Here is a 144179-nt window from a genome sequence, read left to right as displayed (position 1 = left end):
CACATAAGAGAGATGCACATTTATTTTACTGTGTGCATTTTGACTTTTATAAATATCAAAATAAAAAGCAGAATAAGGAGAGTGTATATTCGCATGCATACACACACACACACACATCATTACCAATGACCATAGCTTAAGTTCCTTTCTTCTTTCAGGGAACTATAGAAATGTCCAAATACTTAACAATTAATGACCAGATTGGAAGCAAGAGTATAACTGGGTAGTCGTAATCTGTTTTAAGTGAAAAGTAATAAAACTGGTCTGCTGATAGATTCTTACCCTCCTGAAGTCATCTAGATCTGAGCATCTGAGTCAACTGGACTTAGGACATTATGCCTAATTGAAATTTGACACTCGTGCCACAAGTGTAATGACAAACTCCAGCATCCAATTAACAAAACAATACCGGTTGTTAGTCTTGTCGCAGTCACGTTGCCTTGTAGTAGCCAGAGCTAGACAGCCAGCACTGTGTGGTCTTCTCCAAAAATACTGCCCTCATCCATCCATGTACACTTTCTGCCATTGTCTTAACTGGGATTCAGAATTTAGTCATAAAATTGAAATGAATGACAATGATAACAGGCCTTATCACTAGGGTTATGTTTGTATTTTTCATTTTAAATCTGCTGTCAGACTGTAGTTGTTGTGTGTGGCCATATTTTGGTGTTAAGGGGTAAGGATGTTAATTGAGCTATCTCTTTTATATGCTTCTTTTGGCTTATTAATTTCTCTGCATTTGGCTCAAAAAAAAAAATGAGTAAGTGTGACCTATAGGCTAAAACATGCCAGGCTTGATTGTCTTTTCTATTTCAGTATGAGTTGGTTATCTTAATTATTTCTTATATCTTGACTTCATTTTGCTTTCTTTTTTCCTCTCTTCATTTTGACCCTGACCTTTTAAACCATGGCCTAAAAATTAATTAATTTTAAAGCTCCCTATGGGGCTCACTCCAGAGGGTTTTTGTCTCACTTGATGAACAGATTCCTCAGTTTTCAGTGAAAGAGGAAAAAGTGTATCAGCAGAGCATGTGCTTCTCTGAAATACCAGGAGAGCAAGCACTGTGCATGTCCACACAGGTCCTGGATGCCTCCCTTCCTGGGGCTCCTCACATCCAGTCACTGGATGGCAAGATTTGTGTATTAAAGCCCTGGAAAGCCCCACAGTATAGCCCCTGCTTTCACTATATTTGATGTCGGTATAATTTGTAGAGGAGATGGGGAAAAACAAGTCGTTTAAGGATACAGGTGGACCCGTTGCAACAATGAGAAGTACAAGTTGTCATGTCAAAAACAAACTTTACAACTTTGGTGAAGGGGGCGGGGGGGCGGGGGGAGGGGAGGCAAGGAAGGGATGTGAAGGGTAAACAAAGGAGGAGGCTGCAATGATTGATAAGAAATGTACTCATTATCTTGCCCATGTAATTGTAACCCCTCTGTACAGTATGTTCACAAAAAATAAAAATAAAAAATAAAAAAATAAATGCAAAAAAAAATTTCAAAATCTAATAAATAAATAAATAAAGCCCTGGAAAGGAAACCTGAAGTTCTCATATTAACATTGCAGCTTTTTGCTTATGAACTCTTTTGTTGCATGAAGCTCATAGCCAGTGCTGAGTCTCCTCAGCAGAAAGGCAGTGACCTCCACCACTTGAAAGCAAGCTACAAGACTTGAACTTCAAATGTTTTGTGTAAAAGACCCTTTGATCCCTCTGTGACTTCCCTTAAATATAGCTGGGACAATGTTTTAGTTTCACAGATGAGAAGTGCCCTCTCCCCCTTTTTAGTGTATAAGATTTTTCCAGGTCAGAAACTTTTCATTAGTAGCTTAGGCATAAATGGTGTTACTCTATCTACCCCAGATTTATTTTTTAATTCATGAAGCCAGGTGCCAGTGGCTCCCACCTTTATTCCTAACTGCTGAGAAGCTGAGATCTGAAGATCACTGTTCTTTTGGTTCCATGCCAGCCCAAATAGGGGTTAACTAGCAAAAAGCTGGGAGTAGAGGTGTGGCCCAAGTGGTAGAGTGTGTAAGCCTTGAGCACAAACGCTCAAGGACAACCCCTAGGCCCTGAGTTGAAGTGCTAGGACCAGAACAAATAATAACATAAATTTTTAAATAATAATCATGATTTTGTAAATGGTTCTATACTATATTTTATTTTGATATAAAAATAATGTAGTTAACAATTTGTAAGTGAATTCTATATTGTATCTGTTACATCTAAAAAGATGTGTGTAATTATGAGTTCTTACACACACACACACACACACACACACACACACACACACACACACACAGAGGAAACCAGACTGCAACTTCTATGTGCCCTTTAGAGTCTCTGTCTATCATAAGAAGCCTCTGGCTTTTCTAAAGCCCCCAGTAAGAGCAAATGTGCATCCAATTCAGGACTTATAAAGCAGGGCAAATAATCACACTGAAGTCACTTACACTTTCCACTTCTCATAGCTTCTTTTCTTTTGTCCTTCCCTTGGCCTTACAGGTATCTCTGGAGACAAAGTAGAGATAGATCCTGTTACGAATCAGAAAGCCAGCACTAAGTTTTGGATTAAGCAGAAACCCATCTCAATCGATTCTGACCTGCTCTGTGCCTGTGACCTTGCTGAAGAAAAAAGCCCCAGTGAGTAGTCCCTTTTATTTATGTCTCCTTTCTCTCTCCTCCTCTCTTCCCCTCTGTATGCTGGGTGCCAGGAGAATATATTACCACCGTGTCCTTTTTTCCTTGGGTCTGTTTAATTCATTACCAGAAATTTCTTTTAATCAAACGGGATTGTGTTAGTGCCCAGAGCCTTACGTGAGCCCCCGTTCTATTAGGCGTTGGTGGCAGCAGTGAACCTCTCAGCTATGCCCTGGAAACTTGAACCCATAAAAACCCTCATTTCACATTGTGTTCCTGTTCTCTTCCCATCTGGGGAACTTAACCAGTCAGAACTGGACCTGCTTTCTTTCCAGCCAGATCGGGGAAAGCTAGGGGAATTCCTGTGGCCGCTGAAGCTTAGATTTAGATATCCATCCTGTCCAAAGTGTCAGTGTCCCCAGATTGTTGGCAGTCCATGACCTCCCAGCTCATAACTATACTCCTTCCTGGTCCTACACAAGAGGCTCCTGCATTGGCATTCCTCTGCTTAAATTATCAAAGTACATGCTGTTTCGGCATGCAGTTGGTAGTTAAGTAATTGAGTTTAGTGTTTAGATGGATCACTTAATCATCTTTACAAGTCTAGTCCTATCAAGAAGTCAAAAGAATATAGATGGGCTGGGAATGTGGCTTAGTGGTAGAGTGCTTGCCTAGCATGCAGGAAGCCCTGGGTTCAATTCTCAGTACCACACAAACAGAAAAGGCCGGAAGTAGCACTGTGGATCAAGTGGTAAAGTGCTAGCCTTGAGCAAGAGAAGCTCAAGGACAGTGCCCAGGACCAAGTTCAAGCCTCAGGACTTGCCAAAAAAAAAAAAAAAAGACATAGATCTCACTGTAGTCCCCCATGGAAGAAAAAAAATGTGAGACTGGGAAGGTGGCTCAGTGATAGAGCGCATGCCTTGCAGGCCAGAGGCCCTGGGTTTGATTCCTCAGCACCACATAAGCAAAAAGAAAAAAGCCGGAGGTGGCGCTGTGGCTCAAGTGGTAGAGTGCTAGCCTTGAGCTGAAGAGCTGAGGGACAGCGCCCAGGCCCAGAGTTCAGGCCCCATGACCGGACCCTCTCCCCCCCCCCAAAAAAAAAAAAAAAAAAAGAACATGGGGCTGGGAAGGTGGCTCAGTGGTAGAGCGCTTGCCTTGCATGCCTGAGGCCCTGGGTTCAACTCCCCAGCACCACATAAGCAAAAAGAAAAAAAAGCCGGAAGTGGTGCTGCGGCTCAAGTGGTAGAGCACTAGCCTTGAGCTGAAAAGCTGAAGGACAGTGCCCAGGCCCAGAGTTCAGGCCCCCACAACCGAACCCAAAAAAAAAAAAAAAGAAAAAAAATGTGATGTTAAATGTTCATTACTTGCTTAGAGAAGGCTAGAGGATATTGGTGCTCAAACTGTGACACATCTCAGCATTACTGTGGAGCCACCCAGCACCTACCCCAGGAAATTCTGGTTCTGTACCTTGAGGTACATTCTGAGCATCTAACTTTTGTTAATCTCCTATGTTCCAGTGTCCACAGACTTAGAGAAAAAATATAAGAAATTATATACTCAAAAGGAATAATAAAAAATGTTAAGGCCAGCATCTTTAGTCATACAACTAAAAATGGGCCTGAAGAGCCATTAGGAGGCTCACAGACTGAGCATATCCACATGCCTCAGACACAGGAGGTATTGAATTTCTTTGTCAAATCCAGATGTGCTAGGCTCTATCTTCTCTGTTCAGCTCAGCTACCAGCTTGGCATGAGAAAAGAATTTGAAAGAATTTATTGGAGGGGCTAGAAAGGTGGCTCAGTGGTAGAGTGCTTGCCTTGCATGCATGAGGTCCTGGGTTTGATTCCTCAGCACCACATAAGCAGAAAAATCCAGAAGTGGTACTGTGGCTCAAGTGGTAGAGTGCTAGCCTTGAGCTGAAGAGCTGAGGGACAGCACCCAGACCCAGAGTTCAGACCCCACAACCGACCAAAAAAAAAAAAAGAAGAAGAATTTATTGGAATATGGGGAAGGAAAGATGGAAGAGAGGGAGGGAAAGAAGGAAGGAAGGGAGGGAAAGAAGGAAGGAAGGAAGATAGATAGATGGCTATCCCCATTCCTTCCTGTTCAGCTATCCCTGTTGCCCCTTGAGGCTTTTACAGTGTAAAATGGCAGCATCCAAGGCTGCTGGACTCCCTGTACTTTGGGAAACGTCTTAACCCACCCCCTCCAGTTCGGTAGCCAGGAACAATGTCATTGTTCTTGCATCTTTCCAAGAACTGAAGATGCTTTGAAGAGGGACATTCTGTAACTTCTCCATTTCTCTGAGAAATGCAAGGCCAGTGCCTATGTGCTGCATAGAAGGATGAGCTGAAGTGGCAAGGTTAGGGAAAAAAACTGGAAGCAGGATTTAGATTTCCCTCACACTTCCACAGCCACTTGCTGTGCCCAGGAAGGCTTTGCTTTGGGCAGTGGGGTTACAGATGTGACATATCAGATAGTAGGGAAGGAAGGAAAGATTCACAGCCACTAAACTCCCATTCACCTCATGGGATATGTCAAGAAGCGGTTACTACCCATCGGCCTTCATGGGCTCGGTTCCCAATGTTGAGGACACAGAATAGATACTGGCTGCCATTTCTGCACTGACAATCTCACAAGAGGTTTTTGTGGCACTTTCCAGTATATTGGACAGTTCAGTGTAAAAACTGCACAGTGGGTTTCTCAAAGGTTTCCTTGGCTCTCACTGTGTCCAGAGATTTAAAAATCATGACAGTTCCCTGAATAACTGGCTCACCTCCTGCACATACTTCCCAAGTCCTCATTCCCTGTAGCAGTGCCTCAGACTGCAGTCTCTCAGCTGAGAGATTCTTAAGAGGCCCTCCGGCATGTATCTTTGTGTGTGTACACGTCTGTGTCAGGCAGGATTGAGCATAAGGCCTTCCCTTCCACCAAAGGGGTCTCTGCATTTAAGAAGTTCTTAGATGAGGGCTGGGAAGGTGGCTCAGTGGCAGAGCGCTTGCCTTGTATGCTCGAGGCCCTGGGTTCGATTCCTCAGCACCACATAAGCAAAAAGAAAAAAGCCGGAAGTGGCGCTGTGGCTCAAGTGGCTAGCGCCTTGAGCTGAAGAGCTGAGGGACAGCCCCCAGACCCAGAGTTCAGGCCCCACGACCGGACCCAAAAAAAAAAAAACAAAAGTTCATAGGTGAAAGGATTTTTTACTGCTTTATTTTTAAAAATAAACAAAGACTTGGAAATTGTAGACATAAAATAAAATTTAAGACTCCTCAGCCTAGCTTTTGCCGACATGGCAAACCACTGACCACTCAGGCCTCATGTCCCAGAGTTTCTCCTCCCGAATTTGGGGGGTGGTCGCTGTGAACCTCATGTCCTATTCCTTCTCCTATTCCTACTGCCTGGAAAAAACCTTCTACACTGACCCTCCTCTGGTTTACACACCTTCTACCTCTCTTATTCAACACATACATTTCTCTAGAGCCAGCTCCAGGGCCAGTCCTCTCTGCTAACTTCGCCCTAGACTTCGGTACAGACCCCTATATAGCACACTGGCCGTGCTTATCTGTGTGAGGTCAGCTGGGGGCTAATGCACCCAGGCCCCCATCCATAGCCCCCGCAGAGTTGTGAATGTTTGCTGAGCTTAATAAGGTCAGAATTTAGACACTAAAACTTATTCCACATAATTTATGTTGCAGAGTGCCCAAATAAGGCTGTATTAAATGAATCAGATTGATGCGATGTGGTTTTTTATGATTTCCAGTATCTTTACCAAATTAATTCAGTGACTTACTCTAAAAAGTTCATCCTCAGACCACAGAATTAATCTATGGGGCTGTTTCTTTTTCTTTCCTCCTTTTTTTTTTTTTTTTTTAAGGATTAATGGTAACCCTTTTTATCTTTTGTGTCTGTTGAACCTTAGAAAAAAGTTATTTTAACAGCACTAAAGAAATGAAAGTCACTATATTTCATAAGTTTAGCCTGTGATTTTTATCAGCATAGTGATGTATGTTTTGAGCTGAGTTTACATCAAAAATTATTCTTGGGCCTTCTTGAATGAATTATGGCAAAGAGAGTCTAGAAGTAGATAAGGTTTTTGATTTCTGCAATATATTTCCTTTTTCATGTTTTTATCTTTCATAACACAAATGTCTTGCTGAAGACTGGAATGTGTGACCAACTAGAATAATTTAGTTGTGAAAACAGAACAGACGTGTTATTACTCCGCCTTCTTTACAAAAAGGCATTAAGAGTTGGGAGGATAATGAAGTTGTCCCCCGTCTTATTTGAGACATGTTTGTCAGAATTTTGAACGTGAAAGAAGTGGTTTTTAAACCCTTCGAATATGGCCAGTTTGCAGTGTTTATTGAGAAAGCCGCTGTCAAGTCATTAATTTGGTCGTCATAAAGAACACAACTCAGTTTAATTGATGCTGTATCCCAGAAGTGTGTGAATAGCTGACTTGGCAAAGGGACTGAGCATTAGAGCGCCTGCAGTGAAACACATAATTACATAGACTGTGGAGTCCGAGAGGCCCTTCAGTGGCTCTCTTCCCTTTCCCCTCTGCTTCTCCCTCTCAGGTTAGGTTCTCCGAAGGAAGATTTATCACTCTGTCCCTTTGAGTGTTTAAGGACCTGGAACTTAATGACTAAATAGATACATGCCTAGGGAAAAAAAAATGTACATATAAATACAGACTCCTAAAAAGACTCAAGAATGTCTATGTATCACAAGCCCTGTGAAATTAAGAATAATTCCTGCCTTTCTAGATTTAAAGGGGGGGAAAGCATGCTGCCATTATTATTCAAATCAGTGATTTCTCAGTCTGGCTTGCCACTCCCCATGATATGGATGCCACAGACCTCTTAAAAGATGAATTAATTTTAATTCTTCTTAGCTGATCAAGGATGTGTATAGCACACAGAGAAGAGAGTATTTCTATATCAGAAACTGCCGTGGTTACATTGTTTCAGAGCAATCATTTCCACCTCATACAGGTATGGAAATAGACGGGATGCCAGGGACTCTTTCTAAATGCTAACCTCCATTTCCAGTGCTGAGACAAAAGCCAGGGTCCTCTCTATGAATGTGGTACCCATCTGAGATTTCAGGCTCTGCCGTGCCAGGTTTGGCCTCATCAGAAGAGGGCTGTGCAGGTTCAATCTTTAAAGGAAGTAGCCTATCATTAAGAAATGAGATTTAAACCTTAATAAAGTAGCTGTCGTCTTTATGGCCAAAAAGAGCTCTGTATCTCAATTAAGTATAGATGATATAAAATCTTAAGGAAGCAACATAATAGAGGTAACCTGATTACATTCTCTTGCAATAGTGTAATTTAAAGGAAATCTGATTCTGTTGATGCTGGTTAGGTTGGTAGGGGATTTTTATTTTGTTTTGTTTTGTTGTCTAAAATACTGTTTGGAAACAGCGAACTCTTTGGGCTTCCGCATTCGACTCTGGTGAATAGAACTTGCAGGAGATTAAGACTGAGCTCAATGAGCTGGTCTTATTGGTGACCTCTCACTTAAATGAATCTTTCTTTTCATAAGTACTTGACAAGATCTGTAAAGTAGTGTATTTAATTTACTAATTAAATTAAAGCTACTGAATAATGATTTGTCTACATTGATTTAGCTTAAATAGAAAAGATCAGCATTGTTGTGATCTTCAGCAACCTTAATGGGCAAGCCAGTTAGACACAAAGGCCCCTTGTGTCTGTGGGTCAGAGTACATAGGTAAGCCAGGGCAATGATTGAATCGCCCGCCGCACCCTGCAGTCGCAGCTCTCCCCAGCCTTCCCAGTCCATTGTTGCACTGGGCTTAAGAGAATGTTAACGCGGTAATAGGCACGGGGCCTTCCCCATTATACGTCTTGCTATCGAGCGGTTCTGCATGACTAGTTAAAGAAGATGGCAAGAAGATTAATGAAAGCCAGGCTAATACAGAAGGGGGTACTTTTGCAAGACTTCTACAGAGGAGATATTAGAGCTGAACCAGAGCTTGGCTTTTTCTTTATCCTGTGACCTTTGAACCTGCCTTACTGTTGAGAGCTGCCAAGGAAGTCGACATTTTGATTGATGTTGGTACACGAGTCAGTCTTTCCCATTGAATTCCACATCTGCACGAAAATAGCTTTTCCAGCAGAATTCATACTGGCTAGAAGTGATAGCCAAATTGATGGCTGAAATGCTTTTATGTAGTTTTCATTTAAACCTAAAGGTATTTGATGGTTTAATTCAGTATCCAGTTTTCATAGATTATATGTATTCACTTATATGGTCTTAATGGGTACATCAACCCAAAGTGAAAGACCAGCATTAAGAGTGTTTTAAGGTTTGCAAACACAGCTCCAAGCAAGCTTTATGAGGGAGCAAAAGCAGTCATCAGACAAACGTTGCACAGTCCTTAAAAAAGAAAAATCAGTCCAAGGGACTAGGGAAACTGACTTTGAGTTTTGTGTAAATAAAGCAAAGTGTCTGTTTTGGGAAGGAAGAGGTCTGAAATCTCTATATGCACCGTAGCTGAGACCCAGCATGGGGCTCCATGACCTTTGGACAATAGCATTCCATATGAATCATTATTACTTGATCATCATTACTTGTAAAACAACTGTGTGCAGATACAAACCTGTTCACATGTGCTTTTATTCTGTTATCTTGTATATGGGGCTAACCACTGTATGGGTCTTTGTGTCTGTTTCTGTGTATGTGTGTCTGTGCTTTCTGTCTGCATCCTTCACCCCTCTTTCAACAAAGAAATACAGGGAGAGTGACAGAAAGATTTGTTACTAAAATCAAGTCAGCTTGGCACATCCCAGTCCATATTTGACCACCTGGTTTCTTTTCTCCTCATTCAACAGGGGCAGTTCCAGTTAAGAACACATTCATACATATTCTCTCTGACATGGTAGCTCTCTAGTTTCTGGAAGAAGAAATACTTGGGATTTTATTGGATCCTTTAGATGTTCCTGAGAATGAGAAGAATGAGAGTGAGGTTAGAGGGTAGGTGTTGATGGCTCCTAGCTCAAAAGGGCTACAGCCTGTCCTTAGCTCTCAAGACTCCCAGAAGTCTATAGACACTCCAAACAGTTGGTAGGCAAACTGGGTTGTATTCTTATCTTCTAACGAGGACTTACTTCTTAGGTTCCAGATCAAATACAGTAAGTACTGCCTGATTACAGAACACAACAGACTACCATATTAAATGCCCCAGTTATTGAATTGCCTTTTCATAAGAGTACTCTGGAGCACAATCAGGAGCAGGCAGCGCCTCATCCTTTAACAGATATGTTTCCTAGCCCTATTAAAAGGGGTCTTCATCTATCCTGTCAAAGGGAGTCTGCTGGGGTTTTTTAGTTTAATTACACTATCCAATTAAAACTCCTTGCTGCATTTGGATGCGCCTCTCCTTGGGCCTGAGTGGATATGACATTTACAAGGCTCGCCTTTCAAGCAGACAATAGTGTGATTGATGAGGTGCACGTTCGGTGAAGGAGGCAAGAGCTGTGGAAGTGCTGCTTAGTGCGTTTTGATTTATTTATCATCTCCTTCCAAAACAAGGGAGCTGCCTGGGAGACGGGTTTAGGCAACCAGGGGACCACCTCAATTTTTCCTATAAAATGGGAGGGAAAAGACCTGCATGTGGTACAGGATTAAGGTGGAGAAAAACTATAAGCATGGGGCTAGTTTGTATCCTCCGTTGCCAGCTCTGTTCTTAGGGTCTTTGACTGAGTTTGGTTTCTAGTAAGTTCAAGCTTCAACAGCTGTTAAGTAGGCAATCACTGTGTTTCAAACGCAAGTTTGCCAGGGCTGGAGAGCACTGCTGGCCAAGTCAGCCTGTGACCCCTAGACTGACCTAGTCATCATCAGCTGACACCTGACTTGCACTAGATATGTCTCATTAGGCCCTCAGCTGCATCCTCCAGAAATCCAGCAGCTGCTAAAGAGCTGGAAACAGGACTCGGGGTTCTTCTCTAACTCCACCTAGGCACATTGAATGTTCAAAGTTGTTTCTGGAATTTGGAATCGGCTAAGAGCAAGTATGGCTCTTCAGTAAAAACACATGGAGGCACAGTGGGGGCCTTTTGAGGTTGTAGTGACAAGGTAAACCCAGCATCTTGCTCTTAAACTACCCTTGCTGTTTCTGCTCAGCTGATAAATGAAGAACAATGCACTTGTCTCTGTGATTCCTAGAAAAGATTCAGGTCTGTGCAAGGAGTTTAGGAGGTAAGAGGCTGCCTTCCAAGCTCACAGACAGTTGACAAAAGAGCACAGCTCCACATACTCCACATTGCTCACGGGCTCATTGGGCATGTTGGCCCAATGCATAGGTTGTCTGTGTTGGTGAGTAGAACTGCCTGGGGGACATATACTCAGTGAGTGTTCTTACATTCCTGATCTATTTTCTTCATCTCTCCTAGATATATTTAACAAGAAAGAATTTGCTTATATAAATAGACTGTTGATATAGAGGAGTAGAAAACCTTTTGAGCCCAGGGCTTGAACTCAGCACCTTGCATACTCTCCTGCTTCCCCCTTCCCTCTCTACTTTTTTCACTCATGATTGGTGTTCTACTACTTGTCCCATGCCTTCAGTCAGCATATCAACTCTTTTCATCCTTGGAGAAGCTGCATTCTCACTTTCCACTTAATTGTTGACTTGGACTTTATGAGCCCACAATAACAAAACAATTATCTAGGCCTGATGACAATTTGCATATATTTGCATTTCTAGGATTTTGATTACCATTTTCCTCAAATTCATTCTTTTTTAATTTTTAACATGGAAGAGACCCTAATTGAGAAGAGGGTAAAAGCAGGGGCTGTTCCCCACTGAAAACTCTGTGTGACAGATCTCTCAGCAGGATAAATGATGAGGAAAATCTGTTTTCCCTTGCCTCCTGCCAAGCTCCAAATTGTATTTTCATAATAAATAAATGGAGTGCTTAGGTTTTAAGTTACTCTCATAGTCATGGAAAAAGTAAACCATACTTTCATTAAAATCAAAATGTGTATCGCCTAGGAGACTCCATATGCAACTTCCAAGACAAAGTGACTGCTGCCAGATTAGCCTTTCTATCATAAGTGTCCAGGGAACTGGACAGAATATTTTTTAAAACCCATTTCAGACATTGGAAAACAGGCAGCACAGGCACAGATGCTTGAGAGAGAATCAAACACGGTTAGACCATCGCCTCAGTTCTTCACCAGAGCTTCTCAGGCAGACAGAACCTTCATGGGCTGGGAGACCAAGGAGAGCTGGGATCTGAAGCCACGGAAGTTGCAGACAAAGAATACAAGGAAGAGGCACACTGCGAAGGAGCACTTGGAAGAACCCTTTCCATGTCAGTGCGGGCTGAGCTATGAGCTACTGGAGAACAGATATGAACCACACTGGGGCATCTGAGACACTTAGTGACTCCACTGAGGCCCTGCCTTAGAGTAGAGCCACACTATCCCTAAAGAGACAGAGCTGTAAAAGGCATCTTGAGGCTGGGGTGTGGGGTGGAGGGGTCAGGGAGGGAGAGTCAGTAGGCCCTGTGTGCCATCCTCAACATGTCAAAAAATAAAATTAAGAAAACTTCTTGTAAGTGGAATCTTGAAAGGATCCCAAGCAAATGAGCTGCCTATCTCAAGAAAGCCCACTACTCTCCAAAGGACAGCAGCCCACATGAACGCCCTACCATGTAACATTTACTGTCCAGCATTTAATACAATTTTAGGTGTACAAAGAAACAGGAAAACATGTTCTGTAACCAGGTAGAAAGCTGAAATAGCTCTATAAAAATAGAGCCAGAAGTGGCAAGAATAATAAATTTGCAGGCAGGTTTGCTTTAAGAAAGCTATTATAAATATGTTCATGGATGTAAAGGAAAATAAGAACTCAAGAGAAGTAAAAACTATTTTAAAGTACTAAATGGAAATTCTAGAGCTGAGAAAAATAATTCCTGACCTAGAACATTCACTAATGGGAGAAACTTTGGAATATTAGAAAAAGACCAGCAAATGAGCTATCTATTGCTACATAACAAATTACCCCCAAAATTTAGTGTCTTAAAGCAAGAATATATTTTATATATACCAAGAGCAACTTCTGTGCTTCATGCAGAGGTGACATCAAGAGATTTTGAAGCATTTTTTGGTATGTAAGCAACTGGTGATGGTTGGTCCACTACCGATTCAGGAAAAAAGGAGAGACAGAAAGAGGGAGGAAAAGAAAGAAGGAAAGAAAAGGAAGGAAGGGAGAGAGAGAAGCAGGGAAAAACTAACTGGAATCAAGACACCAATCTTGGAAGCCCCACAAAGGCTAATAAGCAGGATAAATATAAAGAAAACCACATCAAGGCACATTGTAATCAAATTACTGAGAACCTGCGATAAAGAGAAAAATCTTGAAAGCAGCCAAAGAAAGAAGCTGTGCTATGAAGAACCACCAAGATCAGGATGATGGCTGACTTCCCATCAGAAGTAATGCAATCCAAAAGACAATGGAGTGACACCTAACACACTAAAATAAGATCTGCCAACCTGAACGTCTATATTCAGTGAACTATCCTTCAGAAATAAAGGTGAAATAAAGACATTTCAGACCATCAAAAGATGAAAAATTTGTCACCATCAAGCCTTCACTATAAGAAACGTTAACAGCGGGGGGGGGGGGGGGGGGGGGAGGGGAGGCTTCTATGACTCATGCCTATAATCCTAGCTACTCAGGAGACTGACCTGAAATCTGAGATTCAGAAGACCTGGGGATCCAAAGATCATAGTTCAGAGCCAGCTTGGGCAGACAAATTAAAGAGACTCTTACCTTCATTTAACCAACAAAAGACAGGAAGTGGAGCAATGGCTCAAGTGGTAGAGCGCCAGCTGTGAGCAAAAGTACTAGGCCCTGAGTTCAAGCCCCAGTACCACAGGTATTGAAAAAAAAAAAAAAAAAGAGCTGAGGAAGAGGGATTACTAGATGGAAACCCAAGTGTACGTCACAAAATTAATTAAAACACCTAAGGTGTCACTGTTAGTAACTATCTAGGAGGGCTTGAGCAGGGACTGGCAAACTGGCCCATCGGCTAAATCAGGCCTACATCCTCTTTCCTCAGGGGCTGTGAGCTATGCATGGTTCTTGCTGTTAAACATTTGCAGTTGGTTTGATGACAGGGAACATTAATTTTGAATGCCATTTAGGTAAAATATTATTTTCCTCCTGAAGGGAAAATAATATATATTCTTATTAGCCATCCTCTATTGCTGCCTCCCCTCACCATATATTCAGTTATATTTTTGTCAAGAAAAGGGAAACTTTTTTCTATCTTCTTATATAAGTATCTACAAAGTATCATTCATTTTGCCTCTGGCCCACAAAACCCAAAATATTTCCCCTTTGGTCTTTTAAAGAAAAAATTGGTTTATATTAGAGAGTAGAAGTAAAAACAATAGAGACAGCCTGGCAGTTGAAGCGGTGTGTTACCTAGCTCTTGTAGTAACTCCGTTGGTTTACCTGCACTTTATTATAGAAGTCTAAGATCGCTGGACATATCAGAGGATTCCTTAATCCTGACAGCATCTCTGGGAGGAGATACCATTCATATTTTAAAAGTGAGTGCTCACCTGTCCACACTTACATATGCATGCTGGCAGTCTGTGGAAGATCACCCCTCCCCCAAGTCAGTGTAAAATTATGTTCAAACACATTTCATCCATGATTGGTTATCTATTTTTTCTTCCTAAAGCTTATGAAATGCAAGAAAATAATAGAATCAAGTTAAATTAAGGGCATTGGCAAGTGGAGGCAAAAACAGACATGAAAGCCAAAACGATCACGCCGTGCAGAGCCACCTAAGCCTGGCAGCATGGGGCAGTTGTGTGGCAGAGCAGAGCTTTCTGCAAATCTCAGAAGACCACAGTATTCAGGACTTCTACCGAAGAACATGATAGATTGATAATTAATTTTTCCTCTAACACTTAAAGAAAAGTGTCTGACAGAGGATTGCAGTACTTGAAATAGGAAAGAGGTTTTTGCCAGCAGGCTCTCCAAGCCAGAGATTCTGGGTACAGGAGGCCTCCCAGTGAGGACTTGTAAATTCAAACTTGTCATCAGCTGACACCCCCCTTCCCCCCACACCCGACCTCCCTAACCTGAAGGGAAATTTTCTAGATGCAAAACTTGTTTCTTTTTACTTCTCTAAAGTCTGAAGAATAAGACTTAGCCAATGCTTGATTACTGAAATACCATGTGATATTTTGTTGAAACAACTGAGACATGAATATGGTCTCAAAAGGCCCCATAAGCCATTGTTTTTCATTTGTTTCTTGAAGTCTACAGGAGTATATCTTCTCACATGGAAGTGGAATACTTGCCTCAAGGAAAAGCATTTATATAACTTAGTAGCCAGCCATCTGTTTCATAGGACAGTTTTTTGTTTGTTTTGGGGTTTTTTTGGCCAATTGTGGGAGCTGTCCCTGAGCTTCTTTGTGCTCAAAACTTGTGCTCCACCATGAGCCATAGCACCACTTTGGTTTTTGAATGGTTAATTGGAGATAAGAGTCTCACAGGGACTTTTCTGTCCAGGCCAGCTTCAAACCACAATCCTCAGATCTCCTCCTGAGTAGCTAGGATTACAGATGTGAGCCACTGGTGCCCATCTTGGGACAGTATTTTTACCTGAAAGAACAACTATCAAACTTTGGTTCTCCAAACCAGGTGTTGTAATCCTGACTTCAGAGATCAGGCAGCTGTGCATGTTAGTACCTGCCCATCATCCCAGTGGTGTGGGAGGCTACTCGATCGGAAGAATCTCAAACCTCTTGCCCTGGGTGAAGGCAAAAACCTTTCCTCAAAAGCAACTAGAGAAACCAAGTGCCGATGGCTCACACCTGTAATCTTAGCTACTCAGGCTGAGATCTGAGGATCGCAGTTCAAAGCCAGCCTGGGCAGGAAAGTCTGTGAAACTCTTATCTCCAATAAACCATCAGAAAACCAGAAGTGGCTCAAGTGGGAGAGCGCTAGCCATGGGCTGAAGAGCTGAGGTACAGCGCTCAGGCCCAGAGTTCAAGCCCCACAACCGACAAAAAAAAAAAAAAACAACTAGAGAAATGCCAGACACACCCATGGCTCGCTCACATGTGTAAACCCTAGCTACCAAGGAGGCTGAAATATAGAGGACTTCAGTTCAAAGTCAGCCCCAGCAGAAAAGTCCAAGAGACTCCCTTTTCAGTTAAACAGCAAAATTCCAGACTTGAGGCGTGACTCAAGCGTAGAATAGTAGCTGTAAGCCAGAAAACATGAGGTCCTGAATTCAAGCTATATTAATGGTACAGAAAATAAACTAGAGCAAAAAGAACTAGAGGTTCAGCTCAATAGAAGTGTGCCTGCCTAGCAAGTACATAGCCCTACGTTCAAAGCCTCAGTATTGCAGGACTAGTGGCATCCGTGGTTTTCTAAACTTGAGTCTTGGGGGCTAAGCACATGACTCAGGTGGAAGATCACCTGGCTGGCAAGCATGAGGCACCGAGTGCAAACTCCAGCACCACCACCCAAACAAAACCCATTTTCTTGAAAATGTCACTTAAAAAAAGAACCTCGGGGAAGGGAGGGAGGGAGGGGATGGTAGGGGGAAAACAATGGAGGGGGGTAACAATGTTCAAGAGGAAGTGTACTCATAACCTCACTCATGTAACTGTAACCCTCTGTATAGTAGCTTTACAATAAAAAAAAAAAAAAAAGAAAATGTCACTTAAAGGAAAACAAGTGATAGTATTTGGTGCCAATGATGAAATTCAAGCTGTGTTTTTGTTGAAAAGAATTCTTGAAAATGTGCATGTGGAAGATCTGTGTACCTCAGTGTCATTACTAGGTAACTACAAGTTACCATGTAACTTACAAAATCAGGCAAGGAGCAGGGAGCCGGTAGCTTAGGCCTATAATGATAACTATTCGGGAGGCTGAGATCTGAGGATCGAGGTTCAAAGCCAGACTGGGCAGGAAAGTCCATGAAACTCATCTCCAGTTAACCACCAGAAAACCACAAGTGGCGCTGTGGCTCAAGTGGTAGAGGGCTAGCCTTTAGCTGAAGGGCTCAAGGACAGCACCCAGGCCCCAAGTTCAAGCCCCACGACTGGCCAGAAAGAAAAACTCATTTGTTAAGTATGGCATAGCATCAAGGAAGAATTAAAATATGCCTCCTGATCTGGGGGTGTAGCTAGTAGTAATGTGCTGTGCTAGCATGTATGAGACCTTGGTAGATGGGCCATGGGCAGATAGATAGTTGATAGATGGCAGATAGGTAGGGAGGTAGGTAGCTGGAAAGATGGCCACTTCCTGTTATCAGATGCTTAGATCTGAAGAAGACATGATGAAAAGTAGAAAAATCAGAGAGGACTCCGACACATTCATGATCAGCCCCTACTATGGTCAAAAGACAGGGAGGGCTACAGGGTCCACATGAGAACTGTCTTGGGTATCTAATGCCTGGAATGTGATAGTTTTGTGCAGCCTCCCATTGTACCAATGGAGTTTTACTTCAAGAGGAAGTGTTGACAATAGCTGTGGACATGGTAAGATGCAGGCCTCTTGTAGATGGCAGCTGAACCCTCTAGCAGGCTCTGAGGCCCTGGAGAAGGGTCTAGGCTAGACACCTACTCCACAGTCAATCACTTGTGTGTGGTGGTTAAAATCCAAGGTGCTAACCTAACAGATAATGTTAGAGAAGAATGGGAGAGCAGAGGAGCTTGTCATTCAGAGGCAAGATCCAGCTCAAGAAGATCACAAAGGAAATAGGAGAAATGTTACCTGGAGTAATAGACTAAAGAACCAGGTAACTGGATCCATGGAAACCCAGGGCCAGATGCCACACTGATCTTAGCAGAGTATTTTCAGTAAATTTGGAGGAAGGCTGCAAATCACATTGCCATGGGAGTTTTTTATAATTAGAGGGACTTAATTATGTTTATAGGAAGGAACCCAAAAAAAGAGTGTATAAAAGATGCAGGCAGAAATATAAGTAGGTCAGATGTAGCATGACACCAGAGGATTGTGAGATGGAGGCCAGCCTGGGCTGTGTCACAAGAACCTGTCTCTGCCTCAGGGCAGAGTGCCACTGCTTGCCAGTTGAATCACCCTGAACTGAAGTTCCCTGCAGACAGCTCAGAGCTGCTTCTCACAGTGGAAGGCAAGCCTGAGACCAGAGAGCCCTGGGCAGCCTTTCCTGCCAGGAGCTACAGGAAGACCTAACTGTGTATACTCTCATTTCCCCCTAAGAAGTCCAGTGGGATTTTCAACCTCTCCCTAGACAGGAGGAGAATCAGATCCTAGAAACCCAGTTTATTTTTTTATATATAATTTTATCGTCATCATTATTATTATTATTGTTTTGCCAGTCCTAGAGCTTGAATTCTGGGCCTGGGTACTATCTGAGCTCCTTTTGTTCAAGCACTCTACCACTTGAGCCACAGTGTCACTCCCGGCTTTTTCTGTGATTAATTAGAGATAAGTCCAGGCTGGCCTTTAACCATGATCTTCAGATCTCGGCCTCCTGAGTAGCTAGGATTATAGGCATGAGCCATCAGCGTTAAGGTATTGTACAGAAGGGCTGCTGGCTCATAAGTAAGTTAGGTAATAAATACATTTCTTTTTAGTCAATGTCAACTCTTCCATTTTTCACATAAAACCCAGGTTCTTTTTTTTTTTTTTTTTTTTTTTTGTCCGTCATGGGGCTTGAACTCTGGGCCTGGGCAATGTCCCTCAGCTCTTCAGCTAAAGACTAGCACTCTACCACTTGAGCCATAGCACCACTTCCAGTTTTCTGGTGGTTTATTGGAGATAAGAGTCTCTCAGACTTTCCTGCCCTGGCTGGATTTGAACCATGATCCTCAGAGCTCACTCTCCTCAGTAGCAAGGATTACAGGCATGAGCCACCAGCACCCAGCTGAAACCCAGATTCTTAAAATTCCATATCTGACATAAAGAAGCTGAGAAAGAATGCAAATCTTCAAAGGTGTTCTTCAGTACTGTAATTTTAGAAGCAACCAGCTGTCCAACAGAGCTCTTAGCAGGAACTGTAGCATACACCTACCTGTTGGAGTAAAATGTATCCACTGAAAGAGACCAGCAGCAGAGGCAGCTTGAGTAAAGTGCTCACCTAAGAAAATTAAGCTCAGCTCAACCATGTGAAAATGTAAGGCTGGTGAGAAAAGCGGTCATGGGCACCACTGTGCTAGCTGCATAACTGGGATGGAGGAGGTGGGATGAGATGGGTTTGTTTTCTGAATTTCTAGTAATTTTATGTTTTCGTAAGTATTTTAACAGAAACTTTTCATTTATTTTTTGGTGTTCTTGGCAAGCCCTGGATATTTGGGCAGAGGTAGGTTTTCATGCCCATCTGAAGGCCCACCTCTGATCATTGGTGCTAGCCTTTGCAGGCACCAGCAGACAGGTAGAAGGACACTCCTTCCCAGAGCACTGCCCTTCATAGGCGTCTGAGTTGTTGGCCCATCTTGGACCACAGCAGCCTTTCCAAGACAGGTACTCTTTCCTTTGGCCCAAAGAACCTGCTTTAACTGTATATCCTCTTATTTTAGTTAAACTACAGCAAAAATTATGGCACAAAAGCTCAAACATCTCCACTTGTGACATTTGTGCTGCTAATTAGTTTCTGTTCAGTGTTATATTCCATCTTCTCTGGTTTACTTTGAAAAAAAATACATAAATGTAAACACATTTTTATACATCCAGATTTCCATTCCAATAGTCACAGCAGGTGCACGGTTTCATCTGCTTGTCTTGCCTGAGCGTGTGACCTGAGCCTGGCTGCCATGCTTCCTTCCCATATGCTGCTTCTGCAGCTCTGCAGACTCAAATCTGCTCTGAGGAGGCCCCGTTAAAAGCAAACCTCCAAATACCAGGTGTCCATTGCAGACCTCAATGAAGGTCTGCCCTCCGCAGGGAGTGTGTGAGGAAGAATCACTTGCCTGTGTGTGCTACAGCAATAAGATGTGACTGACAGCCGCTGTCTCCTTTATACTGGGCAAGCCTAGGCTACTGCAGGAACAGCCCCATCAGATCCCCTCACTGGAGCTCACCCACACCGAACCCTAGGCCTCATGCATTTGCCTTCAGTATCTCAGAATTTCTCCTAGCCTTAATTTCCAAATGGAATTTAACAGTACAGAATTAGAGTTAACTTGAATATTCAGCTTTGATATATAATTTTTTCTCAGCATATGTTTTTATAGAGATAATATGCTTAGCCCTTTCCTTTGAAAACTGCTGGTATTCTTTGCATTTTCAGTACATCTTTTTTTTTTTTTTTTTTTTTTTGGTCGGTCGTGGGGCTTGAACTCTGGGCCTGGGCGCTGTCCCTCAGCTCTTCAGCTCAAGGCGAGCGCTCTACCACTTGAGCTACAGTGCCACTTCCATTCTTTGCATTTTCAAAGATAAACTGCCCACTTGCTTCCCTGTAATGCCCCAAGACAGATGCCCTGTGGGCTACACCTGAGGATGTCATTTGACCCTCTTCCTCCCTTTCCCAGGTGAGGCTGCTAGGGGAGGTGGCAACAGACTTTCCTTGTTTTGCTCGGTGTTCAAATGCCAGAGAGTCATTTTCCCAGGCACCTCTGTGAGAATTTACCATGCAGCATAAATTACTCGTGTTTATTGGCAGATTCATTTCCAGCAGGAGGTCAATTAACTTGTTACACTGGAATATATAGGCTTTGAACTAGAAGAGGTTATACAAGTGTAAGTTCCGATTATTAGCTGTCATTCTATTGTCAAAGTCCCCTGGTTCTGCCAACATTCCCCTCTCTGTTTCTCAAGTCAGCTCCTGTTTCAGCGTCCTTTCTATAACCATCCATAGCACCTACCTGACTGGCTGTGGCCACCGGTTCCCAGCCTGCTGGCTCTGGGGACCAAGAGGTGCTCCCTGAGATACAGTTTGCCCATTTATTTCACTATCCTGCTTCAAACCCTCAGTGCCCATATCTGGCAAATGTAAGCATTCCCAGTCTTTGGTGCCCTCCTGAGACTTCCTGCCCACTGTTCAGGGTCCTGGTCTGCTCAGGACTCCTGCAGAGCCACATTGCCAGTGCTGTGGGCTGTAGTCTAGTGCTAGGGTTTTCCCTTCACCCCTTTCCCACCTAACAGCTGTCCTCCACCAAGAAACTGACCCAGAGCCCTGCTCCAGACCAGGCCAGCATCCCCCCTCCAAGTTGCCACTGTGCCCCCTGTGCCTCCCTCCCTCTTAACACTTGTCATGCCTGACCCCTGCCTCTGTGTTCATTACTGTCCCTGGCAGAGCCTAGACTGAGTGCAGAATGAGGAGGCTGAGGGAAGAAGGAGTCATGCCTGTGCCTATGGTCCAGCATGGTAAAATCATGCCTTCCATAGCTTGGACCAGGCTCTGCTGCCTTAGCTCTTTACTAACAGAATTATCACAGTGTAAGACCTTCCAGACAGGGCCCTCTCTGCCCCCCTCCCTCTGTGTGGAGTGATGCACAAGCTGCAGAGGACCAGCTCTTCTTCATCCCCCAGCTTCACCCTCCACCACCCAGGCAGTAGAACACCGATGGGAAGGGACTTTCGGAAGACCTCACATAGGATGATTTCGTTCTTGTTTGATCACATGACTCTTGTACACATGAGCCATATACCTCCCTCCTCCCAGGGGCAGTTTTGATGCACTAGGCATGTGCACGCCACGTGCCACACATGCATGTATACTGTGACCACAGGACGTGATGGTGCCTCTGCTCTTCAGGCAAGCCCTGCTCCCATATCTTGACGGTTTGCTTTGTCGTGGCCAGCAGGAACAGGTGGTGCAGACTATGCGTGAGATGGCTTACCAGAGTGGCCAGTGAACCCCGAAGCTTCAGGTCTGCAGGCCTCCCTAAGACCTTCTGGTCTTCTAGCCCCAGGCCCTGGTGTCTGTGTCTGTCATGGCCATGTGTCAGCACTGAGACCTTCTGGGGGTGTCTCTCTTTGTCCTTCACAGCTCTGTGTCCTCCATCGATGGCTCCGCTTGGTCACAGCCTGACCAACACATGTGTCTGTACTGTCCTTCCGAAAGGTGACATCACCACCGTCGCCCCAGGGCTCTGCCCTCCAGGAGCTACTTCCTGAACAGAAACAGTAACCATCATTAGCCTCCAGTCAAGGATTCTAACATTTTAATCCCACAATTTAAAATCAGCTAAATTTGTCAAGTGACTGAAAGTGAAGTTTTCCAGAAATGATTAGCTCATTTTTTTTCAATGGAGGATTTATAGTTACAATTAGTATATTGTAATGGTGTTTCCAGGATAAAGTATCAGCAGCTCAACTTTTCTGCCCACAATTGTATAACATATATCAGTTTATTTGGGGAGATCTGAAAAATTAGCTACTGCAAATAAAGTCCCAAGAAGATTTCTCCGGGAAAGAGGTGAACTTACCGTAATGAGGGTAATATGTTATAAATTAATAACGGTGACCAGCCACTGCTTCAATTAAAAGGACACAGGTGAGGAGGCCTAATAGGAAGGGAGTGTGGACCTTGAGTCTCGGAGCCCGAGGTCTGTTGGAGCCATGGGGAGGGTGGCTTCGGGCAGGATGCAGGAGGCCTCCAGCATGAGTGCCAAGTGCTCCTGGGTCAAAGCAGGCTCACTGAGCGCCAGCATGGCTCTCGTGAGCGGTGCTCCTTTGATTGCCCATCATGGAATCCAGCTTTAGAAGTGCTTAAAGCGAAGAAGGAACTTCTTGGGGGGCCACCAGTTTTCCCAGGTCCCAAGGAAAATCTCCACTCCAGTTGTCTGGTGTTTAATTGAAGATGAGTCTCACGGACTTTCCTGCCCAGGCTGACTTTGAACTGCAATCCTCAGATCTCAGCTTCCTGAGTAGCTAGAATTATAGGCATGAGCCTCCAGTGCCTGACTCTTCTTTCCTCTTTTTTACTGTCCATAGTAAAAAGCAAAACAAAAGAAAAACCCACAGTCCAGGGGAGAACAGTCGCTGCCCAGCCTCCACTTGAGTTGGGATAACAAAGGAAGGTCATCTGGACAACCCCCCAGCCCTATAACTCATCTCCTCATCTCTCTCTCTCTCTCTCTCTCTCTCTCTCTCTCTCTCTCTCTCTCTCTGCAGGTCACGCAATATTTAAACTCACATATCTAAGCAATCATGACTATAAACACCTCTACTTTGAATCGGATGCTGCTACCGTCAATGAAATTGTACTCAAGGTGAGTGTCCCCTTACAGCCCTGGGGGGGGGCTAGTGGGTGGGTATAGCTCCTATCCTGGCATAGCAGAGGGTGGACCATGCTCTTCCTCACCCAGGCACAGGCCCCCACCAGCCTGGGGCAGTGGCTGCCCTTGCCTCAGCCCCACAACGAGGCCCATTTTTCCTGTATTTGTTCCTTTCATGTACCATGTTTCTCACCACCACCCTGTCAGGAGCCTCTGGAGGAAATGATGATTGTTTCCAAGACTCCTTCATTGTGCTAAGATGATTTTCCCAGCCTGCTCAAAACATCCCCAGCTCATTCTAGATGTCATCAAACCGTCCTCATCAGGCATCTTTGCGTGCCAATCCAGCGTTCAGAAAACCACAGTGACAGGCCAGCGCCTGTTCCCAGAGCTCTAATTGTGCCAGGGGAGCCAGGATAAGACAGAGAGGAAATTACACAGAGCCACAAAGGGTCCCAGAAGTGTCCTGTGGGTATGTAGAAGGTAAAGCAGCATGATGTGGGAGGTGGCAGGGAAACTGAACCTGAACGACTGAAAAATGCAGATTTGTAGGAGGGGCTGAAACGGGGTCTCATGGGAGGTTGGAAGGTCCCTGCCATGACTGAGCTGCCTTCTTGGTGTGAGGTTTGCTGGGGGGGGGGGGTCCAAGAATGGGTCAGAAGTTGCAGGGCAGACCCAGGGAGGGCTGTATGTCCCTAAGAAGCACCAGGTCTTACCCAAGCTACCGCTCTGTGTGCCACATTCTGAGTAGGCCAGATGCTTCCAAACTGAGAGGCCTCAGGCAAGTGCCCTTGGCTGAGGAGGAGCTAGAGCCAGAGAGCATTTCCCTGCCTGTACCTAGTGGATCCTGGTACCTATGCTTCCCTACCCCACCCCACCATCAGTGGAGATGTGCTAACCCTTCCCAGTTTTCCTCTTCCTAAGAGTCAATCTATCAAGGGATAATAATAGGAGCAGTTAGGCCTCCCTGAGCGCACCCAGCCTGGGCATAAGTGTGTTACATCTAGTCACATTGAATCGCCCAGCTCTGAGAATGGGTAAAAGTTCCCATTTCCTAGATGAAAATAAGTAATTTAGCCAAGACTAGAACTTGACCCAAGGTCTGGTAGGTTGCAGAAATGGCTCTCCCAGTCCCCCAAATGTACATAGCCTTCCATGACTAGAAGGGCAATTTCAACAACAGAATGGCCTCATAGAAACATGATGAGACCAGGATCCCGGCGCTGCAGGATGTCTGCAGCAGTGTTAGAAGGAGTGAAAGGACAAGCTACAGGGGGAGGCTCGCTGGCATGTCAGCTGGATGGAAGGGGGGCACATAGACCACCTTGCCAGAGCCCCCCTCACACCTCAGGCCAAGCCCAGTGGCCACTCGGAGTGCTGACCACCAGCTAGCGTACAAAGCCCAGGAAACTGTGCCAGGTGTTTGGGGAATAGATAAAGAAATATTCCAGCACCCCGTCATGGGACTGGACTTATTTTTATAGCCAGCATTAAAATATTCAAGACTTGAGAAGGATTCTAGTAAAATTATAATCCTGTGTTTGACATCCAAATAATTTTCACAACAGCAGATTGATGACAGAAACACAGGTTTATGACTTCAATATGAGACTGTGGAAGATCAAGTGCAAAGAAATCATTTTACGGGACCAAATGCTCCCTCAAAGCAGATGCTTTCCTGCAAACTCCCTGAGGCCTGTCGCCTCTCCTGAAATGTCTGTTTTCATCTCAAAACATTCGCAGAATTATCGCCTGGTGCAAGAGACAGGGTGCAGTGGGCCCAGGCCTGATTGACTCCACACTAATGATCACAGGCCTGATGGAAGATTAGACTTCACTCCCCTCCACCTCTTTTGACTGAAATTTAAATACTTAGCTTTAGCCACCATTCCCAGAGTGTTGGGTCAGTGTCTGAGCCCTGTGCCAATGCCAAGTGACAGGTCCCAGCCCCGGGGCCAGCAGTTTAGCAGGAGGGTTTTTGCCATCAGAGGCTCTTCAGGGTTAGCCTCAGACTTCTAAAGCTAAAATTAAAGGAATAAGTAAAGAGCCAGAAGCTAGTGTTGGCACTATTGCCAACTGACAGCCTTCCTTCAAGTGATTTTGCACCTCATCTTTTCCTCTTATAGAAAGACATGCACCTCCTCGTTTTTTATATGTTGTCTCACCTGATCTTCCCTGTCCTGCAGAATGTGGATAGTACTGTCCCCATTTCATAGATGAGGAGATGGAGGCCTAGAGCCAGAGAACAACACAGAAGAGAGGAGCCTCCTCTTGAACTTGGCCCTGCAGAGGGGCAGAGCTGCCCGCTTGCCACTGAGGCATAACTGAGCTGAGCCACATGTGGTCCCCAGTCCCACGGCCTTCGAGATGAATCTCTGAGGAATCATTGGACTCTTCACGTCGGGTTCTTCTTGTGATCGAGTGATGGAGGCTGTGGCTTTATTGACCATGAAAACTCCCTATATTTTTATGCCTTAAGCTGTAAAATGCATTGAAAGTGAGACACTCTGTAGTGCATAAAATTGTGCAAGTTTTAAGCCACAGCATATTAACCAGCTAATGGCAGACCAAAGGGCGTTTTTATCTTTTGATTATTACATTAATCTTCCATTAAAATTATCTATGTGATTATCACAAAGCACTGAAGATAATAAATTTAGGAAATAGTTGGCTTGTTAAGGATCATTTTAAAATGCTTTTGTCAAATTATATGTGCCAAAAATACACTGAAAACACTAGGTCGGCTGCGTGTGCAAACAATATAATCCAAAGATTGCTTTTATTAAGAATGATAAAACCTCCTGCTTCCATACATTGTCTGCAGCGTCCCAGATCGTCCACTCAGCCGCGAGGTCCGTATGATTTATTGCTCTCAGCTGGTAACTTGGCGAGGCAGTGGCCGAGCATGTCAGGCCTTCTGTACCCACATGCCAGCCTGTACCGCCTGCTACCGGGTGATCTGAGCAGAGGGTTGGGAGGGACCGTGTGCCCCTCCAGAGCCCCTCCATTGCCTTGGGTCCTCAGGAGCCTTCACCCCTCCCTCCAGGCCTAGGACTCATAGTCCTGAGTACTGGCAGCAATAGAGGAAGCTTCGTGCTCTAGCCCATAGGTTCACATTGCTACCTATAACTTCTGGAGACTAAAGTGATGAGCAGTGGTGTTGGTTCCCTCCAGAGCCCAGCTAGGGGGCAGTGAGGGGTGGCAGGAAGTGGTGTGTGAATGGCGCTGCAGTGAGGGAACTGCAGGTGTTGCCTAGAGAAAAATCTCTGCCTCCCCTGGGTGTATCTGTCAACAGCTGCCTGCAGCCAGGCTGGGCCCACTTCACATGGCTATGACCCTGTCTTCCGGGTGACCTTGGCCAATTGGGCCCTCTGCTCTGAGCCTCACTCCCCTTTGTCAAATGGGCCCTGGCTGGTTGACTGCAGCAGGGAGGCCAGACCTGAGAGGACTTCCCCATAGTCTTCTTTCTGTGATGTTGGGCTTTCAGCCAGGCGGGGAGCTTATGTCAGCCAGTGTGGCAGAGCAGGCAAAGGCAGAGCCAGGGAGCCGGTGGTGACCCACACCAAAGAGGGAATCGCAGGCCCACAGGGGTCCGAGAGTCTCTCCACAGCCACCCATCATCCAGAAGCACAGCTAGGCTCAGTCCTGTGGCCAGGATGCTCTGATGCCTGGACTCTGACAGAGAGGCCCCCCGGCCCCCAGCCCAGGCTTCCCTCTCCGCGCTGGTGAGCTGGGAGCACTGGCAAGTGACGGCCCTGTCTTCTTGCTTTCTAGGTTAACTACATCCTAGAATCACGAGCAAGCACTGCCCGGGCTGACTATTTTGCTCAAAAACAAAGAAAACTGAACAGACGTACAAGCTTCAGCTTCCAGAAGGAGAAGAAATCAGGGCAGCAATGACACTGGCCTCCAGCCGCAATCTGTCGCCTAAGCTCGGAGCCTGCCTGCCAGGGCCAGGTGGCCCTAGAACCCACCCGTGTCCTGTAGGGGCTGGGGGCAGCCAGCCAGGGCTCATGCACACGCGGCTGGTGGGCTCTCGGGGAAGCTGCGGGGGTGGGGGCATCTTAGGCTGGAGCACCTGATTGGCGGTGGCCCGGGACCAGACCATCATGAGGAAACACGCGCTGCCCAGCCATCTTCACTGCCTGACGCCCCTGCCCGAGGTTGTACATAGCCATGCCAGACACGTCCTTGCAACTTGATCAAATCTCTTAAAGCAAACGAAGAACAAAAATGTACATTTCTCTTTTTTTTTTTCCTTTTAATAAACAGGTGTGCTCTTTCTTGCGGTTGGAATGATGGGCCATTCTTTGGGGTGGAGGATTGATGATGTGATTCGCTTTCAAATCTGTTCCCATATTGAACAGGCAGATTGGAAAAGCGATGGTTCGATTTCTCAGAAGAAATGTTTAGGGCTTAGTCGATAGTTTTAACTATGCCATTTGTTTAATGAGCGTGTTTGCTTGGAGGCAAGTATCCTACCAAAAGTCAGGAATGAGGACCCAGCGTTATTCGACCAAGGCTGTGACGTTATTCTCCCTTTCCAAAGCCTTACCTCCCGGCGGCCCAGCCCCTCTCACTCCAGAGGCCTGGGGGGTTGGCGGTGGCTCCCAGCCTGAGCCACCTTTTATATTTCCTACTGGCGAGCTGACAGCTGGGCCTGTGCGCAGGTTTTCTGGACCAAGAGGAACCTGCTCCATTAGACTTGAAGGCCTCGCCCCCCCCCCCCAGCTCCTCCCCTTACAGTGCCTGCCTAAGGGAGAGGACAGAAGCTGCTTCTGGCCATGCATCAGGGAGAAGGGGAGCAGGGGGAGGCCTGCATCCCTGAGCCCCATCCCTGAGCAGGGCACGCAAGGGTAGGCCCCCTGACACCACACCTCTGGGCCACACCAGATGCCTCTGCAGACCTCGTCGGGGTCCCTTCATGGGGACATCCTTTCGTACTGTTCCTGGCCAGGGCTGCCAGTGTCTTACCGAGGACCTACATTTAATGCATTTTTTAAATCGCTGTACGGGAAGAGATGTCTGAGCAGCATCTCAAAGTCAACTGTATTTCTTCGCACAGGGGTCATTTTAATGAATTCCTCCTTCATTCTGATCTTTGCTCAGCCGGCAGGAGCTCCCTTTTCTAAGTCTTCCACTCCTATCCTCCAGAAACAAAAGAAATATTATTTGTAGCTTGCTATCTGTATTTGAATTTTTAGCAATTTTATATTTAGATATCTTTGAAAAATGTAAATGACTAATTGGGTCATTAAATCTTGTGACATATTCAATATTAAAATGATATTAAAATAAAAGTCATAAATACCCTCTTGCATGTTGCTTGGAATTCCTGAACTCTTGAGTCCCTAATGCTGAAGATCATGAGCGCACAGTGACTCCTGGGATGACACTGGCAGCTGACAGGCCTGGGCCTCTGGGCTGCACACAGACCACCTCGGGTACTGAGCAAGCTGATGGCCACTTAGCTCAGGGAGAACCTAGAGCCATGGTCCCCTCCATCTGCAGCTCCATTCAGTACAGACTTGGGTCCAGTCTAAGGAGGTTAAACTGTAGCCAGGCTCTAGTTATTCATGCCTGTAATCCCACCTACTCAAGAGGCTGAAGGCTGAGGACCATGGTGCAAAGCCAGCACAGGCAGGAAAATCCATGAGACTCTTATCTCCAATTAACCACCAGAAAACTGAAAGTGGCGCTGTGGCTCCAAGTGGTAGCTGAGCAAAAAGAGCTCAGGGATAGCACCCAGGCCCTGAGTTCAAGCCCCACATAACAGAGAAAGAGAGAGAGACTGAGAAAGGGGTATAGAAGTGGGGAGAAGAGGTTTCTTCCCTGCTGTCCACTCCCTGTGCCCCCAAGGATCCTGGCAGCAGAGACCACAGAAGCCCTCCCCTGGGGTAACCCACCCAACTCCTGGGTGCCTTTCTTTTTCTGGCAGGTGCAGGGTGGGCAGAAAGGCGAGATGGAAGAAGCAGGGACCGCTCCATACTGAGTGAGGCCAAAGGCCTGGAATCTAATCCCAGAACCCGAGTTTCCTACCCAATAGATACCTTTTCTTAGGGACATCAGTTAAGGACTTGGGGCTCCCAGAACATAGTGCTGCAGGGTATGGGCTCTGTGGCTGGGAGCAAAGCTCATCTCTTTCCTTACCCAGCCCGTGCCTCAGTGTCCTTGAGTGTTAAGCAAGATAGACAGACGTGCCAATAAGAACAGACATTCTAGGGGCTGGGAAGGTGGCTCAGTGGTAGAGCGCTTGCCTTGCATGCTTGAGGCCCTGGGTTTGATTCCTCAGCACCACATAAGCAAAAATAAAAAGCCGAAAGTGGGGCTGTGGCTCAAGTGGTAGAGCGCTAGCCTTGAGCTAAAGAGCTGAGGGACAGCGCCCAGGCCCAGAGTTCAGGCCCCACGACCGGACCCAAAAAGAACAGACATTCTTCATGACTGCAGCTGTGATGTGATGTCATTGCTTACTCCTGTGGCCTAAGTGATAGGTTTTGGTTTTTTTTTTTTTTTTTTTTGTCAGTTGTGGACCTGAACTCTGGGACTGGGTGCTGTCCCTCAGCTCTTCAGCTCACAGTTAGCACTCTACCACTTGAGCCACAGCACTACTTCTGACTTTTTCTGTTTATGTGGTGCTGAAGAATCGAACCCAGGGCCTCATGCATGCAAGGCAAGCGCTCTACCACTGAGCCACCTTCCCAGCCCATGGCCTAACCGGCATCCAGCAAGTCCCAGCACTGTCTGGTATCAAAGAAACAACATGTCTGGCCTAAAATGGCCTGGAATATACTGGGAGTTCCTTTTCATGCAAATGTCTGCCTTTTCTTTTTTGCCGGAACTGAGGTTTGAACTCAAGGCCTCACACTTGCCAAGCAGGCACTCTACCACTTGAGCCATGCCTGGCTATCCTTTTGCTCTGGTGATTTTATTTGATCAAGTCTCACCTTTTTTTGCCCAGGACCAGCCTGGATCAAGATCCATTTATGCTTCCTGCATGGCTAGGTGAGCAGGAATAGGTCACCAAGCCCATTCCATTGACTAGCTTCACCAGTGGCCACGGAGGACTGAAGAGCCCCAGGCCTCCTTCCGCATGCCCTGCGGAAGGCTGCTCCTTATCAAGGGTTTGCCATGTTCCTAAATTGATTCAGACTGATGTTCTCACGTGCAGTTCCATTCTAAACAAGCACAGCCGTGTGGCATGGATTCAGCTAGCCCCATGTATGTTTTCTAGTGAATGTTAAAACTAATTCATACTCATTCACATAAAAACATCCATCGAGCTGGCACCGGTGGCTCACACCTGTAATCCTAGCTACTCAGGAGGCTGAGATCTGAGGATCACAGTTCAAAGCCAGCCTGGGCAGGAAAGTCCGTGAGACTCTTACCTCCAATAAACTACTCAAAAAAGCCAGAAGTGGTGCTATGGCTCAAGTGGTAGGGTGCTCACCTTGAGCAAAAAGAAGCTCAGAGACAGTGCCCAGGCCCAGAGTTTAAGCCTCATGACCAGAAAAAAAAAAAACATCCATGATCCCCTAAAATCATGACCTGTGTGGTAAAAAAAAAAATCCATGATCCCCTAAAATCATGACCTGTGTGGTACCGTTACACACACAGCAGAAGACGTGGCTACATTAGCAACATTAGCTTGTGATCAACTCATCTCCATTTTACAGTTGAAGAAACTGAGGCAAACATCTTCACCGAGGGGGGGGGGAGAGGGGAGGGAGGGCATGAAGTATGGGTGCCTGTTTAGGTCCCCCCCCCCATTTGGTATCCCAGATTCTGAAGGTCCCTGAGGCTGCTTGAAGGCCACTACAGGTCAGGGGAGAGGGGTGGGAGGCATAGTGGCCATGGTGTACCCCATCAAACCCCTGCTTCAATGCCAGCAGGGCATCTATGGTCCGTGTACCTCCTCTCGGGTGTAATGTGGTTGTACTTCAAGCTCTGCGGCCTGTTCTTTAACCCAGCCTGGCTCCTCCTCCAGGAGAACTTCCACCCAGGGCAGCCCGAGTTCCCTGCCCGTCACACAAACACATGTTGAGGTCTGGGATGAAAAACTAATGCACCCACATATTCGCTTTTCTGACAAGTCACTATAGATTTTTAACTGCCAATGAGTGGCTCCCAGAGGAGCTCCACAGGCAGTGATTGGCCATTTCCTCCTGGACCTCCTTGCCTGGCTAGGACTTCTCCTGGGGCCACAAGGGCAGCAGCCCACCCCCTCACCCCCCCTACCCCCCAGCTTGTTCCTGCACTAAGCCTGCCCCTGGCCAAGGCTGCTGCCCCCTAGCTGAGGCTGCCACCACCTAGCCAGTCAGGGGCCTCCCTGAGGTGACCAGGAAACAGCAATGACCTGAAGTTGCTTAGCCCTAGCCAGGAATTCCAACCCTCTTAGCTGAATAGGAACAACCCCTGCTTTACCTTTCTGAGCCTCAGTTTCCCCATCTGAAGAATGGAGACCATGAAAAGGTCCATCTCGGTGGCGGAGTCTGCGGGAGCAGCGTTCAATCAGTGCCCCAGCTGTGAGCCCCTAGGAGCCATGCCTTCCCTTGGCCCTGGCTTCTGGCACAGATGGGCTGGCTGGTGTCCCAGCCACAGCTGGCAGGTGGAAGAATGGGGTCCCACCCCGGAGCATCTCACTCTCCTCTTGTGTTGATGTAGGGAGCAGAGGAGGCCCGGGGGACACTAGTTCTGCCTGCCTCACCCATACCCTGGGACCCAGCCTGAGTCCCCTCCTCATGGAGACCTTCAGCCAAGGAGCCTCTGCCTCAAGTCATAATAAAAAGGAGAGTCGTGGATGGGAAGAGGAGCAGGCTGAGCTCAGGGCCCAGGGAACCAGTGAAGGAGGGATAACTAGTTCAAAGCCAGCCTGGGCCAGAAAGTCTGTGAGGCTCTTCTCTCAAGCACCAAAAAAATCAGAAGCAGATGGGGCCGGAAAGTGGCTCAGTGGTAGAGTGCTTGCCTTGCATGCATGAGGCCCTGGGTTCAATTCCTTAGCACCACATAAGCAGAAAAACCCGGAAGTGGCACTGTGGCTCAAGGGGTAGAGCACTCACCTTGAGCTGAAGAACTGAGGGACAGCGCCCAAGCCCAGAGTTCAGGCCCCATGACCGAAAAAAAAAATCAGAAATGGAAGTGTGGTTCAACTGTTAAGAGTGATAGCTGAGTGAAGAAAGCCAAGCGAGAGACTGTGAAGCCCAGAGTTCAAGCCCCAATACCAGTGCTGAAAACAAAAACCAGCACCAGGACAAATGACTGCGCCGAGAGTCTACAAGAGGGTATGAAATCCTCCTCCTTGTGCTGGGAGACCCAGACCCACGACTCAACCTCTCTGAACCATTTTCCCATCTTGTACATGTAGACGCCTACCTTCTGCCTCAAGGATTAAATGAGATACTGTGCCCAGACCAGCACGTGGGGATGGACAGCAACTGTGGGGTCACAAGGCCCAGCTGTACCCTCACACTGGCCAAGCCTCTTCCCCTAGCAGGGCCATGGGGCTCAGGGGGCCCCCCAGGCCCCCCGGGGAAGCGCTGGGGTCCAGATGGGGCCTGTGTCCTCCTTCAAGGGCCCAGCCAGCCTGGCGCAGGGCTCTCCTCGCGCACTCTGACTCGTGAACACCGGAACGCTACTGTGAGGCTCATTCTTTTGAAAATGATGGGAATTTGTCTAGATGATAGCATTTCAGCCCCCGGCTTCCTGAAAGCTAAAAATATTTTAATGTCATATTTCCATGTAAATTTTAGTTTAGAATTTAATATTCTTTTAACATACATTAAATTTTTAGCATTCTTCAAGTCCTTGACTAATTCAAGGGCTTCACTGATGGGCATTAAAAAAAAAAAAAACTGTCAGGATAAGCTGTACATTGGGAGAGAAAGTTCTAGAAGCAAGGTTATTCTAAACCTCATTTTAGGGGTTATTCTTCAGGCCGGACCCTGGAATCCTGGGGAGATGGCTGGGGCCTCCCTGGCTGACTGGGGGACTCCCCCGCTACCCCTGGGTGGAGGGACCCCGGAGGGTGGAGGGGCCCAGAACTGGGCTCTGGGCCAGACTCCCTGGGGCTGGTCCTGCCACTTGACTCCAGGTGGCACCTGTCACCTGGCCCCCCCAAAATCGAACCAAAGTCAGAGTTCATGCTTTAGTAAACACGCTGGAGCGGGAGCCAGGGAGTTGTTTGGCTCTGCAGGTGGCCGTGGGGTGACTGGCTTGCTAGTGGCATGTGTGAGGCACAGCGAGGGGTCCCAGCGGGACTGAGCTAATGTCTCAGTGAATCCACCCACTTTTATTGGGGGGGGACAGAAGGATCCTGAGTCAACCACAGGCACAAGCAAGCCCTGACCCCATTGACCTTTGACCCCTGAGAACAGGTGGTCAGGGAGTAAAGTCCTGACCTGGCAGAGCAGGTCCCCTGAGCAGTTCAGCCCTCAGGGACAGGGCTGCCCCTGGACACTGAGGTCCAAAAACTAAGCAAGGACCTCTAGTTGCCCAGCTGGGTTTGAGGACTAGGTATGGCCCACCCACTATGGCTATGAAGCATTAGGAAGGCTAGAAATTTCTCCCCTCTGTGCATCTGGGCTGGGGAGGGGGCAGCCTGAGTTGTAGCCTCACCCTGCAGCTTTTTTTGTTTTTTGGGGGGGTCATTGGGCTTGAACTCAGGACCTGGCCATTGTCCTTGAGCCTTTTCACTCATGGCTAGCTCTCTATCACTTTGAGCTACAGCTCCACTTCTGGTTCACTGGTGGTTAATTGGAGATAAGAGTTACAAAGACTTTGCTACCTGGGCTGGCTTTGAACTGTGATCCTCAGATCTCAGCCTCCTGAGTAGCTAGGATTACAGGTGTGAGCCACCAGTGCCCTAGCGTTTTGTTCTGATTTCTCTGCCCTCCTAAGGGCCCAGCTCCTAAATGTCCTTGACCACCAGCCATTGGGGCCTCCAAGGGGTCCCTGCACAACCCCACAGCTGGGGCTTCCAGGGCCTTTTCTCTCAGTACAGTCCCTTCCCTTCCCCTAGGCCAGCTCAAGGGCACCCAGGGCAGACCTGAGCTTGGCACAGGGGAGGGGCGGTGGGGAATTCATGCACCAGGGCCTCAGGTGGCCAAGGTTTGGGGCCTGCCCAGGGCATCTGGCTCTCCATCTGGGCACACTGGGGTCTGGGCTGCCATGAGTCACTGCACAAGGGACTTTGGTCCAGGTCCAGAATAGTAGGTCCTCCCTTTCCCCAGACTTGAAGGGAGTAGCCATACCTGCTGACATTTAGAGTCTGTTGCGAGCTGCCACATTGTGGGGGTACTGCCAGGACCACACAGAGGCCTTTTCAGCCTGCCTGGAGAATTCCTCCTAAGAGGGGGTCAGTGGACAGGTGACCACTAGTAATGGCAGGTGAATGAAAGCATCCAGGATTCACTCAACAAACATCTGCTAATACTCACCTGTGCCAAGCTCCCCATGACCCACCTCCAGTCTGCCCTTGGGGGACCCACACTCCACGTGGCTTTGGCCATGTGCCCTGGTGACCTGTCTGTAGCAGGTGCCACCAGAGAGCTGGGCACCTCTTCTCTGTCGGCAGCCAGGGCAGAGGACACTCTGGGTGGATGCTGGAAGGACTCCATGCCTGGCAGGGGGCCTCTGAGGAAGTCTCCCCCCGGGGGAGGGGGGTTGGGGTGCTGGGGGAACGGGAGGAGCAGCGGCTCCTGTCCCCCTGGCTTGGTCCTCTTACTATGGCCCGAGCATCACAAAGTCCCTGCCAGAGGTCTCCTTCAGCCTTGCCCAACAAAGCCCCCCCCCAGGCGGGGGAGGGAGGGGGTCCCCCTGCTCCTGAAATCCCTGGCTTCATTTAGGGAATCCTTGGTGACACGCAGGGTCGGGGCAGAGGGATCCACTAATGAGTGGTCAACATCTCCCAGAGGCAAAGCCCCTCCTGCTCCATCCCCCTGGACAAACCCCCTAGGCCACCACGGCCCTGCTGTCCCATTTCTGCCCCTCTCTCCTTCCCCCTCCTTTGGGGTCCTTCCTACCCCTGGAATGTCCCAGTCTTGGCAGACTCAGAGGAAGACACTCTTCTCAACACCCAAGCCCAAGCCCAGGCCTGTCTCGGTCTGGTCAGACGGGGTCACAGGCAGGGGATGGGCCTCTGAGATTGGCAGCCTCCCACCCCAAGACCACCCAGTCAGGGACTGGCCTCAAGGAGAGGAGGAGGGTCAGGGATGGGCCCTTCCCTCCTGAGTTCCCATAAGCCAATTGCTTGGCATTTCTTTGTTGTTGTTGTTGTTGTTGTTTTGGGTCTGGTCATGGGGCCTGAACTCTGGGCCTGGGCGCTGTCCCTCAGCTCTTCAGCTCAAGGCTAGCGCTCTACCACTTGAGCCACAGTGCCACTTCCGGCTTTTTTTCTTTTTGCTTATGTGGTGCTGAGGAATTGAACTCAGGGCCTCAGGCATGCAAGGCAAGCGCTCTACCACTGAACCATCTTCCCAGCCCCTTGGCATTTCTTTTGAAACACTTTTTTCCACAAAATCAAAGGCTGTTACAGAATTCCACAGTGACAAGACCCCAAGGGGGAAGATGCTTTGTCAGCCAAGGGCAGTGTCCACGTGTGCACTGTGTCTGTGTGTGTCTGTGTGTGTCTGTGTGTGTGTCTGTGTGTGCTACAGTGTATGCACTGGAGTTTCTGTGTGCACAGGTGTCTGTGGAAGAAGACGCTGGGTGGCGTGAACATGTATCTTGTGTGCACACGAGTCTGAGTTCATGGGCATGCACGTGTGTGCGTGCACACAGGTGTGTGGGCAGGTGGTGCATTCGTGACCCTCGTGTGCACATGTGTGCGTTTACCCGGGACCCCCGCCCCAGCCAGGCAGGGCTCCTCCCACACACCTGCGCGGCCGGCCGCCGTCTGCTCCCGCAGGAGGCGTCTCGGTCTCTGAGCAGCCCCGTCCAGCAGCCAAGCAGCTGGCCACCATCTTGGCACACGCTGCCCTGTCACATCTGATTTGCAAAGTCGTGTCTGTGACAGACCCACAGGAGCGTCCGGTCGGGGCTTTTTTCAGGTCAAGGAGTTTTCCAGAATCTCTGAGACACAGAAAGTGAGCAGCTCTCAGCCTCCATCCCCAGGCCACACTCCCACTGGTGGCCTCTTCCTTGGCCACGCCAGGCCTCATTCCCTTCCACAGACCAGGAAATTGAGCCTGGGGTGGGACCCTGTTGTCCTCCCAGAATGCACAGCGACTGACAGTTGACCAGGGATCAGGATTCAAACTGGTCTCCCTGGCCCCTGTAGAGGCCCCGGGCACAGGCGCCTGCCTGGGCTGGGCTGTCCCTGCCTGCTCTTGGACAACTCCTCCTCCTTCTCATAGTCGTCATCCTCCTCCTCCTCCTCTTCCTCCTCCTCCAGGAAGCCCATCAAGCTGGCACCCGCTGCAGGCCACTGGCAGGCCTGCTCCAGCAGGGAGGCCTTGATCCGTGGAGGTGGATACAGACAATGGGGTCCCCGGGGCCCCTAACCCTCCGCATAGCATCTGAGGTACAGGCTGGAGCCGTGGGAGCGCAGGCGTGTGAACACTGGGGGATAAACACACGCTTCCCTTCTCTGAGAAGGTGGCCTGTCACCTCCTCTGTCCCATTGCCACCCCGGTAGTAAGGAAGGCTTGGCTACCAAGCCAAAGGCCACGAGGACTCTCGAGTCACTCTCACTACCCCACGCGGGACCCACAGGCTGTGTCCTCCTGAGAGTGTCTGCATCTGCTTGCTGTGCGTGTCCTGCCTGTGGCTCCGGCAGACGGAATGTGACAAGGGAGAATGTGACAAGAAGAACCTGTGATGGCTTCAGACAGGAAACTACTGTGGGGGACGTGGCCAGTGGGCTGCCCTGCTGGAGGCCTTGATGCAGTCGTGGGCCACTGGGCTCTGAGCTCCAAGAAAGTACATCCTGGGCAGCTCTTCCCAGCCTCTGTTTTGTATTAGATGGGGGGGAGGGTTTGCAGGTAGTTTGAACCCAGAACCTCATACTTGCTTGGCTAGTGCTCGACCACTTAAACCATGTCTCCAGCCCTGCTTTGTGCCAGTGAATTAAAGATGGAGTATCACAGACTTTTCTGCCCAGTCTGGCTTCCAACCTCAATCTTCTGGATCTCACTTTCCCTCGTGAGTAGCTAAGGTTGCAGATGTGAGCGCCCAGGCCCTGTTTCTTCACATCGCATGTCATATGCTGCCACCCAATCCCCAGGCCCCCTCCCGCCTTGTCCAGGCTGCCAGCAACAGCCTGGCCCTGGCCTTCCCAGCTCTCATCTATCACCTGCTGCAGGAGGTGGAGCTTCCGGGTGTGGGGGACACACGAGTCCATCTTATTCTCTATCCACAGCAAAGCAGGCCTCAGAACCCCACAAGCAAGAAGCATCTCATCTGCCTGCAGACCATGCAGCCCCAGGGCTACAGGTATGCCTCACTATCCTGGCCCACAGGGCTTAGTGACTAACCATGGTCACACGAAGACAAGTGTCCTCTGACTCAGAGGACGAGACACTGAGAGGTAAGGGGACACAGGGCGGTACCAGTTCTAGAACCCTGCAGATCTGGTTGAAATCTCAGCTCAGCCTCATTTCTTACCTGTGTAACACCAGGCCAGGTACTTTGCCTCCCTGAGCCTCCGTTTCCTCACCTGTGAAATGGACTGATGACCCAGCAGATGGGAGAGAGCTGGCTGGGGCTGAGTCATTTTGTGGCTGTGCAGGTCAGAGGGGAACGGAACAACCAGGAAGTGACTGCTTAGAAGACCAGGCCTTGGCTGAGCCCGAGGCCCTGGGCTCCAGCACTGCGACCCACTCAGTGAACAGTTGTGAAATAAACTATTAGCCTCTGTTGGCACCATGTGGAACAGGGCTGGACCCAGGGTGCCCTCAGAAAACTGGATAGAGCCAGAGCAGTGGGTAGGAGGCCAAGTGTAGTCTAGACCTGTTCTCTATATTCAAAAGCTCTGAGTGACCAGGCACCCGGTGGCTCACGCCTGTTATCCTAGCTACTCAGGAGGCTGAGATCTGAGGATGACAGTTCAAAGCCAGCCCGGGCAGGGAAGGTTGTGAGATTCTTATCTCCAATAAACCACCAGAAAACCAGAAGTGGCACTGTGGCTCAAATGGTAGAGCACTAGCATTGAGCTGAAGAGCTGAGGGACAGCGCCCAGGCCCAGAGTTCAAGCCCCACGACTGACAAAGAAAAAAAAAAAAGCTCTGAGTAGCAGAGGGGCCTGTAATATTCGTCAGTCAAGATGTCTGTACCGTCTGTCAGTCAAGGCAGCTCTCTGTCAGTCAGAATGATTACCCACCTGTGACAAGATGGCGGCCTCCACAGTCAAGATGGCTGCCGGGCAGCCACCATGTTGCCCCCACCCAACCAGACCCCACTGGGAGGCCAGGGCTCCACCATGGCCAGATTCAAAACTGGGCCAAATCCTTGCTAACCTGTGTCTGGACCCCAAATCGGGGTGACACACCCCAGGATAGCTCAAATTCTCCGAGGGTTAAGAGGAAGCCTGCCAGCTCCTCCCTCCACTCCTAAGACTGCTGGGTAATTACTTTTCCTCCTTTGTCTTTTTGTTTGCTTTTTAGCAGAACCTCTAGGAAGCAGCCACAAAATCGGTTAAAGCTTTAGAAGTGCTCCTTTCTCCAGAAGTCTTTTATAAAAGGTGAAAGATTTACAAGACCTGAAGAGCAAAGCAAGAGGATAATTGTTTTTGGAATGACCCCAATATTTTCACCCTGGCGACCCCGGCTGGGCATCTGGCCCCATATTTATGATTCCTGGTCCTCTGTGCACCGCTGGGCGACCTTTCTGAGCCCCCTCTGTGAGCCCCCAGTCCCTTATCAGGCCTGTAACTCAGCCTGACGTTATCTCTCCGGAGGGTTTTATGCACTTTAATTTAACTCTTCTCATCATTATTTCCCGGACTTCAAGGTTTTCTCTTTCGAGCTGCCCTTCCCGGGACAAGCATAATCTGTTTGCCATCAAGCCCAATAAATATGTTCGTGGAGGAGACGGGAACCATTTGGGGAGAGGCATGCGGGCAGCCCTGGCTCTCCCCCCTTCTGGGCCTCCAAGCTGGTGGGTGTCCTTGACCCCCTGTGGAGCTGCCACCCTTGTTCCCAGAAGAGCCGGGCAGCCAGATCTAACAAATGGTGGCCCAGTGGTGCCCAGAGAAACGTGGATTTCAGATACACAAAGCGGTTTTAGTGAAAGCACTCCCGCACAATAACTGCCCATTGTTTATCCAAAACGTGCCCTGGAGGAGTGGCTTGTGTTTTCTCCAGTACAACTCCCTCCTTCCCACGCCACACACCAAATGCAAACCGATGCATACCGCGAGGCAGGAGTTCCAAACAAGACTGCACAGCTGTCAGTTGTGCAGCATTTTGCTGCTTAATTGGACAGAGAGTTTCAAGGACTCAGACTGGCTTTGAATTCTGATCCTCAGATCTCAGCCTCTCGAGTGTCTGAGATTACAGGTATGAGCCACTGATGCCCCGCTTCATCTATTTATTTGCATAGTTTTCTTGCTGTTGAGGTTGTTTCTTTCGTTCCTCTTATATTTTGGATTCTGTATCTGTGCATTTTCTGTGGCTACTATTAACAGAGATGGGATATATGTTGGAGAAAAGAGAATTCTGTTTTGCTTTCTCGTTTTTTGCCATGGCTGTAGAGGTCTCTGCAGCACAGGGCACCACAAGGCAGACAACGGGAAGCAGGTGCATTTTGAGGTCTCTCCCTTTTCATGTATTCCATTGTGGGCTGTACTTACCCTGAGGACCTTAGCAAACTTCCATCTCCTCCCAGAGGCTCCACCTCCAAACACAGTGCGACTCTCCACCCTCTCACCGTCTCACAATGAGAATTCAATTGCCAACACAGGAGCTCACACCTGTAATTGGAGCTACTCATGAAGGTGAGATCTGAGGACCTCAGTTCAAAATCAGTCCAGCCAAATAGCTCTGACTCTTATCTCCAATTAGCCATCCGAAATCTGAAGCGGAGATGTGGCTTAAGTGGTAGAATGCCAGCCTAGAGTGAAAAAAGCTAAGCAAGAGTGAGAGACTCCAGTCAAATCCCAATACCAGCAAACAAAAATAGAAAATAAAGGCTTGGAAGGTGGCTTAGTGATAGAGAGCTTGCCTAGCATGCACGAAGCCCTGGGTTTGATTTCTCCGTACTACATACACAGAAAAAGTGGGAAGTGCAACTGTGGCTCAAGTGGTAGAGTGCAAGCCTTGAGCACAGAGAGGCTCAGGGACAGTGGCCAGGCCCTGGGTTCAAGCCCTAGGACTGGCAATAAAATAAATAAATAATATATATATATACATACACATATACATATATACACACATACATGCATATATACATACACATATATACATATGTACAAATTGTCACACACGAGTCGTTAGAGGACACTCAGGCGCAGCTAGGCCCTTGTCAGGCGTGTGATTGGCACAGCTTCCCTGCACTCTGGAGCGTGTCTCTTCACCCTGCGGGGAGTTGCCCGTGCTGCACAGATGCTTCTCAGGTTGATGAAATCCTGTTTGTCTGGTTTGACTTTTGTTGCCTATGCCTCTCGGGAGCTATTTTTTTTCCGTTTTCTTTTTTTATTTTAATTTTTATTTATTTTTTTTGCCAGTCCTGGGGCGTGAACTCTGAGTCTAGGTGCTGTCTCTGAGCTTCTTTTTGCTCAAGGCTAATGTTCTACCACTTGAGCCACAGCACCACTTCAGGCTTTTTTGTGTGTGATTAATTGGAGATGAGCGTCTCATGTAGTTTCCTGCCCAGGCTGGCTTTGAACTGCGGTCATCAGATCTCAGCCTCCTGAGTAATTAGGATTACAGGCTGCCCGCCTGTCCAGCCTGTCTTCCTACCACCTCACCTCCGCCCTCAGCCTCTACCTCTGCCTGGTGGGGCCCTGGGCCAGTTGCCTTACCTGCTCTGCCCTCCTTCTCTGAGACTGATTGTCCACGCCCTCCCCTTCACTGCATCCAATCCCTGAGCACCTAGATGTGCCAGCCTCAATGAGGCAGGAGCAAACCCTGGGCCAGCATGGGACACTGGCCAAATCAAGGCCCATTAAAATATATTCGTATGGATATATAATATGTAAATAAAATATATAAATATGAGTATATATAACTCAATGTATAAATAAAATATATGTAACATATATACATGTACATATATATATGTATGTATATTTATGTATATGTATATATATCAGATCCACTAGCTATGAGAGCACCAACATGTGAAAGCCTCAGTATAGGGGCTGGGAAGGTGGCTCAGTGGTAGAGCACTTGCCTTGCATGCATGAGGCCCTGGGTTCGATTCCTCAGCACCACATAAACTAAAAGAAAAAAGCCGGAAGTGGCGCTCTGGCTCAAATGGTAGAGCGCTAGCCTTGAGCTGAAGAGCTGAGGGACAGCGCCCAGGCCCAGAGTTCAGGTCCCAAGACCAGACCTAAAAAAAAAAATATCTATGGGGCCAAGAATCTTCCTGATGTTGCAAAGCAAACAGACTCCCAGGAAAACAAAACCTTTCCCACTGAGGTGTGGCCACACATGTGGAATAAAACTATACTATATGTACACAGAAGAGCTGCACATTATAAAAGTGCCTCCTCAACTCACATATTAGGATAAACAAGGCTGAGGAGTGTGGGCCTCACATGAGGAGGCCCTGAGTTCCAGCCCAACAGGAGGAAGGGAAGAATAACCATGCACAGTGGCTCAGGTGTATAATCTAGCTTCTTGGGAGGCTAAGATCTGAAGGATCGTAGTTCAAAGCCATCTCAACCAATAGGGACACACAGTAGTGTTTACTTGTCATCTTAGCTTTGTAGGAAGCATCAAAAGGTGGATCTCAGTTCAGACATCTACCTGAGCAGGAAGGGACGCCCTATCTCAAAATAACAAGTACAGCCAGGTGTGGCTCACACCTGTGAATCATAGCTACTCAGAAGGCTGAGATCTGGCTCAAAACCAGCCCAGTAACCTCACTCATGTAACTGTAACCCTCTGTATAGTAGCTTTACAATAAAAAAAAAAAAACCAGCCCAGGCAGAAAAGTATCTGAGATTCTAATCTCCAATTAACCATTCAAAAGCCAGAAGTGGCACTGTAGCTCAAAGTGGTAGAGCGCTAGCCTTGAGCAAAAAAGGGCTCAGGGGCAGCCCCCAGGCCCTGAATTCATGCCCCACAACCCACAATGAATGAATGAATGAATGAATTAGTTAAAAAGTGCAAAAAAACAAAAACAAAAACAAAGGATGAAGGTGCGGCTCAGTGTTAGACCCTGCACTGAGCAGGTCCAAAGCCCTGAGTTCAAGCCCCAGAAAGTTTAAAAAAAAAAGTAATTATTAAATGTTTGAGTCACATTAATCATATTAAATTGTGTAAACATAAACAGAAATGAGTGTGTGCTGGATACCACAGCTCACGTCTATAATCCTAGCTACTCAAGAGGTAAGAAGGTGGCAGTTTGAAACCAGCCTGGGCAAAGAAAGTTCTAGATACCCTATCTCAATCACTCAAAAGCTAGACATGGGAGCTCATACCTGTCATTCTAGTTACATGAAGGAAGATCTTGGTTCAGGTTGTCACAGGCATAAATGTAACCTTATTAAAAAAAAAAAAAACTAGAGCACAAAGGACTGGAGCTGTGTCTCAGGTGGTAGAGCCCTTGCCTAGCAAGCAAAGCCCTGAGTTCAAATCCACCAAAAAAATAGAGGAAAGAAATGAGAGCATGTCAAGTCTTGTGACATGTGAATCCAGCTGACCTCTTAACAGTGTTGTACCCACACCAACTTCCTGTTTTTGCACACAAAACAGCACCTGATAGCTGGATGTGTGGATAGGTAGATGGATGGATGGATGGATGGATGGATGGATGGATGGATGGATGAATGGGTAGATGGGTGGGTAGATGGATGTGTGGATAGATGGTCGAGTAGATGGTTGGATGGATGACAGATGGGTGGATGGATGGATAGATGTGTGTATGGTTGGATGGATGGATGGATGGGTGGATGTGTAGATGGATGGGTGGATGAATGTGTGGGTGGATGGTTGGATGGATGGATGGATGGATGTGTGGATGGATGGGTGGATGGATAGATACATCGGTGGGTGTGTGGATGGATAAGTGGATGGATGAATAGATGGATGGATGATGGATGGATGGATGTGTGGATGGATGGATAAGTGGATGTGTAGATGAATGGTTGGATGGTTGGATGGTTCAATGGATGGGTGGGTGTGCGGATGGGTGGGTGGGTGAATGGATGGATGAGTGGATGGATCAGTAGATGGATGGATGATGGATGTGTGGATAGATGGATGATGGATGGGTGGGTGGATGGTGGATAGATGGATGGGAGGATCTTGCTTCAATTGGCCTCACTACTGATTAGCCCCCCTGGGCTGGGTCATTGAGACTCTGTAGCAGATGACAACCCATTCATCCCCAAAGAGACCTTGACTATGCACTAAAGCCAGAGTGAGTACTATTTGTCCCCCCTCTGTGACTTGTTATGCAGAACCTGCCCTTGTGTAGCTGGCAGTGGCACTACTGTGGAGGCTGTGTTGGAGAGGAGAGCAGAGGCCTCGCTCGGGAGGCCTGGCTCAGGCAGTGGTTATCTGCGAAGCTTCATCGAGTGTGTGAGGATCTCCTGATGCAATAAAAGATTATCAGCTAAATAAAACCAGAAGTGACTGGGGCCACTATGCCCTGTTGGACTGAAAGCAAGTGAGCAAAGTGGCTTTCTCTGAGAGATTTATTCCTGGTGCTGGCTTCAGGCAGCCAGCCCAGCTGGAGAGAACAGGACTGCTGTCCTTCCATTGGGGGAGGGGGCCCGGGGTTTTATTTAATCTTCCAATGAGCTGGAACCACGAGGATGGCGTGAATGGACATTAATCCTGAAACAAATTATTAAAGCACGATCTGGGATTCCGGGAAAGCCATCTACCCCCTGCCTGTCTGCCACCCTCCCTTGCTGAGGCCATAAAATCCCTCTTCTCCACTCCAAGCCCCTCACCACGCCCATCAGGGCTGAGCAGAAAGGCCTAGAATGAACCTGAGCCCTGGGCTGGCAGAGCTGCAGGCCAACCGGCCATCTGCTGCCCTCGGCCTTGGCCCTGACAGTGGCCCCCCGCAACTCTGCTTCCTCCATACCTGTGTTTGCGCTGGAAGATGAGCAAGGCCAGGACGTCGCCGCTTCCACTTGGGCCTGACCTCCGTCTATCTCCATCCCCGGAACCTCAGCCTGCCTCGGCCTCCTCCCCCAGCCACACTGCCTTGCCTCTCGCCACTCCTTAGGCTGTATGGTTTCCACATGCCATGCCAGGATAGGAAGCCCCTGCTCTGGAAACTTCTTTGTCATCTCCTCACCCACCACCAACTCCCTGGAGGCAGGCAACAGCCAGGCTCCTGTAGAACCCCACATCCGACTGTTTCCCCGGCCCCACCTCACTGCTCCCACAGACAAAGCCTGGAACCTTCTATGGGCTGAGCCCTGTGTCCCCACTCCTCATCTCCTCATGGAGCCCTGGCCCCCTGGCTCCTAAAAGTCACTCCCTCCCCGCTTCGGGACTCGTCTGCTTCCTCTGGCCCTGGTATGGGCTGCCCCTTGATGCTTCCATCTTCTCATCTTTCCTGGAGAATGAGGCCTGCTACGAGCGCTTATCCTTGGTGAAATGAAATGATGCATCATTCATGTCTACCAGGTCCCTGTAGAAGCAACTCAAAAGGCAAATAGTATGTGCTCAATAATTGACTATTGAAGCAAGGAAAATGCTGGTCCTTGTTCCCTTCCTCTGGGTCCTGGCTAGAGGTTGGAGTTGCCTCCAAGAAGCTCTGAGCTCAGCCCAAGGAAGGGAGCCAGGCCCTTCCCTTTCTCCACCTGCCCCGGACCCCAGAGGCCAGCACAAGACCACGGACAGCACACAGAGTGGGGCAAAGTGGCTCATGCCTGTCAGCGACTCAGGAGGCTGAGATCTGAAATCACAGTTCAAAGCCAGCCCAGGCAGGAAAGTCCATGAGACTCCTATCTCCAATAAGCCACCAGAAAACTGGAAATGGCTCTGTGGCTCAAGTGGTAGAGACTTGAGTTGAAAAGCTGAGGGACAGAGCCCAGGTCCAGAGTTCAAGCTCCATGACCGACAAAAAAATATAATTAATTAATTAATTTAAAAAGCCAATCCAAGGGGCTGGGAAGATGGCTCAGTGATAGAGTGCTTGCTTTGCATGCCTGAGGCCCTGGGTTCAATTCCTCAGCACCACATAAGCAAAAAGAAAAAAGCCGGAAGTGGCACTGTGGCTCAAGTGGTAGAGCGCTAGTCTTGAGCTGAAGAGCTGAGGGACAGTGCCCAGGCCCAGAGTTCAAGCCCCATAACAGACAAAAAAAAAAAAAAAAAAAGCTAGAAGTGAATGGGCAGCCCAAGTGGTAGAGTGCTAAGGGACAGTGCCCAGGTCCTGAGTTTAAGCCCTAGGACCAGCACACACACACACACACACACACACACACACACACAGAAAGAAAGGGACATAAAAGGAGGCTTATGGTAAACAGGTTCCAGCCTTCCCTTCTCTTCTCTTCTGGGAATGGGAAAAGAGTTTTTCATCAACTGGACAAAGAAAAACCCAGCCTTTGGACAGACCTTGTGTAAAACAACTCTCTCCTCCACTGTCTGCCTCGGGTCCGCACCCTGCCCCCTCCCTGGCCAAGCCAGGCTCCAGTCAGACCCTGCCTCACTGGAGCAGGAGGTGGAGTGGGTCTCTGGCCCCAAGTCCCTCGCTGGGCTCTTCGTCCCTCCCCTTCGCTGTCGGTCTGGGTCAGAATCCCCAGCAGATCATAGGCCAACCCTGCACACACACACACATGCACACACACACGCACATACACATGTACACACACATGTGCGCGCACACACACGCACACACGCAGACACACGCGCACACACACAGACGCACACGCACGCACACACACGCACACACACGCAGACGCACACACACGCAGACGCACACACACACGCACGCACACGCACGCACACACACACGCACACACGCAGACGCACACACACGCAGACGCACACACACGCAGACGCACACACACACGCACGCACACGCACGCACACACACACACACGCACACACGCAGACGCACACACACGCAGACGCACACACACACACGCAGACGCACACACACGCAGACGCACACACACACGCACGCACACGCACGCACACACACACACGCACACACGCAGACGCACACACACGCAGACGCACACACACACACACACGCAGACGCACACACACGCAGACGCACACACACACGCACACACGCAGACACACACGCACATACACACTCAGACGCACACGCACGCACACACGCAGACGCACGCACACGCACATACACGCACACACACGCAGACACACACGCAGACACACACGCACACACACGCAGACACGCACGCACACACACACACGCAGACGCACACGCACGCACACACGCAGACGCACACACACGCACACACACGCAGCCCTGCCAGAAGAGTCCCTGGAAACTTGTGTCCTGAGCACGGTGGCCGGGAGCACCTGGGTCTGTCCACTGCGGATAGCAATGAAACCGCGCCCCGCACAAACCCAGTCCTTTCTGGACCCCAGGTCTGGCTCCCCGGGAGGGGGTCCCCGCCCGTCCCGCGGCTGAGCGGCAGAGGGGCGGCTTCCCGGGCTACCCGCCAGCCCCGCACAGCCACTGGGCCCGGACCTGAGCTTTGGGGGGGACCGGCACGGGAGGGGCGGGGCCCTGCGTCCCAGACCTGGGACTCCCCGACAGGCGGACACCCCGACAGGCGGACCCCGACAGGCGCAGGCCGGAGGCGGCCCCGGCAGGCCTTGATGACCGCGAGAAGCAGCGTCTGCCAGGCTAGCGGGGGTCAAAGGCCACATCCAGGCGCCCGTCCTCTGACCCCCAGGGAAGGTGCCCAGGACCTGGCTGGAAGCGGGAGGAGAGGAATCCGCGCCCTCCCCACGCCCACCCCAGACCACAGCCCCCCCACCCCACCCCATCCCCACCCCACTCCCTCTCCCCCCTCCCCCCTTCCACCCCCCCCACCTTATCCCCTCCCACCCCCACCCCCCCACTCCTTCCCACCCCTCCCCACACCCCCTCCTACCCCCACTCCCACCCCACTCCCTCCCCCACCCCCTCCCCCACCCCCACGCCCACCGCAGCCAGGCGGCGGCTGCAGCTCCAGCCCGGCTCCTCCAGAGGTTCCTCCTCAGGTACAAAGGATGCGTCCAGGGCCGGGCACGGGCGCCCCGACGCGGGCCCCCATGCCACCCCCAGTGCCGCCCGCGTGTCCCCCACCCCGCCCGGGGCGGCCAGGGACCGCGGGCCCCGGGCCCGAGCCGGCTGGACCGCGGCCGCCGCGGCTCCGGGTCCTGGGAGCGCAGCCGAGAGGGAGGCGCAACTGCAGCCTCGTGGCGCCACCTACGGTCCGAGCCCAGCCGGCCTCCGGGGTCCGGGTCCGGGCTCCGGCGCTGCGCTCGGCCCGGCCCGGCCGGCCCCGACCTCCCCGGCTCCGCCACGACAGCGGGGAAACTGAGGCCCTGCGGCCCCGAGTCTGGGGGACCCCAGGGAGGGAGCCTGAGCCAGGGCTGTGAGTGAGAGGCGCTGGGCGAACCCACCCATTGCGCACGCGGGCAAACTGAGTCCACAGAGACGCCCTGCCTTGCCCAGGGTCGCCAGAGCAGCCATCAGGCCGCTCGACAGCCCGGGTCCCAGGACCCCCCCGCTGAGAGCCCCACGGACAGCGCCCAGGGCCGGGCTGGAGCTGGAGGAGCCCCAGGAGAGACTCGCAGTGGGAGGCGTCAGTTCAGCAAGATTCCCAAGAGATGCTATCTAGTGGGCTTTGAAGATGAGCAGGAGTTTGCCAGTGGGACACTGCAGGGAGGAGTATTTCAGGACAAGATACAAGATAATGAAGGAGCTCAATAATTAAGAATAGGTGCTAGTGCTCACGCCTGCAATCCCAGCTACTCAGGAAGCTGGGATCCCAAGTTCGAGGTTCACAGCCAGCCCGGACAGAAAAAAAATCCATGAGACTCTTTTTTTTTGGGGGGGGGGGGGTCCGGTCGTGGGGCCTGAACTCTGGGCCTGGGCGCTGTCCCTCAGCTCTTCAGCTCAAAGCTAGCGCTCTACCACTTGAGCCATAGCGCCACTTCCGGCTTTGTTCTTTTTGCTTATGTGGTGCTGAGGAATCGAACCCAGGGCCTCAGGCGTGCAAGGCAAGCGCTCTACCACTGAGCCACCTTCCCAGCCTCCATGAGACTCTTATCTCCAGTTCAGGCCCCGGTACTGGAGCCGTTTATATATGCATAAAGTGTGGACAGTGCGAGCGGCCGGCGCTGGCCTGCGGAGGGGACGCGCCCGCCCCACCCACGTGGGACCCGGGAAGATGGGGACCATGGTGGGAGCCGCAGGACGGGGATGCGGGGTCACTGGAGGTCAGCCAGGCCACTGTGAGCACAACGGGGACACAGAGGCGGTGAGGGGCCTGACTTGGTGTGGGGGGCGCAGGGCCCCCCGGGGGGGGGCGCAGGGCCCAGGAGCTCCTGGGACAGACTGGGACAGATAGTCCAGAACCTTCTCTCGTCCTCTGCTCTGGAAGCGGGAAGAGACGCTGGTGCCTCTGGCCCCCCCCCCCCAGCCCAGACACCCTAGGCCTGAGAACCGCACCCCAAAGAACAGCCTCCCCCATCCGAGGGCGCCCCCACCGCGGGGCCGGCGATGCCCGGACCCCCTCTGCCGGGCCGGTGAAGGGTGAAGGCATCCGTGGGCCGGGGCTCCGAGGATGGCAAGGCGGAGGTGAGGGGTCCCGGCCTCCTCTGCGGGTGGGGTGGCCCCGGCCCCTCCTGCCTGGCGCCCGAGTTCGGCCTGGCCCGCAGCCTCCCAGCCCGGCAGACACAGGCCCCCAGCCCGGCAGACGTGGCCTCCCAGCCTGGCCCGCGGCCTCCCAGCCCGGCCCAGCCCGCAGGCTCCCAGTCCAGCAGACGCGGCCTCCCAGCCCGGCCCTCAGCCTCCCAGCAGACACAGGGCCGGGCCTCAGTGGCCGTGACTCCAGCCGGGGGCAGGGGCTGCCCAGGGAGGATCCTGGGAGCTGGGCTTTCAGGGATGAACAGAAAAGCACAGGAAGACGATGTTAAGTGAAATGACCCCCAAGACTAGGACGCAAGTGGTTTTTTCTTCCTTGCTATTTTTATAAGGTGCTGCGTGATTTCTTTGCTGCTTTGTGTGTCCCTGCCCCACGGTATAACCCTGCTTTCACTGCAGTTCATGTTGGTCATGTTGGTAGAAACTTGCTTCTAACTTCAGAAGATCTTCTCCCTGGGGCCCGGAAGGTGGTTCAGGGGTAGAGCGCTTGCCTTGCATGCATGAGGCCCTGGGTTTGATTCCTCAGCACCACATAAGCAGAAAAAGCTACAAGTGGCGCTGTGGCTCAAGTGGTAGAGCGCTAGCCTTGAGCTGAAGAGCTGAGGGACAGTGCCCAGGCCCAGAGTTCAGGCCCCACGACCGAACAAAAGAAGAAAGATATGCTCCCCCACGGCACCATCTCGCCACAGCTACAAGCCAGTGCAGAGAAAGCAAAGAGCTGCCCAGCCACCAGCCTTGAGAGAAACTGAGGCAAGACACCAAGGAAGGGTGTCCATTCCCACACACCATAGAGCCACCCTTACCTCCCCCATACCCCAGTTTGGACAAGAACCTTAAGAAAGCAGCTAACTAGCTGACACCAATCATGGGACCAGCAGTCTACCGAGGTCTTCACTCTTGTAAATCTCTACACCACCAGGAGGCAAGGAGCAAGGGGAGAAACTGAGGCAGCAAGCAAGCGAGATCACATGGAGATCCTCTTAGCTGAGTCATCCAGGCCCTGCAGGTTGGGGGCCTGCCTGGGGGAGGGAAGCTGAGGGGGGCAGAGCTGGTGGGTTTGCTGAGGTCTCACCAGGCATCTGGGAAGGGTGGAGCACTGGGCCCGCTGCCAGGGCTGAGGAAGGCAGCCTTAACATCTCGTGCTGTTAGCCATGGAAGCAAACCACCCCTGGGCTCAGGCCCAGAGAGGCTAAGCAATGTGCACAGAGTCCCACAGCTCTGCAGAGCAGGACCTGGTTTGCACCCAGGTCCCTCTGGTACCAAACTGCAGCCTCAAGGCAATTCCAGCAGTATCCAGCAGGGGGCGTGCATCGGAAGGCAGGCCGGTTGGCTCCCTGGTGAGGGTGCCAGGGTGGAAGGTCCCAGAGTCAGGGGGCCTCACAGCCTCCCCCCTCCCCCCCATAGCAGAATCTGGGGGCTGGGGGCTGAGCACTAGGCCTCTGTGCTCAGCCCTCAGGCACATGTCTCTAGGCCATGGGGGACTGGTGCGGCTGGTGACATGCTAGAATAATAAAATGACAAGGTCCTTGCGGCCATCTCCTGCTCACCCTGACCACGCCCGGCACCCTGACCACCCCATCTTCAGTGTCCAGTGCAGAAGTCACAGCTGGGCCCCTCGTGTCATGGGGACATCGCCCAGGCTTTTCCCCAGGAAAAGAGGAGCGACTCTGTCCTCGAGGCCCAAGTTTGTGCATGTTGCCAACTGTTTTTGGAGCAAGAAACAGCCTGATAAAATGAACAGAAGGGAGGACCCAGTCGGGGACCTGGAGGGAGGAAGGGGGCAGCACAGGATCTTCCCCTCCTCTGCGCTCTGTGCTCATCACCTCGGGCCCCAGAGTACAGGGGCTGGGAAGGTGGCTCAGTGGTAGAGCGCTTGCCTTGCATGCATGAGGCCCTGGGTTCGATTCCTCAGCACCACATAAGCAAAAAGAAAAAAACCAGAAGCGGCGCTGTGGCTCAAGTGGTAGAGCGCTAGCCTTGAGCTGAAGAGCTGAGGGACAGCGCCCAGGCCCAGAGTTCAGGCCCCACAACTGGACCCCAAAAAAACCCCCAAAAAACAAAAAGTAGTGCAGGAGCTGGGAAGGTGGCTCAGTGGTAGAGTGCTTGCCTTGCATTCATGAGGCCCTAGATTTGATTCCACAGTACCACATAAGCAGAAAAGGCCAGAAGTGGTGCCATGACTGAAGTGGTAGAGCGCTCGCCTTGAGCTGAAGAGCTGAGGGACAGTGCCCAGGCCCAGAGTTCAGGCCCCACGACCGACAACAACAACAACAAAGTAATACAAGCAGGGCATCAGTGACTCATGCCTGTAATCCTAGCTACTCAGGAGGCTGAGATCTGAGGATCACGGTTCAAAGCCAGTCAGGCAGGAAAGGTCGTGAGACTCTTATCTCCAGTCAACCACCAGAAAACTGGAAATGGCACTGTGGCTCAATGGTAGAGTGCTCGCCTTGAGCCGAAGAGCTGAGGGACAGCGCCCAGGCCCAGAGTTCAAGCCCCGTAACCAACCAAAAAAAAAAAAGAGGAGTACGAGCTCAGAAATAATATTTAAGTGGGAATTAGACAGAGGGGACAGAAGAATTGAGAAGAGATCAGAACATGATGGAAGGAAAAAAGTTCCTTCTCTCCTAGGCTGTAGGGCCAAGTAGTGGGAACAGAGTCTGCGCTGGAAGAAGCGGAGACCCCAGCTAGATCTGAGAGACACATACTGGGTCTTCTTCCTCCCCCTCTTGTCCTCCCAATGAATCCTGGTGGCACTGAGGGTTCTAGAAACTCAACTGCAGGGCAGGCCCTGGCCCAGCCAGAGCTGGGAGAAGCAGGAATGGAGCTGAGCGTATTTGCACCAGCCCAGGGGCAGCACAGGGTAAAGTACCCAGGCCGGTTCATAAATGGCCAGGATGTCTATTCTTTTTTCTTGGTGTTATTAAAATAATGCTAGCTCACAGTATTAATTAGGATTGCCTTGGTTGTGACAGGAATCCACAGACAGACTACACACAGGAAAAAGAGCAGTCTCCTAAACTCCAAAGGAAAGACCATGGCCTGAACACCAGAATCAGGAAAAACTGCCAGGGCTCAACTGTCTCTCTGAGGTCACTGCTCCAGCTTGGGGGGGGGGGGGGCCGCAGGGCTCCCAGTCAGAGTCCAGATTCTAAATCTTTTATCCAAACTCCTGGGTAAGCATCCTGATTGGCTGGGCTTGAGTGTCCCTGCCTGTTTTCTTCCAATCAGCTATAGCCAGGATGTGGAGTCACTCAGCATCCCGCCCAATCTCCCAGTGGCTGGGGTGCAGGGCCCATGAGTTTATGAGCTGGTTTCTTACTCTGTTCAGAAATACTGTTTGGATACTATTGTTGGATTGTAGTATTTGATTTGTCTGCACATGTTTGTTTTTTTTTCTTTCTCCTGCTACAGATGTGATCTCATCTCGCTTTCATCAATCTTCATTCTATCCGTTATGTTCTCATGTTGAAAGGCTGAATTTCTAGGCTTGGTGGCAGCTTTCACTCCTCACTTCATTAGAAGGAAGCCTAAACTGAGGGTACAGAAGTAATTGGCAACTGGGCCCCAAAAGGCCACCTCTACCCTTCTCCCAGGAGGTCTTTGAATTTCACAGACACAAGATAGTGGCACACCTGATCAAAGGTAACTTGAGTTTGCTCTTTTTTTTTTGCAAATATATTTGATTGCTTGATGAACTGATTAACTGATTAATCCACTATCCAGACATTAATATCCATACTGCAAACTTCTGCAGAGGCTGGGCTTCAAACAGACCTCATCTGAAATGAGAGAAAGGTTGATTTCACACATAAAGAAAGCAAAGCAATGGGGCTGGCAAGGTGTCTCATGGTAGAGTGCTTGCCTTGCATGCATGAGGTCCTGGGTTTGATTCCTCGACACCACATAAGCAGAAAAAGCCGGAGTGGTGCTGTGGCTCAAGTGGTAGAGTGCTAGCCTTGAGCTGAAGAGCTGAGGGATAGCACCCAGGCCCAGACCCCATGACCGACCAAAAAAGAAAGCAAAGCAAGCTATGCATGGTGGCACATATCTGTAATCTCACCACCCAGAAGGCTAAACAAGAGGCTAGTCTGGGCTACATAAAGAGACAAGGAGAAGAAGAAAAAAGAAAGAAGAGGAGGAGAAGAAAAAAGAGGAGGAGGAAGAGGAGAGTAGCTGAGGGAAGTGTCCAGTAGGAAAATATCTTTTCTTTCTAATTTTTATTGTAAAATTCTTTGAAACATAAAATAGTTGAAAGAATTTTACAATTTTTTATTTTTTGCCAGTCCTGGGGCTTGAACTCAGGGCGCTATCCGTGAGCTTCCTTTGTTCAAGGCCATTGCTCTACCTCTTGAGCCACAGCTCCACTCCAGCTTTTTAGGTAGTTTACTGGAGATAAGAATCTCATGGACTTTACTGCCTAGGCTGGCTTTGAACCACTATCCTCAGATCTCAGCTTCCTGAGTAGCTAGGATTACAGGTGTGAGCCACTGGTGCCCGGCTTGTGTAATATTTTTATATGCTTAAACTGAAAGTGAATGTCATACTTTATTCCATTTTTTTTCTTTTGGTCGGTCGTGGGGCTTGGGCGCTGTCTCCACGCTCTTCAGCTCAAGGCAAGCAAGCACTCTACCACTTGAGCCACAGCGCCACTTCCGGTTTTCTAGTGGCTTATTGGAGATGAGAGTCTCATGGACTTTCCTGCCCTGGCTGGCTTTGAACATCGATCCTCAGATCTCAGCCTCCTGAGTAGCTAGGATTACAGGCATGAGTCCATGGGCGCCCGACTTATCCCATGTTTTAAAATTATCTTTAAGTAGTTGTACAAAGGAGTTTAAATTCAATGTGTCAGTTTGTGAGCTCAGTGCATGTTGATGGATGTATATACTTTATCCCATTGATGTCTCTGTCTCCCTCAGGGTATGTTTGTCTGTCTGTTCCTCTGTAGTATCTTTTTATTTTAATTATCTTTGGAACCATTTCAAAGTAAATGGCAAACCTTATGACCATCCTCTCTCCCCACCAAAAAGCAGCTTTTATACCCTAAGAAAAGGACACTCTAAACTAGGCTCTAAGATGAACTCCAGTGGCTCATGCTTGTAATCCTAACTACTCAGGAGGCCGAGATCTGAAGATCATGAGAATCTTCGTCTCTAATTAACCACCACAAAGCCAGAAGTGTAGCTGTGGTTCAAGTAGTAGAGTACCAGCTTTGAGGGGGGAAAAAAAACCAACTAAGAGATAGCACTCAGACCTGAGTTCAAGTCCTGGTACCAGCACAAAACAACAACTACAACAAAAATATACTCTGTGATGCCATTGTTATCAATAAGAAAATTCACAAGGGATTCACAGTTCCATTAATTGGTTTTTCTTTTTGCCAGTCGTGGGGCTTGAGCTCTGAACTCTGGGCTTGAGCACTGTCCCTTAGCTCTTCAGCTCTACCACTTGAGCCACAGCGCCACTTCTGGTTTTCCAGTGGTTTATTGGAGATAAGAGTCTCATAGGCTTTCTTGCTCAGGGTTGGCTTTGAACCGTGATCCTCAGATCTCAGCCTCCTGAGTAGTTAGGATGACAAGCATGAGCCACCCACTGCCCGCCCCATTAAACATTTCTGAGAAGACAGTCTCGTTTCAGGGAGACTAATTGCCATTGCTAGGTGATTTCGAGGAATAAGCAACACATGTAAAAGAGCCCAGCGTTTCGGCCAGCGCCGCAGGGAGCATCTGTGAAGCCGGCTCCGGCCTTTCCAACGGCTCTTCTCCCAGGAGGCCTCCTGAGAGGCTCCATCCTTTAGAACCAGGAAGGTGCTAGACCTGGCAACCCAGCCCTTCCAGCAGCCACTCAGCAGCGCTAAAGGCAAGAGGAGATTATTGAGAACAAAAAAAGAGTCACTGGGCGCCGCCCTGGCCTCGCCGCGCCGCCGTGGTGGCGCCGGGAGAGACGCTGCCAGCCACCACGCCGGCGTGGCACGCGGAGCCCCCGCCCTGGCGCCGTCCCGCCACTTGCCAGGGCAAGAGTAGGGTTTTATTTTTTTAAATTGTTTTCAAAACAGATTTCATGTGGTCCCCAAATGAGACCGTGATTGTAAATTAAAGTGTAATTAGCCTTTCCGCTTTGATATTCATTAACTCTTCTCCGTTAATGAAGCAAGGCCAGAGCAGAAACCCTGCATTATGAAACCACATCCAGGAAATAAAATAGTGATTTAGATAATGGCCACAATGTATTGCTACTTACACATAATTAAACAAATGCTCCATTTAAACTTGGAAACATGAGTGAATATTGATTAACCCTCGTCCAGTGATGGCGAAGGGGAGGTGCGGAGAGCTGGGCCAGACGCCTGTGCCACCCGCCAACCGGGGCCCGGCCGGGCGGGCCAGGGAGCCGAGCCCAGGGCGACCTCCCGGCCCCTTGGGAATCCTCCACACGCACATCTGTCAGCCAGGCATCAAAGGACAAATACTTGCCTTGGGGTTCTCGGTATACAAGACCTGAGCAGTGAAGTTCATAGAAAAAGCCACGGGGCTGCCAAGGAGGCAGGGAACGGGTGCGGGGGGAGGGGGGGGGGTGGGGGTGGTAACAGAGGGGGTGGGGGGGGTCTGGGGTGAATCTTCAACAGGGACACAGTTTCAGCCTGGAACGGTAGAAACTTCTAGAAATGAATGCCGATGATCATTGCACAGCAATGGTCTTGGATGATACTGAGCTATAGACTAAAAATGGTTGTGTAATGCCAGGTATGGGTGGCTCAACATGTAATCCTAGCTACTCAGGAGGCTGAAATCTGAGGATCCCAGTTTGAAGCCAGCCTGGGCAGACAAATCTGAGAGATTCTTAGGTCCAATTTTCCAGCAAAAAGGCAGACATGAAGTGTGGCTCAAGTGGTAGAGCACCAGCCTTGAACAGAAAAGCCAAGCAAGAGTACAAGGAATTGAGTTCAAGCCCCCATACCAGCACAAAATAAAATAAAATGGTTATGTGTATTTCTCACATTTGTAAAGAGGTTTATTTAAAGCATTAAAAAAAAAAAAAAGAGCCAGGCACCAGTGGCTCACGCCTGTAATACTACTCAGGAGACTGAGATCTGAGGATCACAGTTCAAAGCCAGCCCGGGCAGGAAAGTCTGTGAGACTCTTACCTCCAATAAACCACTAGAAAACCAGAAGTGGCACTGTGGCTCAAGCAGTAGAGCGCTTGCCTTGAGCTGAAGAGCTGAGGGACAGCGCCCAGGCCCAGAGTTCAAGCCCCAGGACAGATAAAAAATAAAAAAAGATGACCACTTCCAACAAGCCACAAGCTTACCTTCTCCCCACAACCTACCGCTCAGAGTCCAGCTTGCCCTGCTGAGACATGACCAAGGTTTTATGACAACATTTTGTTTCAGTTTTAAAAGTTATAACGCAGAGTTATTGGAAATGTAAACAATCTGGCCTGCTGCGGTCAACCCAAGCAAAAAACTGATGAGACCCTGTCTCAAAAACAAACTGAGTATGGTGGTGTCAGCCTCTAATCTTAGCTACTCAGGAGGCAGAGGTAGGATGATCTAGGCCTCACTCCCACCCAGGTTAAAAGTGTGACATCTCACATCATCTAAAATTTAAGAGCCACAGTCTAGCCTCAAACCTTGATCTTCAGATCTCAGCCTCCTGAGTAGCTGGGATTACAGGCGTGTGTCACCAGCACCCAGCTTACATCTGTCTCTTGGGACTCCTCCAAGGGACCAAGACCATCCATCAGAGTGACTGTGTATTGAAGAGGAGGGAAAGTGCAGCTGCCTCATTACTCTGGGGTTCTAAGTCCGGGTGAGGCTTGGTGAGAACTTCCCCTGTCCCTGCCGTGTCCACCAATACAACCCAGCTCGCCTCTGCTGGCTGTGGGCAGCTCCGCAGGTGCCTGAGGCTCCTACACCTATTGGCTGCCTTGGCAGGGATGGCTGGTCCCGAGTGCCTATAACAAAATACCTGAGGCTGGAGCTTTTATTAAGGAAAGAGATTCACCTTACCCCAGTCAGAATGGCCCACATCCTCAAGTTAGCCAACGACAAATGCTGGAGAGGATGCGGAGAAAGAGGAACCCTATTACACTGCTGGTGGGAATGTACACTTATACAACCATTTTGGAAAGCAGTCTGGAGGGTCCTAAGAAAGCTAAACATTAACCTCCCTTATGACTCAGTCATACCACTTCTAGGCATCTATCCTGAACAACAGGAACCAGGATACAAGGACACAGGCACCTCCATGTTTATTGCAGCACTGTTCACAATAGCTAGGATATGGAAACAACCCAGATGCCCCACCACAGATGAATGGATCCAAAAACTGTGGTATCTATACACAATGGAATATTACGCAGCCATTAGAAATGACAAAATAATGGCAGTTGCAGGGACATGGATGGAGCTAGAAGAAATCATGTTGAGCGAGGTAAGCCATGTACAGAGAGACAAACGGCACATGGTCTCCCTGATAAGTGGATGTTAAATCCAAAATGTTAGGTGATACGACAAAATTAACAGGACTTAAGAAACAAAAGACTTCCACCCATCTGGTCAAATCACTACTAAATAACCCCATGCTGCTGATCACATGTATGGTATATATGTGCACACCGGAGGGAAACCAGGAGGACGACACAGAACTAGAGAGAATCAGGAAAAAACATACAACAGCGGGACCCATCAGCTGCACTGGACATTGACCAAAATGAACTAAGCAACTCAATGGCAGTGATGGGAGGGAGGGAACGAGTGGGAAAGAGGCAACAGCTGACGCTATGCAAAACAAAAGAAATGCACATACCACCCAATGTGGAAGAAATAACTGTATCGCAAAGCTCATAGAACTCATAAATGTTCTAGACCGTGATAGACAATTTGCTCCAGGAAAGTTAGAATGTGTTTGTGACTTTAACTGAGCATCACTATCCCACAATACTGTGAAATTTGGGAAATTATGTAACCACTTAATCACAATAAAAAATTTGAAAGAAAAAAAAAAGGAAAGGGGTTCAAGTCAGTTCAGATACTCAAGAATAGGGTGCTGGTATCTTCTTTGTTCCAGGCTTCCTCACAGCATGGGCGGATGGCACTGTGGTAGCAGTTCCTAAGCCAGGCTTGCTCTTTGTACAACAACCTTGGGCCGGAACTACATGCACGGTGTGAGTCCCTCCCCCCTCCCCTCCCCCACTCCCCCATGGCCTCATGGCTTCACACTAGGCCCTGACTCTGCTTCCCCCTGGGGACAAGATCCCAGCACACAAGCCCGTGGGGGCAGCCACAGTCTAGATCCAAAGCTTATAGCCAGTGACATCCAGCTCCAGTGAGCAAAGCTCAGGAAAGATTTTTGTGTGTGTCTGTTTTTGTTTTATTGTCGGTGGTGGGGCTTGAACTCAGGGCCTGGACGCTGTCCCTGAGCTCTTTCCCTCAAGGCGAGCATTCTCCCACTTTGAGCCACAGCACCTCTTTTGGTTTTCTGGTGGTTAATTGGAGATGAGAGTCTCATGGACTTTTGTGCCTGGGGTTGGCTCTGAACTGCAATCCTCAGATCTCAGCCTCCTGAGTAGCTAGGATTACAGGCGTGAGCCACCGGCGCCTGGCTAGAATGCACATTTTTTTAAGTTGTCTTTGCTGATCTTGGGGTTTGAACTCAAGGCTTCAAGCTTTCTCTGCTTTGCCTGCATGGTTGGCACTCTACCCTCTGAGCCACAACTCCATCCCCCCCCCATTCCCCTGGTCCTCTTCCTCATAATAGGCAAAGCCAAACAGAAGATGGGCTCTGCCTGCGGCGACTGTTGCCAAGGTCCCCCAAATCCAATCCCAGGCACCACAGAGGGTGGGCTGGAAAGACTCCCAGAGCTTGGCCAGGCTTGGTGGTATACTTCTAGAATCCCAGCCACTCTGGAGACAGATGCCAGGAGGATCTTGGTACAGGCCAGCAGGTTACCTCCCACAGGCCAGAGCTTTCTGTCATGTGCAGGACTGGCCTTGCTGGGGACTGTCCTGCTGGGGACAACCCACACCCCTCAGCTCCAACATGATGTCCCTAGGGTCGTCCTGGGCTGGGATGGCGGGCGGGTGGCAGGCCATACCTGGACTAGACAAGTGGGTTTATCACAGCAGGAAGATGGCAGCCATGGTCAGCTCTTTCTGTTGCTTGTAGGCCTGTGGCAAGGCAGAAACATCATGGTGGGGAGAATGTGACGTGGAGAATAACTTCATCTCATGGTGACCAGGATGGAGGGAGGGGGAAGCCAGAGAGAGAGAAAGGAGAGAGAGGAAAGAGAAAGAGGACAAGGAGGAGAGGAAAGAAGAGAAGTTCGGTTTTTCGATAGACTCTCACACTTGTGCTCACACCAGCCTCGTGCTACCGTCTTCCCCCTGCTGTCTCCTGAGTAGCTGAGACTATAGGTGAGCCCTGCCCAGCCCTTCCTCTCACATACTTCAAGTCATCTTAGATTACGTACATTATGTCATGCAAGTGCTATGTAAATAATTGTTATATTGTATTAGGTCAGTGGTTAGTTAATTCCACAGATGCAGAACCTGAGGCTGTGGAGGGCCGGCTGGACTAGAAATCACCAGCATCTGATTCAAGGCCCAGCCCTTCACGAATGAGGTTTGATCACCTCCAAGCTGGGACCAGCCAGGACCCACCAGCAGCCAGGTTCTCAGAGAGGACTGAGTGCTAGTGCTCCGGGACTAGAGGATCATAGGGGTGGAAGCTCAGCCCACAAAGGACCAAGCGTGGCTCTGGATGGATGAAGGCTCTGGGGAGCACTGTGCATGGTGTGGCTCCTGGCATATGGACCCAATCATTATACCTGTGACCACTCCCACAGGCTCCTTCCCTTCAAGGTCAAGCCTCTCAAGGTCAAGAGCCCTTTACAAGTCTGAACCTGAGTCGCTTCTCAGAGCAGTGGACAGTGCTTCCTCTGATCTTCATTTCTTCTGTCACTTTCCAGATCCTTCCACAATCCTGCCAGGCCTAGGCTCACAAATCATTTGCCTCTAGATCGGGCATAATACCAGATACTGAGAAAATGGAAATAGGAGGATAGAAGTTCTGGGCTGGCCCAGGCAAAGTTAGTGAAAACCGTCATCTTAACAAACAACCTGTGTCGTGGTTCACATCTGTCATTTCAGCTATTTGGGAGACAGAGGCAGAAGAAGGAGTGAAGTCTGAGGCCATTCTAGGCAAAAGCGCAAGACCTTAAATGAAAAACGAAATGCAGGGCTGGGAAGGTGGCTCAGTGGTAGAGCGCTTGCCTTGCATGCCTGAGGCCCTGGGTTCCATTCCTCAGCACCACATAAGCAAAAAGAAAAAAGCCGGAAGTGGCGCTGTGGCTCAAGTGGTAGAGCGCTAGCCTTGAGCTGAGGGACAGCGCCCAGGCCCAGAGTTCAGGCCCCATGACCGGACCCAAAAAAAAAAAAAAAAAAGAAAAACAAAATGCAGGGCTGGGAACGTGCCTCAAGGAGTAGACAGCTTGTGGAGCAGTGCTAGCCCCTCAGGCTTGTCCCCCAAACTGAAAATCCTTTGCCCTAGCATCCCTGCGACTGCAGCCACTCTACCCATTCCTTCTTTCCATCGGTTATTTGTCATATTGAACATACTTGTCATATTTGAATGTATTGTTATATGTTCTTGCTTTGTTGTTGTTGTTGTTTATTTTTGGTCAGTCATGGGGCTTGAACTCTGGGCCTGGGCGCTGTCCCTCAGCTCTTCAGCTCAAGGCGAGCGCTCTACCACTTGAACCACTGCGCCACTTCCGGTTTTCTGGTGATTTATTGGAGATAAGAGTCTCACAAAGTTTCTTGCCTGGGCTGGCTTTGAACCATGATCCTCAGATGTCAGCCTTCTGAGTCGCTAGGATTACAGGCCTGAGCCACCAGCGCTTGGCTGCTATGTTCTTTCTTTATGCCCTGGACTGCAATCCTCATATTTGTGCTTTCCTTTGTTGCTGGGATAAAAGGCTTGTGCCACTGTGCCCAGCCATTGGTTGAGACACAGTCTTTCGAACTTGAATGCCTGGGGTTGGACTGGAACTGCATTCAATCTCTTGATTTTTACCTCCTAAGTGGCTATGATTACAGGCTTGAGCCTCTGTGCCCAGCTAAATGTCTATTCTTTATCAACTGACCAGTGTGGTGTCGTATTCTAGCAATGCCAATCTGACTAAGGCAGCAGCTAGAGTTCCCACAGCTTCCCAAATCTGACCATGGGCCTGCTTGAGGCGCAGCCTGAGGCACAGCCTGAGAGCCGCGTCTCTAGGCCTGCGGGCCCCGGCCACCCGCCCACTTGCAGGCTTTCTGACAACAGGCCTAGACAGCCCTGTGTGCCGTGCTGCCAAGAGACAGGAAGCTGCACTCACTGGGTCATGCGTGGGGGAAGGAGGCCAGAGGCGGCAGGGCTGGCAGGAAGACGCTTTGGGGGACAGATGGACACTCCCTGGTAGGCTGGGGATGTGGCTCAGCAGTGAGCACTTGCCTGGGAAGCAAGAGGCCCTGGGTTCCCCCCTATACTGAGAAGGCAGAGCAGGCAGAGACACCAGTGGTTCAACGTCAGCCAAGATAGGAACATCTGTGAGCCTTTTATGTCCAATTAGCCACTGAAAAAACCAGAAGTGGAAGTCGGGTACTGGTGGCTCACTCCTAGAATCCTAGCTACTCAGGAAGCTGAGATCTGAGGATCGCAGTTCAAAGCCAGCCCAGACAGGAAAGTCCGTGAGACTCTTATCTCCAATGAACCACCAGAAAATCAGAAGTAGCGCAGTGGCTCAAGTGGTAGAGTGCTAGCCTTGAGCTGAAGAGCTGAGGGACAGTGCCCAGGCCCAGAGTTCAAGCCCCATGATGACAAAAACAGAAAAAATGAAAACAAAAAAACAGAAGTGGAGCTGTGGCTCAAGTGGTAGAGCCCTAGCTTTGAGTAAAAAAGCTGAAGGACAGTGCCCAGGCCCTGAGATCAAGTCCTGTACATGCATGTTCATACACATGCACACATACACACACACACACACACACACACACACACACATGTCAGACCCACTATAGGGAGAAACTCCAACAAAAACCCCTCTTAACCCAAGAGAGGGGCAGAAGTATATCCTGCCCCAAACCATTAGGTCCATAGATTCAGACTGTCTGACATTGGAGTACGCCAGCTACACACACACACACACACACACACACACACACACACACAGAGCCAAGCCTGCAATCCCAGCTACTCAGAAGACAAAGGTACAAGGAATGAAATTGCCAAGCTAGCCCACACAAAATTAGTAAGACACTATCTCAAAAGCAAAATTAAAAAACCACAGGACAGAGGGTGCAACTCCATGGTAAAGCGCTTACCTTATCAGGGACAGGCCCTGGCTTCGATCTTTGGTACCATAAGAAAGACAATAGTGACGTAAATGTAATTGACAAATAGGAGAGAAGAGCTAGTGAGCAGCCCCCCGTCATTGCTTTGGGGGCTCAGGACTGGAGGAGGTGGTAGGGATGGGTATGGAAGAGAGATCTTGTATTAGCAGCTTGTAGTGTTATTTGATTCACAAAACAAAACACAATCCCTAAATACTTATATTACTTTGGAAGAAAATCAATTCAGGTGATCTTCTGCCAATCTGTGTTCTGGGCGGTCATGGAAAATGGGACAGGAAGCTGGTGGTTCACTCCTATCATCCTAGCTACCCAGGAGACATCTATCTGAAAATCACGGTTCAAAGCCAGCCAGACAGGAAAGTTCATGAGACTCTTATCTTCTATTAACCACTAGGAAACCAGAAGTGGCACGGTGGCTCAAAGTGGTAGAGCACTAGCCTTGAGCAAAAAAGCTCAGGGACAATGCCCAAGACATGAGTTCAAGCCCATGACAAGAAAGAAAGAAGGAAGGAAGGAAGGAAGGAAGGAAGGAAGGAAGGAAGGAAGGAAGGAAGGAAGGAAGGAAGGAAGGAAGGAAGGAAGGAAAGAAGGAAGGAAGGAAGGAAGGAAGGAAGGAAGGAAAGAAAGAAAGAAGGAAGGAAAGAAAGAAGGAAAGAGGGTTGGGAAGGTGGCTCAGTGGTAGAGCACTTGCCTTGCATGCCTGAGGCCCTGGGTTCGATTCCTCAGCACCACATAAGCAGAAAAAAAAGCACCGGAAGCAGCACTGTGGCTCAAGTGGTAGAGCGCTAGCCTTGAGCTGAAGAGCTGAGGGACAGTGCCCAGGCCCAGAGTTCAGGCCCTAAAAACAAAAAAAAAAAAGAAAACAAGGAAGGAAGGAAGGAAGGAAGGAAAGAGGAAAAGGACAGGAGGACCATCAGCCCTGGAACATAATGTTTCTAACCCAAATGCCCCATTACGGTGAAGCCCAGGCATCAACCTCAAAAACCCCATTTGTAGGATTGGAAAAGTAATGTACACCTTCAATTCAGCTAAGGGCTTGGGGTGTAGCTCAAATGGGAGCATTCCTGTCTAGCAAATTTGAAGCCCTGATTTCAAACCCCAGTACTGCCAAAAGTTTGGTTGGGTTTTTTGTTTGTTTGTTGTATCAGTCATGAGGCTGGAACTCAAGGCCTGGGCGCTGTTCCTAAGTTTTGTTTTTTTTTTTTTTGGGTCCGGTCATGGGGCCTGAACTCGGCCTGGGCGCTGTCCTTCAGCTCTTCAGCTCAAGGATAGCGCTCTACCACTTGAGCCACAGCGCCACTTCTGGCTTTTTTTTTCTTTTTGCTTATGTGGTGCTGAGGAATCGAACCCAGGGCCTCAGGCATGCAAGGCAAGCGCTCTACCACTGAGCCACCTTCCCAGCCCCTGAGTTTTTGTACTCAAGGCTAGCACTCTACCACTTTGAGCCACAGCGCCACTTCTGGTTTTCTGGTGGTTAATTGGAGATAAGAGTCTCACGGACTCTCCTGCTCTGGCTGGCTTTGAACCGCGATCCTCAGATCTCACCCTCCTGAGTAGCTAGGATGACAGGTGTGAGCCACCAGTCCCTGGTTTTGTCTATGGTTCACAACTATAACTCCTAACTACTCAACTCCAATCCAGAAGCTGGATTGCGGTGTCAGATATCTGTCACCTTAGCAATATGGAAGGCTGAGACTGGGACGATCAAAGTTCCAGGCCAGCCTGAGCAGAAAAATCCAGGAGACCATCTCAGTGGAAAAAGCTGAGTATGGGTGTTATGGTACACACTTATCAGCCCAGCTACGATGGGAAGCAAAAATAGGAAGACCGATATCCCAGGCAGGAAATGAGACCCTGCCTCAAAACAGCTAGTGTGGGAAAAGGGTGGGAGACATGGCTCAGCAGTAGACTGCCTGGCTAATAAGCATGAGGCCCTGAGTTCCAAATCCAGTACCAAAATACATAAAATAAAACAGTTCCATTCACAAATTCTGCCCATTGCCTTTAGTTTGTTTGTTTTTCTTTCTTTTTTTCTTTTTGTCAGTTGTAAGGCTTGAACTCAGGGTCTGGACACTGTCCCTGAGCTCTTTTTGCTCAAGGCTAGCGCTCTACCACTTTAGGCCACGGTGCCACTTCTGTTCTTTGGGTGGTTTATTGAAGATAAGAATCTCACAGACTTTCCTGACAAGATTGGGCTTGAACCAAGATCCTCAGAGCTCAACCTCCTGAGGAGCTAAGAGTTCAGACCTGAGCCAGTTAGTATTTTTTGTGGATAAACTTCAAAAGATCATATAGATTGAATTGCACACAGACACAGATACACACACACACACACACACAAGATATATAGTCTTAGCCGTTAATAACTGCAAATGTGGCCTTCTTTGTAGATATAATTCAATTAAGATGCAGTCGTGTGTGTGTGTGTGTGTGTGTGTGTGTGTGTGTGTGTGTGTGTGTGTGTGTGTGTGTACTAGAACCATTTCTGACTCGGCCTGCCTTTCTCACATCCTGCCTCCAATTCTCCCTACATAACCTGAAGCCAATGGTTGCATCTCTGAGGACGGCTGAAGAGGTTCTGAAATGCTGTCTTCCCACAGCTGCCTTGCAATATATCTCTTTTCTCTTCTCTTCACCATGTCTCTTTATTTGGCATATGAACAGCTGGACCTAACTTGGGACTCCTGGACTTTGGAAATTGGAGTCGAAAACCCCAGTTTCAAAAAGAGTTCACCGCCGGGCGCTAGTGACTCAAGCCTGTAATCCTAGCTACTCAGAAGGCTGAGATCTGAGGATGGAGGTTCAAAGCCAGCCCGGGCAGGAAAGTCTGTGAGACCCTTATCTCCAATAAACCACTAGAAAACCAGAAGTGGCGCTGTGACTCAAGCGGTAGAGCGCTTGCCTTGAGCTGAAGAGTGCAGGGAAAACACCCAGGCCCAGAGTTCAAGCCCCACAACCGACCAAAAAGAAAAAAAAGGGGAAAAAAAAGAGTTCACCAGCTGGGTGCTGGTGGCTTGTGCCTGTAATCCTAGATACTCAGGAGGCTGAGCTATGAGGATCACAGTTCAAAGTCAACCCAGACAGGAAAGTCCTTGAAACATTTATCACCATATTCATCATCAAAAAAGCCAGAATAGGAGCTATAGCTCAAGTGGCAAAGCTCTACTCTTGGCAAAAATTTAAGCTCAGAACATCTTGAATTTAAGCCCCAGGACTGGTATACGAAAAGAAGAAAGAAAGAAAGGAAAGAAAGAAAGAGAGAGAGAGAGAAGTGAGGAAGGAAGGAAAGAAGGAAGGAAGGGAGAGAAAAAGAAAAGGAAAGGAAGGAAGGAAGGAGAGAGAGAAAGAAAGAAAAAAGAAAAGAAAGAAGGAAAGAAAGAGAGAGAGAAAGATTGAACCATACTCTGGTGGCTCATACCTGTAATCCTAGCTACTTAGGAGGCTGAGATCTGAAAATCACGGTTCAAAGCCAGCTCGGGCAGTAAAGTCTGTGAGAGTCTCATTTCCAATTAACCACCAGAAAACCAGAAGTGGGGCTGTAGCTCAAGTGGTAGAGCACTAGCCTTGAGCTGAAGAGCTGAGGGACAGCGCCCAGGCCCAGAGTTCAAGCCCCACGACCAACAAAAATAAAAAAAGAGAGAGAGGGAGGGAGGGAGGGAGGGAGGAAGGAAGGAAGGAAGGAAGGAGGGAGGGAGGGAAGGAGGGAGGGAAGGAAGGGAGAGAGAGAGAGAGAAAGAAAGAAAAGAAAGAGAAAGAAAGAAAGAAAAAGAAAGAAAGAAAGATGGAGGGAGAAGGCAGAAGAAGAAGAAGAAGAAAAAGAAGAGGAGGAGGAGGAGGAAGAAGAAGAAGGAGAAGGAGAAGGAGAAGGAGAAGGCGGAGGAGTTCATAAAACCCGGAGAGCAAGGTTTATGTAGTGCTCGGGAGCTAAGAATATTCTGGAAGAGGGTCCAGTCCATTGGAAAAATAGAACATGGGGTTAAGAGGTTGGGCTCCTTTGAATTGGAGCCCGAGGTTTGCTCATATCGTGCGCACAGGTGTGAGTGGTTTTGCTTGTGCACAGGTGTGCATGGATAGTACTGCAGCAAGACTTCCCCTTCAACCCAGCCAGGCCCAGCCCAAACTCTGAGCCCAGGAAATGCACTTGAACGTCACCCGCCTCCTTTCTCCCCACCCAGCCACTGTGGATCATTCCCAACTTCTGCTCCTCCAATGGGAAAGACTTTTCTAGGCTGGCACTCACCAGCTTGTGACCAACTTCCAGGTAGAGTAAAGGATGAAATGGAAGGCGCAATAAGAAGTGAAACAATTAGAATTTCTGCCTCATTATCATGGTAATCTTATCAGTCGGATAATGAGGTATTAATGGAGATTTAATGTGCATCTCATAACAGAATCCCTTGGAGAAAACACACAGGGAAATTGCTGTAAATCCACTTAATGATGGAGAAGTCCCAAAACACCATATTCCAAAGGATGAAAAATGCAGGATGCAAATGAGAAAGAATCAAGGTCAATAACACCTCGGGGACGGGCCTAATGGCAGATTTGGAGATATCTGTAATAAAAATTGCATGTTGCTTTTAAACCTCACCCTCTGTTGTTTTCAAATGTGCATTGCTAGTAATGAAACACAGACGTGTAGCCCGATGATTTGTGTGTTTTAGACACTGTAGGGGGGAAGGAAACATGTCTGGAAACCCATCAGGCCCCCCGTAGGGAGCCATGGGAAATGGGGTGTTTTACCAAGAGGCCTCCAAGGGGAGGGGGGCAGAGGAAGAGCCTCTTGGTTGGTGTTGGGGGCCGCGGGGAGCGGGTAAGCAGCCTACTTGAGTTCAAGGTCATTGGGGAGGCCAGCAGCAGGAGGAAGGCACGGCGTTCACTTGCTTCTGCTCGCCAGCACACCGACCACTCGGAAGCCCGCAATGAAAAGTCTAGTTGAGAGATCTCTCCTGCCAGCCAGGCACTGCCGGATGCCCTATGTAGAACATCTCACTTCATTCCACCAGCTCCTGGGGGAGGAGCCGTTAAGATCCACAGCACTCAGATAAGAAACAGGAAGCCGGAAGCAATGAAGTTGTCTGAAGTTGCACCTTAAGGGCTAAGGTGTGGCTCTCAATGGTAGAGCCCCTGCCTAGTACTGAGTTCAAATCCCAGTCCTGCCACACACACACACACATACACACACACAGTTACACCACCATTGAACTTGGCTTCTTTTCCTGTAGTATTTGACTGTTTGGGAACCCCAAACAGGAAATGTAAGCTAATATCCTGGCCTGGGAACAACAGATCTCTTCCAGCACTGGGAATCTAAGACCAAAATGGCAGGGGAAAAAAAAAAAAAAGATGAGCCAGAAACAAGTGTGACCGAACCCAGCTGCACAGCCTGGGGGGGGGGGGGGGGGGGAATGCGGGACAGGCGCTGGGGTCCTCCCCCTGCTGTGTCCCCAGAGGGATTTCAGCCAGCAGGTGCTGAGGAATCAGAAAGGAAGCCCCAAAACACTCATCCTGTAAATTAAAAGCCCTTCACCCATAGGAAAATGCTAAGCAAATGTTGGCTGCTTGGTTCTTATAATTTATTGATGATCACAAATAGCCCTTGGAGCTCTCGATGTTTCCCAAGATTGCAGGTAGAGTCAGCTCCAAGTTGGGTTTCTTTTAGGAGAGTTTCTGCGGCACCGGCGTGGCGTGACCGATGGTATTCATTCGCCCGGGACTGTTGTGTTAGGCTTTGATTCAATCATGGCCGGTCCAGGAGAGCTCTCATCCTGGGCAAATGTGTGAGGGCGGGGGCCTGGACCACCATGATCGAGAATGGGAGATGCCAAGACAAGGACACCCAACACTGGACAAACAGGCCAGTGCTGGGCCCTGTGGGGGGGGTGTGTGTGTGTGGGGGGGGGGGAAACGCTCTACCTGAGAGCCCCTGGGCCTTCTGTCTTCACGCAGCCCATTTGAGGACAAGGCCTAAGGAGGAAGACAAAGAAGGAAATTTGAGTACACAGCAATTGGCTGGGGACTGATTATCCAGCAACTCCTTTCTTTATCCTCTGAGGAATCCAGCCAGCGGGGGTGGGGGTGGGTTGGGAGTAGGGGGGGTTGGGGGGGGAAAGGTGGTCATGTACCCATTTCACAGATGAGGAAACTGAGGTGTCTGCGGAAGGGAGTTGCTCAAAATCGCCTGTGGGTGGCTGCAAGACTGAGAAAGGATGGCAAGGCCCGCTGCTTGAGGACAGGTACAGCGCCCCCTAGAGGCCAGGTATGGCCCCTTTGGGAGGCTGGTAAAGGCAGGAACTGGCAACGCCGTGGAAGCCTTGCAGCTGCTTTCCGTTTAATCACAGACAGCAAATTGAATGAAGTGAAGACAGTGCTGCCTCTTTGAATTTCCCCCAGGCCCTGTTTAATGAATAAATAGGCATGATTTGTAATTAGCTTCTCCATTGTGCGATGCTTCGAAGAGCACCTGAAGTGAGTTAAGCATGCCCCCTACAATCTTGTCGACAAATATTAATTCACTCAGCAAACCTCCCTTTCCTCGTCCACGATGCATGTGACCCAATCACCGCACATTGCTCAGCAGTGGACACGGCGAGAAAAACGTGTGTGTGTGTGTGTGTGTGTGTGTGTGTGTGTAAACGAACATCTAGTGTCCTCATCATTTCTGTCTTCTAGCCTGGGCAGGTTGGGGAGGGGAGGGGGGATGCTACAAGTTTAGTTTTCATCAGCAAATGCTAGTTAGATCATCCTCAAAATCATCTTGCCCCTGAGCCAGCCCTTTCAACCCCACAGTGTCCACAGTGGAAGTTTGTGGTCACTGGTGCTGTCTCCCGGAGGGGTCCGAGTTGGGCTGGAGTCTGAGCCCGTCTGAGCTGCCTCACGCTTCCTCGGCTTCTCCGTGGCCGCCTGGTCCCCACAGCTGCTGTTCAAATGCATTCGTTCTTGCCAAGCTCACTGGGGTCCGGCATGATTTATCCTGTAATTGAGGCTGCTGATCGGTGTTGCCTGGCTTTCCCTGCTAAGCATGTGGATTTTGCTGAAATTTCAAATCCTAATTCTCTCCCTGTCCAGGATTAGTGGGAGAACCCGCAGTACAGGTAGCCAGCTTGATTTGCTGCCATGTTGTCCAGCCAAGGGGTTTCCATTCATCTTCATGCTGGGCTCGATTTATGCACAGAGAGGAGGCTGGGGCTGCTCCCACCTTTCCTGCCACCTTTGGGCCATAGGTATGTCCCCTCTGCCCTGTGGCTTTCTCTGGGGCCTGTGAGAAACCTCCAGCCACCAGGCCTTCTCCCCTTGTGCCCAGATGCCAGCCAGGAAAGGGGAAGGTCACCCACCCCTTCTCCTTCTGAATGTAATGAACCTGTATGTCCTTGCTGTGACCTTCGCGCTGGAAACGAACCTCAGCCGTGAGTGCGAAGGCGGCCCTTACCTCCCCAGAGATTAAACTCGTCTGATCTGCCGGCGTCCACTGAGCTGAGTGCCTTAGGGTACTTGCCTGCCAAGGGCACACAGCCCTGGCCCTGCCAATAAAGTGCCATCACTGGCACCATCCTGTAGTGTTTGCACTTGCCTCTGGCCCCCAGCACCCCCTCCTCTCCCCGCCACACTCCCCACGTCCGTGAGTTGGCTTTGCGGAAGACCACAAGACGCCCTCTTTGCTCAGAACAGACACGGGAATTCAGGCCTCCATCTGGATCCGGTGCTGCCATTTCTTGCCTGTGCAGCTTTGAATGAGCCAGTTCAGTCTCCGCTTCCAATCTGCAAGACAGGGCTTACCATGGCCTCCCAGGTGAGGGGCTGAAAAGTGGAGGGTGGGGCCCCGGCGTGGTAAAGCCGACTTAGAGCTGGAGGCCTGGTAGTTAACGGGTACCATCTGGTGAAGAGCTCGGTGGACCGGAGCCGACCTCAAAGCCCAGACCACCTTCCTCACTGTCTTTCAGCCAATTGTTTTACCTGTCTTTGGCCACAAGGTGTCACCCAAGGAACGGCAGAGCTAGTCTAGGAGGACGCAGGCCTGCCCAGAAATCCACCCAGGCCACAGCAGGCCCCTCATGAGCCCCTTCCAAGGATGAAGGGCATGTAGAGGTCAGGGAGATTCCAGGGTTCCCCACAGAACAGGGAGCTGTGGCCCCCAGAAGATCCCGGTTTATCAATACCCCCTAAATTACTAACTGGGATAAGAATCCCTACTTTCCCAGAGGATGGAAGCAGCTGGTGGGGGGTGCACACATACACGCGGTGGGTCACGGGCCTGGAGCCGACAGGGGGAGGTGATGGCAGGTGTGTAGGCTCTGCCTGCACAGGCCTAAAACAGCCTTAGGTTCCATCTTTCTGGTTGCTCATCCCCAATGCCACTGCCTGGGGGACAGGTGGCCAGGCATGGGACCGGGACTGCAGAGAAACCTGCAGCCACCTGCACCCCCAGATCAGGGCTGGTTGTGCGGCTGGTGTCTTTGCAAAAGACACCAACCACCACCAGGCCCTGGACCTTGTGAAGAAATGGGAGCGGGGCTTGGTCCTGGCAGGAGCGACAGTTAGAAGAAAATGATAGTGGAATTCTGAGCTCCTGCCTGGCAAACACCTGCCACATGCCACGCGTGCCACGTGCCGCGTGTCAGGGTGGGGGGAGGTGTCCTCACCGGGGAGAGGAGGGAGCCTGGAAGCAGGTAAAGCTTGGAACTTTGGGGGATAAAGGCTAGTCTGTTGTTAGATTTGGGGGGGGGGTCAGTCGTGTGACTTGAACTCTAAGCCTGAGCGCTGTCCCTCAGCTCTTCAGTTCAAGGCAAGCCCTCTACTACTTAAGTCACGGCAGCACTTCCAGTTTTCTGGTGGTTAATTGGAGATAAGAGTCTCAAGGACATTCCTGCCCAGGCTGGCTTTGAACTGCTATCCACAGATCTCAGCTTCCTGAGTACCTAGGATTATAGGCATGAGCCACTGGCACCTGGCTGTTGTTAGTTTTTGAGTGCTGGTCCTGCAGCTTGAACTAGGGCCTGGACACTGTCCCTGTGCTTCTTCAGCTCAAGGCTAAGACCCTACCACTTAAGTCACAGCTCCACTTCTGGCTTTTTGGTGATTAATAGGAGGTGAGTCTCAGGGATTTTCTGCTCAGACTGGCTTTGAACCTCAATCCTTAGATCTCAGCCTACTGATTAGTTGGGATTACAGGAATGAGCTCCAAGTGCTGGCATGGGTTACCTGGCGTAAAGGCTAGTTTGAGGTCTGGAATGAGGGGCAGAGGAAAACTTTGGTTGAAAAGATGGCAGAAACTTAGGTAGATAAAAGAAACTTTTCAGGAAGGGCATAATCTGATCAGACCTAGTTGTATCTTTCTTCCTTTCTTTTTCGTTTTTTGTTTTTTGTTTTTGCCAGTCTTAGGGCTTGAACTCAGGGCCTGGACACTGTTCCTGAGCTGCCTTTTTTTTTTTTTTTTTTTTTGGTCGGTCATGGGGCTTAAACTCTGGGTTTGGGTGCTGTCCCTCAGCTCTTTAGCTCAAGGCAAGCCTCTACCACTTGAGCTACAGCGCCACTTTCGGTTTTCTAGTGCTTTATTGGAGATAAGAGTCTCCTGGACTTTCCTTGCCTGGGTTGGCTTTGAACCGTGATCCTCAGATCTCAGCCTCCTGAGTAGCTAGGATTACAGGCGTGAGCCACCAGCACTCGGCTCCTGAGCTGCTTTTTTTGCTCAAGGTACCACTTGAGCCATTTCTGGCTTTTTCTGTTTATGTGGTACTGGGGAATCAAACCTAGGGCTTCATGCATGCTTGCCAAGCACTCTAAGCCACGTTCTCTGTTTCTAAGAGCACCTAGAAGGGGGCAGGGGAGACACGGAGAGCAGCACTTGGAAGACGGAGGGACAGCAGGGCAGCAACCCTGGTCCTTCCTCCCCAAAAGAAGTCATTTCCTTGGGATGTTTGAGAGGTTGGGGGGATGGTCCTGAGGGCAGGGTACTTATTTACAGATTAAAGTACCCCAGCCCAGCAGAGGATACAGTTTAGTCTCCTGTAGTTATTCTGCATGACTGCAGCAGAGCCTTTAATCTCAGGTTCTCAGAGTAGCTGCTTTGTGCGCAGGTTGTTTACCAAGGCCCGGGCTGTCCGAGTGCCTGTGCCATGCTGTCTTGTCGGGACGCCCGCATGTCTCGTCAGCCTCCATATCCCAGGCTGACGAGAAGTCTGCTGCCTGAATTTGCCATCACTGGCCCGGCACAAGCTCCCCTGGGGGCAGCTGCTCCTGTCAGGGTCTGAACAGGGATGTTCTGGCTGCACCTGGGGTCAATGAAGGGCTGGCTGCAGAGGAAGAACAGGGTAAGGTCTCACAGAGATGGCAAAACTAGGGTTGGCTGGGGCACAGTGTCCATAGGGGACAACAGAGCTCTGCTTCCCAAGCCTCGGCCAATGGCTTCTCAGTACATGATGGGACCAGAGCTCTCCTCGCTCCTGTAATACTGGAGTAGGATGGTCCTCAAACGTCTTCCTTTAGTCTCTCCCATGCCTTTCCCCGCCCCCCTCCGCCCCCCAGCCTGGGCCCCTCATGGCCACATAGGTCACCATCAAGAGAAGGAAAGGTCACCAAAAAGAGGCAAATAACCCAGAAGTAGGAAAGCAGGTGCTAATGGGGGAAGCAGGGGATGGCTAGCACACCAGAAGTCCCTCTGCTTTGAGCAGGGGCTACTGCACCGTTATTTTACACAACGCTGATGAGTACTAGACAAAAAACTCAGTGGCTCACGCCTGTAAGCCCAGTGACTTGAGAGGTGAAGATCAGGAGGATGGAGGTTTGAGGCCAGAATGGGCAAAAAAAAATTAAAAGCTGAACCCGTCTCAAAGGTCAAGCTGGGCATAGTGGTGCACGCCTGTGAACCCCAGCCATGTCAGAGGCACAGATGGAAGGATCTCAAGCTGAGCAAACACATAAGATCCTATCAGAAAAATACAAGACTGAGCCGGGCGCTGGTGGCTCACGCCTGTAATCCTAGCTACTCAGGAGGCTGAGATCTGAGGGTCACGGTTCAAAGCCAGCCCGGGCAAGAGAGACCGTGAGACTCCTATCTCCAATAAACCACCAGAAAACCGGAAGTGGCGCTGTAGCTCAAGTGGTAGAGCGCTTGCCTTGAGCTGAAGAGCTGAGGGACAGCGCCCAGGCCCAGAGTTCAGGCCCCACGACTGGACCCCCCCACCCCCAACAAAACAAAACAAAAAGCCAGAAGCAGAAGTGGCTTAGTGGTAGAGTGCTTGCCTAGCATGTATGAAGTTCTGGGTTTGATTGCTCAGCACCACAAAAACAGAAAAAGCTGGAAGTGGCACTGTGGCTCAAATGGTAGAGTGCTAGCCTTGAGCAAAAGCAGCTCAGGGACAGTGCCCAGGCCTGAATTTAAGCCCCAGGCCCAGGACTGGCCAAAAAAAAGCTAAACAAAAGCTTAGCCAGTACTAGTTAGGTCCTAGTACCAGTGTAGGTGTGTGTGTGCACACCAAAAAAAAAAAAAAAAGGCAAAAGGGGCTGGAGGGGTGGCTCAAATGTTAGCATGCCTTCAGAGCACGCGCAAGGCCCCAAGTACAACTCCCACTACCACAGAATAAACAAGCAACCACCACCACCACCACAAAACAGAAATTCAGAATACTTTCAAATCTAGGTAAGTTGGAGTACTCATTGTAATATTGAAGAGTAAATAAAACCAAGCCCTAAGCCAGCTGCCAGTGACTCCTATCTGTAACCCTTGCTACTCAGGAGACGGAGATCTGGAGAACCGGTGGTTTGAAGCCAGCAAAGGCAGAAGTCTTTGAGACTTCATCTCCAATTAACCAGCAAAATGCCAGGCTGGAGACATGGCTTCAATAGTGAAGTACAAGTGGAGCAAGCAAGCCAAGTGAGGAGCACAAGGGCCTGAGTTCAACACCCAATAGTGGAGGGGGGAAAACCCAAGCCCTAAGCCAGCTTTTAAACATTCCCTCCTAAATGAAGTACAGGAGACTCTGGGAGGCCCTTCCCACTGGGGAGGGCAGCGTCAAGTCGCCAGGGGCTTTGCCTCTGTGAGCCAAGGCTCATCTACTTAGGAAGTTCCTCGGCTGGCGAGGAGTGCTGTGATCAGATGCCACTGCACTACCACGCAGAGTGGGGCCTCCGGAGCGGCTCCTAGGGAGAGGTCAGCTATGAAGAATCACAACCATTGCTGTTCACCGCATCACACGTGGTGGCTGCCCTAGGCCACTTCCTTTCTGTGCGATCCTTAGGTGTTCACATGGGAGACAGTGTGAATTCATGGAGGATGTCAGTCACACTCAAGAAGTCGGATTTCCAGAAACGCTTCTCAACACGCAACAGATGATGGAAACGTACAGCCTGGTAGAGACTGCCCTCCCTTTTAATCAGTTTCACAGAATGACAGTACAGTAATTGCGTGGGAGGCAGGCCCACTCCTCCTGCTCACATACAAGACTGCAGGCTCATGAGTGGACCTGTACAAAGGGTGGTCAGTTGGAGGGGCCATACAAAGCTTTGTAGTACAGGTGACACATGGATACGGTAGACAGGACAGACTGGCACCTTGGCAGAGATGAAGGCCCCCATCTCAGACTGCTGAACTCCGCTTCAGGGACTCCAGGGTTAGCCTCGGCTTCCCCGGGCATCTGGCTCTATTGTATTTCTTCCAAGTGTTCTCACCGGTAACAAAGCTATTCCCGGTCACCCTACATCCTTAACATAAAGAAACTACCTATTTGGCAATGCTGTCAAACATCTTGGCAAACAGCATTGTTGTTCACTTTCTAAAAATAGTTTGAGCATCAAAAAAGTCTGTATCTACCCCTCCTCCCAATGACAGCAATTGCTTAAAGAATCAACTCACTAGACTTCAAAGAACTGTGAGGGAAAACACACAGACTTCAAATGGAGAGGCAGCAGTGTGGGCTGTGGCCCTGAGTACACAAATCACTACATTTCTATCACAGTTACAAAATCCACTAAGAACTTCCCTCTTCTCACCATTAAACCTCACACATTTAAAACACCTCGCTGTCTGTGCTTGGCCCAAACAGCAATTGCTCTGATGGGTGAGAGGAGAGAGAACCTCTGTTCTACCTGCCTCTGCTGCAGGCTCTCAGGCAAGAACTCACGCCAGCTCTTTACTGCTCAGGGGCTAGGATTTTGTTCTCTTTGTGTGTATGTACTTTAAGAATATATATATTTCTAAAGTCCACTTGAGATAAAGGCTTTCAGGATACAAGAGGAAAAGAAAAACCACGTATCATTCATTTCTATTTTCAATCCCCTGGAGGTCTCGATTCCCTACTACCACTGTATAGCTGTGTCTAAAGACGTTCATACACAGGTTTTTACAGAGAAAAAGCAAAAGAAAGTGATGAGTAAGGCCAAAGTATTAACCAAAATGGAGAGAGAAAACAAAGTATTTACCAGGTGTTTATTCCCCAACCTCCCCCCATTTTTTCACAAGGACCATCTTCAGTTTGTATTCCTATTCCTTCCAGAAGCAGAATACTATCATCAGAAAATATAAACTCATCTTTCTCTTCCTTTAAGAGACGTTCATTCTATAAGACTTCAGTGAGCGGAGCCACTGTCTCCCCACTAACCATTCTGTCAGTTCTGAAATAACTGGTGTAACGTTTACCAAGGGTGAATTTGTGCTTTTGCACTAATCCTTCCTATAGAAAAGGAAGGAAGGAAACATAGTATGAACTACTCAAACATTTACTTCTTGCATACTCCTACAACCATAGATGACTAAATCCTAAACTGAAAAATCAACCCTACAAGAAGTTCCACCATGAAACCAAACTGATGATGGTTACTGCTGATAACCCCTGGCTCTGGACAGGGTTTTCAGAGGGAAATCCTGGAACAGCTGGCTGGCCTAGAACAGCACTGTGCTCCTCTGCTGGCATGAGTACAGAGGTGTACAATGCTGATCTCTATCTCACCACCAGCTTGAGCACTGTAGAGGCCACTTCCTGCCTCCAGTGCAGTCGTATACCACATAGAAAGAGCTTTGGTGCAATGTCCACATCTTCATATTTATTTCCACAATGATAACATGGGGTATATTTAGTTACCATTGCAAAGGGGAAAAAAAACAATCTCATTGATTTATGAGTTAAATCCCGTAACAATGAATTCCAAGTATTCCAAGACTTCTGTTGATTAAGATTTATTGAATCAAAGGCTGAAGAAAATGGACTCCTATCTAGGTTCCAGAAGACGTGTTACACAGTCTTTGTGTACTTATGATGGCATATGACTTCTAATACCCTGGCAGGGTGACAATGATGGCCCATGAAGCTCATGACTGTGAGTTTCTCCATCAGACATTCAAAAGGACATTTTGCAGTACTAGTTTTGACTTTGATCTCTCCCTAGAAGGCAGAAACCCCATCCCACACTCCTATAAAAATGACCATTTTGGTACTTTAAAATAAATGAATTAGAAGAGGTGGAGGCATGAAGAATACTCAGCTTCTTTTGGCATTATGAAACAGGTCTCGGATAGCAGACAGCCTCTGTGTCCATCTACTCAAAGCTGGTGCTCACAGGTCCCTTTAAAGATGCCTGGAAATGCTGCCAACAAGACTCAAAATTACGGGGCTACAGCATTTGTCATAAAAGAAGCTGACACTTGGGAAGTGGTCAGCTACAGCCTATGTACCAGGTGTGTGCTTGAAGCTCTGGTGTGTCTCCTTGGCCAGCTGCTCAGCACCAAAGGCTAGTCCTGATTAATTAATTACTGGTGTGCAATGCAAACCAATAGTGAAACACAGAAGAGGGGAAAAAAGGCACAGAAACCTGCCAAAATAGATTTCTTTCCATAAGAATAGGATGGTTGATTAAAATAGTTTATCACTAGTAAAACTTGTAACACTAGAGCAGGCAATACAAATTAGTTTTATGTTTTTTTTTTTTTTAAATGACATTCACTGAATTCCTGATCTGTGCATTCAATGTGAATAATCATTAAAGTTATCGAACAGTTAAAGGGTTGCAAGGAGCTCTGTTTGGGGTTTCTATGGAACACTTAGCATCCAGAGAAGAAGTACCACAATGCAGGCAGATGCAACTGCTTGTTCCTATGGAGTGTGTGAGAACTGAAGTCTGCTCCTATGCAGGATTCCACACGTCCATGGCAAGACCAGCCTACGCACCACACTCCTTGGCAGACACCACGACTACAGACTTCAATAAACTGATTCACACTTTCATAAATAGTCCTGTGTGTTTTCTGCTTTTAAGCTCAGCTTAAATTTTGTCAAGGAAACCATTTCACAAGAGGGTATGTCACAACCTACTATCAGCAATATTCCTTGTTTATTAGAATCTGAAGATGTCCATATTACATCAAATATAAATATATATTATATTTACATTTCCTTCTTAGCGTCTCAACTTAGAGGTGAGTGTATTTATAGATAATGCCACAAATACCACTGTTCTAATCCTCAGTGCAGATGGTATCTTCCTTCCATTTGATGCATATTAAAAGAGGTGTACTATTCTTTTTGAAAATAAAAGAATGGGATATCCATGGAGATCTAGAAATTTCCCAAGAGAGTCTGGTCTGTTCTTCAATGTTGGTCCCCTTCTGAGTAATATTCTCTATGTGGGACAAGGGATAAAGTACACATTATCACAAAGGAGAAGAGCCCAAAGAAAAAAGAGCCTGCTTGTTAGCACATTAATCTGTTTAGTAAAGATCTGTTTTAAAATGTCTGAATGCTGTACAATATTATACAAAAACAATCTTCAGCCTTCAAAGCAGTGGCTACATGTTCTTAGGGGATTGTTTGCCAGACTAACAATTGGCTGTGGTGGTGGGTTTGGGTCTTGGTCACTTCCGGTCATCAATGGTTTTAATGAATTCCACAGCTGCTGTGAACTGCATCCACCAGTAGGACTCCTCCCCAGACAGACAGTTGGCGTAGAAGCTACTGATATACTGCACGGTGGACAGCAGACAGGGTGGGTTTGCCTAGAGAAGCAAATAAAGAGCCAATCGCACAAGTGCTGTGCCCAAATCATCTAAGTACCTGTTCTTTCATGAACAAAAAAGCCCACACATCCTTTTGACAATAATCCCCAAACTACCTTTTGGAAGTAATTTGTAAACAATACTACCAGTAGTAACAGTATATTGGGAAGGTAGACTGGTTCTAATCCTAGCTATTCTACCTACAGCTTTCTATTCGGTTAAGACACTAATCTTTCTGATCCCTATGGAGGCTGGGCTAATTCCTAGGGTCTTAATATCATAAGATTCCCAAAAGTTAGGCAAGCAAATAAATGCTGCAGATGGGCTGGGAAGGTGGCTCAGTGGTAGAGCGCTTGCCTTGCATGCCTGAGGCCCTGGGTTCGATTCCTCAGCACCACATAAGCAAAAAGAAAAAAGCTGGAAGTGGCGCTGTGGCTCAAGTGGTAGAGCGCTCGCCTTGAGCTGAAGAGCTGAGGGACAGCGCTCAGGCCGAGTTCAGGCCCCATGACCAGACCCAAAAAAAAAAAATAAATAAAAATAAATGCTGCAGACAAACTGGGTTATAACTGGTAAATGTGGGTAGACCCAGCTGAGAAAGAAACACTTTAAAAAGGTAATGCATCCTCTATAGCAAGAGGGAACACAAAACATCTCCTGCTTCTTCTTTTTCTAATGTGGAGATAAAGGACATAGGTTGTTAAATGGTTGGGAGAACAAGTCAAAGCCCTTGCCTTAAAATGAGCTTAAACTAGCTCTGCAGTAGGACCAGACCGATTACATGTCTTTCTATAGCAAGAAAGACAAACTGACAGCCAAAGTGCTAAGATTCGACCTCCAGTCCAAGTTCCAGGGGTAGAAATATCAGCAACACTAAGAACTAGTGAGACACATGTCAAGCACACTGCAGCCAGCAACAGAGCAGGTGTGTGTGTCTCACACAAGCAAGTAATGCAAATGTCCTCACTGAGCATTAGTGTGCACTCCAACTCCATGGCCACTCATAAATCTTCAAAGAAAACTGAAAAAACTTTAATTTTAGAGTCAAAGGAAAAGATAGGGTTGGGAATGTGGCTTAGTGGCAGAGGGCTTGACTAGCATGCATGAAGCTCTGGGTTCGATTCCTCAGTACAACATACACAGAAAAGTCCAGATGTGGCTCAAGTGGTAGAGTGCTAGCCTTGAGCAAAAAGATCTCAGAGACAGCACCCAGATCTTGAGTTCAAGTCCTAGGACCAGCACCATAAATGAATGAATGAATGAATGATAATTATGTGTGATTACAAAGATGAAGGGAGAGGTGAGTGCTGACCTGCTGGTCTGTCTAGTGAGCACTAAAGGATCCTGTGAAAGGTGGGGCATGGTCCAGCACAGAGCCTGCCCTCTTCTCTTACTCAGCCACACACGCTAAGTCCTGTCAAGGACAGAGGCAAAAAACAAAAAGCAAAAACAGGGGCTTTAAAAAGCAAAAAACAGGGGCTAGGAATGTAGGAGTAGAGTGTTTGCCTAGCATGCATGAAGCCCTGGGTTCCATTCTTCAGTACCACAAAAATAAAAAGTAATAATAAAATTGTATTTAAAATAAATAAGTAAAAGCAGCAAACAGTCATCTAAAAAGGCCTCACATCCTTTCTTTCAGAACACACCTTGCTATTAGACATCTTTCTTGGTTACAGAAAGGAGCCCAAGACTCTAAACCCATGTGAAGCTCTGTGCCAGCCTGCTCAGGATGCCACACTTTTCGACTGACACTGGTAAAGGCCCCACCTTTATGAGAACGAACACCAACACGGGGACAAAGTCATCTGCCCCGGGCACGGAGTCCTCATTGGCCAGGCTCAAGAGGTTCATGATGGTGGAGCACATTCTCAGGATGCACTGCACTTTGTCCCGGGGGGTTTTGTATGCACTTATTGTCCTGATTTCTGACTGTGCAGATGGCCACGGTGCCTCCCGAAGATACACCTAAATGAGACAACAGAAGATATGCATCATGAATCCAACAGCAACAGGCGCAGCAATCCTGGCCACCGCCCAGTCAGGAGGTAGTGGCTTTTCCCTTTCTTCAGTAAAACTGCACTGCATTTTCTTCTCCTTCCACCAAACATTAAATCCCATTTCAACTTTACATAATTTGTTTTGCATTTAAAAATAAAACAAAGCTGGGCGCCGGTGGCTCATGCCTGTAATCCTAGCTACTAAGTGTACAAGGTCCACTCCTGGATAGCGAGCAGACCCCACCCAGTACCTGTGTTACCTAGGCAACTGGCACACCTGGAAGAGGTCACATCTGCATCTGCTGAGGTCACATCTGGAGCTGATGTGGCCATACCTTTCTCTCACCTGGTCCCACCTCCCTTTACCTGGCCACACTTTACCCCGCCCCTACCCTAGATAAGGCCTAGCCCAAGGTCAGACGCACTCTTTGCCAGTCGCAGGGAGAGCCAACCTGGCCTGGTCCCAGCAGGTCTACTGAATAAACCTATCCCTTATCTGAATACCATGTGTGTGGTATGGTTCTTACTCAGCAACCTCTTTTTAAAACCTAACACTAAGCAGGCTGAGATTTGAGGATCGCAGTTCAAAGCCAGCCCAGGCAGGAAAGTTTGTGAGACTTATCTCCAATAACCCACCAGAAAACCGGAAGTGGCATTGTGGCTCAAGTGATAGAGTGCTGGTCTTGAGCTGAAGAGCTGAGGGCCAGCGCCCAGGCCCAGAGCTAAGCCCCATGACGGACAAAAAACCAAAAACCAACAACAATAAAAATAGAACCAAATATCCATATATAGAGAACATGTAATAATAACAGAACTGAGGATTCATAAAATGTCAAACTATTATCTTTCTTTTCTGTCAGTTGTGGGCTTGAACTGAGGGCCTGGGAGCTGTCCTTGAGCCTCTTTGTACTCAAGGCTAGCACTCTACCACTTGAGCCACAGTGCCACTTCTGGGTTTTGAGTGGTTAACTGGAGATAACAGTCTCATGGGGACTTTCCTGCCCAGGCTGGCTTCTAGCTGCAATCCTCAGATCTCGGCCTCCCGAGTAGCTAGGATAACAGGTGTGAGCCACCAGCGCCCAGCTTATTGTCTTTCTTAAATAGCTTAAAGAAAATTTCTTTATATTTAGTAGCTGATTCCAAAAGCACAAACTGGAGGGCACCAGTGGCTCACGCCTGTCATCCTAGCTACTCAGGAGGCTGAGATCTGAGGATTTCAGTTCAAAGCCAGCCCAGGCAAGAAAGTCCGTGAGACTCTTATCTCCAATAAACCACTAGAAAACCGGAAGCGGTGCTATGGCTCAAGTGGTAGAGCACTTGCCTTGAGTTGAAGAGTGTGGGGACAGCGCCCAAGCCTGGTGTTCAAGCCCCACAACCAACCAAAAAAAAAAAAAAAAAAAAAGCACAAACTAATTAAAAAACAAGACAACTTAAAAACTAGTATGTACCACTGTAGTAGTAAGTGCCATTTTTGGATCTACAAACAGATCCTTTCTCAAAAAAGAAAAACCACAGAAAATTAAAAATGTATGTTAATGTTTCATTAGTTGGTAACTTAATAAAAATAATCAGAAATCTCAAATTGCTGACATTTTCCAGTTTTCTTAATTTATAAAAGATGCAAGACAGATGCTAACATCTGTAGATTCTGGTGCCTCAAACATGTAATCCTAGCTATGTGGAACATTGAGAGCAGAAGAAAAAAAATTGCAAAAAAATTTCTCCACCCATACTTGGGCACAGTGACACATGCCTATCATTCAAGCTATGTGGAGAGATCAAGGTACCAGACTAGTCTGGGCAGAAAAGTCTTCAAGAACTATCTCTATGGAGGAATGATGTAAATAGTGGCACACAGCTGTGATCCTGGGTAGAGAGCAAAACCCTATCCTACACATTGAAGGACAGGGAAGAGGCAGATACCAGTGGCTCATACTTGTAATCACACTCAGGATGCTGAGACCCAGAGAATCACAGTTCAAAGCCAGCCTGAGCAGAAAAGTCTGAAAGATTCCATCTTCAAAATAACCAGCATAAAAGCTGTGCTGGAAATATGCCTTAAGTGGCAGGGTGCTAGCAAAGTAACCAAGCCAAACAAGTGCAAGGTCTAAATTCAGAAGAAAAAAAGAAGGAAGGGGAAGGAAGAAGAGGAAGGAAAGAAGGAAGAAGAGGAAGGAAGGAAGGAAGGAAGGAAGGCAGGAAGGCAGGCAGGCAGGCAGGCAGGCAGGCAGGCAGGCAGGCAAGCAGGCAGGCAAGCAGGCAGGCAAGCAGGCAGGCAAGGATGGAAGTATAGCTGAATGGTATCACACCAGACTAGCAAATACAACAGCCCCAAGTTCAAACCCAATACCACATCCTCAAAAAAAAAAAAAAAAATCAATTACTAAAATGTAATCCAAAGCCATGTCAGACTGGACTGTTTCTAGACTAGAATAACAGTTCCCATCCCCTTTGAAAAATTACCAACCCCTACTTAAAATAGGACAGCTAATACCTGAGGCTCCATCTCCACCAATGGCTAGAAGCAGTGGCATATGCCAGTCATCCAACATAAATAATAAATAAATAAACCAATCAGCCAACACAAACAGGACTGGTGAAGTAGCTCCAGGGAATGGGCACCTTCTGAAAAGTGCAGGCAGAACACTGCCCACCCATGAGTTGAAGACTACATCTCTGCCTGGGCATTGAGTGTCTCTAGGAAGGGGCTCTCCTGTTGGCTCCCTTTCCTCTCTATCACTACGGACCCTTTCTGTGCCAGGTGAGAAGCACCTTCAGGACCAAAACAGTTACAACAGGGCTGGGAAGATGGCTCAGTGGTAAAGTGCTTGCCTTGCATGCCTGAGGCCCTGGGTTCGATTCCTCAGCACCACATAAGCAAAAAGAAAAAAGCCGGAAGTGGCGCTGTGGCTCAAGTGGTAGAGCGCTAGCCTTGAGCTGAAGAGTTGAGGGACAGCGCCCAGGCCCAGAGTTCAGGCCCCATGATTGGACCCAAAAAAAAAAAAAAAAAAAACCAACAAAAAAAAACCAGTTACAACAGCGAACAACATCTTGTGCAATTGGGATTTTCTGTTTTACTGAACTCTAGTTCTCTAACAAAGCATGAATGTAATATTCCTGCAGCCCGCACCACATAAACCCACTTTACCTCTGGTATCTGAAGAGCTCTGTGGTTTGCAGTTACCACTTTGGACAATCTCTGGATATGTTCATGAAGAACCCTGAAAAACCCCCAAAATGTAAATGTAAATACACATTTCAGAAAACAAAGATACATAGTCATAATTGACATTTTTGAAACCAGTTAACACATTTTAGACATTTCTAGATATAGATTATAATTACATCTAAGACCCTCTCTTTTTTTTTTTTTTTGGGTCCGGTCGTGGGGCCTGAACTCTGGGCCTGGGCGCTGTCCCTCAGCTCTTCAGCTCAAGGCTAGAGCTCTACCACTTGAGCCACAGCGCCACTTCTGGCTTTTTTCTTTTTGCTTATGTGGTGCTGAGGAATCGAACCCAGGGCCTCAGGCATGCAAGGCAAGTGCTCTACCACTGAGCCATCTTCCCAGCCCCTAAGACCCTCTCTTAACCGCATTCTTTCCTGTTAAAGCAAAACAAAAACCCACCTTATTATTTATCTAGGCATGCTGGTACATGTAATCCCAACATTCAGAAGGCTGAGGAGGAGAATCCCAAACTCAAGGTCAGACTGGTCTATACAGTGAGATCCTTCCTGTATCTTAGAAATGCTGAGTGAGCTGAGGGGGCGCTGCTCTCCTCTCCTGGGTTGGGATGGCCCCCAGTGAGGACATACCACTCAGGAGACAACAGTAGTGAGGGGAAAGGCAAACGTGAGAGGAAAGCAAGAGGACTTGAGATTTTACCTATAGAAGGAACTCTATCATTGTCCAACCCCTCATTTTGTAGATGAGATAATTAGGATTAAAAAGGTAAGGAACTGCCTCAGTTGAAAAGGGGCCAAACTATGCTTGTTGGCTTCCAGTGCTCTATGCAGACACTTGGTTTGCTCTTGATAGACACTCTGTTAAGGCTGTAGAAATGCCATAGAGAAATGGGCAGAAAGAAAGTACTCTCTGCACTAAATTCCCAACTCCTTATCCCGTGCCTGATGCTCTAGAGAAACAGACCTGAGTGAACGAACAGCCTGGAAGGCTGTGCACACCTAAGAAGGCATGTTGCAGTGATCCCAAACCTCCTAAAATTTCTGTAGGGCTGGGGTATGGCACAGTAGGACAGCAGTTGTCTAGATGTGTGAGGCCCTGAGTTCCATACCCAGCAGAACCAAAAAGAAGAACAAAAATCAGTTAAAAAAAAGAACAAACAAACATATAAATCACTTAGTAATTTCCCTTGAGGTCTTACTTAATGAGCCTCAAGAGTCACTGGATGAAGCAAGCCACTGTTAGTACTGGGAAGCATGCTAACAACTTTAACTGAAACAGAAACAGTGCTCAGAAAAACTGTGTATCTCATCTATACTCTCAATACCCCAAAATAACCAATGTTACTATTCCAGACTATTTTTCTGAAATGACTACTCATTAAACTCATTAAAATACCGGGGGCTAACCTCAGGGTCTTTTTGTTCTCTACCACAAGCTATATCCCTACCCCCTAGGATTACTTTTTAAAGTAGCTTTATTAATACATAACTCACAGACTATACAATTCCACATATCTGTTGATATTCAAATAAGTAACAATTCCATTAAATATTATATAAGCATATGTACTATGACACTGACATCATGAATAAAAGTATCATTTCCTCTCTCGTGGAGGGTAGAAAATGATGAAACTTACCAAATGATCACACAAACCTGTCATCAAGAACGGGACAGAATCTGCTAAACACTGTACAGAACTGGGGGTGGGGGAGGGGAGTGTAGTTGTGGAGGTGGGAGGAAAGGGATGATAGGGGAAAAACAAAGGAGGAGGCAACAATGCTTGATAAGAAATATACTCATTACCTTGCTCATATAACTGTAACCCCTCTGTACAGTATTTTCATAATAAAAACCTTATTAAAAAAAGATCATAATCCTGGAAAAAACAAAACAAAACATTGTACAGAACAATACCCCACAGCAAAGAAGCACCTGGCTCCAAATGTCAATTCTGCAAGGCTGAGAAGTATGACTCAACAAGTGACAGATGGTACTAAAGAAAGGGACCAAGCAGGGAGCCAGAGGCTCACACTTGTAATCCTAGCTACTAGCTACTCAGGAGGCTGAGATCGGAGGATCACAGTTCAAAGCCAGCCTTGGCACAAAAGGCTGTGAGACTCCTTATCTCACAGAAGTGGCACTGTGGCTCAAGTGGTAGAGTGCTAGCTTTGAACATAGAGGCTCAGAGACAGTGCCTAGCCCTAAGTTCAAGTCTCAGGATTGGCACACACAAAAAGAGCCAAATGTGGTAGTATATGTAAGAAGAGTATAGTCCAAGGCCAGCCTGAGTAAAAGTATAAAAGCCTTTCTGAAATATAAGCTAAAATCAAAAGGACTGAAGGTGTGGCTCAAGACCCTGATTCAATCAAAAACATTTCAGTCTGACATCTCTGAAAATGAGGTATTATTCTTGACAGTGCAACTCTGATGAGTGAAAACTAGTAACTGAGCTATTTCTCTTTACTGTCAGATATCAAAACACAGGCATAGCTTGCCTCAAATGCAGGGCTACCCATACATCTATGTAGTTCAACACAAAGTACTCACTGGTCACGAAGTATGTCCCCATCCTGATTAGGATAGAAAGCAAGCTTGAAAATCCGGTTCATCACACTTCGTTCGATAGCCAACTGAGCATCCTGAAGCTGTTCTTCACTGGCATTTTGCCAGATGACATCCTGAGCCATTGCACCGTAAAGGAACTGCAGAAAATCTTCTACTTGAGCAGTTTTATCATCAGCTGCTGTGAGTTTCTGAAAGTCTCCAATGAAAAATATTTTTGAAATATACCATGATGGCTGGGAATGTGGCTTAGTGGTACTTGCCTAGCATACACTGGGTTCAATTTTGATCCCCTGGGTTCAATTCCTCAGTACCACGTAAACACAAAATCCTGGAAGTGGAGCTGTGGCTCAAGTGGTAGAGCTCTTGCCTTGAGCACAGAGGCTCAGGGACAGAGCCCAGGTCCTGAGTTCAAGCCCCAAGACCAGGCCCCCTTATCCCCTAAAAATACATACACACCATGAAAATGTAAAAGAGGAATTATTGTAGTCCCCCCATCCTGTTTTGTTTCCTAGCTTCACTTAACCTTGACATGAAAGTATTAAACAGAAAAGTCTAGAAATAAGCAATTCATAAGTTTTAAACTGCATATTTTTGTGAGTAACATAAAGAAATTTATAAGCCTCTGCTCCATCTAGCCCAGAAAGGGAGTCCTCTCTGTTCAGTGCATCCACTCAATATATGCTACTGCTCATGAGTCACTTAGTAGCCATCTCCCTAATCAGTGTAAATATAAGCATATGAAGTGTCCGGCATCCACCGGGGAGTAGGATCGTCTTGAGTAGGAGCATCTTTATTTACCTCTAGTAAATAAAAGGAGACTACTCTATACAGATTATTTCAGTTGCTAATGGGGCAGACACCAAGACCCTAAAGCCAAGAGTGAGTGTAGTTTAGAAGAATATGCAGCTATATCATTAAAAAGAAGAGAAAGTAAAAAATATACAAGTATTTAAGTTCAAAGCTATATTATAAAAAGATCTATTGTTTTAGAAATTGTACAGTTTCAGACTGGACATGGTGACTTACACCTGTAATCCTAGCTCTCAGAATTTAAAGCAGAAGGATCAAAAGTTTGAGGCTATAGGGCTGGGAAGGTGGCTCCGTGGTAGAGCGCTTGCCTTGCATGCCTGAGGCCCTGGGTTTGATTCCTCAGCACCACATAAGCAAAAACAAAAAAGCTGGAAGTGGCGCTGTGGCTCAAGTGGTAGAGCGCTAACCTTGAGCTGAATTGCTCAGGGACAGCGCCCAGGCTCAGAGTTCAGGCCCCACAACCAGACCAAAAAAAAAAAAAGTTTGAGGCTGGCTGGGAGCTGGTGGCTCACACCTGAAATCCTAGCTACTCAGGAGGCTGAGTCTTAACTATCATAGTTCAAAACCAGCCCAGGCAGGAAAGTGTGAGATTCTTTATCTCTACTAAATGGCGGTGAAACTGTGGCTTAAGTGGTAGAGCACTAGCCTTAAGCAAAAAATTCAGGGATAGTGCTCAGGCTCTGAGTTCAAGTCCTAGAACTGGCATACACATAAAAAGCTTGAGGCCCGTTCCAAGCTAGGCTACATTGAACTCTAGGCCAGCTAGTGTTATAAGGCGAGACCATGTCTCAAAGAAACAAAAAACAAAAGAATCTATGAATCAAAAAACTTAACTCTTGGGGCTGGGAAGGTGGCTCAGTGGTAGAGCGCTTGCCTTGTATGCATGAGGCCCTGGGTTCGATTCCTCAGCACCACATAAGCAAAAAGAAAAAAGCCGGAAGTAGCGCTGTGGCTCAAGTGGCAGAGCGCTAGCCTTGAGCTGAAGAGCTGAGGGACAGCACCCAGGCCCAGAGTTCAGGCCCCAGGACTGGACCCCCCCCCAAAAAAAAAAGTAACTCTTGGGGTTAGGAAGGTGGTGCAGTGGTAGAGTGCTTGCCTTGTATACATGAGGCCCTGGGTTCAATTCCTCAGCACCACATAAGCAGAAAAAGCCAGAAGTGATGCTGTGGCTCAAGTGTAGACCTCTGGCCTTGAGCTGAATTGTTGAGGGATAGCACCCAGGCTCAGAGTACAGGCCCCACAACCAACCAAAAAAATTTTTTTTAACTCTTTAGTTTTTATGATAAATTATAATATTCAATCCATGAAAAAAAAAAGAAAATTATTAGAGATTTGGCATCAAACTTTAATGATTTCCAGGGGTCGGTACAGTAGCTCACACCTATAATCCTAGCTACTTGGATGGTAGGTGCAAGGGCAGCTGGGGCTCATCTCAAAAAAATATACTGTGTATGCCTGGATTCCAAGTTATATGGGAGGCTTTAGGCAAAAGGATTATGGGAGAAGGCTAGCCCCAGGGGCAAAACGTGAAAAACCTTATCCAAAAACTAACTAGAGAGAGTGGGAAGATGGCGACGGGGCAGTAGGGAAACGCCACAGCTCTCTCCAACCAAAAAGAGAGTTCGAGTTCCAACCTTTAATCTCCCCAAGAGACCGACAACAACAAAAAGACGAACACTCAGAGAAAAACCAGAGGTGGAAAATAACAAAAAAAGAAAGAGAGGAAAAGAAGAATTTCAGAACAGAGAAGAGCGAAGACCCCTCCCCCAACCTTTACTGGCCGCGCGGCAGTGCGCCAAGCCGCCGGCCAGCCGGCCCGGCAGGGGCTGCCGGAGCCACAGAGACACAGGGGGCTGCTTGCAGATCACCAGGTACCTGATTGCAGAACAGCGGATCGCCAGGAACAGAGAAACCTACCAGCCGGGAGTCTCCAGGAGGATCCCACCCCACCCATCACTCTCCACCGGAGCGGAGAGGCTCCATCCCGCCAAAGCCGCCCGGCACCAGCAGCGCCACAAAGGGACCTGTCGCGATCGCAACGACCCGGCGGGGGGCCGCCCAACCCAGCCCGCAACCACCCCAACTGAACTCGGACTGCAACAACAACTGACGGACTGCAACAACAACTGACGACCTACAGGGTGAGTACCCATCAGGGGACAGGGAATCCATCAAGGGAGACCAGAGCTGGAGGGAATCCCCAGACCCTGACCTAGACTCCCTACCCCAACACCCGGACCACAGGACCCACTAAAACTGGGAACTGTTCGAGAGCCCCACCAGCCGGTGGAGCACACTCTGCTGGCCAGGCCAGAGCAAGAGCGCCCCGGGAAGGGAGCTTAAATGCTCAAGCCAGGAACAGTGCCCCTGGGTCAAGACTACCAACAGTAGAAGAAATTTGATCTGTGTCCTCCAGGCTGCATAACCAAGGTGGTATACACATTAGCACAGGCCTAACGAGCGCGCTCCAGGCTGGGGCCGGAACCAGGCCAGGGGACCGGCGCCAGAACAAAGCAAAAAGGGTCAGAAGTGGGGCTGTGGCTCAAATGGTAGGGTGCCAGCCCTGAGCTGAAGAGCTGAGGGACAGCACCCAAACCTAGAGTTCAAGCCCACAACCAGCCCAAAACAAACAAAAACACATCAGGAGCCCATAGCAGACTCCAGTATTTGGGAGAGTGCATCCAGAGCATCTGATCTTCCCAAGAGCACCCGCAGGAGCAAACACAAGCAGTCTAGGCTGCTCAACCCTTCCAAAGGCGGGAATTGCTACAGCAGAGAGCTGAGAATCCTAAGTGAATAGCAGCTGGAAATAGGCTCCCAACAGAATCCAGATCAGACACAGACTCTCTCTACCAATAGAGAATCAGCAACCAAGCAAAGACAGACACACCAAAACAAGATTGAAGAGCAGTCTCCTGAACCCCCATGCGAAAATCACAGAGAAAAATCACAAGGTTTACCACTACCCAGGACAGCAAGCTCACCTCAAAAGCCAGCAGCCACGCAGGGGAGAGCCCCAGTGGGAGCAAAGCAGGAATGGAAGACAAAAACTACATCCAAGGGTTGCTGGAGGCAATGACTCAAGAAATAAAGCGAGAAATGGATCAGAAATTGAAAGAGCACAAGGATGAACTATCAAAAGATATACAGGATATCAAACAAAAATTGGATGCAAAAATAGAAGCTGCACAAACCTCAGTAAGAAGTGAGATAAACGCCAAATTAGAGGTAATGCATACTGATATCACCTCATTGAGAGGTGAGATCAGTACTCTGAGAACCAACATTGAATCCATAAAGGGATCCATTTCCATCATGCAAACCACAATAGAAGCCACGGTCAACAGAGTGAATGAAATGGAAGGTAGAGTGTCAGATACAGAAGACAGAATACACCAACTGGACCAAAAAGTGACAGATATGGAAAAAGCACTCAAATTAAACCAAAGGGAAATTCAAGAGCAAGCAGATAATGCTAAAAAATTTAACCTTCGCATAATCGGAGTGGACGAAGGTGAGGAATTCCAGAGCAAGGGAATGCAACACCTATTTAACAAGATAGTCAATGAAAATTTTCCCCACCTCAAAAACGACCATCTTAACTACATCACAAAAGCTTATCGAACACCCAACAAGCAAGATCCCAGGAGAAACACTTCTAGGCACATAATAGTAACAATGATGGATCTGAATAATAAGGAAACAATCCTGCATGCAGCAAAAATGAAGAAGGAGCTATACTACAACGGGAAAAAAATTAGAATCACTGCAGATCTCTCCACACAAACAATGAATGCAAGAAAAGCCTGGGAAAGCACCATACGAGCCCTGAGAGCCAATAACTGCCAACCCAGACTGATATACCCGGCAAAGCTAGCATTCACATTCGATGGAGAACTGAAAACTTTTAATAGCAAAGAAAAACTAAATGAATACATAAACATTAAGCCAGCATTACAAAGAATTCTAAGAGGGGGGACACAACCTGAAGAAAGCAACCAGGAACTGGGACCTGCCCCAAACAGGCATTACTCAAAGTCTAACTGAGCAAGCACAGGAGGAAAGGAAAGAAGAAAAACTTAGGAAAACGGAATGGCAGGGACAACAATGCATCTCTCTATACTTTCTCTTAATATAAATGGGCTGAATTCGCCAATTAAAAGAAAACGAACTGAGGACTGGATCAGAAAACAAGACCCATCCATCTGTTGCCTTCAGGAGACCCACCTCTCAGCCAAACATACAAACAAACTCAGAGTGAAGGGGTGGAAAAGGATCTACCAATCAAATTCCCCCAATAAGAAAGCAGGTGTAGCTATCCTGATATCTGACAAAATAAACTTTTCATTAAAATCAGTACAGAAAGACAAGGACGGACATTACATATTAATAAAGGGAACAATCCAAGAGGAGGATATAACCATCATCAACTTATATGCCCCAAATATCGGTGCACCCAGATATGTTAAACAAATGCTCTCAAACTTACAGAATAAAATAGATCCCAATACGATAATACTAGGAGACTTTAACACGCCACTCTCACCAAAGGACAGGTCTACCAACCAGAGGATTGGCAAAGAAGCTACCGAATTAAGTGAGGCCATACTTCAAGCGGAATTAACTGACATCTACCGAGTATTTCACCCTAAAACAACACAGTACACATTCTTCTCAGCAGCTCATGGAACTTTCTCCAAAATAGACCATATCATAGTTCATTCAAGGAACTTAAGCAAATACAAAGGGATCGACATAATCCCCTGTATCCTATCTGACCACAGTGGAATCAAGCTAGCTCTCAATAACAAAGCATACCGCAGAAATTTCTCTAATACATGGAAATTGAACAGCACACTCCTTAACAAGGCCTGGGTAACAGAAGAGATCAGAGAAGAAATAAAGCATTTCCTAGAACTCAATGAAAATGAAAACACCTCACAAAGAAACTTGTGGGACACAGCAAAAGCAGTCCTGAGGGGCAAATTTATTGCCCTCAGTGCCCACATCAAGAGAATGGAGACAGACCAAGTAAATAATCTCATGTTGCAACTAAAACAGCTAGAAAAACAAGAAAAAATGGGACCTAAAGCTACTAGACGAAGCCAGATAACCAAATTGAGAGCAGAGATTAACCAATTAGAAAATCAGAAAACCATAACCAAAATAAACCAAACAAAAAGCTGGTTCTTTGAAAAAATAAACAAAATTGATGGCCCGTTGGCAAGATTAATTAAAAAAAGAAGAGAGGAAACCCATATTAATAGGATTAGGGATGCCACGGGAAACATCACAACACGTACCCAAGATATCCAAACAATTCTAACAGACTACTTTCAAAAGCTATACTCTCTAAAGGAAGAAAATCTGGCGGAAATGGATGCATTTTTAGAGAAATACAAGTTACCCAAACTGAGCAAAGAAGAAGTTAACCAATTAAATAAGCCAATATCCTATAATGAGATACAGGAAGCTATCAAAAGTCTTCCAACAAAAAAAAGCCCAGGACCAGATGGATTCACAGCAGAATTCTATAAGACCTTTAAAGAAGAACTAATACCCATACTCCTCAAGCTCTTCAGAGAAACAGAGAAGGAGGGAGCTATCCCAAACTCATTCTACGAAGCCAATATCACACTCATCCCCAAACCAGGCAAAGACCCAACCAAAAAGGAGAATTACAGGCCAATCTCCTTGATGAACACAGATGCAAAGATCCTTAACAAGATTCTAGCTAACAGAATCCAGAAACACATAAAAAAAATAATACACTATGATCAGGTAGGCTTCATCCCAGAGACACAGGGATGGTTTAACATACGTAAGTCAATAAATGTAATCCAGCATATCAACAGAGCCAAGGTCAAGAATCACATGATTATCGCCACAGATGCAGAAAAGGCCTTTGATAAAATTCAACATTCATTCATGCTAAAAGCTCTGGAGAAAATAGGAATAGAAGGAACATTTCTAAAAACAATAAAAGCCAATTATGACAGACCAATAGCCAATATTATACTTAATGGGGAAAAGCTACAACCAATCCTCCTAAAAACAGGAACAAGGCAAGGATGTCCACTGTCTCCACTCCTCTTCAACATAGTCCTAGAACCCTTAGCCAGGGCAATAAGGCAAGAAAAAGACATTAAAGGGATCCGCATAGGGAAAGAAGAAGTGAAACTATCCCTTTTTGCAGACGACATGATACTATACCTCCACGATCCCAAAAACTCCATCCCCAAACTTTTAGAAATCATAAGTCACTTCGGCAAAATAGCAGGATACAAAATAAACCCACAAAAATCAGTTGCCTTCCTATACACTGATAACGCACAGGAAGAGAGGGAAATAAAGGGAGCAACCCCATTCACAATAACCTCCCAAAAAATAAAATATTTAGGAATTAACCTAACCAAAGATGTAAAAGAACTATTTAATGAGAACTATAAAAAGTTAAAGAAAGAAATTGCAGAAGACACTAGGAAATGGAAAGACCTCCCATGCTCCTGGATAGGCCGACTTAATATAGTAAAGATGGTGATACTTCCAAAATTAATATACAAATTCAATGCAATTCCTATTAAAATCCCAATGACGTACATCACTGAAATACAGAAAACAGTCCAAAAATTTATATGGAACAACAAAAGACCTAGAATAGCCAAAACAATTCTAGGGGATAAAGACAATATGGGAGGGCTATCCATGCCGAACTTCAAACTCTACTACAGAGCTATAATCACAAAGACAGCATGGTACTGGCACAAAAACAGACCCGAAGACCAATGGAACAGAATAGAAGATCCAGATATAAATCCACAGGCCTACAGCCAGCTGATATTCGACAAAGGAGCCAAAGACATACAATGGAAGAAACACAGCCTCTTCAACCGCTGGTGCTGGGAAAACTGGGCAGCCACATGCAGAAAACTAAAAGTGGACCCCAGCCTATCACCATGCACCAACATCAACTCAAAATGGATTAAAGACCTTAACATTAAACCTGAATCTCTGAAACTACTGCAGGACAGAGTAGGAGAGACACTTGAACTAATAGGCACAGGAAGGAACTTCCTGAACAGAGTCCCAGGGTCACAACAAGTTGGAGAGAGACTCGACAAATGGGACTACCTTAAAATAAAAAGCTTCTGCACAGCTAAATCTATCGCAACTAAGCTAGAAAGACAACCAACTAATTGGGAAAAAATATTTACCAGCAATATATCAGACAAGGGGTTAACATCCTGTATATACAGGGAACTCAAGAAACTAATCCCTCCCAAACCTAACAAACCAATTACTAAATGGGCAAGGGAACTAAAGAGGGACTTCTCAAATGAAGAAATAAAAATGGCAAAGAAACACATGAGGAAATGTTCATCATCCCTGATGGTGAAGGAAATGCAAATAAAGACAACCCTGAGATACCACCTTACCCCAGTCAGAATGTCCCACATCCACAAATCAGCCAACGACAAATGCTGGAGGGGATGTGGAGAAAGAGGAACCCTATTACACTGCTGGTGGGAATGTACACTTATACAACCACTTTGGAAAGCAGTCTGGAGGGTCCTTAGAAAGCTAAAGATTGACCTCCCTTACGACCCAGTCATACCACTTCTAGGCATCTACCCTGAACAACAGGAACCAATATACAAGGACACGTGCACCTCCATGTTTATTGCAGCACTGTTCGCAATAGCTAGGATATGGAAACAACCTAGGTGCCCCACCACAGATGAATGGATCCAAAAATTGTGGTATCTATACACAATGGAATATTATGCAGCCATTAGAAATGACAAAATAATGGCATTTGCAGGGAAATGGATGGAGCTAGAAGGAATCATGTTGAGCGAGGTAAGCCAAGAACGAAGAGACAAACGGTACATGGTCTCCCTCATAAGTGGATGCTAAATCCAAAAGGTTAGTGATACGACAAAACTAACAGGACTTAAGAAACAAAGAACTCCCGCTCATCTGGTTGAACCACTACTAAATATCCTCATGCTGCTGATCACAAATATGGTATATAACATGTGAACACTGTTATATATTACAGACTGTGGTAGACAATTTGCTCCAGGGAAGTTAGAATGAACTTGTGACTTTGAAATTATGTAAGCATTTAATCACAATCAAAAAAAAAAAAAAAAAAAAAAAAAAGAACCTCGGGGAAGGGAGGGAGGGAGGGGATGGTAGGGGGAAAACAATGGAGGGGGTAACAATGTTCAAGAGGAAGTGTACTCATAACCTCACTCATGTAACTGTGACCCTCTGTAAAGTAGCTTTACAATAAAAAAAAAAAAAAAAAAAAAAAAAAAAGAAAACCGGAAGTGGCGCTGTAGATCAAGCGGTAGAGCGCTAGCCTGGAGCTGAAGTGCACAAGGACACCGCCCAAGCCCAGAGTTCAAGCTCCACAACCGACCAAAAAGAAAAACTAGTTTTCATCATCTGTAAAATGGAAAAAAAAAAAAAAACTACTTCTGGACTGCCATGAGAATTTAATGAAATAAAATGCTATATATACAAACAATAACCATTCAATAACTGTTAGCTATTTTACTACTTCTGATGAGAGAGGGGAAGAGAATTGAAAAATGACCTCTGAGTTTCTGATTCATATAACTAGGTACCACTGATAAAATTTGAAATTACATTGTTGATGGGGACAAGAGGGAAAAACTGGGAGAGAGTGAGGGAAGAAAGAAATGTACTCATTACCTGACTTATGTAACATAACCTCTCTGTATATCATTTTTATAATAAAAATAAAATGTAAAAAAAAAAAAAAAAAAAAAAAAAAAAACTAACTAGAGCAAAAAAGGGCCGGGAATATGGCTCAAGTGGTGAGCACCTTTACAGCAAGTATGAGGACTTAAGTTTTTACTCCAGTACTGTTAAAAATAAACAAGATATAAACTAATAATTAAGCCTTGTTTTTTGAGAAATGATCTTGCCATATACCCCACCCAAGCTGGGTGACTCAGCTACCCAGTGTGACTCAGTCTCCCATGTGTGGGGATATCACACCCAACTTTAAAATTTACTAATAAGAATCTATAAAAGAACTGGGTATTAGTGGGGTGCTGGTGGCCCATGCCTGTAATCCTAGCTTCTCCAGAGGCTGGGAACTTTACTGTTATCTGAGGATTACAGTTCAAAGCCAGCCTTGGCAGGAAAGGCTGTGGACTCTCAACCACCAGAAAACAGGAAGTGGAGCTATGGCTCTACCTTTGCCTTAAGCAAAAGAGCTTAGGGATAGCACCCAGGCCCTAAGTTCAAGCCCCATGACTGACAAAAAAAAAAAAGAATTGAGTATAAAAAACTGTTCTAAGACAAATGGGTACTTACACAAACTAACAAAACAAAGCAAAAGAAAAGAAAATTGTCCAGTCTTTCCAATAATACATGATTGAAGAGATGCTTCATTCAAAGTATTTTTTTCTCCCAATACTTTTCCTTTTTTTCTGGGGGGCGGCAGTATTGGGGTTTGAATTCAGGGCCTGAGCCACAACTCCAGCTCTTGTCTAAAAGCAATCAATTACCTTGAATGAATTCTCTGATCTTCTTTTCTTTGCTCTCAAGCAATAATCTCACACAAACAGTGGTAAAATACCGATTAGCCACCTCTTTGTCCCGCAAAACCCTTTGCAAGAGCCTTTCCAGGTGAGCCTGTGTGGTCTGTAGTCCTTGTCGACAGCGTGTGAGATAAGCGATGTACGGGGCTCTTTTCCTAAAAAGAGAAATGCTTTGTAGGAGAGCAGATGTATATAGAAGCACTAACAGAGGTTGAGCATCCTGTTTTAAAAAATTAAATTACTTTATAAACTTTGCTTTTAGTTGGGTGCCAGTGGCTCACACCTATAATCCTAGATACTCAGGAGGCTGAGATATAAGGATCACAGTTCAAAGCCAGCCTGGGTAGGAAAGCCCCTGAGACTCTTATCTCCAATAAACCACCAGAAAACCAGAAGTGGCACTGTGGCTCAAGTGGTAGAGTGCTTGCCTTGAGCTGAAAAGCTCAGGGACGGTGCCCAGACCCAGAGTTCAAGCCCCATGACTGACTAAATAAATAAATAAAATAAAATAAACTTTGGTTTTACAAACTGGCATATCCGTCCAGCTGTAGACAAGTCATGTGGGGACTGTTGTCAGCTCAAGAGACAGAACCTTTGGTGCTTATTTCTGACTAACTTCATTAGGTTGAACATTTAGCTACCTAACTCACTAAATGTTTCTAAGTCCCTTCACATACTTGGTCCATTTCAAATGGGAACCTGGTTTCCATGCTGAAGGACCTCCTACTTAACAGGAAATTGACTATTACAGAAGACTAAAAGTACCAAAAAGTGAAAATTACATACAAGCCATTAAGCACCCTCCATTAATTATTTGCTTGTAGCATAAATATAACAAATATTAGAAAGCTTGTTCCCCTATCCTTGGAGGCTCTGTATATGGTCTAACTACCCCAGTTATACTTTTTCTCATAACCATTAGCAAGGGCCTGGAAGCCAGAAAAGGTTAACAATTCCCAGGCCATTCCTGCTTCTCTGGTCCACTAAAGGAATCTGTCCCAACACTTCTGAAACAGGAAAGTGATAATCTAGTTATCCTGGCCTCACTTCTCTGTCACTAAAAACTGCTTGTTTACATTCAGGTAAATATAGCCACCTACTTTGTAGTAAGTCCAGATTCATTTCTGAAATAAGGACCAAAAAGAAAACGCTTGCAGCTACAAGTCAGGTCCCCAAGCTGAATGGTCAGGGCTCACCTGTAGTCCTCGGCGATGGACGCCAGCAGCTTCCTGCAAGTCCTGTTATCAAAGCGGCACACGCAGCGCATGGTTTCCTGAAGTTGAGCCATTAAATTCTTGTCTTGTAAATTGATTGCTTCGGCTATTTGGACTTTTAAGAAGCATACAATTTCATTGTCTAAATACAAAAACAAGGCTTCTGTTATTACTGAGAATTTCCATGGGTTTACATAGCCATCAGCAGCCTCTGAGCATCTGGGATGTCAATTCTACTATACTATGTATCATCAGAACTACTCACATCTAGAAAATACAAACTATCATTACTCAAAGTGCCCTTATGCAACCTAAAACAAATGTATGACGTTGAACAGCTAGATATTGGCAGCTTCATATGGTTAAAGCTGTATCTTCAGGAAAAGCTAAGCTATCCATAGCAACTTACCTTCTGGGTCTGTATGATCTGGCAATCCATTCCTTGTTGAATGAGTTAGCACTGGGAAGGCGACAGAGTCCGCAGAGCAAAGAGCAAGCCTCAGTTTCTTTTTTGCATCTCTGAAGAATAAGTACAGATTGGATTTATTACTTTATCCAGAATAGTAACATTTTTTTCCTATAGTGGTACTAGAGGTTAAGCCTAGAAGTAGCACATTTTACTAAGGCATATGCTCTACCACTGGGCTATATCTTCAGTCAAAACGGTCACATTTTTGATTGTTTAATAAATAAATTCATAAGTGTTGCTTCAGGACTCAAAATTTTCAAATAATCATTTTAAAAAAGGTAAGCCTGACCTGCGCCATAGCTCATGCCTCTAATCCTAGCTACTCAGGAAGCTGAGATCTGAGGGACGTAATTTGAAGCCAGCTGGGGGAGAAAAGTTCCCCTGAGATTCTTATCTCCAATTAACCATTCAAATACTGGAAGTAGAGCTGTGGCTCAAAGCAGTAGAGCGCTTGCCTTGAGCAAAAACGTTCAGAGACTGCTCCCAGGTCCTAAGTTCAAACTTCATGACCAACAATAAACAACAACAACAAAAAAAAACCAACTAACTTTTTTTGGGCTGGGAATGTGGCTTAGTAGTAGAATGCTTGCCTAGTATACATGAAGCCCTGCGTTTGATTCCTCAGTATCACATAAACAGAAAAAGCTGAAAGTAGTGGCTCAAACTGTGGCTCAAGTGGTAGAGTGCTAGCTTTGAGCAGAAGAAGCTTAGGGACAGTGCCTAGGCCCTGAGTTCAAGCCCCAGGACATGAGAGAGAGAGAGAGAGAGAGAGAGAGAGAGAGAGAGAGAGAGAGAGAGAGAGAGAGACACGAGGGGGGAGAAGGGGGGAGGGAGGGAAAGAAATACAGGCATGGCCTGGTATGAGGAAGGCATGAAGAGAGCTCCAGCAGGTTTACTGGGACAGTGGCTGTGTCCCTGTGGCAGGACCCCTGCAGGCCAAGTCCTTGCTTCCTGTGTCCTCCCTGATGTACCTTACACGGGCAGAGGCAGAGGCACTGCAGCCTGTTGCATTTAAATTTACATATGTGGCTCATGGACATATATTAGGTGTTGTTTTTTAATCCCTGAATTAATGCTCTAGGATGTCTGACATCTACAAATAAAGCTAAGTCTTCTTACAAGCAGCACTTCACTCTTTTCTGTTTCATACTATTAAGTGACTTAATGAGTCACTTAACTTGAATGAAATGGTGATTTAATACAAACCCTGCAAACAAATGTAATACCTGTAGGAGAAAGCTGAGTCCTGAGGGTGGGCTGCTTGGCTGGCAGAGTCAGGGAGATCATCAGCTGAGATGTTCTGTAGAGTTTCATCACGAGGAGAATCATGTGCACTTTCACCATCAGCCAAGACCTCTAAGTAAACCCATCCCCAAGATGATGATGAACAGGTTAATGTGGTTCCAGAAGAACTCAGAGCAAGACAACTGTAATAACATTTTTTTATTGTTGTTGGTTGTGGGGCTTGAACTCTGGGCCTGGACACTGTCCCTCAGCTCTTCAGCTCAAGGCTAGTACTCTACCACTTGAGTCACAGTGCCACTTGCAGTTTTCTGGGTGGTTTATTGGAGATGAGTTTCATGGACTTTCCTGCCCAGACTGGCTTTGAACTATGATCCTCAGATCTTAGCCTCATGAGTAGCTAGGATTACAGGTGTGAGCCACCAGTGCCTGGCTGTAATAGCATTTTCTCACAATAAGACTCTGGATGAAAAATATGGAGAAAGATAAACTCCCATACTTAACCAGGTTATCAAGAGCAATGCATTGAGAGAAAATGCTGGAAAAAAGAAAGACTTTTTTTTTTTAAACCGCAAACTAAAGCAGTAAAAGACTAAGTAAAATTAGTTAATATTCTGTAATCAGAATAATTGAACTGGGCTGGGATGGTGGCTCAGTAGTAGAGCGCTTGCCTTGCATGCATGAGGCCCTGGGTTCAATTCCCCAGCACCACATAAGCAAAAAAGAAAAAAGCCGGAAGTGGCGCTGTGGCTCAAGTAGTAGAGCTAGCTCTAGCCTTGAGCTGAAGAGCTGAGGGACAGCGCCCAGGCCCAGAGTTCAAGCCCCACGACCGGACCCAAAAACAAAACAAAGCAAAACAGAATAATTGAACCACAAGAGCCTCAAAAAACATTTTACTAAATAATACCTTTTTTTAGAAACTCCTAGTCAAAAAAAATCCCTTGCCGGGCGCTGGTGGCTCACGCCTGTAATCCTAGCTACTCAGGAGGCTGAGATCTGAGGATCGCGGTTCAAAGCCAGCCCGGGCAGGAGAGACCGTGAGATTCCTATCTCCAATAAACCACCAGAAAACCGGAAGTGGCACTGTAGCTCAAGTGGTAGAGCACTCGCCTTGAGCTGAAGAGTTGAGGGACAGCGCCCAGGCCCAGAATTCAAGCCCCACGACCGACAAAAAAAAAAAAAAAAAAAAAAAGTCCCTTCCTCTGGTATCTTGGTTGGTCATCAGCTGGGCTGAGGTAGATGCAGAACTCAAGCATCCCAAACTCCTAGCAGAGTCCTCCTGCCACCCCCACAAATAAACCAGGGAGCACCTTACAAACATCAAGGGCGCTACTACACTTCCCATAGCTGTTATGTATTTAATTAGTCAGTTAAAACAAGGTCATACATATAATGTCAAAAGAAGTAAAAAGTTTCTGAATGTAAACAAAGATATTGGATTCATTTAGTAAAATATCCTTATTCTTAGGAGAAAAATGTTTCAGGAAAAAAAGAATAGGGAGAAAAATGTAACAAAACATTAAAACAAGTAGTCCAAGTATAGAGAACATGAGCCTTCACTACACAATTCTTTCAACTTTTTGTCATTTGAACACTTTTCAAAACAAAAGAAGCATAACTTCTCTTCTTCCCTCACAGGAGTTCTGTTCACAACCAGGTCATGTTACCAGTTTATGAGAGATGTTTTCAAAAGATTCTTCAACAAGCATACATACAAACACACATACACACACAATTATACACACACACACATGCAAAATGCTACTTATGTATTTATATACTTTTGCTTTTGTTTAGTTTATCTTGAGGACTTTACTAGTATTCCACTATGAGGAGAACAGAATCCTATAAAAACAATGTATAACCTATCCTAAGTGTCTGTGACCTCTCATCAGTGAAGTGGATAAAAGAACACTTCTTAGGGGCTCGGAATATGGTTTAATGGTAGAGTGCTTGTCTTGATGCATGAGGCCGTGGGTTCAATTCCTCAGTACCACATAAACAGAAAAAAAAAAAAAAAAAAGCCAGAAATGGAGCTGTGGCTCAAGTGGTAGTATGCTAGCCTTGAACAAAAGAAGCTCAGGGACAGTACCCAGACCCTGAGTTCAAGCCCCAAGACTGGCCAAAAAAAAAAGAACACTTCTTAATAAAGCACATGCCAAATCCTACTGATGTCACCCCAGCCTTCAAGGATGACAATGCTAAGACATCTGTGCATCTGGGTTATCTGGGGGTGTACAGCTTCATGGACATTATTTGTCTGATTAAGTTACATCTGTAATTCTGAAATAGTATACTGATTCCCTATAGTGATTCATTTTAAAAGCTACTGAAACTAGACTCTTTACCACTAGATAAAAAGGTTACAATTTAAATATTAGTGATCACCTGTACTTTCATAGTTTGCCATTGCTCCTTCACTGGGGCTGCTCCGTTTAATGGCATTCCGGTACTTGTCCAGAATGTCTTCAGCAACCTGAGCTTGTGCACTGAGCCTAGGGCTGGGATCATCTGCAGGGGAAAGGAGAGTATGAGAATTAGCTCCCTGGGCTTGTTCCAATTCTGTTGTTAGTATGATACCAGTAGCATAAATCCCAAAGGCGGATTAGGAGGTAAGAACTTAAAAAGAGCACATATCTCAGTGTTACAAGGCACCATGCAGCTGCCACATCTAGGTCTAAGAGCCTTGCTAAAGCAGGAAACCGGAGGGATCATTTCACCTTATCATCATCACCGGAATTCTGCATGACAGTGTCAAGTTCAGTGCAGACTGAATGGATGATGGGTTTCTAAGGTGCTTAATAATGTCAGTCACTGTTATTAGACATTCATAATAACAGAACTTCCAACAGTGCTTTGTTTTAGAAAGGGAGTCTTACTATATATAGTCCAGGCTGGTCTTGAACTTGTGATTCTCCTGCCTCAGCCACCTGGGTGCCAGGATTCCAGGCATGTGCCACTATGCCCGGTCCAACAATAGAATTTTATGTACAGACTTAAAACATCTCTATGACAGAGTAAAAGAAAGGACTATTTAGGCGGGGCGCCGGTGGCACACACCTGTAATCCTAGCTACTCAGGAGGCTGAGATCTGAGGATCGCGGTTCAAGCCAGCCTGGGCAGGAAAGACTGTGAGACTCTTATCTCCAATAAATCACTAGAAAACCAGAAGTGGCGCTGTAGCTCAAGTAGTAGAGTGCTAGCCTTGAGCTGAAGAGCTCAGGGACAGCGCCCAAGCCCAGAGTTCAAGCCCCACGACTGACCAAAAAAAAAAAAGGACTATTTAAACTCAAGCTGCTTCTTCGTGATGAAAGAAGTGTCATTCTCTATTCTTTCCTCATGACTCTCACTCTCTCTCTCTGTTTCTCTCTACGCCACATTTGAAAGCTACAGAGCCTCATATTCTTGCTCTGTAGATCTCAGCATGTCTGTGCAGCAACCTGCAACAGTCAGAGGCACTGCTAGAGGATCTAGGCATTCTGGGCATATTGGGATGTTACCTGGGCTTCACAAAAAGAAGTTTATCACATCACAAATGTGTCTCTGTTTACATAGGGCTTCTACCCTGTTAACAAAAGCAGACTAAAACAATGACATTCTAGCATTAGGTGTGCTACTGCACACACCCATAATACCAGCAACTGGGAAGTAGAGGTAGGAAGCCCGAGAGTTCAAGTACAACCTGGGCTACCTCGCAAGACCCCGTCTCAAAAAATCAAGGGCTAGAATGATATAGGTCACTGGTAGAGCACTTTGCCTAATACATGTAAGGCCCTGGATAAACTCCTGGGATAGAGGTAGGCCAACTGGTAACCAACCATATGTCTATATTCTGTTAGAATCCAATTTGTAAAAAATTTCTAAAATCACATCAAAACCATTAAATACACAGTGTGTGTGCATGCATATAAATAGCAGTTAAATAAGCAGAAGCCAACATTGATTGAGCATTAGCCACATGCTAGGAACTGTAAGCACTTTATGTGGACTATCTCAATCACTAAACAACCTTATGAGAGGAACTAGTATCAGGCTATTTTATACCAGAGAAAATCAAGGCATAGAGAAATGAAGCAGCCTATTCACAGGCTTTTCTTTTAATTCCACCAAATAGTATTCATGTCTTTGTAAAATTGTATTGTTACAGATAGGATTTCCAAAGTAATATTCTGCTATAATATTTGAATTCAAGATAATAGATTCCTAATCAACTTTTCCAAGATGTAAACTGAAAAAAAAAGTATCATTATAGAACCTCATTTTGGAGTACTTTTTGGTTATAGCTTTAGAGTATTATGAAGACTCTGAAAAGGGGACATATGAAATTTGGCTAAGTAAGAACTACAATGTTGCTTATTACCATTAGCACAATTCTTAACATTTTTAACCCAGGAAAACAATTAAAATAAAACCTGCAATATAGTATTCAGGTTAGTACTGGCTACATAGGGCATAGTGATAGATTATTTACCTAGCATGTATGAAGGCCTGGGTTCAATCCCTAGCACCACAGGGATGTGTGTGTGTGTGTGTGTGTGTGTGTGTGTGTGTGTGTGTGTGTGTGTGTGTGTGTGTGTGTGTGTGTGTGTGTGTGTGTGTGTGTGCATATAGACCTACCTAGCTAGGTAGCTATGAGCACATTATTTTCAGTTAGTATTGGCTACATGGGGCTTAGTGATAGATTATTTACCTAGTATGTATGAAGGCCTGGGTTCAATCCCTAGCACCACAGGGATATCTGTGTGTGTGTGTGTGTGTGTGTGTGTGTGTGTGTGTGTGTGTGTGTGTGTGTGTGTGTGTGTGTGTGTACATATACACATACAGATAGACCTAACTAGCTAGCTAGCTATGAGCACATTATTTTCATCGTAAATAACTAATAAAAATGATTTAAAGCCACTAGGCATCGATAATTCACGCCTACAATCCTAGCTACTCAGAAGGCTGAGATCTGAGGATTGTGGTTCAAAGCCAGCCTGGGCAGAAAAGCACGTGAGATTCTTATCTCCAATTAACTATCTCCCTGCACCGCCCCCACCAAAAAAAGAGAAAAAAATTAAGAAAGAAAAACAACTGGATGTTGAGCTGTGTAGCTCAAAGTGTCACAGCGCTACCTTTGAGCAAAAGAAGCTCAGGGACAGCTCCCAGGTCTGAGTTTAAGCCCTAGTAGAAGTTGGAAGAGGTTTAAAAAGTAATGTATGTTAAAAGAATAAAAGTTGTATAATTGAGAGTCAACCACGGAAAAACTACATTGTACAAATACTGAATGACTGCTGGAGACCATGAAAAATTCACTTGAGCTGGGAAGGTGGCTCAGTGGTAGAGCGCTTGCCTTGCCTGCATAAGGCCCTGGGTTTGATTCCTCAGCACCACATAAGCAGAAAAAAAAAAGCCAGAAGTGGCACTGTGGCTCAAGTGGTAGAGTGCTAGCCTTGAGCTGAAGAGCTGAGGGACAGCGCCCAGGCCGTGTTCAGGCCCCACGACAGACAAAAAAAAAAAAAAGAAAAAGAAAAGAAAAACTCATTTGATAATAACCTTTATTTATTCCTTCAGCAGTCCTGGGGTTTGACCTCAAGGCTTCCCACTCTCACTTGGCTTTTTCACTCAAGAGTGATAAACTTCCACTTGAGTTACCGTTCTACTTTTGGATTTTTGGTGTTTAAATGGAGATAAGAGTCTCACATACTTTTCTCCCTGGGCTGTCTTCAAACTGGGACCTCAGAACTCGTCTCCTGTGTAGCTAGGATTATAGGTGTGAGCACTAGTGCCGAGGCATACCTCAGTGCTTTACTGGCAGCTTTCACCGGGTCATTAATTAGGACTGGGCAAAAAAAAAAAATTTTTTTCTTTTCTTTTTTTTTTTGGGTCGGGTCGTGGGGTCTAAACCCTGAGCTGGGCACTGTCCCTCAGCTATTCAGCTCAAGGCTAGCGCTCTAACACTTGAGCCACAGTGCCACTTTCGGCCTTTTTTTCTGCTTATGTAGTACTGAGGAATCGAACCCAGGACCTCATGCATGCGAGGCAAGCACTCTACCACTGAGCCAACTTCCCAGCCCCTGGGCAAAAATTTTTACCAGGGAATCTACATAAAGAAAACGAATTAGGCTGGGAATATGGCTTTAGTGGTAGAGTGCTTGCCTAGCATGCATGAAGCCCAGTACCACATACACAGTAAAAGCCATAAGTAGAACTGTGGCTCAAGTGGTAGAGTGCTAGCCTTGAGCAAAAGAAGCTCAGCCAGGATCCAGAGCTCAGTGCCCTGAGCTGAAGGCCCAGGACTGACAAAAAAAAAAAGAAAAAGAAAGAAAGAAAGGAAAGAAAAGAAAAGAAAATGAATTATACTATGAAAAAAAGTTAACCTTTCAACTTAACTTCTAGACTTGACACCAAGAATCAAGAAAAATGTATGGCTCAAAGACCCAATTAATGTTACCACTTCTCCAAAAGCTATTAACTTAAAAGCAATTTTACCCAAGGAATTTAAAGTTTTATATTCTGGTATTCTTCTAACACATGAAACCAGGAATATGGAAAGGATACATACATACCCTAGCAAAGCGGCAACATCTTTCTCATACTCCCTAACCAGACTGGACAGTCCTGCCTAATACAGGACATATGTGATTTACTTACTACCCACAACACCTAACAGTGCCTGGCATGAGTCAGTATAATCTGACACAAAACAGGGCAGGTTATGTTGCTTTCAGCAGAGAGCACCTTACCCTGTACATGCACCTGCTGCTCAAAATCCTTTATTCCAGAGAAGTTACTGTACTAGAGGGAGTAGGGATGCATATGCCAGGGCCTGTAGGTATGACTGACATGACAATATGCAGTAAAATGATGGTACCTGTTCTGTTCTGACTACTTTGAACAGACTATTATTTTAAAATCTATTCTATTTTATAATTTAAGACCTTCATTTTCAACTTAGAGGATGGGAGGAAAACATACTTTAAAATCAAAATAGGAAGGAGAGCCAGGCGCCAGTGGCTCACACCTGTAATCCTATCTACTCAGGATGCTGAGATCTGAGGATCATGGTTCAAAGCCAGTCCAGGCAGGAAAGATCGTGAGACTTTTATCTCCCATTAACCACCAGAAAACCGAGAGCTCGCCTTGAGCTGAAGAGCTGAGGGACAGCGCCCAGACCCAGAGTTCAAGCCCCATGACTGACAAAAAAAAAAAAAAAAGAAAAGAAAAAGAAAAAGGAACAGATATGAGAAAATAAACTGCCCTCTAGAGGACCTACAGTGTCTGAGAAACAATATTTAGCTCACACTCAGTGTTGAGTCATTATCCCTACCCTCTTAAACTCTTTTAAGGTGCTCACCATAATGTGTCAAAAAAGAAGCTGCAGAAATACAAATGCCAAATAAAGAACTTAATCTAATCCCTAATTTTATTTTTCTTGGACCAGACAGCAATGTTGCAATGTTCAAGCTGTAAAAAAATTAGTCAAGTTTTAAACTTTTATTATAATGGTTAGCAATTATAATAGTTTGACCAAATACTTTACCATAAAAAAGGAAATGATTAAGTAAAACAGCATTTGATTGTGATCTGAATAACAAGAACAAAAAATAGATGAGAGTAACTAGAATTCTGTGATTGATGTTAGAAAAAGTACTTAATCAGCCCAGAGATACAGCATGCACAGCACTAGAACCGTCACCACTCTCCTAAAAGGCACCATGGCATCATCCACTAGATGGTGAGCTGCAAGGTATGTCTAGAGGCCAGGATCATCAACAGTTATGATAATGAGGATGAGGATGGTGGTGGCGGTCTGCAGTAAGAGCACACTGAGATTCACAGTGGCCACTAGCTAGAAACCACAGAGCTACGGAGAACATCCTCCCCACCGTGAAACACACACAGACACATTCTTCTAAAGAGGCAACGCTATGGCACCCAAGAAAAAGTGTTATGAAATATGTGCTCTGGGAATGAAGGAGCCAGGAAGTCCATGGTCTACAAACCTGTGAGTGTTGAGAATCTGTCAGGCCCCAGATCATCTTTGTCTTTTTCTTGTTTTTCTTTCTTTCTAAATGGTATAGGAGCTGGAAATTAAATAAAGTCAGTAGTGTGACATATAACATACTGCACTACTTGGAAGTTAACTGGTGTGCCAACATTTCTAAGCGAAGAGGTTGAAAAGTTCAAAAGCTAAGAAATCCCAAGTGTGGACTAATATTCATTCTTAAAAGAGCATTGAAGCTTTTCAAGAAGCTTTTAGAATAGTTTTGGAGTCACCTGCCATAGGAAGAATGATTTAGTGGAGATCCACTGAAACTATACAAAATCAATGCCTCTTGTCAAAGACAGAACATTCAAAATGCCTGCCTTGTTTGCTCCTCCCCACCAAGTGGGCTTGAGCATGGTGTGGAAGCAGCTCTCCTCAGCTCCTGAGTAGGGAGAGGCCTGTGGAAGAAATTCCTAGCTTTGAGGTGATCACTACTTTAAAAAAAAAAAAAAAGAGGCTTTTGCCAACTCAAATGATGCCACAGTTTTCACCAAATAAGCAAACAATTTTGTACCTTCCAAACTAGACACTAAAATGCAGGGTGTAAACATTTTCAATAAACATAGACATAAGAGCTTAAATCTAGTCCAGCAGTGTAAAGTATGAACTTTCAATGTGACATTAACAACAGTATCTATTTTTCTGCAATAATACGACAAAAGTCCTGTCTATTTTAATGGCATTTAAACAAGTGACCGGCATGACTTCCATTTATGAAACCAAAAAAGAATATTTCTAAAGCCTAGCATTCTCCTAGGTGAAATTATTTTCTATACTCTCAAACCAGCTAGAAACTTAGGCCCAGTATACCTCACAGAGTTGAGATACTGAAGTTCTCAATGAGATTTGGGGCATTTTGTTTACTAAATAACACTCTTAAAATTTTACAAAATTACCTTTAGGCATGGCTGAAACAAAACGTTTTCTCCACCAAGGTCTGTTCCTGTCTGATTTCTCATCATCGCTATCTTTGCGTTCTTCAGTCTGTAGAAAAAGTTTGATGCTTTATTTGGAGTTGAGCAGCAGGATAAATTGCTATGAAAAGGATTTTGGTAAGTCTGTTAAATACAAAAACCATTCCTATTTACCTTAAAGCAAAACATTTTTTGTCTCAGTACCTTATGTATGCAGGCAAGTGTTCAATCACTGAACCACATCTCCAGCCCACAAAAATTCTTATTGCTGTGTAAGTATCTTTTGAAACATGGAAGTATATCTTTCAGGCAGCACTGTTATCTGTTTGAATGAGGCACTTTTTCACTGCTTACTACAGAGCCTGGCATACAGAAGGCACTCAAGAAATACCTATAGACAGGCTACGGCTGGTTCTCAGCAACAGAATATGTGATTAGTTCTGGATTTGATACTCAGCCCAAAAAGTCAATCCAAGGGCTGGGAAGGTGGCTCAGTGGTAGAGTGCTTGCCTCGCATGCATGAGGCCCTTGGTTCGATTCCCTAGCACCACATAAGCAAAAAGAATAAAAGCCGGAAGTGGTGCTGTGGCTCAAGTGGTAGAGTGCTAGCCTTGAGCTGAAGAGTTGAGGGACAGTGCCCAGGCCCAGAGTTCAGGCCCCACAACCGGACCCCCCCCTCCCCCCCCCCAAAAAAAATCAATCCAAACAAAAACTTCAACCCATCAAATCTAAGACACTTATTAAATACAATACAAATAAACTCTAGAAGGGTAGTAAAGAGGGTAGCAACAGCAATAATAGTAAAACTGTGTATTACATGCTAAATGCTTGAGTGTAAGAATGCATATTATCTAATTTGATCCTCACAGAAGCCTTAGGAGAAGTCTGATTATTAAGTCCTTTAAAAGATAGGAAATATGAAGCTAAATGAAGTTATTTTCCCAAGATACACAGCTTATATCTGGTACAGCTGAAAGTCAAACTAGACCTGCCCAACTACTAAGTCTAGGTTTGATCACTGATTATACAGTTACCATTAACTCTGTCAAGTCACAAGACAGGACTTGTAATTCCTTTACTAGCCTATTATAAAACAGCAGACAAATTGCTTAACATCCATTTATTCACCTACAAAACTGTAATTAAAAATGGCTTGTTCAAGCTAGACACTAGTGCTCACACCTGTAAGCCTAGAGGCTGAGACATGGAGAATCTTTGTTCAAAGCCAGCCTAGACAGAAAAATCTGTGGGACTCCATCTAACAAAAAGTTGGGCTGGAGGCATGGCTCAAGTGGTAGAGTGCTAATATGAACAATCAAGCCAAGTGAGTGTGAAGTCCTGAGTTCTAGCCCTGATACCAGCAAAAAAAAAAAAAGCTTCTCCAAGTGCAAGCATGTAAACAAAGAATCAAACTCCAAGCAGAGAAATGAGGGACAAGAACTGATTACTCATAAAGAAGTAAGCATGAGAAACAAGTTTCTCTTTGTCAGAGAAAAGACAAGAATGAAAAAGAAAAAAAAAAAAACCCAAGAACTAAAACCACTGTCATTTATCTGTGTGAGCTCATGGTTCTCTCTCTATATATATAAAGATAGAGCTCTGAGAGTGATGGTGTACTCTTGTAATTCCAGCACTCAGGAGTCAGAGGCAAAAGGATTTTAAGTATATGGAGCGTGCCTTCTCGCATATACGTGCGAGCATGTGCGCACACGCCTGCATACACACACACACAATTCGTCACTAAAAGGAGCCAGGGCCCCTTGGAGAAACTGCTGATTCCAGAACTAGAGTAGAGAATACAGGATATACTTGTAACACCTTGAGCCAGTAAGACAAGGAATGACAGAAGCACAACAAAGAACCCAAAGCCAGCTTGACAGATTGCTCACTGGCCAAATTGGGGATAATAAATGAGAGTAAGCAGCTCACTGACTAAAACAGAAAACCATATATAGAATAAGTAGGGAAATTAAAAAATTTGATGAAGAGGTTGGTTACATATTCTCCAAGTCCCTTTCCATGAAATACTTACTAATTATGAAGAAAAAAGAGTAACTTTCCAGTGGTAAACCTGACAGGCCAGTGTTGGGGCAAATTAAATTATGTGCCACCTGACAGAAAAAGTGAAGAGAGCACAGTTATCTCGTCAGTGACAGGCCTGCTAGAGATGAACAACCTACGTCTACTCATGTGACAGCATCAAACAAATCCAAGTTGAGGGACATTAAAGAAAATGGACTTCGAGATCCTACAAGGTAAACAACAACAACAACAGCAACAAAACAGAGGGCTTGTTCTAGACTGGCAATTAAAAGTGGCATGTGATTTTGAGTGGAGTTTTTTTTTTACCACATGAAGTATTTTTTTTTTTTTTTGGCCAGTCTTGGGGCCTGAACTCTGGGCCTGGGCACTGTCCCTCAGCTCTTCAGCTCAAGGCTAGCGCTCTACCACTTAAGCCACAGCGCAACTTCTGGCTTTTTTCTGCTTATGTGGTGCTGCAGAGTTGAACCCAGGGCCTCATGCATGGAAAGCAAGCACTCTACCACTGAGCCACCTTCCAGCCCCACGGAGTATTTTTTGCTTTTTTTTTTTTTTTTTTTGGGTCCGGTCATGGGGCCTGAACTCTGGGCCTGGCACTGTCCCTCAGCTCTTCAGCTCAAGGCTAGCACTCTACCACTTGAGCCACAGCGCCACTTCCGGCTTTTTTCTTTTTGCTTATGTGGTGCTGAGGAATCAAACCCAGGGCCTCAGGCATGCAAGGCAAGTGCTCTACCACTGAGCCACCTTCCCAGCCCTCACGGAGCTTTTTTTTTTTTTTTAAGGTGAATGGTCTTTTTTTTGGGGGGGGGGGGGTGTCCAGTTGTGGGGTCTGAACTCTGGGCCTGGGTGCTGTCCCTCAGCTCTTCAGCTCAAGGCTAGCGCTCTACCTCTTGAGCCACAGTGCCACTTCCGACTTTTTTCTTTTTGCTTATGTGGTGCTGAGGAATCAAACCCAGGGCCTCAGGCATGCAAGGCAAGTGCTCTACCACTGAGCCACCTTCCCAGCTCCTCATGGAGTATTTTTTATATAGGCAACTGGGGACACACCAATGGGGAGTGAGAACTAGATAGTATTAATGTTTCAGTGTACATTTCCTCATGCTGCCAGATGTCAAAATGACATACAGGAGAATGTGATCGTTAAAAAATACACAAAAAAATGTTGAGGGACCAAACATCAGACTAACAGCTCTACATGGAAAAAGTATTCCTTTATCATACCTTCAATCTTTTATGACTGTTTCAAAATAAATACTCCAGGCAATGGTGTCTCACTCCTCTAATCCTAGCTACTCAGGAGGCTGAGATCTGAGGATCATAGTTCAAAGCCAATCTGGGCAAAATATATTTATCTTCAACTAGCGCCAAGGCCCAGAGTTTAAGACCCAGGACCAGAGAAAATAAATTACTCATGTAACTGGAACCCCTCTGTACAGCATCTTTACATTAAATAAAAATTTAAAAATACCTTTCCTAACCCTGTGATACTGTTAAGTTTTAATGAAATTAGGTACAAAACTGCTTGGAGAAGAGTTAAAAGTGCCATAAAAATGTATGACAGTATGATCAAAACCGAAGTTGTAGAGGTTTCCTATGGGTTTTGGTGGTGGCATACTAGATAGACAGATCATCTTCAATCAGTATTACAGTCCCTCCTTAATCCTGAATTTACATAGCGAATGTTCATTTCAGACATGAAGAAAACCTCATAGAAGGAACAGTGAACTGAACACAGTGAGCCAATTCTACATGGCTGTGACCCATACCTCTCCTCTGGAGGAGTCTTTACTCGGGGATGATGACGATGAGTGACATGCAGCCACCAAAGAAGTAGCACCAATGGCTGCGGCTGGAGGAAGTTCTCGCTCTTCATTTCCTGGACGTCGATTCCAGCTGGGATCACTCATGGGCCGTCGGACAGAAGAAACTATGTCAGAACTCCTGCTTCGAACTAGTCTCTCAGGGTAAGAGTGCCTTTGTCTGAATGCCTCCATTTCAGCGGGAGTTAAAATGTGAGAACCAAAGTTGGGCAGCCTGGCCTCGTTTCCTCCCACTGCTCCTTCCAGGATTGGGGGATCTGGTGGTGGATGTGATGGCCTAGCATAGTGAACTTTCGGTCTTACCACAGCAGAAGCCCCTGTAACATGGAAAAGAAGCTTTGCAGCTAAGATACAACTAATCCAATAAAAGCATTAACAAAAGGCTTGTTTTCTTGTTTTTGTTTAAGAAAAACTCCAACTGTTCACTTCACTAGCTTACCTTCATGAGAAGCAAGTGGATCAAACATGGCGAGCAGAGACTCTGACTGAGAAGGAGGAGAGGTCAGCTGGTGGGCACCTAGAACGGGAGGCAAACTGTGAGAGCAGATGGAGACAAGACAAGCAAGTGAAGGGAACACGACTATACAACAGTTTTCCTCTTTTTGACCAATAAGAATATGAAGAGCATGCTAATAAGTATCAAATTCTGATTACTTCAATTTTTTTTCTTTTATTTGGTGCCAGTCCTGGTACTTGCACTCAGAGCCTGGGCACTGTTCCTGAGCTTTTTTGCTCAAGGCTAGTGCTTTACAAATTTTTTTTTTTGGTCGGTTGTGGGGCTTGAACTCTGGGCTTGGGCACTGTCCTTCAGCTCTTCAGCTCAAGGCGAGAGCTCTACCACTTGAGCCACAGCGCTACTTGTGGTTTTCTAGTGGTTTATTGGAGATAAAAATCCCACGGACTTTCCTGCCAGGGCTGGCTTTGAACTGCGATCCTCAGATCTCAGCCTCCTGAGTAGCTAGGATTACAGGTGTGAGCCACCTGGGCCCAGCTGTTTTACAATTTGAGCCATAGTTCTGACTTTTTAGTGGTTATTTGGAGAAAAGAGACTCACAGACTTTCTTGCTCTAACTAGCTTCAAACCATGTCATGATCTTCAGATATCAGTTTACTGAGTAGCCAGGATTACAGGCATCAGCCACCGACACCCAGCTCAAATTAGTTTTAACATTTTTTTTTTATAATTTTTTTTTCCCCCGGACATGGGGCCCGAACTCTGGGCCTGGGTGCTCTTCAGCTCAAAGCTAGCGCTCTACCTCTTGAGCCACAGCACCACATCTGGCTTTTTCTGCTTATGTGGTGCTAAGGAATTGAATCCAGGGCCTCATTCATGCAAGGCAAGCATTCTACCACTGAGCCATCTTCCCAGACTTTTTTGTAAGTTTTTATTGTGGTTAAGTAATTACATAAATTTCACAGTATTTTGAGACAGTGATAGTTAAAGTCACAAACATATTCTAACCTTCATGAGGCAAATTGTCATTATCGTGGTCTATAAAGTTTGTGAAACCTATGAGCATTGACAATGTAACTATTTCTTCTACATCCGTTGACATGTATAGTTCTTTCCTTTTGTTTAGTGTAAGCTGTTCCCATTTTCCCTCTCACTCCCTCCCTCCCACCACTGCCCTTGAGTTGCTTAGTTCAGAAATGTCCAATGCAGCTGATGGGCCCCTCTGTTGTATGTTTTCCCCGTTTCCCTCTGCTTCTGTGTCCTCCTCCTAGCTTCCCTCAGAGATGGGCAAATATATATATATATATATACCATATATTACATTTGTTTTTACATACAGATTCTATTACATTTGGGCATCTAGCACCCACGTGGCTAATGTCCAATGGCCAAATGCAATTATGGTTCTTGCAGACAGCACATATCCGAAAGACCTAAACCATCATAGTTTATATGATTTCTCAGCCTCCCTCAGATTCACTTCCATCCCCCATTATAAATAGGGTAATACTACCTGCAGAAGAGCTATAAAGAACTGTATGACTTGAAATTCTAAGTTTTCAACAAATAATGTTTAAAAGACCCGTAAAAGAAATGAATACATTAGACCATAAAATAAACACTATCATCTAAAGTATACTATTTTAAGCTATAAAGGAAAAAAATATTCCCCTGAGCAGATAGGCAAAACTAGAAACATTTCAACAGATACATATTCAGAGGCTAAAACTTTTGAATGTAAAAAAGAAACTGTTAATCTTTTTTTTTTTTTTTTTTTTTTTGGGGGGGGGGGTCTGGTTGTGGGGCCTAAACTCTGGGCCTGGGCACTGTCCCTCAGCTCTTCAGCTCAAGGCTAGCGCTCTACCACTTGAGCCACAGCGCCACTTCCAGCTTTTTTCTTTTTGCTTATGTGGTGCTGAGGAATCGAACCCAGGGCCTCAGGCATGCAAGGCAAGCACTCTATCACTGAGCCACCTTCCCAGCCCCGAAACCGTTACTCTTTAAAGTATAAATGAATTCATTAATTAATGTATTCATTGTGCCAGTATTGGGGCTTGAACTCAGGGCCTCGAGCTTAACCATTTTATTTATGACTGGTGTTCTACCAAATGAGCCAGGCCTCCAGTTTCAGATTTTTGCTGGTTAATTATAGATAAGTCTCATGGATTTGTCTACCCCCGCAGGCTTCAAACTGAAAATCTGATATCTCAGCTCTTGAGTAGCTAACAAGTGTGAACCACTGGCACCTACCTGTTTATTTCTGTGTGTTTTACTGGGCACTGAACTTAAGGTCTCAAGCTCTAATTGAGTCATGCCCTTAGTCCCTTAGCTTTTTTAATTCATTTGCAGTTGTCTCTCTATTTTGACTGGGTTGGCCCTTCACTATGATTCTTCTATCTCTACTACCTGAGTTTCTGGGATTACAGATATGCACCACCGGGACTGACCCTGAAGCTGTGTTTTCTGATAATGAATGACAATGAATGACAGTGTGATTAACCTTTTTGATAGTAAATATAGCTAAAAGCTGTATTTCTGGTCTCAAGATTTCTTTCTATTTTTTTTTCTTTTAGTGATATTTGTGTTTTGAACTAAGGGTTTCATGCGTGCTATGCAGACACTCTTACCTCTGAGTTGCACTGCCAGTCCTGAACTTTTATTTATGAGATAGGGTCTCATTTCCTGCTCAGGTATAATGATCATCTATGTTAGGGTTTCCAGAAGAGCAAGGAAACATGCATGAACTACTGAGTGTAGTCCTTCATTGAGAAGGGGTCTCATGGACTTTTATTCTCAGGCTGGGTTTGAACCTTAATCCCTATAATCTCAACCTCCAAAGTGGCAAGAATTATAAGTTTGAGCCACTAGTGCTCATCAGGGACTCTCTTACACTCTTAGCTTTTGTTTATGCTGGTTCTAGCTATTGATATTTTTCATATTAGAAATTAAAACTGAAAAGCTTATTCACTTAAATTTACCAATTAAGTAGAAACTTTAAAATGAAAAGCATTATTTTCCAAAATAAAAAGCAAGGGGAGGAACACAAAGGGGCAATGCCTCAGTACCTTCCATCATTTAAAATAATATTCATCGAGATGAAACAAAATAATGAGAAAAACCATACAGTTTACACACTTTTACAACTTTCTTCGATGTACTGTTTAATGGAGCACAGATGGAGTCTCTTATCTGCTTTCAGTTTTAACATATGTAGTATGTGGTTTTGGTTTCGGCATATGAAGAAAATCTGGCTTCACATAGATATGTAGCTAGAAAAGAGGATGGTATTTTCCCTTTGTTTATATTTTATTTTTTATAGTGTTGGGAGCAAACTTAGAGCTTCGTACATGCTAGATAAGTGCCTTATCATTGAGTTATACTACTATATTCTGGGGAAATACATTAACAGTCTAAGAAAATTACAAATATTCTTCATTGTTACTCTAACCAACTCTTGGCATGTCTTTCTTTTCCCCCCATGCTTCAACCATTTAGTCCAAGTTAGACTTGAGCGTACTATATAATGCAGTCTGGTCTCAACTTTGTAACTACCCTACTTCCTCCTCTAAACTGCTGGAATTACAGACATACACCACACGTAGAAGACAAGTAGTTTTTGTAAAAGCTAAACAGTAGAATCTGAAACTATGTAGAGAACTTTTTGCTTTCTAATACATTAATACTAGTCTGTCTTTATTTCTTACTAAATCTTATTCTATTCCATAAGTTTATAATACATTGATAATTTAGAAAAAAAAAACAATGAGTTAAGATTTTTCCAAATATTTACACATTTATTATACATTATAGTTTTTAAAAAGAAACTATCACATTCTTAAGGCTGAGTGTGGTGGCTCAAGCCTGTACTCCTAGCTACTAGAAGAGGTAGAGATTAGGGCATCATGAATTAAGGCCATCCTGGAGAAAAAACAAGACTATCTTAACTAATGGCTGGGTATGATGGCATGCAACTGTCATCCCAACTACATGGAAAGCACAAACAGGAGTAGTCCAGGCTGTATAGCTAATCCTACCTCAAAATTAACAAATGCATGTGCTGGGCTGGTGGCTTAGGGGTAGAGTGCTTATCTAGCTGGAAGTGATGCTGTGGCTCAAGTGGTAGAGTGCTAGTCTTAAACAAAAGCTCAGGGACTGTGCTTATTAGGCCCTGAGTCCAACCCCAAGGACTGACCAAAAAAAAAAAAAAAAAATAGCAAAAAAGACTGAGTGGCTAAAGCATAATACCTTTACTTCAAAACCTAACACTCGGGGCTAGGAAGGTGACTCAGTGGTAAAGCGCTTGCCTTGTATGCGTGAGGCCCTGGGTTCGATTCCTCAGCACCACATAAGCAAAAAGAAAAAAAGCCAGAAGTGGCGCTGTGGCTCAAATGGTAGAGTGCTAGCCTTGAGCTGAAGAGCTGAGGGACAGTGCCCAGGCCCAGAGTTCAGGCCCTACGACCGGACCCCCCCCCCCAAAAAAAAAAAAAAAAACCTAACACACAAAAATTTTAAAAAGGGCTAGGAATGTGGCTTAGTGGTAGAATGCTTGCTTAGCATGCATGAAGCCTTGGATTCAATTCCTTAGTACCACACAAACAGAAAAGGCTGGAAATGATGCCGATGCTCAAGTGGTAGAGTGCTAGCCTTGAGCAAAAGAAGCTTAGGGACAGTGCCCAGGCCCTGAGTTCAAGCCCCAGGACTGGCAAAAAAATAAAAAAATTATTCTCATTTTTCTTTCTTACCATGAGTTAATCCCTACAAGTCAGACCATCATAAGGAGTGTATGAGCAAAAATGTGATTTGATTTCTGTGATATTTTGCAATTGGATGCATCTCTAAAAGGAAAAAGATGCTATGTCTAGAATCTTGGTACAGTGCTGGTGCTCATATTGCATTAAGGAAAAGCTGGTATTTGTTCAAAATTTCCTAAAGGTAACTCAGATTACAGAAAAAAGTGGCCATTTTATTTATTTATTATTTTTTTGGGTCCGGTTGTGGGGCCTGAACTCTGGGCCTGGGAGTTGTCCCTCAGCTCTTCAGCTCAAGGCTAGCGCTCTACCTCTTGAGCCACAGTGCCACTTCCGGCTTTTTTCTTTTTGCTTATGTGATGCTGAGGAATCGAACCTAGGGCCTCAGGCATGCAAGGCAAGCGCTCTACCACTGAGCCACCTTCCCAGGCCCCCTTACAAATTTTTGTTAGCGTTTCCAGCAGGCCCACAGAAAAGAACAGAGGAGTCTTACAAGTTTGTCAGATGTAACTTTCGCCCTTAATAAGACCATGCTTTTATAAAACTAATTCCAATGACAAAAAAAAAAAAAAGCTATTCTCATTTTTCTTTCTTACCATGAGTTATTTCATCCATATCTGGACTAGTGACAGAATCTTTACCCCCAAAATCAGAGCTGCACTCAGATCTGAGGTCTTCAATCTTATTGGGAATGTCCTCAGATGTTGCACTTATTCCTTTAAAAAAAAAATTTAATAATGAGCAAAAAAGAAAAGAAGCACAGTAGTCATACAAAAACTACATGAAGTTTAGATATAAAGTATATGGAATTTAAACACTGTCAAATTTTCCTTTCTTCCTTCCCTCCCTCTCCTCCTCCCTTTCTTTCTTTGGTGTGCCAGTCCCAGGGCTTGACCTTGGGGCTTGGGAGCTGTCCATGAGCTCTTCAGCTTAAGACTAGTACTCTACCACTTAAGCCACAGTTCCTCTTCTGGATTTTTGTCATTAATTGGAAATAAGAGTTTCTGGGACTTTGCCTGCCCGGGCTGGCTTCAACTGTGATCCTCAGATCTCAGCCTCTTGAATAGCAAGGATTATGTGTGTGAGTCACCAGTACCAGCTTAACACTTCCAAATTTTATGTATCATTGTTCTGTACATATGAGGTGTTAAGTATTATATATCCTTTATTATACTGTTCAAATGTACTTACCTTACTTTTATATAACAGCTTATATAACTTTTATATAAGCAGAATTATCATGTATTACCTAAATACTGTAACACAGGCTACTAAGAATAAAGATATTGCCAATTACTTCAACAGGATGTAAAAGCCATATGTTAAGTTCTCAAAATAATTTTGTTCCCTGGAAAACCACTGGTTCTTAAAAAAAAACATATCTCTTTGAAATCAAATTTATAAGTGAGGAGGAGGGGAACACCTTCAAATTCCTATACCTTAAAACAAGACAGACATACCGGACACAACACTGAGGCCTGGTGTGCTGGGGCGGGAACTGACCTCCCTGACATCCGTATCATCAGATGTGCTGCCCAGTCCAGAACAACTCTCCAGCTCTTGTAGGCGCTCCTCTTGCTTTAAGTCTGGGGCCTCTAAACCAAAGACAGGAATCACTTAGTGATTCTGTTAGGTATACTATAATGTATCAGGGTATGAATAAAATTAGTATAAATAAGTTTTCTAATTATAGACCAAACCTAGTTAACAAACCTAGTTAGATCAAGTGTCAAAGGAGTAAGGTATGTTTTCAGCTCAATGTAAGCTAGGTGACAATTGTTTCTAGATCATTAACCTTTGTTGGTTAATATGTAACTTGACAAAAAAGTACACAAAAATTCAGAATAACTACTTCCTAAATTAGAGCTTCTACAGATACTCAATTGATGGTAGGCTAATCACCAGACAAGGGGATCATGTCTGAATATGCTACATTCCAGAACGTACTTTTTCTTCTCTTGGTGGTACTGAGGTTGAATTTCAGGGCCTCAAACATAATAGTTATGTCCTTTACCATTTGAGTCATACTTCCAGCACATTTTGCTCTTCTTATTTTTGATATAGGGTCTTGCTTATACCTCAATCCTCCTACCTATGGCCTCCAGAGTAGCTGGGAGAATAGGGCTACAATACCATACAAGGCTTGTTTCGTTGAGATAAAACATTTTATTTATTCTTTTTTTTTTTTTCAGTACTAGGGTTTAAACACTGGTCCTATGTGTGTTAGTTAGGCAGGTGCCCTAAGGATTGAGCCCCACTCCAGCCTTATTTTCTGCTGGTAATTTTTGTGATAGGATCTCACTTTTGCTCAGGTACATGTTTGGCATGACTTATCTATGGTAGCTTCCTGGGAACTAGAATAACAGGTACATGCCACCTGGTCCAGAGAAATGAGGTCTTGACAACTTTTTTTCTAGCCTGACTTGAAACTGATCTGCCTGATCTCTACTTCCCAACTGCTGGTATTACAGATGCAAGCTATCATGTCCAATCTCTACTTTTTCTTTTTTTGTGCTGTCTGGGCCTGGGCACTGTTCCAGAGCTCTTTTGCTCAAGGCTAGAGCTCTATAACTTGAGCTATAGCTCTACTTCTGGCCTTTTTGGTGGTTAATTGGAGAGTAGAGTCTCATAAACTTTCCTGCCTGGGCTGGTTTTGAATCACAATCCTTAGATCTTAGCCTCCTGAGTAGGTAGGACTACAGGTATGTGCCACTGGTGCCCTGCTTACTTAGCTTTTTTTTTTTTTTTTTTTTTTTGGTTGGTCATGGGGTTTGAACTCTGGGTTTGGGCGCTGTCCCTCAGTTCTTCAGCTCAAGGCAAGCACTCTACCACTTGAGCCACAGTGCCACTTCCGGTTTTCTAGTGGTTTATTGGAGATAAGAGTCTTATGATAATACAGATGTCACCCCCTTTTGTAGCTTTGACGATTTGAATCAGATTTCAAATAAAATCTGAACAGAAAAGCAAAACAAAAAAAAAGAGTCTTATGGACTTTCCTGCCGGGTCTGGCTTTGAACCTCGATCCTCAGATCTCAGCCTCCTGAGTAGCTAGGATTACAGGCATGAGCCACCGGCACCCGGCTACTTAGCTATACTTAGTTATTCTTAGACCAAATAAATCAGATAGAAAATAATTAAGATATATAATTAATTATATTTGCATTCAGATAGTTGACATTTACTTGAAAGCAAAGATCTGACTTCATGAGAAAAAAAAAGAGTAGACATAAGAAAAAATTAAGTACAGCTGGGAATGTGGCTTAGTGATAGTGCTTGCCTAACATGCATGAAGCCCTGGGTTTGATTCCTCAGTATCCCATAAACAGAAAAGGATGGAAGTGGCACTGTTGCTCAAGTGGTAGAGTATTAGCCTTAAGCAAAAGAAGCTCAGGGACAGTGCATAAGCCCTGAAAGGTTAAAGTACTTGAGGCAGTGACTATTTGTTGCTTGTTTCAGAGCAGAGCAACACATGGTGCTAAACCACCTGGTTGTGTGCCTTTATAAGACCTGCAAATCCTTAGCTCGGGGCTCTCCTCCTGGGCTCCACTGTGTCAGAGTGTAGGACGAGGCCCAAGCTGCAGCCCTTTTAAATAAAACAGCTGTAGAGTCTGACTCTCGGTGGTCTTCTTGGTGGCGGTCCTGCAACCTTGGCATAACATATTAGTGGGGGCTCATCCGGGATCCCCCCAAAGACCCCCGAGACCTCAGACTCCAAATGTAAAACAGTGCTGTCTTTGTTAATTTGTCTTGTCCTGTTGTCTGTTTTACTTTCATTTTCCCTTGTGAGGACAGCCGCTCTGATTCGTAAAGGATTGTTGAAGCGGACGCGCTTACACAACAACCCTGGAGGAACTGGGAGACATCTCATATCTTCTTGTGGGGTGGGGGTAACCCTGTCGTGTGAAGCGGGGGTCCTTGGAACCCTGCCGTGTGGGGTAGGGGTCCTGGGAACCCCGTCGTGTGAATTGTGGGGCGGGGGTCGGTTCAGTGTTGAGCCAGAACTGACCACTGTGGGTCTGCTCCTTCTGCTGTGGGGCATGGGTGTCCCATTACAGGAGTCAGCGGACCAATTCGGGAGATCTCCACTTTGTAAGCTTTTCTTCGTAACTGTCAGGCATGCGTGTGTTTTATTTGTACTGTTTGTTTTTTGGACTGTACGGCTGATGGGACTGGAAACCATGGACACCACTCCATCTAGCCCCCTAGACTTACAAAAAGAAACTAAGAAAGAGGAAAAGAAATTGTACCCCCTGTTTTTCAGGGAGATAACTTGGAAGAAGAAATGTTTTCTCCCCCATACTCCCCTTCCCAGGTTCCTTCTGCAGAGCCTGAGAATGATCAAGAGGAGGAGGGAGCTATAGAACCAGAAGCCGAACCCTCGACACCTGCCCTTAAAGTGTCTGAGGGGCCAGTTACTCGACGATGCCGTGGGATCAGCCCCACTTCTAGTGCAGCTGTTTTTCCCTTACGCGCCGTAGGTCCTGTGAATGCAGATGGTCAACAGCAACTCCAATATTGGCCATTTTCTACCAGTGATCTATACAATTGGCACACCCCAAATGCCCCCTTTTCTGAGAAACCCCAGGATTTAATTCGTTTGCTTGAAACTATTCTCTTATCAGCCCACTTGGGATGATTGCAGTCAGCTTTTACAGGTCCTTTTTACCACCGAAGAGAGAGACTGTATCTGAGAGGTGGCCTGGAAACATATCCCTGGCCCCACAGGAGCGCCCATCACAGATCCTGCCCTGATCGCTGCCTATTTTCCTGAGATCCGACCAACATGGGACTACAATACAGTTGAAGGTAGGGAGCGACTCCTCGTCTACTGCCAGGCTCTGTTGGCAGGTCTCAAGACAGCGGCTCGCCGACCTACTAATATGGCCAAAGTTTATGATGTTAGACAGGGAGGAAGTGAAAGTCCGGCAGCATATCTTGAGCGGCTCATGGACGCTTTTAGTCAATATACCCCATATGATCTTGAGACCCAGGAGTCGGCTCAGATGATTATGTTTGCCTATATAAATCAAGCTGCACCAGACATAAAGTGAAAATTGCAGGCTCTAGACAGACTTGGTGAGAAGTCTATTATCTAGTAGTCATAGCAGAAAAGGTTTACAATAAGAGAAAGACAGAGAAGCAATGACAGGAAAGGAAGGACAGAGAACGTGAAATTGAGCATGAAAAGAGACCGGGCCAAGGAAAAGAGGCCAGACTTGTTGGACTTGCCACTATTGCATGCCGAGCATACCTGGTTCACAGACAGCAGCAGTTTCATTAGAGATGGAAAAAGGCACGCGGGCGCAGCAGTCACCGCGGACACTGAGATAGTGTGGGCAGAAGCACTCCCCCAGAGAATGTCTGCACAAAGAGCAGAACTAGTGGCACTAACAAAAGCCCTACAAATGGGAAAAGGGAAGAGACTAAACATGAACACGGACAGTCAGTATGCTTTTGCCACTGTGCATGTCCATGGAGCCATTTACCAAGAGAGAGGGCTGCTGACAGCTGAGGGAAAGACTATTAAAAAACAAACAAGAAATTTTAAGCCTCATCCGGGCCATATGGGAACCAGCAAACATTGTCATTATGCACTGCCCTGGCCATCAAAAGGGAACTGATTCTATAACCAAAGGAAATAACTTGGCCGATCAGGCAGCTAAGGAGGCGGCCCTCCAGCCCAGAGCGGAAGTACTGACTCTAGTAGACCCAGGGCCATGAGCTTTGCCTCCTGAGCCTCAGTACTCCCAAGAAGACTTGAAGTGGATAAAGAAAATTCCCATGGCCTATAAACCCCTGGGCAGAGAAGGAAACAAAGACTGGTGGAAAACTGGTGAGGGGAAACTTATCTTGCCACAAAGATTGGGCAAGGGGATTCTTTTTTTGTTTGTTTGTTTTTGGGTCTGGTCGTGGGGCCTGAACTCTGGGCCTGGGCGCTGTCCCTCAGCTCTTCAGCTCAAGGCTAGCGCTCTACCTCTTCCGCCACTTCTGGCTTTTTTTCTTTTTGATTATGTGGTGCTGGGGAATCTAACCTAGGGCCTCAGGCATGCAAGGCAAGTGCTCTACCACTGAGCCACCTTCCCAGCCTACGGGCAAGGGGATTCTTAAGAGAATCCATTGGGTCTCTCACATGGGAACCTGAAGAATGCAGGACTTGCTCCAACACTCAGAAGTAAAAATTAGGCAAGGAAATCAACTCATTGAGGACATTGTTAAAAATTGTAAAGCCTGTCAGCTCAACAATGCCCCCAATCAACCGGTTACAAAAGGAACTCGCCTCCATGGAGATAGGCCAGGTGTGTATTGGGAAGTAGACTTCACAGAAATTAAAACTGGAAAATTTGGATACAAGTATTTGCTAGTTTTTGTAGACACCTTTTCAGTATGGATTGAAGCCTACCCAACAAAGCATGAGACTGCGAACGTCATGGCTAAGAAGATCCTGGAAGAAATACTATCCAGGTTTGGCTTCCCATCCACCATCAGGTCAGACAATGGACCGGCCTTCATCTCAAAAGTAAGTCAGGGAATAGCTGCGGCACTGGGGATGGATTGGCACTGTGCTTATAGACCTCAGAGTTCAGGGCAGGTAGAATGAATCGGACTCTAAAAGAGACCTTAACTGAATTGGCCTTGGAGACTGGAGCAGACTAGGTATCACTCCTTCCTTTTGCCCTGTTTAGAGTAAGAAATTCACCGTATCAGCTTGGCTTTACTCCTTTTGAAATAATGTATGGACACCCTCCACCATTTTCCCTAGCCTTCAGACTGAATTGCTTGCTGATTTGGATGATACTGAATTTCTGTGTAAGCTTGACTATTTACACCTGGTACATAGAGTATGTGGCCCCAGCTTAGAGCATTATATGATTCTGCTTCTATTCCTACCCCCCATTTGTTTAAGCCAGGGGACTGGGTGTTTGTTCAAAGGCACAACTTGAGATCTCTGGAACCACAGTGGAAGGGACCTTACATGGTGCTACTGGCTACACCAACTGCCCTTAAGGTGGACGGCATTGCTGCTTGGATCCACTGCTCCATGCCAGACCAGCTGACCCTTTTGCCCTGGACGACCGTGGGGAAACATGGGAAGTCTCCAAGCATCCTACCCAAACACTCCGCATACGCCTCAAGACAAGAAAAATGGACTAATTGTTATTGGTATACTCATTCAAGATCAAGAGCTGTTGGAGTTTAGTTTTGGGCCAGAGCCACAAGATTGTGGCTCAGGACCATAAGTCAAGGGGGGAATGAAAGGTTAAAGTACTTGAGGCAGTGATCATTTGTTGCTTGCTTCAGAGCAGAGCAACACATGGTGCTAAACCACCTGGTTGTGTGCCTTTATAAGACCTGCAAATCCTTAGCTCGGGGCTCTCCTCCTGGGCTCCACTGTGTCCGAGTGTAGGATGAGGCCCAAGCTGCAGCCCTTTTAAATAAAACAGCTGTAGAGTCTGACTCTCGGTGGTTTTCTTGGTGGGGGTCCTGCGACCTTGGCATAACAGCCCCAGACCAAAAAAAACAAAAAAGCAGAAACATTTTACATACATATGTATACAAAAACACTACACATATAAATCCTCAGGACTACGGTCCAATTTATTTTCTTCTCTCCTCCCCAACCCAAGTACTAGGGACTGAACTGAGGGCCTAGCAAGCTTTACTTTCAGCCCTTTGGTCTACCATGATTTGAGATAGGCTTGGCCTTGTACTTGTAAAATTCTCCACCTGTGGCAAAGTATCAAATTTCAAAGTACTCCAAAAACATTAATTTTTTAGAGTTTTCATTAGAGATAACTCAAACCTCACTTGTTGGAAAGTCAACTACTCTGTGTCTAAGCAATGTTGTTACTCCTAGCTTTCCTATCTTGAGAAGACCCACTCAGGACTGAAATGAGTTCGAAAAAATTGCTGCCACACTGAACTGTCAGAGAACATCTTCCATCCTAAGTTTTTGCCATCCAACACTAGTGTGTGTGTGTGTGTGTGTGTGTGTGTGTGTGTGTGTGTGTGTGTGCAGATACTGAGGCTTGTACTCAGGACCTTTGTATCTGGCTTGGCATTTTTGTTCAAAGCTACCAACTGAGCCACATCTCTATTTCCTGAATTTTTTTTAATGGCTAGAAAATGGTCCAATTTTCCATCTAATTCTTATCAATGTGATCGTCTCACATTTGTCAAATATATTTAAGCTAGATGTGGTTTGCACACCTATAATCCCAACAGTTGGGAGGATGAGGCAGGAGGATGATGAATTTGAGGCTAGTCTGAGTTAAAGTGAAAACACATAGCTAAACCAAACAAATGGCACAGGTGCTAATGGCTCATGCCTACAAGGCTAGCTACTAAGGAGGCTGACACCTGAGGATCGAGGTTCAAAGCCAGCTGGGATAGAAAACTCTGTGAGAGTAATCTCCAATAAACCACACACAAAAAAGAGGTGGAGCTGAGGCTCAAGTGGTGGAGTGCCAGCTTAAACAAAAAAACCTAAGAGACAGCACCCAAGCCCTAAGTTCAAGCCCCAGTACCAGCACAAAATTAAAAAAATGCTCTGAATAAGATGTGCATAGTATAGAAATTAGGAGCCAGGAATTGGTACTTCACTCAATAATCCAAGCTACTCAGGAGGCTGAGATCTGAGGATGAGGTTTGAAGCCAGTGAAGCAGACATATCCATGACTCATATCTCTCTGATTAGGCAGCAAAAAGCCAGAAATAGAGCTGTGGCTCAGGTGGTAAAGTGGTAGCCCAAGCGAAGAAACTAACAGACAGCATCCAGGCCAGAGCCTGAGTTCAAGCCCCAGTACTAAGAGGGAGGGGAGGGAGAGAGGAGAGAAAGATAAAGATTTCTGAACAAATAAAAAAGCATATGATGACAGCACACTAACCTGAGTCACTTGGTAATACCTCTACACTCCAAGCTTCACTTGTTGTTTCTGATATAGTAGAACCTGTGCAGGGGTCAAGAAGCACTGACCCTGAACCTGGGAGGCACAGTAAACTGCCCAACATGTTCTCTGCTGCTGCACCTGTAAAGAAGTAGTGAGCAAAGTGTTAACAAGTATCTGATGGATGGAGCAGTGATGGTGGAGGAAGGCTAAACACTAAGTAAGCTGACAAAATCTTTTCTGTACCACAAGAAAGACACCAAAGTGAGAATTGTAATTACAACCTAGCACACACAAATGTGCAATGGCACATTTCCTTTTTATCAAGTTCTTCTGCTCACTTTTGACTGTCCATTAAAAAACATACACACACAAGCATGCATACACATGCACACACACACATTTTTGGATTGAGTTATTTCAACTGGCCTCCATTTTGGTTTTTTCAATATATTTTACATGTTCTCCTGGAATCATTCTAAAACTGTAGTCCTACAGGATTACTAACATTAGAGAAACTTAACCATAGAAAGTTATACTGGCCAATTATGTTTTCTTCTGCACATTAGCCACATATCCAAAGCAATAAGACATACTTGCAAGAGAATATACTCTCCTTCACAGTACTCACTCTACTGCAAATACAGCTAATTGCTCAAATACAGCTTACTGCCAAAACCAATACTTTGGCATCTGGCATAAAATAATACAAAACCAATTAAGAGATCTATTTAACATTACTCAAAAATACAAACATAAAGAGCTAAGCATTATTGTATGACTGAATTAAGAACACTGAAGCATCCATCAAGATGCATTGTACTCATAATCAGACTTGTGGAATTCAAAAACATTTTTTTTTTTTTTGGTCCGGTCGTGGGGCCTGAACTCTGGGCCTGGGCACTCTTCCTCAGCTCTTCAGCTCAAGGCTAGCACTCTACCACTTGAGCCGCAGCGCCACTTCCGGCTTTTTTCTTTTTGCTTATGTGGTGCTGAGGAATCGAACCCAGGGCCTCATGCATGCAAGGCAAGCACTCTACCACTGAGCCACCTTCCCAGCCCTCAAAATTTTTTGTACAATTACTTAAAAAAACACACACACACACACAAGCCGGGCACTGGTGGCTCATGCCTGTATTCCTAGCTACTCAGGAGGCTAACATCTGAGGATCGTGCTTCAAAGAGTCCATGAGACTCTTTTTGTTGTTGTTGTTGGTTGTGGAGCTTGAACTATGGGCCTGAGTGCTGTCCTTCAGCTCTTCCGCTCAAGGCTAGTGCTCTACCCCTTGAGCCACAGCACTACTTTCTCTATGAGACTCATATCTCCAATTAACCACCAGAAAAACTGGAAGTGGTACTGTGGCTCAAGTGGTAGAGCACTAGCTTTGAAGAGTTGAGGGACAGCACCCAGGCCCAGAGTTCAAGCCCCATGACCAACAAAAAAAGTAAAAGAAATCCTCCCTTTTACAGCTAATATATGCTAATAAAAAAAAGACAAAACACTTTCCCCCTTTCTTTTCAAAGGATACCTCTTTGGAACAGAATAAATGCAGAAGTAAGTTCATTTTAGTAGGTTTCATTTTATTAGAGCTTCAACTCGGGGCCTGGATGTTGTCCTTCAGCTTTTTCACTCAAAGATTGACACTTACTTGAGCCTTGCCTCAAGCCCTTTTTTTTTGGTTATTTTTTTTAGTAGGTTCTTGCACTTATGCCTGGGCTGGCCTGGACCACAATCCACCTATTTTTGCTTCCTGTATAATTGGGGTGACTGGTATGAACTACCTAGGCTTTTTTTGGTCAGTCATGGGACTTGAACTCTGGGCCTGGGCACTGTCCTTCAGCTCAAATTGAGTGCTCAACCACTTGAGCCACAGTGCCACTTCCGGTTTTCTGGTGGTTTATTGGAGATTAAGAGTCTCATGGACTTTCCTGCTTGGGCTGGCTTTGAACTGCAATCCTCAGATCTCAGCTTCCTGAGTAACTAAGATTACAGGCGTGAGCCACTGGTGCCCAGCTTTTTTTTTTATTTCTTGATGCCAATACTGGGACTTAAACTTAGGGCTTACATGCTGTCTCTTAGTATTTTCACTCAAAACTGGCATTCGACCAGCTGAGCCACAACTCTACTTCCAGCTTTTTGGTAGTTCATTAAAGAGAAGAATACACAGATTTTCGGCCCAGGCTGGCTTTGAACAATTCTCAGAGTTCAGCCTCCTGAGAAGCTAGGATTACAGGAGTGAGCCACCAGCATCTAGCTCATTTTATTGCTATCTAGTGGTGGTGCTAGGGATGGAACCCAGAGCCCCCCAAATGCTAGGCAAATGCTCTACCACTGCGCTACATCTTCAGCCTTCATTTTTAAGAACTTAATTATCATATTATTCCCAAAGATTTTATGGCTATTATCTGCACAAACTTTCATCTTAAAGTAAGGTATTTACTGTCAAGTGGAGAATATTTTTATCATAGACCGAGAGTACATACTATGCCATGAAAACAAGACTTGACAAGAGGTAATTAGAAAGTCTGAGTTTTCTTTTTTTTGCAGTATTAGAATTGGGGAAACTACACTTAGAAAGAGTATCCAGTGTCCTGTACCATATAGTTTTCAAAGTTTCCCAGTCAGGTGGTCACCCATACCACCCTCCATCTATCCGAAGAATAACACTCTCTCTCATGAAGGACAGGAAGACATAAAACTACATCTATCTATCTTCCAGACACACTGAATGGACATCAGTTACCTGCAATTTCTTGTAAGCGATCTTCCTCAATGTTAGGGTCAAAGTCACTTCCCAGAACATCTGTACTCCAGGTCTCACTCACTGTTTCTGATATGTCTCTATCATCTGTTAGACCCATCATGTCACGAATCTCAAACTTCCTTAGCTTATCATCAAGATTATCTTGCGTGGTAGCTATCAAAAACAAAATTAAACACTTAAAAATTTTTATCATCACTAAGCTTGTAGTTTCATTCTAGATCTAAAGACCAGCCTGCTCCCCAATGGCCAACTCACCTCTAGCTAAAATTAGAGATCCCTACTTTATCTACTATTGTTTGTATGTGTGAGTTAGCCCAGTGCAAATTAGAATGAATTAACTCACCCAGACTTCAGAGCAAGTGTTTTCGGTAGTTTACTGTGCCACATTATTATGGTGGTAATCAGCTAATAAACACATACTATAAATGTTTTAGACTTGACATGGACAACTCTGGTCTGCATTCTAAAGTTTTCATTCCATTCTAGATCAAGTTATGTGAATTTACTTTTTGTTGTTAATGTTTTTGTTTTTCGTTTGGTGTTGGGGACTAAAAGTAGAGTTTCATACCAACTCCCTATGCATGTTATATATTTTGGGTTTTTTCGGTCAGTCATGGGGCTTGAACTCTGGGCCTGGGCGCTGTCCCTCAGCTCTTCAGCTCAAGGCGAGCACTCTACCACTTGAGCTACAGCACCACTTCCAGTTTTCTGGTGGTTTATTGGAGATAAGAGTTTCACGGACTTTCTTGCCCGGACTGGCTTTGAACTGTGATCCTCAGATCTGCCACTGGTGCCCGGCTTTGTATTTTGGTATTTTTGAGACAGGGTCTCATTATGTAATCCAGGCTGGCATCAAACTCACAACACAGTACTTCAGCTTCCATCCAAAGTGCTGAGATAACAAGCTATGTGCCCAGGCCTCAATTCACTTTCTAGCATTTCACAAAATAAAGACTGCCAACCATCTACATTCGAATCACCCAAAAGTCTCTTCAAAGAAGTGCTATTTATTTAACTTGTCATAAACATCTGTCATAAATACATTATTTCAGGTTTCTATGTTATTTGCAGCAAATAATTATAACTGTTACTGATTATGAAACATAGCAGTATTTTTATTCAAGCCATACATATTCTAATAGGAGTATTTGGGGGCGGGGGCAGGTAGTCCTGGGGCTTGAACTCAGGGCCTAGGCACTATCCCTGAGCTTCTTTTGCTTAAGGCTTAGGCACTATCCCTGAGCTTCTTTTGCTCAAGGCTAGCAATCTACCACTTGAGCCACAGCACCACTTCTGGCTTTTTCTGTTTATGTGGTACTGAGGAATGGAACCCAGGGCTTCATGCACACTAGGCAAGCACTCTACCACTAAGCCACATTCCCAGCCCATAGAAGTATTCTTATCTTTCTAAAAATGGACTGAGCAGGCTATCTAGAAATAGGACTTTTTCAAGTAATTCTCAGGCACCCTAAGTCTAACAATCATTCCTTCACACTCTATTTGCAGTAATCTGTCCTAAACTTGATTCTCTGAAATAAATCTGGAAATGTTTCCAATTTATCATCTTAAAGCACAAGAGGCTATCATCCTCAACCACTCATCTAACATTATCTTGGCTTGCTATAAAGCTGACTTCCTTCAGTCTGTAACAGGTATCACCCACTTTACAATCATCACCCACCTGTCTCCTCTGTACTACCTGATTAAGTACTATGGTCTCCACTTCTATTTCTCATATACTTGCCTTGCACTTACAATGATCTATCTCCAACTTCTGCCTATACAATGGCTAGTGCTTTCTTCCAGTAAGCTTTTGTCTGGCACTTACAACTATCAAAAGAAACTTGGTTTTCTGATGCTGTGTTGTTTCAGTAGTATCGTCTGAATTCAGGGTCTGTACATTTTCCAGACAGACATTCTACAACTTGATCCATGCCTACAGCTATTTTTTGCTTTCGTTATTTTTAAAATACGATCCAATGTTTATGTCCAGGCTCAGCTGGATCACAATCCTCCTACTTACTCTCCCAACATAGTTGGAATGACAAGTACATGTCACCTGGATCCAACTTTTTATTGGTTGATAGGAGGGGAGAGAGGTGTCTTGTGAATTTTGCCCAGGCTAGCCTTAAACTATGATCCTCCTGATCTCTACCTTCTGAATAGCTAGGATAATAGTCATGAACAACTGCAGCTGGCCCAATATTCTTTTTATTGTCAGTCTTGGGCTTGAACTTGGGGCCTGGGAGCTGTCCCCGAGCTCTTTTTGCTCAAGGCTAGTGCTCTATCACTTTGAGCCACAGTGCCACTTCAGAGCCAAGATACTTTTAAATATTTGTATGCTCTTCCTTTCCTTCCCAAATTCTGTTTCTTGAAATCTGAGTAATCACTTTATCCTTTAAAAGTTACTAATTAAGAGGCCTAATGCTACAAAATTTAAAGGAACTTACACTATATGTAATTTAATACTTCACTCATCAATTAAACACTTTTGGGGGGTGATAGTAAGGTCTGAAGTTGGCCTGTATTGCTAGGCAAGCACTCTACCACTTGAGACATGCCTCAGCCCTCAAACACATTTATAAGGACTACTATAACACTAGAAGTAAATATATTCTATAACCAAATTAAGTTTATTTTTTTTACTGCAAATAGCCAACTTACATGTAAACACATTGCTTATCTTACAATAAGGCAAGTTTGGTATGTGTACAACTGTGCTCAACTTTACCTTGCTCATGTTCTAACAGTTGTAGAGCTTCAACTCCATTACTCCCAGAAGGTCCTGCTCCAAGTTCTGACACAGACTCTCCTTCCAGGTCTAGAGAAGACACCGAATTGGAGCGATTTGAAGGACCTAGAGAAATGTTTATTCCATGAGCAATCTTTCAAAAAAATCACCTATAAGCCACAATGACATTTTTCCTATCTTGGAGAGATACTATAAACTGATTAAAAAGTCTTTGGGACATGTTTTGGGAGTAGGCAAAGGAGAGCAAAGGAATCGAGGGTGAACAAATGTAGTGGTTATATGCAATGCACATTACATAAAAAATGAACTAGGTAACTTAAGGGTAGGGACAAGAGGGAGAAAATGGGAGAGAATGAAGGAAGCGGGTGACACTGACCAAGAAGCATTGTACTCATAACCTGACTTATGGAATTGTAACACCTTTGTATAACTACATATAATAATGAAATAAAGTTCTTTTGGATTTTTTTTTTTCTATTTTGAACTCTTACCCTTAAGCTTATGAGAAAAGCACTCTTACTGTGAAGCCACGCCTCTAGCCCTAACTTGTTTGCTCATTATTTCTGAGATAAGGTCGCCTTTCCTGCTCAGGGGTGCACCTTGGTATGATCCACCACCTCTGTTAAGGCTTTTTGGTAGCTAGGATAACAAGCAAGTGCCACTGTATCCAGTTCTTTGTTGAGAAGGGGTTTTCTTATGAACCTTTTTATGCCCAGACTGGCCTGACACTGTGACCCAATAATCTCCACCTTCCCAAAATTTAGGATTAAAGCTGTGAATCACCAGCATTCAGGGTTTGGGGGAGTTTTTTTGTTTTTTTTTTGAGATGGGATCTTGCTATGTAGCCTAACCAAGTCTTGAACCAAAGATTCTTCTGTTGTAGCCTCCTATGTACTGGGATTACAGGGGTGCACAACCACTTTTTCAATTTAAAAGTGCTTTCAATACTAAATTTATGCCTTAAAAATATACATGTCCTGACCAGGTGCTAGTGGCTCACACCTGTAATCCTAGCTACTCAGGACCCAGAGATTTGAGGACCGTGGTTTTGAATCCAGCCTGGGCAAGAAAGTCTGTGAGACTCTTATCTCCAATTAATCCTGAGAAGATTGGAAGTGGAGCTGTGGCTCAAAGTGGCAAAGCGCTAGCCTTGAGCAAAAGCGCTGAGGGACAGCGCCCAAGCCCCACAACCTACACACACACACACACACACACACACACACACACACACACACACACACACACACACACACACACACACACACACACACACACACACACACACACACACACACACACACACACACACACACACAGCAATTCTGAGACAGCAATTCTGCTTCTAGAAATGTATCCTAGATAACAAAAATTAATGTAAGACTATTGTAGAACTTATTAAGTATTATAAATATCTAACAAGTAGAAGCAATCTACCTATTTATCACAGAAGAATGTTAAAATGGCTGAACACTAGTGGCTTATGCCTGTAATCCTAGCCACACAGGAGGCTGAGATCTGAGGACAGTGGTTCAAAGCCATCCCAGGCAGGGAAGTCTGTGAGACTGATCTCTAATAAACTACCAAAAAAGTCAGAAGTGGAGTTGTGGCTCAAGAGGTAGAGCATTAGCCTTGAGCAAAAGCAGCTCAAGGACACAGCCCAGGCCTCAAGACCAACAAGCACAAAACAAAACAAAACAAAATGCTAAAATCAATTGATATGCCTATTCCAAGTTAAAGAAAATTGGGAAGGTGGTTTAGTGACAGAAGGCTTGCCTACCATGAATGAAGCCCTGGGTTCAATTCCTTAGTCCTATATAAACAGAAAAGGCTGGAAGCAGTGCTGTAGCTCAAGTGGTAGAGTGCTAGCTTTTAGCAAAAAAAACTCAGGGACAGTGTCCAGGCCTTGAGCTCAAGCGGCATGACTGACAAATAAAAACAAAACAAAACAAAAACGTTATTTTCTTGGTACTGGTGGCTCACATCCTAACTACTAGGAGGCAAGGCTGAGAATCATAGTTCAGAGCCAGCCTGTAAGACTCTTTATCTTCAATGAACCACCAAAAAGCTGGAAGCTGACCTCTGCCTCAGGTGGTAAGACAAAAGCTTTGAGAAAAAAGCTAGAGGACAGTGCTCAGGCCCCAGTAGTGGCATAGAAACACAAAACCATGTTACTTAAAAATGTTAAACTAGCCAGCCTGTAATCCTAGCTACTCAGGAGGCTGAGATCTGAGGATCATAGTTCAAAGCCAGCCCGGGCAGGAAAGTCCGTGAGACTTTTTTTTTTTTAATTTTTTAAAAATTTTTATTTATTTTTTATTGTGAAAATACTGTACAGAGGAGTTACAATTACATGGGCAAGATAATGAGTACATTTCTTATCAAGCATTGTAGCCTCCTCCTTTGTTTCCCCTTCCCATCCCTCCGTGAGACTCTTATCTCCAATTAACCACCAGTAAACCAGAAGTGGCACTGTGGCTCAAGTGGTAGAGCGCTTGCCTTGAGCTGAAGAGCGCAGGGACAGTGCCCAAGCCTAGAGTTCAAGCCCCACGACCGACCAAAAAAAAAAAAAAAAGTAAAACTACAAGGGGAAGGAAATGGTATGTATATATTATTAAAACAAAAAGTTTAAAACTAATTCTGCTATAAGTAAGCTACAACATTAACTACTTTTAACATAATGGTGAAATTACAAACAATCACTTCTTTTCTATATTATCAAGAATGAATTATATTACTTTAGAAAGATTAGAGAAAAAGAATAACATTTATATTTACTTTTGTTTTGTTTTTGTCGGTCATGGGGCCTGAACTCTGGGCCTGGGTGCTGTCCCTCAGCTCTTCAGCTCAAGGCTAGCACTCTACCACTTGAGCCACAGCGCCACTTCTGGCTTTTTACGTAATGCTGAGGAATCAAACCCAGGGCCTCATGCATGCAAGGCAAGCACTCTGCCACTGAGCCACCTTCCCAGCCCTATATTTATTTTTAAATGTCATCAAACTTGAACTTTATTTTCATTGAAAAAAATTATCTCAAAATGTGGAATAATACATTTTCACTTTACAATCCTGGCTTAAAATTTTCTTGTTAATTCTTATTTCCATTGTACAGTGCTTCATGATGGTGTGTTTGAGTATATGAATAAAGGAATACAGAATAGTCAAGGTATATACAATATTCTGACATACTAGTAAGTCCATTTTTTCCATTTGTACATGCATTACATCCTTCTAAAGGAGCTCTATAAGCTTTGGTATATATCAATACTGAGAAACAATGCTGCTATAAACAGAATGCTGGTATTCTATTTAAGTCTGAATGAAGACTTACATCTTCATTTCATATGACCAACAGCTTATTGTAATCTTAGTTCCATTCAGGAAACAATCTTTACAGCCAACTGTTCAAACTCATTACAGGGAACTTTCTTTATTCTGTTCAGTGAGAGGCACAGATGGCTTAATTATAATTTATAAGGCTCCTTTAAAGAACACAAAACAAAATATTACTTGAATCACATAACCCTTCACCTTCAGATATGCCTTCCAGATTATCACTGCAGAGGGAAAAGCGCAACGTTTTATCAGGTTTACCGTGGAGTTTGTTTTCATCAACAGGGACATCTCCTTGCCCTCCATCCGAAAGCTGCATATTTAGGACCTAAGAAATAAAATGTCAATTTTGGTTTATTACAAATGAAAGAGTAAAGTCTAAAAAAAGAAAACCCACAGCAAATGCACACAACTTCTTTTAGATCACTCTTAAACAACAACTCCATTCACGAGATCTTTGAAGCATTAAACAGAATTCATGGGACACAAATGGATCAACTGAGCCAACTGAAGCTATGTTGCCTTTCTGTTATCTACAGCATTAAAGACAACAGGCAGGGCTGGGAAGGTGGCTCAGTGGTAGAGCGCTTGTCTTGCATGCATGAGGCCCTGGCTTTGATTCCTCAGCACCACATAAGCAAAAAAAAAAAAAAGACAACAGGCAGACATAAGATTATAGGAATCGGTGTTTTTGTTTGTCTCTGTCATGTCATATGTGACCCCTGAAGACCCTGTTCTATTAGCTTTGTGGTCAGCAAATGATCTGGCAGATTTCTTTTTGTGGAGACAATCTTGCTATGTAGCCTACGCTGGCTGTAAACCTGCAATTGTTCTACCTTAGTACTGGGATTACAAACATGTTCTTCCATAACTGGCTCTTGATTGGCAGATTTAGCTAGAAAACAAAGCATCCTTAAACCTTGCCAAGTTGCTACAGAGTAGCTCTGTGTTAGGGTACTGCTTCAACATTTAGCCAAGCAGTCTGCAACTTCAGTCTTTACTTGCTGATGTTTGTAGGCTTTTAAATTTTTTTTTTCTTTTTTTCAGTCATGGGGCTTGAACTCGGGGCTTGAGAACTGTCCCTTACCTCTTCGGCTCAAGGCTAGCACTCTACCACTTGATCCACAGTGTCACTTCTGTTTTTTGGGTGGTTTATTGGAGATAAGAATCTCATGGAGTTTCCTGCCTGGGCTGGCTTTGAACCGAGATCCTCAGATTCAGCGTCCTGAGTAGCTAGGATTACAGATTTGAGCCACTGATGCCCAGCTGTAAACTTTTAAATTTTTTAGTGCTAGTACCAGAGGTTGCACTCAGTGTCTTGCTTGAAGTTTCACTCAACTTGCTCATGGCAATTGCTCTATCACTTGAGCCATGCCTCCAGCCTAGCCTTTTGCTGGTTGAGATGCAATCTAAACCATAATCTTTCAGGTCTTAGCCTCTTTTCTTTTTTTTTTTTGGGGGGGGGGGGGGAATCCAGTCGTGGGACCTGAACTCTGGGCCTGGGCGCTGTCCCTCAGCTCTTCAGCTCAAGGCTAGCGCTCTGCCACTTGAGCCACAGCACCACTTCCAGTTTTTTTCTTTTTGCTTATGTGGTGCTGAGGAATCGAACCCAGGCATCAAGCATGCAAGGCAAGTGCTCTACCACGGAGCCACTTTCCCAGCCCCAGGTCTTAGCCCCTTGTATAGCTTGTATTACAATTATAAGCCATGGGCAGCTGACTTTCTAGGCTTAAGGTTTTTCTGAATACAGGATGTCTTTTTTTTTTTGAGTCGGGGGGTGGTCCTGGGGCTTGAACTCAGGGCCTGGGCTCTGTCCTTGAACCTCTCTGTGCTCTCTGTGCTACCGCTCTACCACTTGAGCTACAGGACCACTTCCATTGTGGTTCAAAACCAGCTCCAGCAGGAAAGTCTATGAGACTCTTATTTCCAATTAACCACCAGAAAACCAGAAGTGGAACTGTGGCTCAAACTGGTAGAGCACTATCCTTGAGCAGAAAAGCTCAGGGACAGTACTCAGGCCCTGAGTTCAAGCCCCATGGCTGACCAAAAGAAAAAATAAATTAAAAAAAGCTAGAAATAGGAATGTGTCTCAAGTGATTGGTTGTAAAAAACGTGAGTGAGATTGTAAGATCTGGAGTTCAAGCTCCAGTACTGGCATCAACAAAAAGAAGAAAATTTTGCCTTAGTTTCCTGTCTTAGCCTCTCAAGTTCCAAGATTATAGGCATGTGCTACCTCATCTGGTTTAAACTTAACACAGAGTTGTAAGTTAAATGTAGTAATATATTCCTACCTCATTTTCTGACATCATCCCTGGAGTAAGCTGGGGACCTGTCCCTAAGGAAATGACCAACACCTCTTCTGGTTGTACTTCCTGGATAGTTTCTTGAGATGATCCTTCATGGTCCATATGTAGATCCACTAGCATATTACTGCGACTTCTGCTCCGAGTTGCTAACAAATTAAGAAAGAAATCAAAGAATTTAGACCAAAAAAAGTCAAAATGAAGAAAATGGCACACTGAATTTTAAAAAATATTTTCCTTTAGTGTTGAATATTTGCACAGGCACAAAAAGTTATGAAAATATGAGTAATAGAAATCAAAACAAATAAAAAACATCCTCCCAGTTACTACACAGACAGTAGTGAGACACCATGACCCACATCCACTAGACAGGGAGTACATACTACACAGGTCACATCTGCAGTACGGCCAAATCATCCCTATCAATGGAGACTTTGAGGTAACAAGAAAAGCATTACCTCGCAGCTAGTCTTTTTAAAATACTTTGTATTTCCTATAAAATCAGTTACTTGTCGCAGATCTTCTATACTAAACTGAACTTGTGTTAGAAACGACCATGAGGAAATCTGATAACCATATAAAATTATATTGTCTGTTTGTTTTAGCTTTCCTTTCTGTTATATTTTGAGAGAGGGTCTATGTGTTGGATTAGCCTCAAGTTCGAGATTCTTCTGCCTCAGCCTTCCAAATGTTGAGATTATAGGTATGCACCACATCAAGCCATTTTATTTTTGTTTCAAAATAGTAAAAAGTATGATTTACTGAGAATAGTAAAACTTATTAGAATAGGAAGACACTTTCAGAGGTGAAAGTGGGTTGTCCCAGAAAAGTCACGAATGACAATCACTGCTACCTACCCTGGACCATACTTCTACAGATGTTTAAAAGCTTGGAGCACCAAGTTGCTTCCCAGGACCAGCTCATGGGAAGTAACTGACATGAAAAGTATATAGTAATACTTTTTACTTAGACACTGTTGACAAAGCTAAGATCAATTTTTGTTAGGGAGGCAATTCTACCACTGAGCCATGCCTGATATATATTAACCTCACTCTAGAAATGAAGGAGTGTTTTCCCTATGTTTGAATATGAAGTCCTTTCAGTTCTATGGAAACATCTAAAATTAATAAAGGAGTCAACTATTTTTGTTGTTCTTTCTCTACCTAAAAGTAATTTTTTCTAAAATAACTTGTCCTGTATATCTTTTAAGAACTTTTAAACACTGAAAGATTTCAGTTGCTTATGATAATTTTTCTAAGAATTTTGATCTTCTGTGACAGTTTCAATATAACAGCTAGAAAATTCAATACAATAAAAAAGTAAATAGAAATCCTCTTTCCAAAAAGTATAGACATAAAGCATAAACACTTTGCTATGGGTGAAAGCTGATTTCCATGAAGACAGAAAGAGATGAAAATACAGTTACCTTCACTGTACAATGCTGTAGATGTGTTCATTAATCACTTTCAGTCCAAGCACTCAAGCACACACACCAGCTTCCAAAGTTTAAACAGGCTCATACACACTTTTATTTTTCTATCCCTCACTATCTTCTACTGAACTATGAACTTAAGTTCAACTTGATGAGCAGGTCTATGATTTAAGCAAACTATAATATATAAAAATGCAAATAACTGAATTTCATATAGCAATTTACATAAAGCAAAAAGCAACATGCACATGGAATACAGCTATATAAAGCATTTCTTAAAGCTATGTAAGAAAAGAAAAACAGCCTGTTACCCACCAAATGGGGTGACTAATGTAATGTGCGAAGTAAGGTTGGTAGCTGAGGAATCCCAGGCAGTGATGGCTGCTAACTGTTGTCCTGGGTTGTGAAAGCAGTAAACAGAAAGAAAATCAACCCTTTGAACAGTGGATACAATTTTAAATAAATATAAAATACAAAATTACAGTGAGAAAATATTTTTGAGGTTTACCGTCCACTAGGATCCACACCTAATGCCACTTTGGGAAGCAATTGTAAACAATGGGAAAATCTCATTATCCTTAGGGTAAACATTACAAACTGCGCCTAATATTAAGAAGTACCACATGTAAAAAAGATCACTTTTTTTCCTATTTTTAGTTATGAATTTGGCTTTTGGAATAGTGAAAAAGTGAGATTTGTCGAATATTTTGCCATATTCCTGCTAATAATATAATTCTATATTATACTAAGTGTACAGCAGATTAATTTTCAAATTTGTATTCTTTATTTTTTTTTTTTTGTCGGTCGTGGGGCTTGAACTCTGGCCTGGGCGCTGTCCCTCAGCTCTTCAGCTCAAGGCGAGCACTCTACCACTTGAGCTACAGCGCCACTTCTGGTTTTCTGGTGGTTTATTGGAGAAAGGAGTCTCACGGTCTTTCCTACCCAGGCTGGCTTTGAACCGCGATCCTCAGATCTCAGCCTCCTGAGTAGCTAGGATTACAGGCGTGAGCCACCAGTGCCCGGCTCAAATTTGTATTCTTAACAAATCAGCTCATGGAAGTTTCAAGATGAAATAATTCCATTCCTCAAGATAAAGAAAATGTAATGATGTTCACCAAGTGTAGCAAGTAACTCATTATTATGTTACTAAAATACTCCTGTCTTTCTGGTCTAAACACTTTTTCCATGCTTGCTAACGGTAACTACAAGTCAGCCTTCATAGAGTACAGGCTCTGGGGCTGGAGGTACATCTCAGCAGTAGAAAGCCTGTCTGGCAAGCATAAAGCCATGAGATCAAACTCCAATGAGAAGAGAGAAGAAAGAAATAGATCTAACTGTGCCTCAAATGAAAGACAGGATGTCTCTGTGGATTAAATAACATTTAGAAGAGGTTTACCCAGTGCCTGGCACATGCTACATGCTTAATTTTTCCAGATAGATAGATAGATAGATAACAAATTTGTTATCTATCTGTCCAGTAGACAGATAGATAACAAATACTAAGTAAATAAAGATTAAGCACATGTAATTGTCTTTTTTAAGTTTTTTTTGTTTTGTTTTGTTTTTAGCAGTACAGGAGATTAAATTCAGGCCTTGTGCTTGATAGTCAGAAACTCTACCACTTCAACCTGCCTCCCAGGCCATTTTGCTTTATTTTTTTTTCAAACATGGTCTTGTGATTTTGTCTGAAATGACCTGAGTGTCTATCTTATTTATACTTCCTGCACAACTTAGGATGATAGACACAACACTATGTCCAGATATTTATTGATTGAGATAGAGGTCTTTCAAACTTTTTGCCCAAGTTGGCCTCATACAGTGATCCTCTTGATCTGTTTCCTGTGTAACTAAAATTAGAAATGTGAGCTAATGCACCCAGGTTAGATTCTTGTAAAAATAATAAAATAAAATGAACATTCTGTTTTATTTTATAATAAATAGGCTAGCTGGACACAGTAGTTCAAGTATTTAATACTAGCTACTTGGGAGGTAGAGATCAGGGTATTATACTTTGAGGTCAACCCTGGGTATGTGAACCTCCATCTCATAGCTATATATGGTGATATGTGCCACCCAGCTATGGAGGAAGCATATATCTGAGCCTAGTATCACACACCTGTCAGCCCCCAAATTTGGAGAAGTTCATGTAGGATTGCAGCCCAGGCTAGCACAGGCATAAAGCAAGACCCTACCTCAAAAATAATAACCAAAGCCGAGCACCGGTGGCTCACGCCTGTAATCCTAGCTACTCAGGAGGCTGACTTCTAAGGATCATGGTTCAAAGCCAGCCCAGGCAGGAAAGTATATGAGACTTTTATCTCCAACTAACCATCAGAAAACCGGAAGTGGCGTTGTGGCTCAAGTGGTAGAGTACTCACCTGGAACTGAAGAGCTCAGGGACAGGGCCCAGGCCCAGAGTTCAAGCCCCATGACCAACAACAACAACAACAAATAATAATAATAATAACTAAGACAGGTGCCGATGGCTCATGCCTATAACCCTAGCTACTCAGAGGGCTGAGATCATGGTGTAAAGCCAGTCTGGGCAGGAAAGTCTGTGAGACTCTCATCACCAATTAACCACCAAAAAAGCTAGAAGTAGAGCTCTGGCACAGGTGATAGAGAGTTAACCTTAAGCAACACATATCAAGGACAGCACCCACAAAAAGTTCAAGTTCCACAAACAGTGTGTGTGCATGCATGTACACACACATGCGCGCGTGCACATACACACACACACACAGAGTGGTTCAATACCTGCCTAGCAAGCATAGGCCCTGTCTTCAATCCCCAGTACTACTAAAAAGAAAATATATATATAAAATTCAGATAGACAGACAGACAGACAGACACTTCAGGCCACATCTGATGATCTCATGCCTGTAATCCCTGCCAGGCAGTGATAGAGTACTTGCCTAGCAAGTACAAGGCCCTCAGTTCAGGAGGCTGCAATTCAGAGGATCAGAGTTCAAAGCAAGACAAAACAGAAAATTTACCATCAAAAAGCTGAAAGTGGGGGCTGGGAAGGTGGCTCAGTGGTTGAGCGCTTGCCTTGCATGCATGAGGCCCTGGGTTCAATTCCTCAGCACCACATAAGCAAAAAAGAAAAAAGCCGGAAGTGGCGCTGTGGCTCAAGTGGTAGAGCGCTAGCCTTGAGCTGAAGATGAGCTGAAGAGCTGAGGGACAGCGCCCAGGCCCCACGACTGGACCCAAAAAAAAAAAAAAAAGCTGAAAGTGAAGCTATGACAGTAGAGTACCAACCTTAAGAGAAAAAGCTAAGGAACTGCATCCAGGCAGGCTTTGAGTTCAAATGCCATTAGTAGTGCGTACACACACACACACACACACACACACACACACACACACACACACACACACACACACACACACACACACACACACACACACACACACACACACACACACACACACACACACACACACACACACACACACACACACACACACACACACACACACACACAGAGAGAAAGAAAATCTCCCTTCAGAAAACCAATATTCTAAGCCAGGCAGGAAGATTAATTGATTTAATCCCAACACGAGGGAGGCAGAGGCAGGAAGATCTCAAGTTTGAGGCCAACCTGGGTTACATAGAAAGTTCCAGGAAAGTCTGGGTTACACAGGATCCTGTTTCAAACCCCAAAACAAAAACAAGACAATCGCCAGTAGCTCATGCCTATAATCCTAGCTGCTCCGGAGGCTGAGATCTGAGGGTCCCAGTTCAAAGCCAGCCCTGGCAGGAAAGTCCATGATACTCTTATCTCCAATTAACTACCAGAAAAATGGAAGTGACACCATGGTTCATGGTAGAGTGCTTGCCTTGTGCAGAAAAGCTCAGAGTCAGTGCCCAGGCCCCACAACTGACAAAAAAAGAAAAGAAAAAAAGAAAAAGAATGCAGAGCAAAAACAAGGGCTAATGAAGAAACATTAAATTTAAGGAAAAGCTCCAACATGAGAAGCCCTCATTACCTATAGGCAATCTGTTCTTTTTGTTTGCTGGAGTGGTTGCTGGAGACATCTGAGGAGTACTGTAGGGAGTCATTTCTAAACTGCTGCTCTTTCCCGGCTTTGCCTAAGTTTGCCAACAAATTGTCAAGAGCCATTCTATCTATCTTCTCTCAGTTGATCTCCAGACATCACACTCTTCATAAAATTCACCTAATAAAATTAAAGAACCTTATCTAGTAAAATCAAATTTTCAAACACATATATATTTCTCATATAATATGCATAGCTGAAAGAATTTTGAGAAAAATCCCATTAAAAAATAAAGCCATTACCAGAGTAATTAGCTGACTGTAGGTTATATAAACCACGGTTCTGCTCAATCCTTCCAGAAGATTAACAGATGACATGGGAGGAGTCTCGACTGCGCGGCCCCCAATCACAACATCAAGAAAAGCAGCCACACAACTCTGTTAAAACAGGACAAGACCAAAGTAAAATTCTTCCCCTTTAAAATACTGGAACAAAATATGATTAAACAAGCATGCAAAAAAATTGATTTCTTGAGAATTATGTTAAATCTAACATTTAAAAAGTGAGGCTCTGGCTGGGAATGTGGCTTAGTGGTAGAATGCTTGCCTTGCATGCATGAAGCCTTGGATTCAATTGCTTAGTACCACATAAGCAGAAAAAGCCAGAAGTGGTGCTGTGGCTCAAGTGGTAAGTGCTAGCCTTGAGCAAAAGAAGCTCAGGAACAGTGCCCAGGCCCTAAGTTCAAGCCCCAGGACTGGCAAAAAAATTAATTAAAAATAAAAAATATAAAATGAGGCTCTTAAGATCAAAGAGACAAATGGCACATGTCCTACTTAATTTGTGAAAGTCAGATCTAAAACACAATGGGATATTGACAAATTACACAAGATTCTAGATACTCACATAGAGTGAGCCAAAAGAAGATAGTATTAGGAGAGAATCACAAAGGTGCAATACCCAAATACCTCTCCATAGGTATATAAAATAATATACAGCCGGGCGCTGGTGGCTCACGCCTATAATCCTAGCTACTCAGGAGGCTGAGATCTTAGAATCGCGGTTCAAAGCCAGCCCGGGCAGGAGAGACTGTGAGACTCCTATCTCCAATAAACCACCAGAAAACCGGAAGTGGCGCTGTAGCTCAAGTGGTAGAGCGCTCGCTTTGAGCTGAAGAGCTGAGAGACAGCGCCCAGGCCCAGAGTTCAAGCCCCACAACCGACAAAAAAAAAAAAAAAATAATATACATACTGAAATGAACTCCAAAAATATGGGGGGAAAAGGACATTTTTCTCAATTTGTTTCCTCTTTTTCAGATGACTCTGTATTCTTTACCTTATATACGGTGTATTCACGTGCACATCTGTGGGAGGATGTGGGGAGGGCACAGAATCCAAGAAAAAAAGGGTGAAAAAGTGCAGCACACCAGACATTGATAAAAGTGAACTATGCAATGGGTGAAGATGGGAGGGAGGGAATG

General features: G+C 45.9%; 2 protein-coding genes across 9 annotated transcripts in view; one reads left to right on the top strand and one right to left on the bottom strand.

Annotated features, from left to right (window-relative positions):
- The window catches only part of Mapkap1 (MAPK associated protein 1), a 234748-nt gene extending 206584 nt beyond the window's left edge, over positions 1–28164 (top strand). For all 5 annotated transcript variants that reach the window (XM_042681086.1, XM_042681084.1, XM_042681087.1 and 2 more), the window contains exons 10-12: positions 2505–2642; positions 22744–22841; positions 26622–28164. In XM_042681086.1, the coding sequence (XP_042537020.1) occupies positions 2505–2642; positions 22744–22841; positions 26622–26747 (362 nt within the window). In that variant the 3' untranslated portion in view covers positions 26748–28164. The remainder of the gene's footprint in view (positions 1–2504; positions 2643–22743; positions 22842–26621) is intronic.
- Positions 28165–76961: 48797 nt separating this feature from the next.
- Positions 76962–142809, bottom strand: LOC122108922 (GTPase-activating protein and VPS9 domain-containing protein 1). 4 transcript variants are annotated; one of them, XM_042680968.1, is made up of 22 exons: positions 142694–142809; positions 139019–139099; positions 137260–137420; positions 135167–135296; positions 131618–131743; positions 128866–129039; positions 126122–126262; positions 118697–118831; positions 117833–117952; positions 112474–112551; positions 111981–112351; positions 108157–108244; positions 107217–107297; positions 101620–101742; positions 99216–99345; positions 97930–98039; positions 97503–97662; positions 96274–96461; positions 85898–86111; positions 83312–83384; positions 79934–80131; positions 76962–78169 (listed from the first exon to the last, which is right to left on the bottom strand). In XM_042680968.1, exons 1-22 carry the CDS (start codon positions 142764–142766, stop codon positions 78029–78031), a joined length of 3096 nt encoding a protein of 1031 aa, XP_042536902.1. In that variant the 5' UTR covers positions 142767–142809; the 3' UTR covers positions 76962–78028. The 4 variants fall into 4 exon arrangements, with proteins under 4 accessions (XP_042536902.1, XP_042536904.1, XP_042536905.1 ...); XM_042680970.1 differs by having other exon boundaries at positions 135230–135296; XM_042680971.1 differs by lacking the exon at positions 107217–107297.
- Positions 142810–144179: the final 1370 nt, after the last annotated feature.

Source organism: Dipodomys spectabilis, unplaced genomic scaffold (genome assembly GCF_019054845.1).
Source record: "Dipodomys spectabilis isolate Male_0828 unplaced genomic scaffold, ASM1905484v1 ptg000067l, whole genome shotgun sequence".
Taxonomy (NCBI): Eukaryota; Metazoa; Chordata; class Mammalia; order Rodentia; family Heteromyidae; genus Dipodomys; species Dipodomys spectabilis.
This window is presented reverse-complemented; position numbering and strand designations above follow the sequence as displayed.

What these genes read in the sequence shown, in the direction of transcription:
- LOC122108922 (XM_042680968.1), bottom strand. Translation starts at nt 142,766, where the DNA reads ATGACTCCCTACAGTACTCCTCAGATGTCTCCAGCAACCACTCCAGCA. An exon ending in GGCAAACTATGAAAGTACAG is followed by an intron (nt 99,346 to 101,619) that starts GTGATCACTAAT and finishes GGGTTTACTTAG; the next exon opens with AGGTCTTGGCTGATGGTGAA. An exon ending in AGATCATACAGACCCAGAAG is followed by an intron (nt 97,663 to 97,929) that starts GTAAGTTGCTAT and finishes TTTTGTATTTAG; the next exon opens with ACAATGAAATTGTATGCTTC.